The sequence below is a fragment of the Mesocricetus auratus genome, unplaced genomic scaffold (genome assembly GCF_017639785.1).
Source record: "Mesocricetus auratus isolate SY011 unplaced genomic scaffold, BCM_Maur_2.0 Super-Scaffold_15014, whole genome shotgun sequence".
In the NCBI taxonomy this organism is placed as follows: domain Eukaryota; kingdom Metazoa; phylum Chordata; class Mammalia; order Rodentia; family Cricetidae; genus Mesocricetus; species Mesocricetus auratus.
The window spans coordinates 74,368,316-74,512,494 of record NW_024429186.1 but is presented as its reverse complement, the minus strand read 5'-3'; the positions used below and the strand labels follow the sequence as shown (position 1 = coordinate 74,512,494).

Below are 144,179 nucleotides of genomic sequence, written 5' to 3'. Positions count from 1 at the left end.
GGAAACATGAGAATGTAAACCTTCAACAGCTTGCCAGGTCCCCTGCGCCACCACAAGCACCTTATTCTCCTCCTGGGAACTAAGCCTCTACTTTTGTCATAGTATTTCGTGACAGTGGGTCATCAGTGTTTCTCCTGGCTTGAGAACTAAAGGAAAAAAATTATCTCATTTTTAAACTTCAGTTCATCGTGCTGATGCTGGCAGGGCCCACAGCTTTATATACAAACATTGCCGTTCAGCTCTTCTTGGCATCCTACCCATAAGACAGAAGTGAGGTTACAGTGTTTACCAGTGAGAGCCCTCGGGTGCCGTAGTCACTAAGATTTTTATAAACCCCAAGCACTGCACTTCATACCAACTGCTCTCTGGGGTGTGTGTTACTGGGGGAGGGCGAAGCCTTCAACTACAATATTAGTCTTTCCCCGGAAGCCCCAGGGATGATACCATAAAGGGGAAGCCACAGCTTCGTTTGCTACCTAGTTTGGACATTGTCAAAGCCACACTTAAGAGCTTTTAGCCTAGACAGCACTTGGCGCGTGCACCTCCCTTGGCTCAGGTTGGTGATTTACCCCCATCCCGCCTGTTCAAGATTGCACCTGCCTCATGTTCTGAACTAATGTGTGCAAGGGAGTACCAGATCCGCAAGTGAGTACACCTCACACAGACGTTCTCCCAAAAGGCTTGGCTTCTAATTATTCATGTTAATTTCTACTTGTCCTGTATCTATGATTATGTAAACATTTCCTTGATGGGCTTTTTGAAATTTTCTGCTGTGGTAGTAACATGTAGTAAAACCCTTGATCCTTTAAAGGGCCAGTAAACTTCTGCTTGTGTCCTGGGGAGTTGAGGCATGTCAGAGACACCATGTAGCCTACTAAGCCTGAAATTTTTACTCAGTATGTATTTATAAAGTTGGTTTGCTGATCTCCTGCTAGAAACACTTAAAAGGGAATCGGAAGTCCCATTCCTTTACTAGTCCGGCTGAAATGTGGGATGGAATTCACAAAACTACCTCTGTGCTTTCCTAGATGATGGAAGCCTCCTTGTATGACAAAATCATGGACCAGCAGCGTCTGGAACCTGAGTTCTTCAGAGTTGGATTTTATGGGAAAAAATTCCCATTTTTCTTAAGAGTAAGTAATACACTTCTTAGTTGGCTTTAATCCTTCTGGCTCAGATCCTCCAATCAAGGAAACTAAGAAAGTAATGACATTGTATGATCAGTAACACGAAAGGCGATGACATCCTTTTTTACCCTTTTAATTCATGAAACCATGAGCCTAGAATATTTTGTCTTGAACAGTTTCCCAAGGTCAAACAATCTACCAGTTTCTGAGTTTACTTTAGGAACAGTGATTACAGCTTCCCTTGTGTGACATTCACGGTTGTGTTCCCTGTGCAAGTTCCATAGTTAGCATTAGGCAGTCAATAAGGGGGCCTGGAGTTGTAGACTGTAGGAAATACCAGAGTCACATCAAGTAGAAATCTTACTTCCAGAACCACAGAAAAGTGTGGTTTGACCTTTTTGATGACTGTGTAAAAAGGTAAATGTCACCCAGCGGAGACATCTGACGCATTGCCTGTATACACTGTTTCTACAAAGGGGAATTTGCGGACCTTGTGTGGTAGACATAAAATACTCTCTTTACACTTGGCCATGTTATATTTTATATATGTTCATTGGACACCTCTGTCCGTAGCATCCTCCGTGTATTGAAACACTGGTTGAAAGAGTTCATTAACCCTTAGGGTGCTGGGGAGAAGTGCTGAATCCATCTGTGATCCAAGTGTGGTACCTGAATCATGCAATGCCAACACTTGGGAAGCTGAGGCAGGAGAATTGCCACAACTTTACCATCAGCTTTGGCCGTGTGGTGGGCCCTAGGCCAGCCTGGGCTTCAGAGTGAGATCCTATCTTAAAAAACAAACAGAACCACTGTGGGTGGCTATAATTCCAGCACTCAAGTACAGTCAAGATGATCAAGAATCTAAGACCAGCCAGACTCTCAAAATAACACACAACACAACACACACACACACACCAAACTAAGTTTGTTACAACTTTAAATCTCAATGTAAAAACATTTATGTTGATCTAAATCCTGCCATAACTGTAATCACATGAGAAAAGACCAAAAAAAAATATTCAGAGAAGGAAAAGGAGAAAGACTTCGTTTATTGTTTAATCTTTAACTTATCTACATTTCAGATAAAGTAGATAGATAATTGGTTGATAGAATGAGCCTCAAAACAAAGATGTAAGTAGATATTTACGTTTAGACTCGTATGAAACACTCAGGCGATGGTTATGGTATGGCGGTCAGCGCAGGCTGTTAACTTAGAGGACCTGGACTCAGCTGGGAGACAGCCTGCAGACACCCCTGCGAGGGATCCTTAGAAGAGATTGTGCTCAAGAATGTCCTAATGAAAAAGAGGAAACTAGCTTAGCAGGAACTTTCAGCACTCTCTTCTTCCTGACTGTGTGGACTGACATGTGACCCTGTGCTGACACTCTGATGTGTGTGGACTGACACCATGGGACCTGCTGTTGGCGCTGTGACTTCCCAGCCACAAAGGACTGTACCCCTAGAACTATGAGCTAGAGCAAGCCCTCGTCCCCTGAAGGTGTTTTGTCACAGCAATAGGAAAAGATGTTCAGACAGTGAGCTGACGTTTTCTTTAATTGGCTGAAAGGACCATGTGCTTGGATGCTGCACAGACATTATGTAAAATCTCCTTGTTGCACTTTAAAAAATATGCCCAAGACATTGGCAGGTAGATCTGCCTGAAGAGGAAAGAAAGACCAGTTCCCTATCAAAAGTAATGACAGATGCAGAGCATTCACTGAATTTAAACGACTACATTTTAGATGTAGACATGTCAGTCCTGGTCTGGTGTCAGCAACCCTTGAAGAACACAGAGCCCTGGGACCCAGTTATCAGGGTAGTGAGGAGCAGTGAACAACATGGAGGCCTGGAGACCCCCAAAGCAGGGATAAAGTATGGCTCTGATGTAGGGGCATCTCTTCCTTTGTTGATACAAAATTATACGATGTGAAAGGCTACATTTTCTTCCATATCACGCCAAGAGTTGGGTAATCCATTGTACATTTGTAGGTATGTTATTTAGAGACCATACATGTTTTAGGGACACAAAAAGCTTTTTATTTCTTTAAACTGTCTGAAGAAAACAAAATAACCTTTAAGGTGAAGGAAATGTAATAATATTCTGATGTATATCAGAATATATATACATATATATATATCCATCCTGTACTGATAAATGTCAATATTGATGTATTTATCTCTAACCAACCAGTAATCTGATAAACCTTTTTATATTTTTATGGAGGAAGAGGCTCATGACGGTAAACGTGGTGAAGGCACACAAAGCGGTCATGTAGTGCTGGCTATGATCTGACTTTAGTAGCGAGCATGCAGGGAGGCATCCTAGATCCCCACCTATGACGTGTAATTACCGTAAGGTAAAGGTGTATAGCATACAGTGAGATCATCCTAGATCCCAACCTATGACGTGTAATTACCGTAAGGTAAAGGTGTATAGCATACAGTGAGATCATCCTAGATCCCCACCTATGACGTGTAATTACCGTAAGGTAAAGGTGTATAGCATACAGTGAGCCGTCCTAGATCCCCACCTATGACGTGTAATTACCGTAAGGTAAAGGTGTATAGCATACAGTGAGCCGTCCTAGATCCCCACCTATGACGTGTAATTACCGTAAGGTAAAGGCATATAGCATACAGTGAGCCGTCCTAGATCCCCATCTATGACGTGTAATCACCGTAAGGTAAAGGAGTATAGGGCTAGAAGGATGGTTCAGGTTAAGAGCAGCTGCTCGCCCAGAAGGACCCCAGTTGGGTTCCCAGCAGTGATGCCAAGCAGCTCAAAACTCAAAACTGCATTAAGAACAGCCCTAGGAGGTCCAGCATACACTCACACACTCACACATACACATTTTTTTTTTTTGGTTTTTCAAGTCAGGGTTTCTCTGTATTGTTTTGGAGGCTGTCCTGAAACTCTCTCGTAGACCAGGCTGGCCTCAAACTCACAGAGATCCACCTGCCTCTGCCTCCCAAGTGCTGGGATTAAAGGCGTGTACCACCAATGCCTGGCTAACATACACATTTTTTAAGTCAATCTTTAAAGACAGTATGTTTTTAAAAATCAAAAGTAATTTAGAAGATCAAATTATAAAGGAAGTTTAGCAAATGCCAAAACTACATTGACCAAATAGACCAAATTTTGTTTAATAGACAATTAGAATAAATTGATGTGTCTGTCATCACTCATTTGAAAAATAGCCTTTTTTCTATGCAATCGTCATTTACTTCAAAATGAAAGGGAACAGTTGCCCTCTCTTGGTTTCTAAGGAACATTGCATGCTTGAGAATTCCCCTCCTATATTCCAAATTAAAAATAAACATCAAGATTAAAAAATTCCACTTGTTTGATTAATTTCAGGATACATTTAAAAGATCTAGTAAGTTGAAACAGTTGTATAAGTAGTCATTTCCTCCCCTAAATGGAAAGTGTTGACCCTTATAACTGGGCAGATCTGCTTCTATATCATTAAAAAAGAACTCTGAAAACATTTATAGGAAAGTCTGTACCTGAATATCCATAGCAGCCCTGTCCACATCATCCAGAAAATAGAAAAACCTCAAATATCTATCGGGTGATGAATGCACAGGTCAAATGTGATATACCTTCCCAGTGGATTTCTATACAGCGGCAAAAACAAGACAAATATGTGTACCTTCCACAAGCTAGAGAACGTTGGCGGCATGCCAGGTGCCTAGGAGGTAGCTTTGGCTAGTAAATGGTTTGCCCAGCTTACAGGAGGCCCTGGCTTTGATCCCCAGCACCGCTCAAAGCAGGCGTGAGTGGTGCACCCCTGTCTCAGTACTCAGGAGGTGGAGACAGGTGAAGTGAGTCAGTCATAGTGTGGGTGATGGGTGGGTCATTAAACTACCGAAGAGTGTTCCAAGTAGCTAACCAGCTATTAGGATACTTTTTGAAAAGGTTCCCTTCTTTGCAGCTCTATGGGCTAGCTCAAACAACCCTTGGCCTTTTTAAACACTTTATTTTCTTTGTGTGTTGGGATGAGAGGTGCATGTGTGGAGGCCAGAGGACAGCTTGCAGGAGTTAGTTCTCTCTTTTGATGTCTGGGTCCCAGATACTAAACCCAGGTCATCAGCCCTCACAAGCGCTTTTACCCTGTGAGCCAATTTTCTGGCCCTAACCTTCAGCATTACCTGGATGCGAGAGCCCTGACCTCTAGAATAAAGTTAATAGAATATAGCATGATACAGCAAAACAAACCAAGCAGACATTTAGCAAGGCTCTACTAAGAGGATTCCTAGCTCTAGCAAGCTGAGCTAAGCTGGTTATGGCGTGGAAGTCACTGTGCCCTTGGTCCCTCCATCCTTCTGAAGGCTAGAGATGGGCTACCTGCCTGCCTGGTCTCCCACAGGAAGTATAAAGCTGATCTCAGAGACTTTCAGAAAAACAATCTAGTAAAAGGGAATTTTAGTTATTGCATTCCTTTGTTTTCTTAGAAATTGGAGATTTATGTGTATGAGTTTGATGACCATTTTCTAAAAGTCACCTCCAACATATCCCCATCAACATTTTAGGGAACACTGCTAGGTTCTTGCCTTTGATGCTCAGTATCAGGCGCTCTCCATCCCTCATGCAAATGAACCTGGAATTCAGAGCATGCTATTGGGTCTAGTGAAAGTCAATAACAAGCCTGTTGCCCTTTGCCCAGCATGTTTAATTCATGGGCATGTTTTTTCAGATGGTTCTGGTTTATTAATGCTGCAGTATCGTGATGTGGGGGCAGATGGTCAGTTATTGCTACAGTCATATTTCTTTTTTGGTTGCACCCTAGAATAAGGAGTTTGTGTGTCGCGGGCATGACTACGAAAGACTGGAGGCCTTCCAGCAGCGAATGCTGAACGAGTTTCCCCATGCCATCGCCATGCAGCATGCCAACCAGCCTGATGAGACCATCTTCCAGGCGGAGGCTCAGTGTATCCGTTGCTGATGGGCTGGGCTCCAGTTGGGTGGTATCTGCTATCAGCTACAAGGCCGTGTCCTGTTAAGTGTTGCAACCACGGACCCTTTTCCAGCGGCCACAGTCTTTCCTTTCCTAGTCCTCGTCATCTTGGATTTAGCTTAGTGCCTTCTGAACAGGACGTAATCTGTCTAATGGTTATCACGGGATCAGTTGAAAAGAGATCCCTCGCACATCTGTTAAGGAGCCTTTTCCCTCTTCTAAGGACACACCTGCAGATCCAGCCCTGCTTCTGAAGCTCTTGCTTACTGGATTCCCCATGGAGCAATTTTCCTGCAACTTCCTATGGGAAATGCTTCTGCGGGAGCATTCTTCTCTACTGTATATCCTCCACTGTCCTCTTCCCTTTATACTTTAATTCTGGAGTGAGGAAAGGGAAAAAAGAGAGGTACCCCCAGTATCTTTGGGGGCCTCTTAGCTATGATATTCTGGACTCTATTCACAGTCCCACCATTTAAACACAGACAGGTCAAATGGAAGTACTTCAGCACAAAGGTCATTATTCCCCCATCAGTTCTTCCTAAACCATCTGAAACCTGTCATTTTAAAGAGGACATGGAAACTCCCAGTGACTATTTTGGATATACTTTCAAGGCAGAAACCTAAATCCAAGAGAAATAAGAAATTGTTTAAAAACTATTTTTTCTCTGTTTCTCTGGGAAGGAAGTAACTGTACAATAAAATATGTAAAATAGGAACCACAACCAACCACCCCGCCTATCCTGTACGTGAGTTTGGAGAACGGATGCCACAGTATTGGAAGGCTGAGGTCACAGAAATACTTGGCAAGGGCAAGTCCTTGCTGGCGTTCTGGTCACTGCCTTTGGTCATCGTCTTATGAGAGCTTCCATATCATTATAAATAAGTTTTGGGAGCCATGAACAGACTAAAGGCGTCTCGTGCACAAGAGCTAGGTTGTTCTGATTCGGAATGCCCAAGCCAGCTGTTCCTCCCACCCTCGCTAAGCTAGTAATCTTGTAAATTCACAGGTTATGGAAATGCCACACACATGTCCTGTCAGAGTCACATGCTTAGAACCAGACCAAGGCATGCTTGGAAGTGCGTTGGTCATATTTCCTGGGCAAGTCTTTTGTTTTGTTTTTAATGATTTCAGCTGAAATGGAAACACCAGGTTGCTACCCAGAATGCCTTGCTGTTGTTTGCCAAGTCAGGCTCCGTCCTTGACGCTTTGCTCCTAGACTTGCAGATCTACGCTGTGACCCCCATCGCGGAGAGCCGGGAGGCACTGCAGAGAGAGGGGGTCCCTGACAACATCAAGAGCTTCTATAGAGTGAATCACATCTGGAAGTTCCGCTACGACAGGCCATTCCACAAAGGCACGAAGGACAAGGAGAATGAATTCAAGGTACCCTGCTGGCTCTCTGACAGGCTGCCCCCCTCCTGTGCTTGGCAGACTCTTGGCAAACAGTGGCCGAGGACGCTGTCACGTGACTGGGGCAAAGGGTCTAGAACTCTTCACCTTAGTAGCTCCCCAGCCCTGCAGTGCGTCCACGTGAAGGGGAGCACTTTCCAGGCAGGAGGATGCGTAGTCCCCTGCCAAGAAAACCTGAGCCCATCTTGGGCGAGTCCCGGAAGTCAGCTCCTCTGTGGCAGCTCCAGCAGCCTCGGTGCTCAGAGCAGTCTTTAACCTCGCGTTTGAGCTCAGCCCTGTTGTCCATTCTTAGTGAGCCATTGTGGGAACGGCGGGTGTATCCCAACGTCAAGGAAGCACAGAGGAAAGAAAGGCCTGAGGATAGGCAGGTGGCGGGTACGGTGGAGGCTGCCCTGTCCGTCCTCTGTTCCAGTCCCCGCTGCAGCAGTGTTCTGAGATGAGGACCAGAGCGCATGCAGGGCGTGGCCTCTGCCTGCGCTGGGTTTTCTGTCCTCACCATATCCAGTGTACCTGGCTAGTTCCGCATGCTCCCAACCAGAAAGGGCAAGCATTCCCACAGCCCCACTGGGGAAAGGAGGCAGAGTTCAGAAATCACTTGTGACCGGCCCTTTCCTTGGAAACAGTGACTCAGCAAGCCTAGAGTGATTCAGCATCCGTAATGAACAAAATTGTCAAGTGAGCTTATTCCTGTGAGTCTGTTGGCTTAGCGCCTCTCACAGCAGCTACTCCCTTCTTATGCCTGGAGGCGTCTCCTAACACTCTTGCCTGATGTCCACACATCCCTGCTCATCGGTTCCCAGAGCTGCCAGTAGTTAGCTACAGGGTTTACTCCCAGCCAAGAGGCAGAGGGAGGTGGTGGTAACTTTGCAGAGTTCGGGGGAGACAGAATGGACTCTTGAGAAAGATTTGGAGTGCATTTACTGTGGATCCCTTGAGAAATCTAATCACAAAATGCTGAATGATGAAAGAGTGAAAGATAGGCCAGAACCAGTCAACTGCAGCACCAGCACCAGCCTGCCTCACTGGCCTCTTCTCGGGGCCGTCCTTCTCCCTGAGGATTGAACAGTGAGGAGACCACTGGAAAACACCATCGCGAGGTTACTGAGAAGATCCGCAACCATTCTCTAGTCCTTACTGCATAGTTCTAGTTCTCTTTTCCTCCTCCCAAGTCAGTTAAAGATCTAGTTAGATCCCAGTACAGTCCTGCCTGCTTGCACTAACTTTCAGTCCCCAGTTTTGGAGGCACTGGAGTCATACAGTTGGCTTGCACAGAGTTGCATGGCCATGACCTTTAGCCCAGCACTGGAACCCACATCTTCCAACTCCCTTTCTGTTGCTGTTTCTAATGTACCATACTTCCGCCTGGCCAGCAATTAATGGCCAGTGACACAGCTCCCTTACTGGGATGGGTAGGATTAGATCAGGCTCCCGTTCTCCGTGCCTTCGGAATCGGACTCCCACTGTACCCCACTACCCCAAGCCTGTCCTCTCCACAGTCCGCCTTTCCGCCCTCACAAGCACTTACATGTCTGTGTGGGCAGCCTTCTGCCTGCTCAGCAGCCCCGACTCCCCTCCCTGTGAACTCCTCACCCTGTGAAATCCAGCTCACTACTCAGAAAGCTGCCACCCTGGTCCCCCGTGATGGCGTGACTGTCTGCGTCCCATGCCCACCCTGAACGTCCCGTTCATCCCTCTGAGCTCTCATCTGCCTGCCTCCCTGTCATCAGCAGGCCCCTGGAGCTCTTACCTCAGGGCCTCTTCCGCAGTCACCTCAGCAGCTCTTCACTGGTGGAAGGACATCCTCATTCTAACCCCTCTGTGCTTTGAATAAACTCCAGGAATTGTGTCACGTTCCCGTTCCTCTTGGTAGCACACTAAATACCTATGATAACGTGTAAGTTCCCAAACTGGTGGATAAAAGAAAACCTTGTCATGTCATGTGCAGTGGCTCGTGACAAAGGCAGCTGTGTTTCATGTCTCCTGGAGGAGCTGGTTTCCGGTCGGAGGGCCAGCTCGAAGCACACAGGTGCCCCTGGGTTTACAGCAGTTTAGCTTATCACCTCAAGTGTGGTGGCCCTGGGCATATGGCGGTGGAGAGGATGAGGCCCTGGGAGTGGGTGTCAGCGCCAGTCCGTCTGGTAATTAGAATGTGGCTTTTGAGTGGGTCAAGAGTCTCTCCGCAACTTCAAGTCTTCCCCCTAAATAGAAGGTTCAAGCCAAGTAATCCTAAAGTCCTTTCTCCCATTAGGTAGCTGCCACTCTAATCTTGTCTTGATAGCCGGTGTTGTTGCTTCTTGTAGCTGACAATAGCTAACCCTTGAGGAGTGGAAAGGTTAAGGTCCCATTTTGGAGAAACAGTGGAAAAGACTGCATCAGGCTTGCTGTTGTATCCCGGCCCTTGCTTTCTGGAGCTCCTGTGCCCTGCAGGGGAGGAGGCTGCAGGCCGTCTGCAGAAATGGGCTGCCACTGCGTGGCACTGCAATCGTGTCACCAGTGCTCCGGTGGGGACTAAAGGAAGGCTGCAGGAGTAAGCAGCCCTGAGCAGACTTGTGGCAGCTCAGGGCTTAGAAGGAAGGGCGACACGGGGAGTGACCCTGAGTTCTGTTTTGCAGAGTCTCTGGGTGGAGAGAACATCGCTCTACTTGGTGCAGAGTTTACCTGGCATCTCCCGCTGGTTCGAAGTGGAGAAGCGTGAAGTGGTAAGGAATGGAGCATCTCCCCAACATCCTCTGCCACACCCCAGCCCCTCCCCGGGGGCTGAGCCCACTGCTAATTGCTTGTGCGATTTCATTGCCTGGGCTCCCTCACAATATACTGACCGCTATTGCCCAAGGCCCTGAACGCGAATGTTGATATTGACCTGGTTCATACAACCAGGAAGATGCTTCCAAGCATTGATTGTTGCAGCATGGGAAAATAACAAAGAGCTGTGGGGGTTCTTGAGTGGCAACCAGAATGCCAAGTCTCCTGATTGTGCCAGCTCTGCGATCCTTGTTGGAAGTTCAAAGCCACGAAGGCAGCTTATGTTCTTACGTAGTCGCCGTGTCAGAGTTATGACGTAGGTGGTCTTTTCCCAGTTTTCAAAATTTTTTACCAAGAAGTTAGAAGCCTTTGACAAACATCATCATGAAATGTTCAAAGAGATTAGATTCCAATAGATTTTTTAATGACTCTGAAACCAGGTCTGTCGTTCTCTTCGAGCCTTGGTTTTCTTGTTGGCAAAATGAATCTAATATGAAGTCCCTTCATATAAAGTCTGTCCACGCAGGGAGCCGTGCGGTTTTGGTTTGCAGTGGGAGGGATGGTGCAGGAACTGAGCAGGCCTGGATGGAGCCTCGGTCAGAGATGAGTGGATGCCGTTGTAGAATCTGGTAGCCACATCTCCTGGGACTCTCCGGTTGCCATGAAGACAACGAGGCTGGTACTGCATGCCGGTATCCACCTCTACTGCGTTTCAGCATGACAGCCGTGGTACCCTGCCCCCAGGGTCTTTTCTTCCTCCTTTGGCACATTGTGGCTCTGAGTCAGGCCCTTGGAGTGACCTAGTACTCTGTTTGAAAGAAAATAAATAATTGTAAATCTGTCATGCAAACAATACCTCAGTTTAGTAGCAGCCTACTTTGTCAATGAACAAATAAGAGTAGCTCCCACCCAAAATATCTTTCCAGAATTGTTTCTCCTACAGAAATCTCTCAGCATTGAAGGCCAGCTTATCATGTTCAAAACTGAGGGTTGAATGAGTTTTTCCTTTCGCAGTGCCAAAATATTAATACAGCTCCCTAAGCAAATGAAACCCAAGTCAGGAAATGAGCAATTTGAGTCCGGGGTCCCCCAAACTGCTTGCTGGTATGGCATACTTTAGTGCCTTTCAGAGAAGAGGGGGGCTGACAGATACAGTGCTCCCCAGTCTTATGCTGCCTCCAGGGTGGCCGCAGCCCAGCCCACGGCAGTGTTCTTGTCATCCATGCTCAGTAATGATGCAGGAAGCCTTCTCAGATCCATGCAGCCCAGAGTGTTAAATCCTGTGAAGATTCACCAGTGTTCCTAGCCCAGGAAACAGCATGAACATGTGTGTGTGTGTGTGCGCGCGCGCACACACACACACACACAGAGGCACACACACACACCACTCGTGAAAAGCATGCTGATAATGAAAAAGAGAGAAATACAAGAGACAGAGAGAGAGAAATACTAAACACAGCTTTCAAGCATCAGCTGCCTACACTCTCAGAATATGTAATCTTCTGTTCTGGGAACAAGTCAGAGTGGGCTGCTTCGGTCCCTGAGTACAGCCCCCTCTCAGCAGCCTCCATGTGGCTGTCTTGTTCCTGCTACCTGGACTGCTCCATGATCCATCATTAGAGCTATTGGCTTATTGGCTTGGTTCTTGCTGTATAAGGGCTTCAAGAACATAGTTCGTACTGAATAAACATACAAAGTGAAGTGAAATTTCTTGTCTGCAATGCCAGAACCTGAAAGACAAAAGGCATTCATATGTTTGGCTTCAAAATTCATTTGATCATAGGGTTCACAGTAAAGAGTGACCATTGCCACAGTTTCCCCAGCTACCTATCTAACACCTTCCAGAACTAGCAACCCTAGCCACAGGGAAGAAGCTGCCAGCTTAGTTCTACCTTGATTTTGCTACTCCTTACAAGGTGTGTGGTGTCTTTAGCAGCAAGGTCTAATCAACTAGATCTGTGGGCAACCAAGAAGAGTTGTGGGAGCCTCTGTTGTTTTGGAGGGCTCTGGAGCCTTTTGACCATGGCAGATCCTTGGAAAGTATCTCAAACCTGGCACTAGGGTTTTGTTTAGTAACACTGGTGGCGGCAGCACTCTCCAGACATACAGGATAGAGTTCTTCTTAATCTTCTTTAACTTCTGTTTTAAATTGGCCTGAAAAGTAAGTGTCCATTTGGCCTTTCTATGTATCCTTAAGTTTTGGTTAACCTTCCTCCTTCCCCTCCTGTCCCCTCCATCCACCCACACCCATCTCTTCTTAAATTTTTCACCCTCACAGCCCGCCCCCTGTCTTCACATCACCTGTGCGTTGCTAACTGCACGCCGTTAAGGCATGTCCTCACTCCAGGGGCCCCTTCTTGACTTGGGTAGGTACTCCGTATTAATTACACAAATGTGAAGCGTTGGGGCTAGGCTCCGTACATGAGAAAGAGCATGCAGTGTTCAGCTCGATAAGCCTCGCTGTACTTTTGTCTCAAGCTTCATCCGTTTGCCCGAGGACTTCCTAATTGCACTTTTCTCTGCTGGTGAATCTAACACGCCGTGTGTACGTACCACATTGTCCATTCATCAGTTGTTGGCCGTCAAGGCCGATTCCGTTTCTTAGCTGTTGTGAGCAACAAAGCAATGAGCATGGTTGAGTAGGTGTCTCAGGAGTGGGATGAAATATCTCTGAAGGGTCCATTGGGTATTTGGTCGGTATTAGGCGGTACAGGCAGTTCTCGCTTTTTGTTTGTTTGTTTGTTTGTTGTGTTTCTGAGAAGCCTCTGCACTGATTTCCATAGGGCTGCACCAGTTGGCTCTCACCAACAGCGAGTAAGGGTTGCTCTTTGTTCACATCCTCACCGGTATTTGTCTGTCATTGTTTGATTATTTCTTAGTGTTACTCTGGCGAGTTGGAATCTCAATGTAGACTGGATGCCCCCTCCACGTACCCAGTGCGGTATACCCGCTCCCTCCCAAGAGAAACAAAAACTAAACCTGAGGAGGTTTTAGGCCCTAGGGCTGAACTTATTCCTTATTCAGCTAAATTGTCATGTTGCCAAGCTGCCTTCTAAATATTTATGATTGTATACATATACAAGTGCTACTTGCAGCCTTAATCGGAGAAGCCTGTCTGCAATGAATAGTCGTGAATGCAGAGACCCCTGGCTGCTCACAGTGCTGACTGTAAGGAGCAGCTGGACCCTGAATCCTAAACAGGACATTTATGCTACCCCACGCAGGGGTGTTTCGTAGAAGCGTGTAAGCTAGGAAGAAGGACTGTGGAACGCTGCCTGTTAGACCTGGAAAAGCCTGTAACGTCCATGCTCAAGACTGGGTCTATTGACAGTCGATCATAGGTCAGGGAGGAGTTGGTGGTGCCCACCCATCCTTGCTGAACTATTGGCTAGAGATGAAGTCTACGGAAGAAGTAGTTACTCTTCGTTTGAGTATCCACTAGGCCCAGTGGATGACTCCAGACCCATGGACGCACAGATGATCCTGGTTAAACTCAGTGGGTCTCAGAAGAGAAATCAGTAACAAAATAAAACCAAACCACCAAAATGTAGGAAGGATGCTCATAGGCAGGATGGACTAATAGGGATGTGATGGAGATTAGAAAGGGTTGTGTTTGTAGTCATCAAAATGTAGCTTATGCATGTATAAGATTGTCAAAGAACAAACTCAATAAGGGACATGCTTGTGTATCACCCTACCCAGAATCCCAGGAGTCTGCACCGGGCCTGCAAACAGCACCATCTAGTGCCTTCCTCACCGCCCTGTACTCCAGGGCAGCCTGCATGAAAATAGCCTGCTTCTGGCCTTGCTTCATGGTCCCCGTTCGTGGGAGCCAGTGACACTCTGAAGCTTGGTTACATCGTAGAAAAACAGAGAAAATGGGTAGCAATTTGTCATCTTCAGCAGCTAGAAAAAGGGTCAGTTTTCTTTTATCTGCACTTGAACCACTCCTCACACCAGATGATTTTGTAGCAAGTGTCTCATTGTGTGTATTTCTAAACAACAATATCATATTACATGTGCAAGGATAACAATCACGTGTTGACTATCAAAGTTCCAGTGTTCTTGGATGACTCACCGAGAGTCTGTTTGATTTCATTTTCATCCTGTGTTGACTCTGGATGTCCGTTGTCATTGTGTGCAATGTCTCCTAAATCCTTTTTGTCTAGATGTTCCCCTTGCATCATTTTTTAAAAAAATATTCTTTGTTGGAGAGTCACGGTGGTTTGCCTTGAAATGTTTCCTTAAGTCTTGATCTAAGTGGAGTCTTTTAACATGTTTCTCTGTGGCCTGCCTTTCTTGTAAATTGATAGTTAAGCCTAGAGGATTAGCAAGGCTTTGTTTGTGAAAGACTACTCCAAAGGTATTTTGTGCCTCTCTCTTACCCCCTTCTTCCCTCTCTCCTTCCCTTTTCTTCTGAATTTAGCAAGAATAAATGATAATCAGTTATTGCTCATGGTTGCCTAGACCTATTGATCTTTTAAGGATTGTGATATTTGGGGGGGGGGATCTGTAAAATGGCTCAGTAGGTAAAGGTGCTTGCCACAAAGCCTGAAAACCTGAGTTCAATCCCCAGGACCCACATGGTCATGGGAAAGAATCAACTCACTCAAGTTTGTTCTCTGCTCTCCCTCAAGTTTGTACACACACACACACATACACACTCACCACTAAATAAATATATTTTGTATTTTGATATTTCATCATCTATCTTTATTCATTGCAATAATCCTATAAAATAATAATATCCATCATCAAATATTTCATTACTATAAGATAAAGGAAAGGAAATAAAATGTTCTATTCAAAATGAGTTCAGCCCTTAATGCCCTGTGAGAGTAACAAGAAGGCTACTTGGATTTTATTTGATTTGGGGTTTGCTATTTTTACTAGATCATAGATATAAGTGCATTTGTTTTGTGTTAATCCATGGCAGCTATTGTTATTAAATTATTCCTCTTAATTATTTATTTTCGATTGCCTTATTATTGCACCTTGGCTCCTGTTCGAAATCCCTTCTGAGTGATTTCTTACTTATCCGCAGAGACGTTACTTTTGAGTCAATCAGACACAACTCCTGTCCTTTCCCAGTGTCAGGCTTTATTGATAATTCAAAGTGGTCCAGATGCCCAGGCAAGCAGAGATTGCTGAGCCTGAATCACGATCCACCACACCTTCGTAATGATGACAGCTTAGAGTAGCAGATGAAAGCTTCAATTGGGGTCCTCAGGGCTCCCCCAGCTTAAACTGTTCACTAGGAGACACTGAACGCCACACTCTGGAGGGTTAGCTGTAAACGTCTCAGAGGCATTCAGAGTCAGGTCTGGGCTCGTCTACTCAGGATGTCTTCACTAACTTCCTACGACAGGCCTCCATGGGTGACAGCTCTCCCCTACAGTTATTCCTAGTCCATTTCCATGAAGGTTTGGTCAGCTGGGAGAAAGGACCTGGCCCCCTGTTTCCTTATCGTTCCCCAAAGGGCCTTCCTGGGGAAGGGGCGTGGACGGGCCAGGGGCTAGCTGCTTCCTGTCTTCCCCCCCAGACGCTTTCCTTGCTTTCTGACCTGACAAGGAAATGTGGCAGCTTGTGTGTCCCTTACTTGTATTTGCTGAGAGCTGGTGAGCTTTACTGTCATCTATTTATGTATTCATTCTGGTTCTTTTGTGAGCAGACCACTTCTTCCCCGTGTTCAATTTTCTCCAGCATTGTAAATTATTTATGCTTTGTCTCAGGTACATATTGGAAATACTCTCCGAAGTTCTTGTCTTTTACACATTTATTATACCTTACCTGATATTTACAAAAATCATTGTGTGAATAGTACTAGAGTTTGTAAACGTGAAGATGGATATTTTTTATTTTACCATAGTAAAAACAATTCATGACATTTCTCATAACCATGTTTAAGTGCGAAGCAATCGGGCTGATTGTTTGCAACTGTTGAGCAATTGACCTCCCCGAGTTTCTCCTCCTGTGAACTGCAAGTCTGTGTCCTTTTAACAGCAGTCCCTCCCCACCCACAGCCCCCACAACCCCTAAACAGCAGTTCTCAACCCTTTGGGATTCAAATGACCCTTTCACGAGGGTTACCCAAGACCATGGAAAGCAGAAAACACTGGTATTTACATCACAATTAGATATTTACATCACAATTAGTAACAGTAGCAAAATTACATTTACATTGTAGCAATGAAAACAGATTTATGGTTTGGGGTCACCAAAACATGAGGAACTTTAATAAAGGGTCTCAGCATCAGGAAGAGTGAGAACCAGGGTCCCATTCCGTCCTATGTCTGAAGGTGCTTTGCTTTTTAACTGACAGTGATCTAGACTCAGCCTTTGCTTTATGCCTTGGCTTTTGCACGTACAGAACAAAGGTTTTGTGGTTTTTGTGTGTGTGTGTGTGTGTGTGTGTGTGTGTGTGTGTGTGTGTGTGTCTTTTAATTTAAATTAGAAACAAGCTTGCTTCACATGTCAATCCTAGCTCCCTCTCCCTCCCCACCAGGTCCCCCAACCCCCTCACCGAATCTCCACTCCGATCCCCAAGGAGGGTGAGACCCTCCCTGGAGGATCTCTAGAGTCTGTCATTTCATCCAGGACAGGGTCTAGATCCTCCCCCAAGAGTCCAGGCTGAAAGAACATCCCTCATTATGGGATGGGCACTCAAAGTCCATTTGTATGCCCGGGATAAATACTGATCTACTACCCAAGTCCCCATAGATTACTTAGGCTCCTCACTGACACCCACATTCAGGGGGTCTGGGTCAGTCCCATGCTGTCCACCCAGTCATCCGTCTGGGGTCCAAGAGCTCCCCTTGTTCAGGTCAACTGTTTCTGTGGGTTAAACCAGCCCAGTCTTAACCCATTTGGTCATCAGTCCTCCCTCCTTCCTCTCTGTCACTGGATTCCAAGAGTTCAGTTCAGTGGTTAGCTGTGGGTGTCTGCCTCTGGATGAAGCAGAACAAAGGTTTAATATCACAAATTGTTTATAGCAGCTATCACTGTGAGTGTCATCGTGGGGGCCTCTTATACAGCCCTCCAAATTACAATCCGTTCCGCGTCTTTACTCCAGCCGTATCCTGATGTGTTTACTATGTGTTTCCTTGCTTGGTTTTTACCTGTTCATGCATTTCTAAACACAGTCCACTTAGTTTTGATTAACTGTGTGGACTCTTAATACTTGTTCCGTTCAGCCGGGCAGTGGTGGCGCACGCCTTCAATCCCAGCATTCGGGAGGCAGAGGCAGGCAGATCTTTGTGAGTTCAAGGCCAGCCTGGCCTGCTCTACAGCTACTGAGAAACCCTCTCTTGAAAAGTCAAAAACCAAAACAAACAAACAACAACCTCGTCCATTCTCTCAGTGTTATTTGTGGCACTTTTCCAATTAAGTATGAAAAGAATGCTTCCCATTACTATATATTGTTCCACTATATAAACCAAACCAGAGTACATTACCTGTTCTCCTGTTGATAAACAGTGATTTGGGGGGACAGTTGTAAGCACTTTTGTGCATGGTTCCACCTGCACATGTACGTATATGCGCGTCTACTTTGCAGATGTATGCCCGTGAGTAGACTCTCTGGACCATGAGAGCGTATGAAATTCACAGTAGATGAGTGACAGTCCTTCAACCGTTTTCCAGTGGGTGTGGCAGCTCACAGTGATGGGTGACAGTCCTTCAACCGTTTTCCAGTGGGTGTGGCAGCTCACAGTGACACCCTCATTTGCTGTCGTCACATTTATTGCTGCCACTCTGGGGAGTTCTGTAGTCACTGTTGGGTTACTCTTCACGCTTCCCCTCAGAGGAGGAAACGTTTGCAGACATTCACTGGCCACTTTGAATTCCCTCCTTCCTGTGTGAAAGCCATGTTTCCGTCTCTTGCCTGGCTTTCCTTGGGTTTGTTTGCCTTTTTCTTACTGGTGTTGAAGTCTTGTACATTCTGCGGATGGGACCCTTGCTGATTGTTCACATTAAGATTATTTGTCAGCCGGGCAGTGGTGGCGCACTCGGGAGACAGAGGCAGGCGCATCTCAGTGAGTTCAAGACCAGGCTGGACCGACAGCCTCCAAAACAATACAGAGAAACCCTGTCTCATAAAACCAAAAAAAAAAAAAAAGAGATTATTTGCCATGTGTTATGACTTGTACTCCCTTCCCTTTTCTTATCTTTGATAAATGTTTATTTTTAATTTCCATACAGTCGGGGTATTCTAAGGCTTTTCAGCATGGCTTTAAAATAGTCTCAGTGGCCTTTTATTCTGATTTTTGTCTCTAACTGAAAGAGCTTAAGTGTGCTTTCTGTATGCCCAAATTACCTAGTTACTAAGAGCTTGTCAGACCTTCTTTGCAAAGACAATGTCTGTGACATTGACAGCACAATGTCATATATGGGAGAAACACTTTGATCTGTACCAGTAAGTCATTATGATTCTATTCGGCTCTGCACTAAGAAATAGATCCTGGAGTGTATGTGATTATCCTGTTTTCTGTAACTCCCAACCGTGTGCCATCCTGTGCTACCATATGGTGCTGTTACAAATGCACATGGGGGTCTGTGTGGGCATGTGTGCCCTCTCCGCAGTGGGGCTAAGAACTCTTTGACACCAGAAGATCTGCTAATGTATCTCTGCATTTCCCATGCTGCTTTGTATCAAATAAGTACCTAGGGTCAGGGTCCATCCAGAAGAGCGTCAAAGCACGGGATGCGTGTTGCCATGCTGTTATGAAATGGACAGTTGCTGGTTTCCCATACCACACCTCCGCCAATGGACACAGTTACCTGCCACTTTCCCATCTCATCGGCAAATGGGCAACTTGACTTCTGCATCCTCTTGTGTGCTGTGGGATGGCTCCCGTAAGAGATGTTGATGGGAGCTACTGAGAACCACCGATGAGTCATAAACTGGACTCTCTCTCTCTCTCTCTCTCTCTCTCTCTCTCTCTCTCTCTCTCTCTCTCTCTCTCTCTCTCTCTCTCTCTCTCTCTCGCACACACACACCTTTAGTTTTGAATACCATAAGCATAAGCGTCAGTAGATGTTTACGCTCCTTTGCTCTTCAGGTTGAAATGAGTCCCCTGGAAAACGCCATCGAAGTGTTAGAAAATAAGAGCCAGCAGCTGAAGGCGCTCATCAGCCAGTGTCAGACGAGGCAGATGCAGAACATCAACCCCTTGACCATGTGCCTCAATGGAGTCATAGATGCCGCGGTGAATGGTGGGGTTTCCAGGTACCAAGAGGTGAGGACTGAGGATGCTGGAGAGGAACTTGTCAGTGGAGATGCCTTAGGGTTTTGGGAATCTTTTTATGCAAATATGGACCGTTATCAGCGACAGATGGCTGCAGTCAGCACAAAGGCCGTCCTTTGTAAAAGCAAGCAAATGTATAGCCAGCCGTCTGTGCGGTCCATGCATTCAATCTGCAGTTTAAGTCGTGTGTTTGTGTTGGGATGAATAAATTTAGTGAGAAGGTCAGAACTGTTTGACACGTGTCTACCTAAAGTAATTCGTCTAATCAAGGAGGTCCATGGGTGGAGTCTTGTGTTTGTTTGTTTGTTGATGATCCTTTAGGTGGACTTTTCTGTTTTTCTAATCGACTAGAAGAACATCTTGGCCACATTGAACCTTGACAAAGTTTATTCTATTTTTCGTTTATTGAAATTTATAATTTATTGAGTTGGGTCCTTTTTTTTTTTTTTGCCAGAGATGCTTAGTGTACAAGCTCTGGCTTTCTGCATATTGTCTGTGACCAGCTGCCCACGGACAGGAATCACTCCATCTGTCCCCAAACACGTTTCCTAATCATGCTGCTTCTGTACATATGCTGAGCCTTAGAAAAATGTTAAGTGTGTCTTTCACTTCCATGGTGACTCTCCCGGGTGGTCTGACTGTCTCTTCTCTTCCTAGGCATTCTTTGTCAAAGACTATATTTTAAGTCATCCTGAAGATGGGGAGAAGATAGCGCGGTTAAGAGAGCTTATGCTTGAGCAGGTAAGATGACAGAAGCAATCACTCTACCTTGCCTGAGTCTGCGTGTCCTTATAAAATATCCCCCTACAGGCATCTTCATGAACAGCCTAAGTGAGGTGGCAGTAAGTTGACAGATTCACCCAACTAGGTAATGTCTGCTCTTTGCCCCCACTTGGATGCGAGAGTAAACTTACCAAGTTGTCCCCTATAAGTAACCAGCATCTCGTGTGGTCTCTTTGAATGTCCCGCGCCAACACTTACTGCAGCTCCAATACATTCAAGCCACCTCAAGGTCGTACATAAATGCGTGGATGAACGGGAGTGTTACGTAAGTGCCCCGGTACGGAGCGGGCATTTGCGGAGTACCAGTGTTATATTTGGCAGATAAAGCCCAGAGGTTGGACTCTGTGCACAAACTAGGCACGCCTGTCATTTTCCCTTTCAGAGCAGGGTGCTTTTCCTTATTTGCTGCCATGGAGGACTAAGAACTAGAGTGGATAGCTGCCCGAAAGGGGTTTGCAGACATCTGAGATGGGAGGCGTAACTGGAAATCTGAGTTACAACAAGGACATAATTTTTTCTCCATGAAAAGTAGAATTGTGTATGACAATAGGGCAGAAGCATCTCTTTTTGTCTAGACTCTTCGCAGACACAAAGCTGCAGTCACCTGTGCTGCACAGCTTACTTTGCTCACAGACTATAGAGTTTGCTGAAATGCACAAGATAACTGACGTTCAAACCCAAGAGGTCACACACTACTGATAGGCGAACAAAAACTGTGTACGTCATTTCCTTTTGGGCCCTCGTGACAAACTTTTCTTTAAGGCAGGATCCCTTGTTATAGTAAGCAAACAATTATCATATTTTTAAAAGAAAAGCAAAAGGCATAGCAACTGCTGCAGAGTTCCTGATCATTTCTTTTTAATTTTGCCTCTAGAAATTTTTGAGAATCTCTCAGGGTTGGGGGGTTGATGTAGGAAGAGGAAATCATCCTGAAAAAAAGATTTGCTTGACCCTCCAAACAGGAAACAACTTCTGTCCCATTCTCTGCCCACCCTAGGAAGGGGACCAGGGGGCCGGGAACCCATAGCCACCAAAGAGAGTTGTCATCAAAGATAGGAGATGCACGGGGAAAGAGCTTGGGGGAAATGGGAAAGTCGAGTGTGGGGAGTCAGACAGACTCACTGCTGTAGGACTGAGGGAGTCTACCGCCCACCTGTAAAGCTACTGTTGCCCCCACCCGTCCGGATGTAGAGGGTCTGCAGTGACGTACGATTCACAGCAAGCACCCACGAGAGACCGTCACTGATGCGGGCTTCTCCTTGCATTGTTATCAAGGCGCAGATTCTGGAATTCGGGCTGGCCGTGCACGAGAAGTTTGTACCTCAGGATATGAGACCCCTTCACAAAAAACTGGTGGACCAGTTCTTCGTGATGAAATCGAGCTTTGGGATACAGGTGTGTGCTGAAGGGGCCGGCTAACCTCTGCCGTTGCTTGTGGCGAGCCGATGGAGGAACAGTCCAACAGTGACACCTTGTGGTTCTTCTGCCACACTGCAGCATTTTCCAGGGAGCTTTTAATGTTACAATTGCAATCCTGCTGTTTTCCATATTTACCTTTTATGGAAAACGTCAATGTCCGAAGCTTCAGTGATACTGGAGTCTATAATTGGCCCCTATTTAAGATGCCCAGGGCGTATATTTAGTAGATTAATGTGCCTCATAGATCAGCTGCTGTAATAAAATGTGTTCTTTACCTCCCCTTCAGGAGTTCCCTGCTTGTTTTCAGGCCAGTCCTGTTCATTTTCCTAATGGAAGTCCTCGTGTGTGTAGAAACTCAGCCCCTGCTTCCATGAGTCCAGATGGCACCAGGGTAATTCCTAGACGCAGGTAAGTCATACTCCGAATTACCTAAAATTTGTCCTGCCCCGCAAGATGATCTGGAATGGTTTTCTCGTTCTTTATGGCGCAGTTTGTCAAATTCACTATTTCTTAATGAAATAATTAAGCCACGAGGCAGCTGCAGACATCTGCCCCTGGTAAAACAGCAACTGCACGAGAAATAAATAAGCTCAAACATTCCATTACATCGAGGCAAACAGGAGACAACAAAATGGGCTGCGTCTTTTTTCCCCTTTGGTGTTATGCCATGCGGGTGCGTGATAAAACACAGCTCCAAGCCTGTGTTAATGACTGTTTTTCCCCCCCTGAAACAGCCCATTAAGCTACCCAGCTGTCAACCGGTATTCCTCGTCCTCGCTGTCCTCCCAAGCCTCCGCTGAAGTAAGCAATATTACAGGGCACTCAGAAAGCTCTGATGAAGTCTTTAACATGCAGGTACTTGACTAGCTTTTTGTCTGCTCGTCTTTCCCCTTCTCTGTCTGCATCTTGACAGCGTCTGTCTGTCCGTTCTGCTGGGCCCATGAACAGACCTCCCAGCAAGAACCCGTCCTAAGCAGCAGCCTTTTAAAAGCTCTCTGCTGTTGCCTTCCTTGCTGGCCTTTGGAATCCACAGAAAGGTTCCTTTCCAAACTGCCCAGCACTTTAAGGAAGGGTAGGCAAGCAATAGAGAAACCCAGGCAAGCCGCCCTAACCTAGCTTTCAGATTGGCCTCGGTAGTTCGTGGCTTCCTGGGTCCTAGAGTCCTGGAACATGTTGGCGTGTGCACAAGCTGCCTTGTAGTGTTCTAAAGTGGCTCTTTAAGAGTTCTGCCTTTTAATCCCAGCACTCTGAGGCAGAGGCAGGCGGATCTCTGTGAGTTCCAAGACAGGTTCCAAAGCTACAGAGAAACCCTGTCTGTGAAAACCAAAAAAAATAAAAAAGTTCCCATTATAAAATTTGCATAGTTATATAAGATAGTTTTCCGTAATAAAAGAATGCGTAGTTTTTTAAAAGATATTTTAGAGCTCACGGGAGTCTTAAAAGCATTTTGTTTTAGGATAGTAAAATAAAGCTGAGTTTCCTACCACTGCCTTTGGCAACGGCCACAGTGCTATTCCCATTGTGTGCTTTGAACACGTGGTTTGGAAGATAAGCAGAAGGCAGATTGCGTGCCTTTCAGAAAGACTCAGAGGCCAGCTCGAGGGCTTGGGAGTAAAGCACTTGCTGCCAAGCATGGCGACCACACCGTAAAAGGAGAGAACTGTTTTCCCTGACCTCTGCACACACACCATGGCACCTGCACGCTGACACAGGCGAGGATCACACGTGCACCACGCACATGCCCACAGGAGAGGATCACACGTGCACCACGCACATGCCCACAGGCGAGGATCACACGTGCACCACGCACATGCCCACAGGCGAGGATCACACGTGCACCACGCACATGCCCACAGGAGAGGATCACACGTGCACCACGCACATGCCCACAGGAGAGGATCACACGTGCACCACGCACATGCCCACAGGAGAGGATCACACGTGCACCACGCACATGCCCACAGGAGAGGATCACACGTGCACCACACACATGCCCACAGGAGAGGATTACACGTGCACCACACACATGCCCACAGGCGAGGATCACACGTGCACCACACACATGCCCACAGGAGAGGAACACACGTGCACCACACACATGCCGTGTGCACACTCACCCAGGAGAGGCGCAGACATGTACAATCCATCAATCCCTACGTGTGAAACTAGGCACACCCCTAGTTACGTGTCTAAGACTAGAAATACTTGCTTTAGAAGGGGGGCTGCTCACAGGTGCAGAGTTGGAGAGCTGGGGAATAGAACGGAAATGAATACATATGTGTTCCTTCGAAGCTTCAGCAGCGTGGAAATCTCGGGTGCCTGATTAATCCAGGCAGGCTTCCTTGTCCGTCTGAGTTAATGAGACTTCACTGTGCTCCTAGGCGGCCTTTGGGGGTTTGGGGTTTGTTTTTTGCTAATTTGAAAAGGTAAAGGTTGGCGTTTGCTTTCAAGTGTCATTGTGAGCTGAAGCTCCTAAACGTGTTTGACGGTAGCTCCCTGTGTTTCCAGCCCAGCCCGTCTACCTCAAGCCTGAGTTCCACCCACTCTGCTTCACCTAATGTGACAAGTTCTGCTCCATCGAGTGCCAGAGGTTAGTGCAGAGTTGGGAATGTGGTGACTGGCACCCAGAGACTCTTCCAGGCCCAGCAACTGTGGCTTGAGTGGTGTCTACAGCACTTGATTTCCTGAAGACAGGCGCCTCTTGGCTACCACACTGATAATCTCTCTCTTTCTCTTCCCAGCTTCTCCTTTGCTGTCTGACAAACACAAACATTCCAGAGAAAACTCTTGCCTGTCCCCAAGAGATAGACCGTGCAGTGCCATTTACCCAACACCTGCGGAGCCTTCCCAGGTACTCCCGTGGGGGAATCGAAAGGGAGAGAAAGGGAGAGTGAAGGATTATTTGTCAATCTCTGCACAAGCACACAGTAGCTGCCAAAAGCTACCAGAGTCCACCTCTAGTCTCTGCCACTGTCGGGGTGCCATCTGGCCCTCCATTCTAGAGCAGTGGTCCTCAACCTTCCTAATGCTGTGACCTTTGAATGCAGGTCCTCATGTTGTGCCCCCAACCATAAAAGTGTTTCCTTGCTACTCCGTCCCTGTGTTTTGCTCCTGCTATGAATTATAATGTAAATGGCTGATATGTAGGCTATCTGATTTGAAAGCCAATGGGGTCTGAACCCACAGATTGAGAACCACTGTTCTACAAGGATGCCTGGATTGCAGCTCGAACAGCGAAGCTGAGAGGAAATGTCTGGGTCCTCCTTGACCTCAGCCTGTTCATTGCTGCTACAGCAACATCCCCAGGGGAAGCCAATGAATGAACCATCTGTGTGTGTGTTTGCAAGTGTACAGAGCAGAAGTCTGGGGAGGGGGAACCTTCTTACGTTAGCAGAAGACTACTGCCTCTGCCCAGAACTTCCTGTTTGCCCATAGCTATGGAGGATCGATGCATCTGATTCCTCTCCCTGAAGAGTGCAGGAGCAATCTGTTTGCCTTTGCCATTCTTCCATGCATTACCAGGAAAGCAGCTGTGTCCTGGAGATGTCCCCAGCCCCTCATAGGAGCTAGGGAATGTGGTTCCGCCTGCCACTCAATCATCACTTTAAAATGATTCCTCTCAACCTGAGTGAGCACAGGGCCGCAGGCTCAACCCAGAGGCAACTTATGTGCATTGAAGGGTGGGTACGGAACTGGAGATGTGTGTTGTATCCCTGAGTTTGACAGTTTATTTGGGACTAATTTAAGAGCAGAGGAAACCATCTGTCTCTGCTCCGGCTAATTTCTCTGTTTTTCTACACCACCCTGGCAGAAGTCTGTAGCTGCCTCTGGAAGTGGATGAGAGCGAGTGGGATCTGGCTTGATTGGTTTATCTTTGCTGATTGTGTGATCTCCCCGAAAGGCCCAGGATGCCTCCTCTACGCAGCACTGACGCCTGGCAGAAATGATTTCTGAGTGCGTTTGGCTGAACCAGCTAACCAGTTTTATTGCCCGTTGTCACTGGCATTGCAAGGGGATCTCACAGTTTGTTGCATCTGCTCTAAGGGAACATGTGTCAGCATGGGGAAGTCTGAAGGGCGCCCTTGACTAGCCCCAAGTTATCTGCCTTGGGTAAAATTTGAAACCTTGCATACATTACCAAAACTGCAACAATGTACATGTCTGCTGTTTCTTTTCATGAATTAGGTAGAGCCATGCAAAAGTGGTGTTTTTGTAGGTTAGAAGTTGCAGAACATTCATCAGCTCATTTTTTTTACCGACTATAGGATTTAAACCACAATAGAATTCATCTATATAACAGGTATTTGAGCTGATGTTTCTCCTCTAATTCTGAGTCACATGCCATACCGCCAATCTAGCCATAAACACTCAGAGAGCACCATACCTAGCTGATATTTAACATTCATTTTCCTACATTTATTATGAGTTAGTACGTAATTATGAGTATTTAGCATTTATATTGAATATGAAACAATATTTCATTATGTTTCTTTTAGAAAACATAAGGCTCTGTTCCCCCTTTTTGCCTTAAATATAGCTTAATTCTTTGTTCCTAGGCTCATTATACCATATAGAAAAAACTTTGAGAAAAAATTTCATAAGGAAATAACCATCTCATTTTCAAAAAGGCATCTCAGCATATTACATCATAAACATGCATCTTCTCCCTTTCTAGAGAACGCTGTTTAATCATATTGGAGATGGGGCCTTGCCGCGCAGTGACCCCAATCTTTCCGCACCTGAGAAAGGTGAGTGTCATCCAACCCCTTGGGGTCCTAGACTGTGTCAGGGTTTGTTGTGTGCTCGTTTTTTCTAGTCTTTCATGTGTCTTGTGGCAGGTAGGACTCTGTGTCCTTAGTGGTCAGGACGAGTGTGCTCTTTAGGGAATTAGTGACAGATTTAGTCAGGGTCCATTCTCCATCAACTGTCAAGGGCAGACTCCAAGCCATTCAGGAACCCCTTTGTATAATGACTTTCTGTTGTCAGCGAGCCCAGGCAAAGCCTGCTCTTCCTGAAGCAAAGTGGCCCATTAGGCCATCAGTTGACACAATCAAAGTAGCTACTCCTCAGATTGATTCCACAGTCCCCATCCATCATCTCCTTTACAGAGCTCATTCAGGCGGCTCATCTGTTGTTTGTGGTGACTCAGATAGGCTCTCGTGCGATTAAATACTGTGTAAGCATTGCAATCCAGTGCATAATGGAGTGCACCCTGCCTCAAGGTCAGGCACACACAAATGAGAACCAAATGCACGCGGAGTGGTAAGTAGCCAATTAGCAACACGCAGGAGAGGAAGGGCAGATTGAATGTCACCCCCTCCCCCGCCCCCGCAACTGTGGGCGTGGGGCTTGCAGTAAGTCAGCCAGGGTCAGGCCTCAAAAATAGCAGTCTCACGGGCCAATGAATCGAGACTCACTAATGAAATGTCCCAGGAAAGTGCACTTTAATTGCCCCCATTAAGAACTAAGGCTGTATTACCATCCTGGTACACTGATACATTAACATTAACATTTCCCAAAGGGAGATGAAAATTAGTGAGGACCTAACCAAAATTATTTTAAAGTATGAAATTAGCTTTAATATTGTAAGTCAAGCATTGATCTTTACCAGGAGAAACTAGGAACGTGCTGTTATTTTTTTACCCACTGTACTAGAGAAAACCACAAAGCAAATGTAAAAAGAATGGAGAAAGAGTGACATTTAAACGAAGTCTACCCCTGTTAAATCAAAGCAGAAATGTGGAGGAATAAAACCTGGCAGTCCTCACTGGGTCCATGAGGTGGCAGTGTCTGCAAAGGAAGCAGGCGCGAACTCTGGCTTACTATTGGAAACTTGATTGCGGAGTGTCTGCTCTAACCTTGTGTGTCCTGCCCTGCTTCCTAGCAGAGCTGCCCACGCTCCTGTTGCACGGAGCAGATGGATTGCAGAGTAAGAATGATGATGTCAGTAGTCCAAGTTGTTTCCTCAGGACTTACTTAGCGTGACCTCTCAATTTGCAAAGAGTCCTTTCTGGACAGCACTGGGCAGGGAGATGGTTTGGTACCCTCAGACCAGTCCGCGGCACTCCTGCCACACGGTTGAAATATGAGTGTGCCGCTTGCCTCCCTGCCTCTTTTAGATGCCACTTGTCCAGAAATTTCTACAAATAGACTGATGACTGTATTTCCCATCTGCTTTTTAACATCTAAACACATTTGTAATTCTCAGCAGGTTGCTACTCTCTGGCATAGAGATTCGTAGTCCTGTTTGACAGCTTGAGGGAAATAAAGAGACACGCTGTTACCCAATTAAATGTCAACTCTGACTGTTAGGTAACCAATTAGAGAGGTTTAGTATTCGGGAGGTTTCCTGCTTGTTTGGGGCTTGAGGTTTTGTGGGTTTTTTGAAATCCAGTTGATGGGGGTTTTTTTTCCCCAATTCTGGACAATTATGACTTTCTCCTAAGATCTCAAACATTTGAAAGGCAAAGCTGGATCTTGTGTTTTTAGCTTTGTTATTCCCTTCCAGCTGTGAATCCCACCCCTAGCAGCTGGAGCCTGGACAGTGGGAAGGAAGCCAAGAACATGTCGGATGGTGGGAAACTTATTTCTCCCCCTGTCCCTCCAAGGCCCACACAGACTGGTGGGTATCTGAAGCACTTGAACAATCACTTTTGTAAAATAAGTACATTGAGTATTTCAACTTGTCCTGAATTCCTCAGAGAAAGGTAGGCATCTGGTTTCTGAGGTAAAAGTCTCGCTAGCAGTGTAAGTCACTTCTAGGGCTCGCCTCCATTCCGGCACTTCCACCACACAGACAAGCCCCTCCCCTCGGGTAGGCTTTGAGCCTGTTGGCTTCTCCCGTTACCAGGCTCAACCCTTCTTGCTCTGGGGGCCACTGGCACTCCCTCTGATTCTCGCTTGCACTAATCTCTGCTAACTCAGTTGCTCCCTTGAATCCTCAACAATGACACCAGTGTTTCAGCTACCCCGTATAAGAACCAGCTCGCAGTGGCTCTGAGTCGCTGCTGACATCCTAGGTTGGATGCTGCTCTAAGAGTGCTGTGTCCAGTGGTGGTGATGCTCAAACCGTGGTTCATGGCATCCTCAAACCCACCTCAGGCCTTCTGGACCTGAAGATTGTATTCCTGGAATGAGGCCGAGACCAGCATGCTACCAAGCCAGCCACATGGTTCTTCTACACACTAGCGTCTGAGCACTGAAAATGGTTGGGGAACTTCAGGCAGGCAGGCAGGCAGGCTCTGGGTCCCAGGAGAAACCCAGAGGCAGAGGTGACTCTTCTATGATTTTCTATTGGGAAATGACTGGCTTTCCATCTGAGCACACACCACTTGCGTGGCGGCCTGCATGGGAGGCAGCTTTAAAGAGGCCTCCTGCTTTTATCTGACTGCCTTTTCCAGTCACCAGATCTTGGCAGCACTTGCCTGTGTCTGCAGGAGCTGTAGATGTATGGCTGGCCTAAGAGCCAAAGAAAACATGGTGCTATTTCCTCGGCAGAGTTTTCTAGACTGGGCATGCTATATTGTACCTGTTCATCTTTTGGAGAGTTTCTGAAAGGCACATGAGAGGCTTCAACAGAACGAGGAATAACTTTAATTTTATTAATCATCATATTGGTGTATTGGTCTGACTATGGGACTGAGGACTCGTCAGACACATCACTTATTTGTATTTCCTTGGTGATACATGTACATTCAGGCAGTCTCTAGTTTAAGCTCTGGTTGTGCCCCTGAATGTGGGAACTTGAAAGGCATTCTTAAGGAATAATAATATCGATAGTTCTTACCAAGGAATGAATATTGTCAATGCTATCTGGGCTCATGGGACAGTTTGACAACAAGGATGCTGGTGGACCTTTTTTAGGCGTGTAGAAAGTGCCTTTCCAGAAAAATAGCTCTGAGATTGGCATTAGGTGCCAGGTCTGTGCGACAGACTGAGTCAAAAACAACAGAAGCTTTGACCTTGCTACAGTCGAGGCAGATGTAGAGCCCCCATCAGGGCTGGGTTCTCTGTGCATACACGATTTTCTTCCTCATCAGCACTCACCATGCAGGGAGCACAGACCCAGCACTGATGTTAGGAGCTGGCATGCAGGGCTGAGGCTGCCCAGCCCTGCCGTGCGATAATGAACTCCGTCCAGCCGGATGACCCTTCTCCTTCCAAGTAGATTGATTGGCAGGGCTGCTCTCCCTTCTGTACTGATTGCTTTCATGGTCTGTCTTGATGTTATCATCTGTGGTCAGTGTTGTGGGGCTGGGCAACTGTCTGTCGCTCTTCCTCTCGGCTTTTCTGTAGGTTTTTAGGAGTTACAGACCTCGGTGTGGTGGCTGGAAAATAGCAGGGTTACCGCCGAGGAGCATAGCTCACATTTGCCAAAATTACTGTGTGGCATTGGGAAGTAAAGCTTGCCTTCACCCTGTTGACCGTGTCACAAGCTGTTTTTATGCTATGCAGCTATGCTCTTGAGAGCAGGATCTGTTCCATAAGGACACACAGAGCACACTGCCACACATGCTGGGTCCCGGGTATCAGACCTGAAAACCCAGGAGAAGCAGAGGTCACTCTTCTTTGCAGTGATGGTGAGATGTGACAGTCAGGGGCCTGAGGGAAGGCATTAGAGGAACAATGGACAGGTGCTCACCTTTTGTGCTGACACAGAAAAGCTTTCTGTCTGCATTGGGGATGTTGGGAGTTGGGGTGAAAGAGAAGGCATGTGGCTATCTCTATGGGCCTGTTCTAGGCTACCTGGTTGGCCTTGGTATCCCCCATTGCTTCTCAGGCCAAAGACAATAGCCATCTCCTGGCACTTCACACCCAAGTGTTTTATGAGACAAAGAGATGGAGTGATGAAAGGCATCCGGACTTGGGGGATATAAGAAGGACATGAGAGCCAAGTGTAGTAGTGCAAACCTGTACCCTAAGCACTCAGGAGGAGGAGTCCGGAGAATAAGGAGCTCAGTGTTGCCCACAGATACATACGGAATTCACAACCAGCTTGGATCACATGAAACCTTGTCAGCAAAAAAGGAAAAGCAAAGGAAAGGCCATTGGAGCAGTTTGGGGCCACCCCATTCTTGTCAGAGCATCATGTGTGAGCCTGTAACTTTTTACTAGTTGGCCCATGTCTTGGTGGCACCATCCTCCGTGAGGAATAGTCTAGATAGGCATCATGTAGGTTCTCCTTTCAATTCTCTGCTTCCCTTGCTGAGGAGGTTCTTATGCACTAACTCATCTGCCTGCATTTGTACATATAGAAGGCGTGTGCCTCTTTCTGGTTTTCTTAATTCAAATGTTTCTCTCTCTATCTACAGCTTCACCAGCAAGACACACGACATCAGTATCTCCATCACCTGCTGGGCGGTCTCCATTGAAGGTACAAGCCTGTTCTTAGACTGGGTCCAAAGATTGCCCCTGTTTCCTTTTGCCTTGAAATCTCACCTCACATCAACAGGTGCCTTCATTCCTACAGTCAAGACAAAGAAGCTATCCCCCAAAGGGAGGGAAAATGTACAAGAAAGCAGTCTGGTTTTCCCCTTGGAGAACTTCACCCAAAAATGCAGTCCTCTTTGTTGGTTGTTACTGTTGTTTTCAATTACTTGTTTTATTGTTTGGTGGTAGTACTAGTTAGTACTACTACTAGTAGTAGAGGTAGTAGTAGTAGTAGCCATAGTAGCCGTAGTTTAATTTTCCAAATAGTAGCAATGAGAGCTTTACAAACTATAGTCTGCAAATCTATTGAATAAGAAAAGACATATAGTTCCAGTGTACCTCCTAGGACATTTCAACTTAGCTTTTTTTTTTTTTTTTTTTTTTGGTTTTTACGAGACAGGGTTTCTCTGTATTGTTTCGGAGGCTATTAGTCCAGCCCGGCCTCGAACTCACAGAGATCCGCCTGCCTCTGCCTCCCGAGTGCTGGGATTAAAGGCGTGCACCACCACCGCCCGGCTTCAACTTAGCTTTTTGATTTCAATCACATTAAACACATATGCATACGCCTACATTGAACATCAGTAGTTAAGATCTACTAAAACTCTTCTGTAAGATTTGGGGCCTTATCATTAGCCTCATCAATGTTGACAAAGCCAAACTCAAGTTGCCCTCTTGATACCTTATACTAAAGATATCTCGCATTACAAACTCATACTTGACCATGGAATACACGATGGCAAAAATGGAAAACATTATAGAGAACAAACTGGAAGCTTTAAAAGCCAGCATTTACCCAGGCTCTTTACGAATCCCTCATGACGATGAGGAATAATATGAAGCCTCTCTGTAGACTCAGCTGGACTGGCTACAAGGTTTGTCAGCACTCTGGAGAAGGGTGGTGTTAAGAAGCACAAGCCCAGGAGCAAACAAGAGATTGGAGTGAGTGTTCAAAGGATGGTTTTGTACCAGGGACTTAGCTTTCCACACCTTATGTTCTCTGTGTTGATAAGACAGTGCTAGCTGAGATGAAAAGACAAATTGGTCTCCACAAACTCTTGCAGACAGGTTGTGACTCCCTGCTAGGGTAGTTGCTGATGGAAACAGAGAGACAGAACCAAAAGAGGAGAATTCCTCAAAGAAGTGTCACTTGATTTTTGTTGCCAAAATTCCTGATGTCAAATTTTGCTGGGAAGTGCAAATTCTTTTCTAGTTTTGCTGTCACTCTGCAGTGCGGCTGTTATCAGAAAGTCCGTGTGACAGCATTTGCTTCGGTAGCCATTGCTTGTCATCACCCTGGTGTGAGGAAAGGTCCTCATCTCTGTACCTATCTGTAAACCCTCAAAGCACTCCCACACACTGGGATGGAATCACCAATTCAGTTTTTGCAGAGTAGGAATAAGACAATAAGTAATGGAGAGATTAAATTCTTAAAGACTAAGAAAGCCTTGCTGGAAATTGTTCACATACCTGATAAATAGCTCTAGTTAGCAAGGTGGTCTATACTGACCCAGAATGGATCTACATGCATTCTTACTGGCCAGAGGCGGTTGTTTAAATGGAGCTTGAAGGATGAGAGAGAGAGAGAGAGAGATCATACTTTGTGCTGTAACTCCCAGGTTACTTTAGAGGGCACACTACTCCCAATTTTCAAGCTTTCCTATGCCTGGAATATACTTCAATATCTCATTTGATAGAACTTAGGATGCTCCTCCACACACACAAAGCATTAGAATTGACCCTTTATAGATGACTGAACTTGCCAGTCTTATTTTGAAGTTGAGATCTTTTTTTGAAAAAAATAGGTGAATTTGGATCTCACAGTTCACCATGTTCAACTGTATGCTCATATTAAATGGAAGGATTTGTGCCTGCTGTGTTATTTCTTTTTTAAAAAGAGGCTAGGGGCTGGAGAAGTAACTCAGTCAGTGAAGTACTTGAGAGCATGGGGACCTAAGTCCAGTCCCCTGAACCCATGTAGAAAAGTAGCTGTGTTGTGTTCTACCCATCCTGTTCTGGGGGGATGGAGTCAGCATCCTTAGTGCTCCCTGGCCAACCAGCCTAGCCTACTTGGCAAGCTTCAGGTCAGGGAGAACACTGTCTTAGAAAAACAAGGTGGATGGTTCCTGAGGAATGACACCCAGCAACCTCTGACATCCACACACGCCTGTTCGCACGCGCACACACACACACACACTCACTCACATCCACATGTACACACACAAACATATCTGTACACACATGCACATACATACACACTCACATGCACATACATACACATACACACAGACACATCCATACACACTCATACATATACACACTCACGTGCACACATATCCACATACACACACATACTCACACACGTGTACACATGCACACTAACATCCATGCAGTCCCATTCACACAGACACGCATGTGCACTCACACATACATCCATACACACATAGTGACATACACACACATATCCATACACACAATCAATATGCACAACCGTGCACAGTCACACACACACACACACATACACACACACCAAGATTAAGTTAGCCTAGGATAGCAAAGTGTATTCTGTAGATCATTAATTTAAACATTAGGTAATAAGTAAGAAAGATCTATTACATACATTTAGGAAACACTAGCTAAACAAATTTAGTGAGTTTTTGTTTGTTTTTAACATGCTGATAGGGCTTGAATACCCAAAGAGTATATCATAGGCAGCATAGTGGAGCCTACTCACTGGGATTCCTTAAGATGTGGGAAGGGATAGGGAGCTGGGAGGGAAGAGATTTGGGGAGGAGAGGGTCCCACACCCCACCAGAAGTAAACTCCTGCTCAGCTTCCCCTCACCTCCATAAGAACAAGAGGCTGTTGCTGCCAAGTGTCTAGTTCCTTATGACAGGCCATACATCTGGGGCTTTATGTGGAATTTACCTATTTTTAACAAATTGCCAAATAAATTGGGCTTTTTAACAACTCATACCTCAGACAAAAGTCCCAATGCTGTCGGTTTGCAGCTTTTGCTCCGGTGTCTGGGGTCACAGGAGACCCAGGTGCAGGGATTCTTCTCCATTGAAAAGAGCGTCCCAGCCACCTGGCCTCAAGTGGCTCTACACCCTGTCTGCTCAGGACACATGGCCAAGCCACACCCTCAAAACTCTTTCCTCCTCATTCAGACAGGACTGATGGTACCCTCCAATCCTAGTCAGTCACTCTCCACCTTATCTATCTAACAGGTGAACTGGGAGAATGGGGCGGGGTCTGGTAGGAAAGCATCTGGGGTGCATTTTCAGTGTTGTACATGGCAATACTCAAATTTAAATCTGGCATTTCTTAGTTTGAACTACCCTAGACTGCCACAGGCTCGGTGGTGGGGATGATGTTTTCCCTCTGTCCTTGAAGCTAGAGGTGTTGGCCGACTTGGTTTGTCTACTGTGTCTCCTAGAGGTGTCGGCCGAATTGGTTTGTCTACTATGTCTCCTAGAGGTGTTGGCCGACGTGGTTTATCTGCTATGTCTCCTAGAGGTGTTGGCTGACTTGATTTGTCTACTGTGTCTCCTATAGGTGTTGGCCAACTTGGTTTGTCTACTGTGTCTTCTAGAGGTTTGGCCGACTTGGTTTGTCTACTATGTCTCCTACTTGTTCCTCTTTAGGTTCACTTGGTCTTTGCTGTGTGTCTGGATTACAGATTTCCCTGTAAACCCAATGTTTTTTTAAGGACGTCATAGTTGCTTATGTCTCCAAGTACAGCCAGCCAGCGGTCACTGGAGGCTAGGGCGTCATCACACAGTTTTGGGGAAACACCTCTAACAGCAGCCTCTCTTCTCTCATTACCCCACCTCTGGTGGGAGCAGGGCTCCGTACAGTCCTTCACCCCATCGCCAGTAGAGTACAACTCCCCAGGACTGAGCTCAAACTCCCCGGTCTTGTCGGGCAGCTACAGCAGTGGGATCTCGTCGCTTAGCCGGTGTAGCACTTCGGAAACCTCAGGCTTTGAAAACCAGGCGAGTGAACAGTCGGTACCCGTGCCCGTGCCCGTGCCCATGCCCGTGCCCAGCTTCAGCGGGTCGGAGGAGCCAGTACGCAAGGAAAGCAAAACCCCACCCCCTACAGCGTCTACGAGCGGACTCTGCGGCGCCCGGTCCCGCTACCTCACAGCCTCTCCATCCCTGTCACCTCCGAGCCACCTGCCCTGCCCCCCAAGCCCTTGGCTGCGCGATCCAGCCACCTGGAGAATGGGACCCGAAGGACTGAGCCCGGCCCGAGGCCCAGGCCCCTGCCCCGCAAGGTGTCTCAGCTCTAAGTCACTTTTCTATGTACCTGCGATGGTGAATTCTTTGCCGTTTACAAGATAAGTCTGATGAGAAGACATTTAGTGTAGGCACTTTAATATCTTACTCAGACCTTCCCTTAAATGAATGGAATTAATTTTGCTTATTAATATAATGTTGCACAATATTAAAAGTTACTGATCTAAAACGCCAGATGTTACATGAAGTATGGCTGAGTCTCATTAAAACGTTTCTCATTTGTAAGTGGTAAATCGTGAAAAAGGCTCCTTTTGTACCTTTTTATGTTAACTTTTTTTCTTTTTTACGTCGTTTAATCTTAAAACCAATACAATATTGTCAGGCAATGCAATTTGCGTGATGATGTTGTATTCCTTTTTCTGAATACTTGATACTCTGAGAAAGTTGATTGTGTCTGCGCCCAGCCTAACACGATGGCCCTACCTTAAGAAGACCCTAGTAATTAAGGAGGTGGGTTTGGCCCTCCCCTTGAGCAGAATGATGAGTGTGCACATCCTCAGGATTAAAGGTTAAAGCAGGCTGGTTGGACGAGATCCCTAAGGGTTGCACAGGTTGGGACACGAAGTTGTTTTGATGTCTGACAGCTGTCTACATTCTTTAACTTTGCTTTGTGAATCGGTTGCTAAATCTTTAAGTGCCCTGATGCCCACCACGCTAGCTAGTGCATTCCTTTTCAAGGTGCAAATTGCTTTCAGAGTTCCGATCAGCTAGATTAAAGAAAAGACCCCCCCCCAGGAGAAGTGTTTATTTGAATTTTGTGCTTCCTTACCTGATGATTTCCTATATAAAATGTGTCAGTGATGAAGAGCAGACGTTCAAGGGTTAAATGGGCACAAATTACTGTGTCCTATTACCAAGGATTTGGGAATCAATACAGGACAGTATTAAATAAATAGTGTGAAGGAAGACAAAACCCTTAGTGAAAATATATTAACATGATTGAATGCTAAAAGGACTTTGAGAAGGTGAGGGCATTAACATTCAATCCTGCATAAAATTAAAAAATCTTCAAACCCTTCGTCCTTACCAGGATAGTTTGGTTTCTCAGCTCACCCCACGGTCCTTCTGTTGGAGGAGGAGGATTGTGGACCATTCTAGCATGGATATGGCAATGTAGCATCTTAGACGGTGTTAGAATAGACACGCTGGTATTGCAGTTGTAGGAGTGTGAAAAAGCACCTTGTGTGTAGTAATGTATTTTTTACCTTTGTTTTTTCTTTTACTGACTGTTTATAACACTCAATTTACAATAGATATGAACTGTATTTTAAATCATGCTGTTAAATATTTTCCCTCTTTTGTTGGGAAGCTCATCCTAGTTTAGTTGGGTTTGTTTCTGTTGCTAGCTTATCTGGAAGGCAGTGACCACTTTTTTATATTCTCTTAATGAAACCGTTCAGCAGGTATATGCTGTTGAGGCTGGTTATAGAGGTTTTCTATAATAAATGTTCAAGTATTTTTGTACATAACTGGTTAATTTTAATAAGAGATACCATTATGTGTAAAAAAAGTAAAAATAAAAGCAAACAGTTGTGGATGCAGTATGATTGTTATAATTATGCCAAATACTTTATGTATGAAAAATATTTGTACATATGTGCTTTTAACAATAATTCTTCCATATTGACTTTACAATTTTGAATGTCAGAAAATTAATATATGTAAAAATATTTATGGTTAGTAAAAGTATTCATAATTGAGGAAAGGAACATATGAATTTTAGCTTTGTATCTTGCAGTTTTCGCAGCTAGAAATTTCTTGAACTAGCGTTTGCATTTGATAATAACTCTTTGTGTTTGTAACCACATCTTAAAGCATATATACATACACGTATACATGTATGTAGGAAGCTCCATGTTTCTGTTGTTTTAAAGAAGTAAAATCTTTCCCTTAAGTAAGATGACATGCATAAGATAACAAAGCCTCTTTGACTTCCTTTCTGTGTAACTTAGTAGATTTCTTGACTAGTGCTTGGGCACAGAATAAATCAGTGTTATTTGCTCTTGAAGCCACTTTTTTTTCCTGGCAGTAAATAGTTGACTTTATCATGTGAGTGTATTTCTAAAGCAGCTATATAGCAGAATGTTGCAAGAGACTCTGTTAGCTCAGATGCTCATGTAATATTAAATAAAGTTATCAGATTCATCTTAATGTTTCTGCCTTCATTCGGGTCATCAGCGTGGTTTTACTTAGGATGGCAGCTGCATAAATCCGTCTGTCCTATCATCATAAGACATGAAGCCTTTGCAGAGAGCTCCTATTTCTGTTGCTGTTTGACTCTGAGCACAGGTCATTCCTGCCATAGAGAACAAAGGCTGAAAAGTTAATGGTGTAAGTTACCATCCTGTGGAGAAGATAACATTTACTTGGGCAGCTGAACACTAATTAGTTTAACCAGAGCCCATCTAGCAAATCAAACCATCAAAGTTTGTCTGCATTAGAAAACTTGACACAAAACAGATAACTGCCAGGTAGACAGCACAATAGTTGAATGCTGCCTTCACCAGCTCTCTTCATGCCAACCTCTTTGCCCTGCCTTTGACAACATGATGGGCCACATATTTCATAACCACTGAAAATCCATTGACTGCAAAGTTTCTGTTAACTGAAGCCTGTCCTTTAGTTTCATGAGATGTATCCGTGCTGTGATGGGTTTATATTTGTGTAAGTCAATGATAAACTGCTGTCCTATTAAACACCAAACCCATTTGGAGATCTTTGTCAGTATTCCAAGTACTTCTCAATATTAAATACAAGATTTGTGAGCATCTTCAGAAGACCTAAGCCTGCACGTATTTCAACTCTCTCTGCATAGTTACAATATGAATAGCTCAGATTCCTGCCTAAGTAAGTTTCTCTCTAGTCGGTATTGGATCGTCCCACCTAAGACAACAAGGAGAATAACAAGTTGTACTGTATTGTGTTATCTTTACACATCACAGGGTGGTTTATATCAAAATGTATGAATACTGAAACATGGTCCTAATTCTATAAGAAAACCATAGAGAAAGGGTTCTTTTGCTTGTTTTATTTTTTAACAAATGCTTCAGGTCTAGGCTGGATGGTCCTAAATTCTTGGCCTCTTACTCAAAGGGCTAAAATAAGGTCTCACAAAATTTGCAACGGTAGCAAGGAAACTTTATCTAAAGCAAAACCATGACAGCAAACCTTACATGAGCAAGCCACAAGGATCTTGAGGCTACTCTGGGGCCCCAGTTATTGTTTGGAGCTTCCTTTTATGGAGTTGAAGAAAAGGGGTGTGGTGAGGGAATTCTGGTTTTTTTGACAGATTAAGTTAGATAACCATTCCCTTCCCTAATGTATCTCACTTTAACCACGGACACCCAGTTCTGCATAGACATAAGATGGTAAGTGGGATTCATATAGAGGACACAGTTTGCTTACGGTGGGTGTACCCAAAGCCTCTGGTCCACTGTAGGGTTCTCGTTCCCCAGACTGACACAGGGCCACAAAGAAGTGAGCTCCATCTTGGCATTGTCAGAGGAGCAAGAACACAATTTCATTCACATTTTGGAATTTTGCTTAAGGCCTTGATAAAGAGTAAATAAAGATCATAGGTTAGGGTTAGGGTTAGGTTTAGGATTGGTTTACAGCAAAACTGGGAGCTTGTTATTAAAATTAGGTTGACACTATTCCCAACGTGAGGGTCAGTGTGGTGGAGACAATTGGTAAGGAAGAATGGGGTTTAGTCAGAGGCTAGCCTCTAACGAGGAGAGCAGACTATTGACCTCAGAGCTCCGTCTTGGCAAGTTTAGGAACACAGAGAGCTCCGAAGGTAAGACTGGGTGGGTGATGGGGAGGACTGTGTGCTAAGGGCTCTTGCAGCAAGCATGACTCTGCCTTCTTGGGAACGTCTCAGTGGACCACATCCTAGGATTGATTGGCTCCTATAGTTTTTTTTTTTTTTTTAGACAGAAATGTTAGTTTTCTGCAAATTAACCCTAAATTGAACTAACATTTTGTTAGTTGGTGAATTAAACTAAAACCCAAGATGGGGGGGGGAGGTGGGGGGGGGGGTAGGGGGGTTGGTTACAGAGGTAACCAGGAGTTCTGAGTCCTGTAAATCTGAAGAGAATTTAGCAGTTGACACCTTAAACTCAGATTTCTGAGAATTTGATTCCAATAATAAGTTCCAGGCCAACATAGGTTCCACAAGATCTATCTCAAAAACTCAGACAACAGTGAGTTAGGAGCAAGCCTTGCAGAAAGGCAAAGAGTGTGAGAATTAAAACTAATCTGGCCTGTGGAACTTCCCAGGGAAGCTACCATGTTCCATTCTGAGCAAAGAGCTTCAAGACTCTTCAACCTGGAACTGAAGAGTTTATCGGTTTGTTGAAATGTTCCTTTTGTGAAAAATAGTTATATTGGTGGACAAGAAATTACTGGGAGAGTAGACTAAAGCTGGTATTGAATAAGGAATATGAAGTCATGTTCATAGGCATAAGTGATGAGATTGGTGCTTTCTTTTTCTGAATAGGTATTTTAAGCATGGTTATAGTCACAGTAGACCTCAAAATACACCCTTATTTTTTATTCAATGTTAGGATTTATTTGTATATTGTATCAGGCATGTACAAGATAAAGAATATGTTCTACTTATTTAGTCATTTCTGTATTAGCAGACCTTAAGTTGTTTCTAATTTTGGCTCTACAAATGATACCACTGTGAGTCTTTTCTTACAGAGAACATGTCCCATGTTTTGCATTATTTCCTTATAGTGAGTCTCACACAAAAATGGCTTTCTGCCTGCAACCGAAGGTCAAAGGAATCCTGGATTTTGTATGTGATTTTCTTCTATAAGAGAGGAAAGCATAATGTTTGCTGTACTCTATCTGGTTCTCTGCAGGGACCGTTATATGACACTATTCCTAGGGAAACAGAAACAAACACCTGCTCATCCCACTTAGGGAACCAGTAAGAACACCACCAAAGTCTAGCTTGGTGAGCCAATGAGTTCACTGGGTTCCTTATGGGTGAGGAGTTTTCTAGAGGAATAGGAATAACACAAAGGGATAATGTCCACCCCAGCATGGGTTATTGCTCAGGAAACTTATAGCCCTAGACTTAACGGCATGGCTTACAGGCAGCCTGACAGTTTGAAAACTCTTTTAGACAATGGGGATGTTTTGTACCTCCTCAGAAGACCTTATTATGTGTAGAACCTTGGGGAAGGAGGGACCTAGTGTATCTGGTGAGTTTCAGGAACTTCCTGAGTCCTGAGTCATTTACTTTGGGTCTTAAGGAACCTCCCTTTAGAATTTACTGTATTAAGGAGCAAGTCCACCTTTAACATTATTTAGTCATAGCAAACCTCCTGGATCTTAACAAGTTTTACAGGGAAATTACTTAGACAGCAGGAACTGCCACAAGAAATGATAGCTTGTCAAGTCAAACTGAAGGCTGCTGATGATTATGCCTCATGTTCACATGGGAGCTATCCAGTGAGAAATGGTTTAGACATCAAGCTTAAGCATCTTCAGCTAAAGACACACACACACACACACACACACACACACGCACGCACGCACGCACGCACGCACGCACGCACGCACGCACGCACGCACGCACACAAAAACAGAGGTGGGTAGGAAGGCCAGGGATGGGAGATCACCAAGGAAGCACACTACACAAGGGCAGGGGCTTTGGAACAGAACCGGCAGCAGAGAGCTTGCCTGAGTTCATGAAGCGTTGGGTTTATCCCTAACTGCCAAGAATAAGAAGCAAATGAGAGGTCCTCAGCAGATGTAGCTCTTTGCCTTCCAGTGGTAAGAGTTGTTTGTGACACAGGCCTCCCTGGAACAGACATGGAGACACCCTTACAACTGGGAATTTCCTTTACAGATGCAAATTTCTCTTACACAAAAGGGTAACTTTGCTGCTTTCAGATAGTTTTCAATATTTGTTGTTTTTCAAAATAAGCCTTATGCCAATCTAGCATATTGTGGAATAGTATATTCTGGGGTGTGGTTTGTTTGTTTCTTTGTTCTTTCGAGATGGGGTTTCTCTGTGTCTTTGGAGGCTGTCCTGGAACTAACTCTTTGTAGAGCAAGCTGCTCTCACACTCACAGAGATCCTCCTGCCTCTGCCTCCTGAGTGCTGGGATTAAAGGCATGTGTCACCACTGCCTGGCTAGTATATTCTGATTTTTTTAAATTTGTGGTTTGGGGTGGCATATTCTGGTGTCCTATATTTGGATGCTGATAAACTCAGTCCCAAAAGTGTCGCACCCATTTTAGTGCCACTGTCAGCAGCAGTGAGACACAAAGCCTATGCTGCCGTCTGTAAGGTCTGGGAAGTTATCCACAAAGGCCTCTATTCAGTTACCGTTAGGACCTTGAGTTACACTGCAGGACGAGTCAGTGGGAAGCAAAGCTGGAATCTATTAAGGGAAAAACAGATGCACATGAGGAGTGGGTACAGCTTCTCAAGAGTCATATCATTGGGATTTCAGATAACCCTCCATGAGCAAACTTAATAGCACTCAGGATTATTCGTGAGTTAAGGTTTATGGCATATCAGAGGTTCAGATGGACACAGAGAAGTCTAGGAATGACTGGGGATTTCCCTGGAATAGAGTTTATTTCCCTTTTTGGTCCATGTTGTGGGGTATACCAGATGGATATATCATGGTGTTAGAGACGTGATGAGATTCAGTCAGTTTAGCGAATGTCCCAAAGTCACATGAAGTCCTGCTGTAATTCAGCTCTTCAATCACATTGGTGGGAACAGTAGACAGAAACTGGTCCAGAAGGACGGGAACCCCAAAGCGATCCCCAGAATGTTCTGGCTAGAGGTCAGGGATGCCAAAAGGAGTTTGGGTTCCTCCTCTCCTAAAACAGCACCTCAGCCTAGAAGTAATGTATATGCTGGCTGAAGCCAAGAGGAGGCACCTGGACACTGGGCTGGCCAACTGGATCCACTCATGGTCTTCTATACCGCACCCCAGTTTGGCCATAAGTCCTTTAAAAGGCCCAGACTAGCATCTCAATAGCATCCTCTTTCTGGGTCACCCCAATCCGTAGACGATCTCTGCGCCTACAGTTGCTTCCTCTCCCTTTCTCCTCCTCTCTTCCCACTTAAGCTCCCGCTTATGAATCCAGGATAAACTTCTTTCTGTGGTCTGTGAATTTCATTCTTTGAATTTTTGAAACAAGAGCCTGAAAGCCACAGCCACTGGGTAGCTTCCAGGGCTATGGCATTTTCCAGAGCTATGGTAGCTAGTTTTCTATCAACTTGACACAAGCTAGTGCTATCTGAAAGGAAGGAACCTCAACTGAGAAGCATGCCTCTATGAGTTCTGACTGGAGGGCATTTTATTAATTAGGTTGATGGGGGAGAGCCAGTCAGCCTATTGTGGGTAGTTCTGTCCCTGGGCTGGTGGCCCTAGATCCTCTAAGAAAGCAGGCTGAGCAAGCCATGATGAGCAAGGCCGTAAGCAGCCCTCCTCTGCATCAGCTCCTGCCTCCAGGTTCCCGCCCAATTTGAGATCCTGCCCTGACTGTTTTTGAAGATGAACTCTTATATGGAACTGTGAGTGAGATAAACCCTGTCCTCCCCAAGTTGCTTTTGGTCATGGTGTTTCATCACAGGAAACGTAACCCTAACTAAGAAAAGTGCCCTAGCTCCCCAAGAAGAGAGAGGTTCAGTTCTCAAAGTCACCTGAATGTTCCTCCAGAGCTATCAAGCAGTGCCTTTTCCCTCAGGCTAGTGAGCCTATCCTTCTGCCGTCTATGGAGCCTTGTATCTTTTCTTAAAGATGAAATATTAATATGATATACTGCTTCTGGGGTTTTTCCTGCTAATTTAATATGTAGGAAGAAGATTTGCTGTTATTTCCTAAACTTTGAGAAGTGTTAATAAATCAATTAAGTCTGTTACAGAATCTTGTGCTAAAGAAATTGATAGTCTGAGAAAAGTTAGTGACAGGGAAGAGGAAGGTAATAGCCTTAAAACTTAGGATGGCATTTTGAGATAATAGTTTACTCCACACGAGAGATTTCTGGGAAGTCTCTGAGGTGACTCATGCAGAACCCACTAGATAATTCCCAGGTGCTACACCCACAGACCACTACTCTCTGAAACAGGGCAGCTTTGGGGGGTTCATGTGCTTGGCAGACCCACTCTACCCTGACCCTTTAGTCCCATCTCTCTCTGGGGACTAAAAGGAGGCCTCACTTAACTAGTCAGGGTGCCCACTGCGGTATCTTCGGATTCAGAAAACCCAGGCCATCCTCTGGCCGTTGCCTTTACTCTTCAGTTAAAACGTTGCTGGAGGTTTGACATCCATAGCCATGTTCCAGACCCTAGAAAAACAGAAGAGACACTTGCCTGGCGTGGGCCATTATCTTTCCATGTCGCCTTTCCCTCTCCATAAAAGCCCTTTGCCCCTGAGCTTGCCTTCTACCCAGGGACTCTGTGATAGGGATAGCTTCCTCGTTGTCCTCTTTGCCTTAGGATTTTCTCTCTGGATTTAATTGGAGAATTCTAGGAGTGAGCCCCTAACCTGGCTTAGCAGCACTCGACACAGCATTTCCCTGTGATTCACAACCAGAGGGGTAGACATGCTCCTCTGGCACTGACTCCATTTATCCTATGTAGTAGAGGGAGGAAGGCAGGGAGGGAGGGAGGGAGGGAGAAGGGAGACAGATGCTTGATAGAAAATAATTGCTGTAGAGACGGCTTAGCAGTTGCGCGCATACTGCCCCTGCATGCACACTTCCCTAACACCCACAACAGGTGCCTTACAACCACCTGTCACTCCTTCTCCAGGGAGATTGACACCTCTCACCTCTGCAGACACCTGCACTCGTGTTCACATACACACAGAAAGACATAACACCCACGTACACGGATTTTTTTTTAATGGACAAAAAGAAAAAGAAAAGAACGGCCTCTGGATCGTGCAAGTGCCGGGGTGGGGTGTGAGGGACTCATGGATTTCTTACTGGCTTTATAGCATTTTATGTGTGCGTGACTGATGGGTTTTAAGAAACAACACATTTTTAATGGTTTGGCTGGCAAATCCCACAGGACTTACCCACGATACACCAGCAATTCTGGATCCCAACCTTCCTGAGAGACAGACAGAATTCCCACACGTGTTGCGGGAGAGAAAGTGAGTGGCAGGTAAGAGGAGGGGCGAGGGGAGGAGCTTCTCCAACCGAATAATGAGACCTGTGCTGGGGCCAACCGCACTAAGAGGGTGCCGCTGATTTAATCCCAGGAGGCTCTGTGGTGGTTTGCCAAGCAGGCCCTACTTCACAGGCAACACTGGGGTACCTCTTACAGAAACTCTCCAAAGCCTCTGCAGGGATTGCAAGTCTGTGAGTTCTGTTTATGTTGACAGTGAGATTCTTGTCACTCGCATAAAAGCATACACAGGTCTTAGTGTGTTTCAGAACAACTTCTGACAGCGCCCGGTCATTTTCCTCCAAGAGAGGAAAATATCATCAAGTGCAGGGTAACAGGATGCCAGCCTGTAGGAAAGAAATGTGAGGGGGGCTGGGAAGACGGCTCATGCCGTCCTAGGAGTCCTTACCATCCCTCCAGCGGTCTGCAGTTCAGATCCCAGCGCCACCCTCAGAAGTCTCACAAACACCTGTAACTCTAGCGCCAAAGGAGCCTCCATGGCCCCCGTGGGCACCTGCACACGCGCATGTACATATAGACACACACATTCGCTTAAATAAAAAAATTAATCTCTTCTCCAAAAAGGAGTTCCTCTGTCTCCTTGCTAGAAAGAAAGAAAATTGGAGGGACTGGTGTCATTCAGTTTGGTGTCCTCACCTAGCATGCGTGCCTAGGGTCAGTCCCCGGCTCCTCTGGAACCAAAGGCAGCCGGAGGAGTTCCCTTAAATGTTTTAAGAACCTCCGCTAGGGTCAAACTGGGATTGGTGGCTTCTAGGCAGAAAGGAATTCCAGAGCCACCCACTAGCAAGCAGGGTTAGGGTTTTATCGGAGACATTCTGGGGTGGATAACTCAACTTGTTCCTCTTGCAGAGGCTGGGGTTCAGTTCTCAGCATCCACGTGGTGGCTTTCAACCCTCTGCAGCTCCGCCCCAGGGGACGCTGCGCCGGTTTCTACCTTCTTTGGCCTTAGGCAGGCATGCAGTATCCTTACACACACGAGGGCAAAAGAATTATACACATAAAACTAAACTTTTTTTTAATTTAAAGGTATTTTAGAGCTAGGGCGATGATGACTCGGTAGGTAGTAGCATGCTTGCGGCAAAGCATGAACACCCGAGTTCATACATTTTAAAAAGCCAGCTGTGACAGCATGTGTCTTTAACCTCAGCCCTGGGCAGGGTGCGGTGGGTGCAACCGAGGTGGTTCCCCAAAGCTTGCTAGCCAGTCAGTGACAGACCCTGTCTCAAATAAATAAATAAATAGTGGAGTTTGATAAAGGAAGATAGTGAAAATTTACCTCTGGACTCTACATGGCCGTGCGAGCAAGCGCACACAGCGGGGAGGGGGGGGGGGGGGGGTAATGAGAGAGATGCTGGGGAAGAAAAAACAGTTACACCCAAGAGCACATTTCGTTGTCTCTACCACAGTCATATATAGGATTTTGGTGGAGTTCGAAGCTATTATCATCAAAGGGTTGCCAAGAATGAGATGCCGGTGGCCCCTGAGCCCGCCTGGCAGGATCGCGATGAGGTTGAAGTGGGGACCGAGGAGCAAGAGGAGAGTAAACGGGCTGTCTTTACTGTAAGGAAGCTAACAGTCCTGTTGGAAATTCTCGGAAATAAGGCTCTCCCCACGGCTGTATGCAGGTTTAGGCTTTAAGCCTGCGTCTTTGTTATTATATCATAAACTATATAAGAAAGCAGATTGACCCTATTGCTGCAACCTGTAGAGCAATCATCAGCTGTGCTTGAATTCTGAATTCTTCTCAACAGTCAGACTTCATATGGACTCCAGAGTGAGCGTGCCTCTCCCTTCCTGTATCCCCGTAAGTTTCTATGCCCTGCATGCCGCCTCAATATGATGATGTCAATACCTTTATTTATTAAAGTGCACCAAACTTGATATTAAAAAATAGGATACCATGAATCTGTGAAATATTGGAAAGAGAGGGAGAAAATGTCACTAGATAAGTAAGTGGATAGTTTTGAAAAGGTGGGTCATAAAAGTACATGGAAAAATAATCATTCTTCTCAGAGGAAAATAAAACGCCAGTGAAGCAGCTCTCTGAACTACGCATCTCCAGAGGAACAGGGCAGATAGACGGATGCTCAAAGCAGATGTAGAGATGGGCATGCACAATACAGCCTGTGTAGCAGCTTTCACCCTGGAAAAGCCCAGAACCTGGCAGCCGCCGATACGCAATGCACTAGGCCAAAGGTCTGGACTGAAGACCTGGAATATTCCTGGAGAGCCACCCTCCTCAATTCACATCTGAAGACCAAAGCCAGAGAAGGATGGTGGTGGCCATGGCAGCAACTGCAACATGTTAGGGTCCAAGAGGAGTCCCATAAAAGACCAGCATCCATCTATGCAATTAGCAACAGCATTTATTTTCCCGAGAATACAAGTTCCATCATGCTGGGGTCAGCTATCTGACACAAAGGAGAAATGGCCATGACCCTAAGTGAGCGTGCAGACTCGTTTTAAGCACAGCCAAGGGGGTGTTGCAGAAGCGGTTAGGTCATTCTATCTAATTATTGGCTTAACCAAGTGGCAATTATGTTAGTGCATTTCCGATTGGCTAGGGCTAACACGGGCTGACCAGGACTACAATTCTTCCGTCTTTGGGCATGTTTGGACAATTCCCAGGATCTGTCCCTCTTTGGTCATTGCCTTGAGATACTGCAGGGGGCGGGCTCAGGCCTTGTTCGTTTTCTCTCCCTAGGCCCAGAGTGTAATTTGCTGATTAATGGCCCTTTGTTGGGAGAGATACTGCCTGTCCCTCTCAAGAACCTAAATTCAGTTATAAAACTGGGAGAGTTTAACCCCTTCACCACCAACGTAGATAAGGCACCAACACGGCGTGAAAACCAGCAAAGACAAAAGGTTTGCTTCCCTGGACTTCCTTCTGCCTGAGCTGCTACTCAAAGGCGTGACCCACACTTAGGCAGAGTCTTCCCGACTCCAATTAAACTGATCAAGAAAATCGCTGGAACCAACTGTCAGTTGATTCCAAATCCAGGCGGGTTGACAACCAAGATTCACACATTTGTTGTTTATCACAGTAGCTCAATGGGGATGACAGCAGAGAACTGTAGACAGAACATAGCAAAAGCCCAGTCTCTGACACCGCTCCTGGAGCTGAAACAGGATAATCATTGTGAAGGAGTTTGCCAACATGAATCAAGCATCATGCTCTTTGACGATAACCTTCGTTTCCTTCGTTATATCTCCTAAAGTTGTGTCTGAAATGCAAAGACAAAAAGGCTAAGGAACAGGCCAATTGCAGGGTTTTCTAGAAGCAGGAAATTCCTTTTGAGGCAAAGGAATGGATTTAGCGAACACTGCCAACGGCCAGTCCTGGGTCAATTTGACAATCTTCTGGGGCATTTGCAGAAGTGATGGGGTGGCCAGTTCTTCCCACTCCCCCCACCCAGATCTCTGTCAGGACATCTGGACAGATGTTTAAAAGAGAAGACCTGGGCCGTGGTGATGCACTCCTTTAATCCCAGCACTCGGGAGGCAGAGGCAGGCAGATCTCTGAGTTCAAGGCCAGCCTGGTCTACAGAGTGAGTCCCAGGACAGGCTCCAAAGCTACACAGAGAAACCCTGTCTCAAACAAACAAACAAACAGAAAAACAAACAAACCAAAAAAAAAAAGTGGAGATATCAGAAAAAGATCTTTACTGGGCCATGCTATCCCTCAGGGTCCAGTGAGAAGGACAGCAGGTTGAGGGAGAATGAAAAGTCTGACATTGACAGGGGATGCTAAGCACTTGGGGAGGGAAGAAGGAGAGGACAACAGAGCAGAGCTTCTTCTCTTTCTAGAGAGTGTTTCCTGCTGCGGGGGGGGGGGGGTATGTGTGGCACATCAGTATTTCCCATCAGGAGCTTCCAAGGCATTCTTCCTGAGATGCAATGTGGCCATATATGCTCTCTCTATGCATGATGGTCCTTAATTGGAAGGAACTTCTCTTTGTTCTCTTTCCCGGGTGCTGTGCTTTTTCAACTCTTGGTAAAATACTTGGGGAGGCCCCTTTAACATCTTGATTGGTGCAACTGAAACTGAAAATCCCCTGTAGCCTTTTACATTGTAGGCATCAGGAAATCTCCAAGGCTGGGAGACAGGGAAGTGGAAATACAACTCTGAATGGAGTCGAGTGTGGATGAGATCCAGGGTCCCCTGTTGATAACTTAAGGTGGACATTGGGAGCATTGTTTTCCGTACTCTCCCTAAAGAGTAAAACACTTTGCAGTTGTAGTTTTCTATGCTGGTCTTGACTGTTGCAAAGAGAAGTCTCTTTGATGAGGGATAAGGAAGGCACTTACCAGAGAGTATGAGAACAAATATTTGAATGTAGGAATCATGCTGGTCTAGTGAGGTAGGAGTTGTAGGTTCTCCTTCAGGATCTATGACTTCACTTCAACGTCTGCAGTACCAGGCATGCGTTGTGGAGCCTCCAACCCCTACACATCAGGGATCTCTGCAGAAGAGATGGCAAGAACATTGTAAGAGCCAGAGGACCAGGGAGTTTGCTGTGAGAGTATCTCCTAGGATGTCAAAAGCTACATCCATAAGTCTTATCAGCATGACAGCCTAAACATGCCCTGAACAAGGGAAACAACAATAAACACGATGGAATGGATAGGGAAAGGCCCAGGAGGCCTCAACCGTCCACAAATAACCACGGGCAACTAAGGAACAAGGAGTACACCAATTGGTAGTCCGATACCAAATTCATTCCTGAAAACATACGTATACATAACCGTACATAGACTGAGGAGGTTGTACTTACAGATTTTATAATTAATATCCAATATATAAGTGATGAAAAGGGGGCGATGAGTTTGAAAGAGAGAAAGTGGGTGTATGTGAACAGTTTTGAGGAAGGAAAAGGAAGGGAAAAAAACGATATACTCATATCATCATTTCAAAAGCTGAAAGAAATAATCATTTAAAAAGAAAAGAATTTTTAGAAAAGAGATTGGTTATTGCTGTGGTCTCCTGTGTTTAGCAGGATCCAGTTTCTGGTTCTTAGAAACGGTCCCCTCATTTAGTAAGCTTCAGCCCATTTTTATTCCTCTCCACCTTCTCTTGTTCAACTGTGATTTTAGGCTGAAAGCCTGGAGTTCCTCTTGAACTTTGAGCCTTGAGTGCTTGATTGCTGCAGAATTCAAGTCAAAAATACTTGAGCAACCCTGGTGAGTTGGTAATGTCTGCCAGACACCAATTTCTTTTTCTCCTGTATTCCTATCATTGGCTTTTAAAGAAAAATCCCAACATTCTTTAAAGTTCACAGGTGCTACGTGCCATCCAGAAAATGCGTCCGAGTCAGGCTCCTCAAATATTAGGAGCACGGTGCTAAGAGGAACTGATAGCGTGAAAAGTGGGGGCTGGGCAATAACTGCGGGTGTTGACAAGAGGAGCTGGAGTGACCTTTGGCTTCCTATGTAACTTCTAACGACGCCCACTGGCTGCCTCAGCCCAGCTGGCTGCCCTGTGAGTCCTGCTGAACAGAGAAACACTTCCACTAAATGTTATGCGGATGCTGAGGGCTCACCACGAAAGCGACTCATTCTCCGATCTGTTTTCTTCAAAGGCTGAAAACGCTAGTAGAGTGAGGCCTTGGGCAACATATCTACCAAGCACTACGTAGCACTCTCCTCAACCCAGCAACATGGCTGAGAATATATTATAAGAAATGTGCTCAGATATTTATGCACAGTCATTGCAACACTGATTATGATAGAAGTCGAAACATCTTAACTGATTAACAGTCAGGAATAGTTTTAACAAGATATCCATACAACGTGATACTCAATAATTACTAGAATTATTGTGTATCAGTATATCTGTAAATATGAAAAGACAACACCTTGGAATACTTTATGGTATAAAAGAGCAATATAAACACATTAGCATTTTTAGAAATACATATTAGAATGTGTTAGCAGATAGTATTGATTAAATCAGTATAGGAATTATAGGCTGGCATTCTCTGGAGTTTCAATTTTTCTACATTAATTTGTACAAAGAAACATTAAGCTGTTGAATAAACGATAGGAATTAGAAAATCCTACAGAGGAAGCGATGATAATGCTGAGACACTGAACCTAAAGTGTGGTGTAATACGATGATATGAGCCAGAAAAGACATCATGGAGGGGGTGACTTTTTTGTTCAAGATTTTAAGAACAGTCAGAAATGACAAAACGGGGAAGAAACACCACATTCCATCCCTGGGAACTAGCAGTATTCAGAGGATGGCAAGCAGAGTCTAGAGGAGTGAGATGTGTCTGGAGGACACAGTTGCTTTGTAAAGGAGGTGAAAATGCTCCCAGGGATGATAACAGGTTCAGGGGACAGCACTGGGGTTGTTCCTGAGAAGGAAGCCAGGTGCTTCTTCCTTTGGAGGACTTGCCTCGTCCGCTGCGCAGCCTGTGTCCGAGAATGTGCGGAGGGTGTCGGGGATTGACAACACAGAGACTCGTTCAACGGTCTAAAGAAAACTTTAAGCAGGCCCCAAAAAAGGCTCAAGAAGACTTCCCAAGAAAGGCCTCCCTCCAGAAAGGCTTCTGCTCTCTCTCTACCCCTGGCTGGTTCTACTCTGATACCAAAAACTGATCTGGGTGTGTCAGAAGAGGCGGTTAGTCTTTGGACAAGGTCGAGGTCAGGGTGGTTCCCTTGGGCCAGCCCTTTCCAGGAACTTATTGCCCTGGGCATTGTATTGTTTTTTTAGTAAACATGTTTTTAGTAAACATTGTCTTACAGCTGCCTACTCCCAGGCTGATGGGGAAGTGGGTCTCTGAACAAGGTCTGGTGTCCCCACAGGACTCAGTGCTGAGTAGAGACCAGCATCTCTTAAGGATGCGGAGGGAGCTTAAACAAGCCACAGCCTTGCTTTATCCATGTGACAGGAGGATTATTTGCTGGGAGGGATGGCAGTGAGCTAGTAAATGAGGTTGTAGGAGAGGCGTTGAGTATGCTGGAGCTCATCATTCCTAAGCACATACAACACTTCCCGGATGGTGCAGAGAGCAGCAGGCACCGAAGATGACGAGTTTGTAATGGCTTCAGTTAGTACAGTCCTGTGACTTCCTCCAGCAGCGCTCAGTGGCCATGGAAGGCAGAGGAAGGTGGTCCACTCCTTGGTGAAGAGCTGTTCTATGAGACAGAAGAATGGCGGAAGGCTGGATGGAGGCTTAGATAAACCAGAGGCTTGAGGAAGGAGTGAGAACTGGGAGGAGGGGTTGAGGTGGGCTGCGGACATGATCATGTTAGAGCAGTTTTGGGTGATCAGCACTTGAGAGCGCTGTGGAAGGGAGATGAAAAGCCAGACATCAGAGCACAGGCAGTCAGTGACCACAACATTGCTATACCGTGAGTTTCCATAGCGGCCTTTTATGCCTCCAACTTGAAAATATCATTTTAGCTCTATTACTATTATTTGAAGAAGTACACCTTTTACCACTAACACACACTATTGTCTCATTTCTCCTCTTTTAACTTAGACTTTAGAGGAAGTCAGGAAAAGTAAAAGAGGTGAGGTAGAGTCTCCTGGCTTGCTCACTGCCCGGGAGCCTTCTGCAGACCCTAAGGTTACTATAGGAGGTTTTCTTCCGATTCCTCAGTAGATTTCACCCAGGAATCTTGGGTTGTAAGGCACCTTGACATGCCTCCAAATTTTTTGCACAATAGAAAGTAGCTAAATCTTCCATTATTTCTACCACAAAAGAACTAACAGTCGGTGAGATAAGCAGCCACTGATTCAAGCCAGGGAGGGACAACCTCAGGGACTGTCCACATTAACTGCCCTTCTGTTTGTGTATCCAGTTGGCTCTAGGTAGCATCCGCTGTTTCTTCAAACCATCTTTTTCGTTCTTCCTACACACTCCAGCGCCTTTCCATGGAGTAACCAGCACTCCACTTATAACAAGGGAAAACACTGATGTCCCATTAAAGGCTGCAATAAGATGAAAATGCCTCTTTCTTCTCTCTAGATTTAAAAAGGAAAATGCCAGAGAAGCTTAGTCTCACAACCTTGAGAATCCCATCAAATGTAATGATCCAAGAAACAGCTGGTGAACCAGACCTGTGGGAGAAAACCAGGGCATGGAGCTCATCAGGCATGGCGAGAGCTGAGTGGCCACAGAAGCCCCCAAGGCTGGGTTTGTACATTAAACTCCATTTGCATTTCCACCACGAGACGTGCCCAGGTCGTGGTTGTCACATTTCGAGCTAGCTTCAATGCTCAGATATTTCTTCCCATGTAGCTCATGGCTATCAGTCCTAGTGTTCACAAACAACACGGCAGAGGGAGGAATTAGCCTCCCATTTTCCTTGTCAATTACATTCAGCTCCCACTCCTCCACGCTGCTCAGAAGACAGCGGTAAGTAAAGAAAGCATGTAGTTATTCTGGCCTGCCGGCTTCCCCAGATTCTGTGACCCATTATCCTTTCACTCAACAATTATCACGAGCCTGTTTTGTGTTCATAAATACCCTTGCAGAGTTCATTTTTAAAACTTAAGAAAGAGAACCAACTAGCCCTCTGGGATTCGGTGACATTGTTAGGGGACACATCACAAAGCCCAAGTAACTAGAATTATCATTAAGGCATCAAAGGATTTGTGGCTAAGAGGTGACAATTTTCTTGTAATGAGAACAGACAAGTAGAACTGGAACCTCCCATCAAGTTAGCCCTGCCACAGAGCGATTGATTAGCTGTGAGTGGCATCTAGCAAAGGTGCCAGAAATCCCAGTCTCCAGGCACCTCTGTGGTAATGCGTGCTTTATCTACGCTGTGAAGTCCAGCTGAGAAGGCTGGGATCTGTTAGGTGTCCCCAAACTGGCAGTGCCACTGAAAATGTCCTAAATGACAACCTACTACCTTTGACAACAGCATCTAGTTTCTGAAGAACTCGATGAAGACTAGTTCAAATACCTGCCATTCACAAGGATGACTTGGTCTGAGACAAAGATGCAGAAGCTTATGCGTATAAATGAACCAGAAGGAGGAAGAAATGGCAGAGGGTAAATAAGGAATATGGGTTAATTTAAATGTGAATGCTAGTTAGTAATGCTTTTGAAGATTAGTCTTCCCCTCAAAATTCAGATTGATCTAATTCATATCTCCAACCATGCAGACCAAACACACACATTTAAGAGTGACAGCAAATCAGATATGCAGCTTTGACTTGACACTGAGTCTTTGTCACCTAGTCCAAAGGATTTTACCTGAAATACTTTTTAAAAATAGACCCAAAATTTTATAGTATGTGCAGCTAGTATTTTTGTATTTATATTATTCAGAAGCTATCTCCCATTATTGCATGAGGTACGGAGGTCCTTGTGCTCACAGATAAGCACTAGGGGAACTTGGAATGTTAAACACACAGGGTTATCTCTTCATACAGTGGGATGTATAAGCTGTTATTCAGCCAGAAGGCTGGAGCAGACGTGGTTAATAGCCTGGTGACTTTATCTGTGGTCAAAACCATACTAGATCCTTATTGTGAGCTTTTTAAATTATAAAATCTATTTTTAAGGAAGGTGTCACATGTAGTCAATCTATAGAACACATCTTTATGAAAGATGTCGCATGTACTCTGCAAGGAGTTTTAATGTAATCACGTCTTAGGCTTTACTGTGCACATGGGATTGAGTTAATTATCACCAGGAAAGCTTTCACTAAATTATGTTGTGCTTAAATATGCTTGAAATAAACTACTCGGGTCCAGACTTCCAACGTGTGAACCAACTATCTGCTTGCCTACCAAGAATCATAACTGCTGGCCATGGAGGTCACAGAGACATCCTCACATTGTCATCTGGGAAAAGCTTCCATTGTGGATAATATGGTTGGGGGCTGTCTTAGTTAGAATTTCTATTGCTATGATGAAACACCATGACCAAAAAGCAAGTTGGAGAGGAAAGGGTTTATTTGGCTTACATTTCCATATCTCTGTTCATCACTGACGGAACTCAAACAGGCAGGAACCTGATGCAGAGGCCACAGAGGGGTGCTGCTTACGGGTTTGCTCCCCAGGGCTTGCTCAGACTGTTTTCTTATAGAACCCAGGGCCACCAGCCCAGGGATGGTGCCACCCATAAGGGGGTGGGCCCTCCTCCACCAATCATAAAAGAAAATGCCTTACAGCCGGATCTTTTGGAGGCATTTTCTCAATTGAGGTGCTTCCTTTCAGATGACTCTAGCTTGCGTCAAATTGAGGGAAGACTAGCCAGAACAGGGGTAGTACTCATCTCCAGACGGAGTAAACCACATGTGCTAGACCCTGCTTTTCTCTGCTTCCAGACAGTCAGAGTCTCCAGCAAGACGCGCATAGGAAGCATCCCAAGGTCAATTAGGACTGCCGACACAGGTGTTTCACGTATGTCCAATGGGATAAATATATGTACTAAGAGAGTGACAACTGCAGACAAGACAGCCCTCGCTACACTGTCATGCAGTACATAATAAAACGAGAGATACCTCTTCCCACAGACATGTGAAATCAATGCTGATACCAAAGTCAGTCAGGGTTAGGGCCAGTATTTGTTTGCAGTTAAGCTCTTGTGACAGGACTGACTGTTACAGCTCTCATATCTAAAGAAAATCATTTTGAGAAAGAGGCTCATGTGCGGTTCATTTATTGACTGAGGACACAGGAACAGACTCTGAGTGGTGAAGGAACAGGAGAGAGAGGGGTTGGACTGAGAATTTCTTGCTGGAGAAGTATTGCGTGGGGATCAAGATCAGTAGATTCGCTACAGGTTAAGTGAAGTTTATTGGGGAGAACACACTTACACAAGAAGCGGGCTACCGCCGCAGATTCCAGCACCAAGGACCCACCCAGGCTGCAAGAGAGCGCTGGGGTCCGGAACCCCAGATCTAGTCCTGCCCTCTGTCATGTCCGTGCCTGTGACCACACCCAAACGGGCGTGGTCAGTGCCACGGCTGTGGGCAGGGTGAATATATCTCACCATGAAGAAGCCCCGGTTAGTCCCACAGAGAGCCTGCAGTGGAGGTGTAATCTCCAGTCGTTTCACTTGGATGAGGAGGTAGGTCTTTTCACACCGCAAAGAACAGTGGTTGGCTGGCAGTTGCTGTTGGGAAACGAGGCAGGGGTAACACAACGTACACCGAGGAGGCTTCATTTGGCTAAGGGCAATTCCTGAGGATCAGGAGCACAGGAACGCATCATGAGCCAATTGCCAGGAGTGTCCTAGTTCTGGAGGGGACCTGAGTCAGCTCCATGCTGCGGCACTATAACTGTCACCAGCCATCACAGCTAAGCAAGCATTTCTGGCCCGTGAATTCCTTGATGGGATGTTATTAGTGACTGGACAAGAGGGAAAGGAGCTTCGTTTACTCGCTTTCAAGTAAAAATAGAAGTGCTAGGTCCCTACCAACTGGTTTTCAAACACTGATTTCGGGTCATGAGCTACAGCAGACTATCGGCCCCACCCCCGTCACTGGCTGTCCTGACTATGAAGTGCACACTCTCTGCAGGGCCAGCTGCGGGAGGCTGCCCTGCTGGGGGCTGGAATATCACATGCAGAGAATGAATTGCTCTCTCCAGGAAAAGAAACAACAGCAGATGTGAGGTTGGCCTGTTGGCTCTATTCATCTGTTTAAAGCCTTTATCTATATTGTCAGGTAAAAATCAGCTCTCAGGAAGCCCACCTGGTCATAATTGATCATCAGTAATAGGTCTGTTCTAGCCACTGCCTCCAAAATCCTGCTTCTGATCCCACGATCTCCATGAATTTCAAAAATACAACTCAAATACCTGAGCCTAGCATTAGCTTTCCCTGTTAGAATGGAATGATGACTCAAGGCAAAGAGAAAGACTGGGTGTGTTTGTAACACAGAAGCACCTCAGGCAGGGAGAAGTTCTTGATTTTGTGTCTTGGGGCTTTTACTTTGTTTTACTTATTTGATTATATTTGTCAAGTTGACACAAGCGGGAGTCATTTGAGAGTCGGAAATTGAGAAAATGCCTTCATAAGAAGGGTCTGTAGGGCTTTTGTTGCTGTTGTTATTGACTGATGTAGGAAGGGCAAGTCTGCTGTGGGTGGTGTCATGCCTTATTAGGAGAAGCAAGCCAGTAAGCAATGCTCCTCCATGATCCCTGCTTCTGTCCCTGCCTCCAAGTTCCTGCCCTGACTTCCCTCAGCAATAGACTGTTATCTGAAGGAGCAAGATGAAGTAAGGCCTTTCCTCTCCAAGCCACTTTTGGTCATAGTGTGCTATCACAGCAATAGAACTCTTGCTAAGCTGACAGCAACGGTTAGGCATCTGTGGGACATGTGTTTTCAGCACCGCAAACTGATAAAAACAAATGAGTCTGGAGTTTCAGTTTGCCCTTTGAGACCAAATCTAGTTTGGGGCAATTTTTTGACCTTTATTTGAAGGATCTTCTTACATATCAATTTGCCTGCATCCCCTGAATGAAGTTAGTTTTGAGTCGTGAAGAGACAAGCCAAATTCCAGGAAACAAGGCTGGTCCCGCATTGTCATTTGGCACAGGTTGGAAGCATCAGCTGGCTACTACAGTTCATTTTTTTTAAAGATAGCAGATTATTGCTGAAACTCTTGGGTTCAGCATCTCTACCTTTCCCCATGACCTACACATGCATTTACAATGAACACTAGTGAGGCAATAGAGCACAAACAGAACACGCGTGTTCATGCTGCCGATGCTATGGACTAGATTGTTATGTAACACATCTCTTGGTGTTTTCTAGTTTATCAATACATCGTAAGATGATTGCAGAATCATGTCAGTCAAGTTTCTTAAATGTCATTTGGTCATGAGGCTAAGGAGGGAGGTTAATGCATTCCAGCATTGAAGTTGCACCTGTCCACTATTTTTTACACCTATCCAGAATTTTTAGAGGAGAAGGAATTAAGAACAGAGAAAGGGAGATAATGGAAGGGTAAGAAAGACGTTAATAAACATGTGCCCTTTTCTAAGGTAGGCAAAATTCCCTTTGAAGTCAAGAAAGCATTTCACTTACCCAAGAAGCAAAGGATTTAGTTCCCAAGAGAGATGATACAGAATGATGCTCCTTTAAATCAGCCCCCAGAAGCAGAGAGTGGCTCCGCCTGCAATTGGCTTTGTCATATAAAATCAACTTAGACCTTGGAGCTCTTAAGATTATATTTCCTCATGAAGCCTGGGGACTACTTTGAACCCTATTGGGATGGCCTGGATATTCCCAGGCAAGCCTTGCCTAAGGAGAGGCAGATGTTTAAGTAAAACATCAAAGTTTACCTAAGGTTTTCAAGATAGGACTTCAAAGAGGTAAGAGGTTAAACAATTCTTGTTGCTTTAAAAACTTTATTTTTTTGGTCACTGTGTGGGAACGCATTTGTAATGCTTCAGGGACTCAGCTAAGTAAGCACAGATTAATGTTATAACTTGAATGTATATTTAATACTTGGACTCTTCATTTTCCTTCCTTCTTTCTCCTTTTCCCGTCTTTATTTCTTATAGTGAGAATGATTAGGAGAGAAATATAATTCTCACAGATCTGATACTATTGAATTTAAAAATCATAATGTCAACTTACTGATAGCGACCTTAGAAATCCGAGATATAAATTAGAACCTCGTCAAGCCATAAACTTGAATCCCACTAGTTTCAAGTTGCCTCACTCATATGAAAGCCTGAAATGAGAAATGCATATATCAATTCAATTTCTTTATAACTGTAATTAATTGAAATCTAACATCTATTTGACAGTTACTCTGTGCTAAAAACCAGGATAAGACTTGTGGTCACTCCATCCCCTCAGTGTGGCCTTGAGGTGAGATTTGCTGTGATCCCTGATTTGACTCTCTATCACAAACATTCCCGAGGCGGTTCACTTACAAGCAGGAAAGGTTTACTTTGACACACATGATGGAGTTTTCAGGCCACCACCACACCAAACTCACCTCACACTCAAAACCCACAGTGCTCCAAACATGTTTGTGCGTTAACCACAGCAGTAAGAGTAAAACTTTAATGAAAGTTAAACTGTGTGGGAAATGTGGCCCATGAGGAAGCCAGGCATCTGTGCAAACATTCCCACGACTTCAGTTTTGTGAGCAGGCTGAGTCCTCTGGAAGAGTCTTTACAAATGCTTTAAAGTTTTTATTGCCTCAGGTTTATGTGATATTCTTGGAGATAATGACATTTGGAAAGTATCCCCCCTCCCCTTTTTTCATGGCACTGAAAGAGGAAGTACAAATTATCAGAGAAACTCCTGAGGAATATACCTCATTTCTACCAGGGGTGATATAAAAATTGTTGTAAATGTGTGCTTAAGAGATCGAGGACAGCATTTGAGATGATTAATCCCTGGAGACAGATAGTGGTGGTGGCTGCATGACAATGTAAATGTGTCACTTGACTTGGTTAATCCAAATACAGAATATATTAATGCGATTAATATGTATATAATAATGTATGCTTAAACCGGCTAGGGAAATGTCACTTGTTTTATCACACTAAAAATTACACGCACAAGCAAAAAATTACAAAAACATCCTGTGCCATGAAGCTGTGTCTATTATCATCTTCATTATTAATTTATTCAGGCTTTACTTTTTTTTTTTTTGCGGGAATGAAAGACAGAGAGAGTCACCTTGTAATTCTGGCTGGCCTGGAACAGACTGAGATGTGGACCCGGATGGTTTTGAACTCACGGAGTTCTGCCTAGCTCTGCCAAAGAAGTTTGTTGGGTCACACTATAACTTACATGATGAGATTTTTAATTCCTTCCCTTTTTAATTTTTCTCATTTTATTTTTTTCCTTTTTTTTTTTTTGCTTGAATTTAGTTTTATGAGGGGGCATACAGAGACAGAGGGTGGATGGGAAGGGACAGGGAATGAATGGGATCAAGATACAACATGTAAAAAATGCATAGAATAAATAAATAAATAGTAATGATAGTACCGCCAAAAAAAAAAAAAAAAGGTTATGTACAACCCAACTGGCTTTTTGAGTGTTTTCATTGGGTTGAAGGCCTCGTAGCCAGCATGTGGGCCTCCATCTCCAGTTGTTAGTGAGTGTACGTTGTGTAAACAGAACTGCACTTCTTAAGGAACCGGGCAAGGACTGTGTCTAACTCAGCTGAATGAGCAGTTTAGCTAGAGAATGACAAGTAAGTTAGACATGGCTTATAAGTACTCTGCTGCCCAGTTTTGTCACTACAGCGGCTGAAAAGGCAAAACAATTGTGCAAATGCAATCAGTGGCTTGTCAGCTAGTGGCCGATGTGCGTGAGAGAGCCCGAAAGGACAGCCTCGGTGTGTTTGGCCGTGCTTAAGATACAGCTGGACTCTCGTGCCCATTCATTTTACTCTCTATGAAAAGGCAAAGAACAGTGGCTAAAAGGCAAATTCAGAGATGCGGATTAATTCAGAACGGAAAATGAGTCATTGTCTTGTACTGAGGCTCGATCAGTGACCAGGACAGACTCCGTGTCTATATTACCCAGGGTGCGCGCTAGTTGTATGTTGACTTGATGCAGACTATAGTAATTTGAGAGATGGGAATGTCAACTGAGAAAACGCCTCCATAACATAGGGCTGTAGACAGGCCTGTAGGGCATTTGAATAATTAGTGATTGATGGCGGAGGGACCAGACCATTGTGGGTGGTGCCATCCCTGGGCTGCTGGCCCTAGGTTCTGTGAGAAAGCAGGCTGAGCAAGCCATGATGAGCAAGCCAGTAAGCAGCTCCCCTCCAAGCCCTCTGCATCCGTCCTGTCTGCAGGTTCCTGTCCTGTTTGAGGTGTTGTCGTGACTTTCTTCAATGACAGCAGTGATGTGGAAGTGTAAGCCAAATAAACCCTTTCCTCTCCCATCTTGCTTTTGGTCATGGTGTTTTCTCACAGCCATAGTAACCGTAACTAAGACACCCTGGAACTAGACAAGCCTACACAGGTAAGGCAGGCAACTGGAGGGGGCCAAAGCAATTGTAGTGGGAGACAGAAGGCAGAAGACAGAGTCTCAGGGGGCTCCAGCAATCGGTGTCTGCAATCACTGGCTCACTCAAGTATAGCCGCAATTATATTTCCGAGGTCTACAGAGTTCTTTAAAATATCATCTTTCACAAAAATATCAGAGGAATAAAGGCAAACTGTTTAGTTCATGTTAAAAACAAAAACAAAAACTCCCAACGTTTAGCAACGAGAGAGGTGAACATGCAATTAAAATCAACGTCTTGTCTCCAAGCTGTGTGCTCCAGGTACCACAATATTTAGCCCTGTTACAATGTTCTGAATTAAAGGCTTGTTTGACAACATTAAGGGTCTTTGCCCAGTTCATCTGCTACTCCAGCCCTCCCACATCTACCTTCTATCTGCACAAACCGGGCTTCTCATTCTGACTACTAGCCAAGACGTGGACCCCTGGTCCAAACTCAGTCAAACTCAGTCCACCTACGACATGTGGGAGAGTTGAAAGAAAAAAAGAGGGAGGGAGGGAGGAAACCCATCTGCTGGGAAAGGAGTTAATCCACAGGCTCCCTAGGAGCTTAGAACGTTCTGGTTGGGGTGCAGAGCAGTAGGACAGGATGAAGAGGCAAAGGCAGGAGGGCCATGCATTGGCAGCCAGCCTGCACTACTTACTTTAACAGGGCTGGAAAGATGGCTCAGTGGTTAAGAGTACTTGATGCTCTTGCAGAGGCCCCCAGGTCAATTCAAGCACCCACATGGTAACTCACAACTATCTGTCCTGTTCCAGGGGATCCAATACTGTCTGCTGACTTCCACAGGCACCAGGCAGGCATGCGTGTGGTGCCTAGACACACATCCGTGCAAAAGACTCATGTGCATAAAATAAGTAACTCTAAAAAAATGTAAAGGCTGGGGAGACAGCTCAGACCATAAAGTGATTGTCATATAAGCATAATGACCTGAGTTTAGAACCTCAGCATACACATAAAGGAAGGCCCAGTGGCACATCTATGATCCCAGTGGAGACAGAAGGACTTGCTGGGGTTTGCTGACCAGCTAGTCTAGCAGATCAGTAAGCTTCAGAGTGAGCAAGAGACTCTACCTCAAGAAATAATGTGGTGGTGGTAACTCATGTCTTTAATCCCAGTCCTCGGAGGGCAGACGCTGGTGAGTTCAAAGTCAGCCTGATCTACAAAGTGAGTTCCAGGACAGCCAGGCAGGGCTATAAAGAGAAGCCCTGTCTCAAAAACCACCACCACCACCACCACCACCAATAATAACAACAACAACAACAACAACAACAATAATAATAATAAAATTAATAATAGTGTGGAGACTGTCAGCAGAGAAAGGGGTTTACTGCCAAGGTTGCTAACCCAAATTCAATCCCTGGAATCTACATGACAGAAGGAGAGAGCCAACTCCTAAGTCATTCTCCGACCTTCACAAGCTCACTGTAACAAGTGTGCACAGTGCCCTGACCGCATTCAAATATTTGCCGGGCGTTGGTGGCGCACACCTTTAATCCCAGCACTCGGGAGGCAGAGGCAGGCGGATCTCTGTGAGTTCAAGGCCATCCTGGTCTACAAAGCGAGTTCCAGGACAGCCTCCAAAACAATACAGAGAAACCCTGTCTCTAAAAACCAAAAAAAAAAAAAAAAAAAAAAAAAAAGAATACATTTTTTAAACAGATGGGACGTCACTGAGGAGGACACCTGGTGTTGTGCTCTGGCACCCTCATGTTCGTGTACGCATACACATGAAGATCATTAAATGATCACATGATCCACAGATACCAAAAGATTCAGAGACAAGAGGTGAAAAGCAGTTTAAGTGGCTAATCCCTGTCCCAGAGCTGACTTGGCTTAATTTTGGGAAGTGACTGTGAAAGTGCAAGACAGATTCCTTTGTCGTTTTGTTTCTGATACAGGTGTGATGCAGATTTCTTTGACTCACACAGATAAGAGCCTCAGGTTCCAGTTAGAGTTACATACAGAGCCCCAGTGGCAGAGGCCAGAGAGCCAGATACCAGGGAACCAGGCTGACTTACAAACAAGTCCTAAGGAGGTTAAGACCTTTCCCTTAGCTGTAAGTCAGAACAAATATCCACCACAGAGCAGAGAGTGTCTCCTTGGAACTCCAGCGCCTAAGGTAAGAGGATTTGTCCCTGTAACTGATGGGCTGTCATGGAGACAGTGTCTCAGGACTGGAAGGACGTTCCCAGGTGATCCCAGTGGATGGTGACTTTCCCTGATGGGACATGGAATTCTTTCTCTAAGGACCTTGGGACCCTTTCATGGAGTCTTCAACATTCTGGCTACCTTAACCCTCCCATCCTAGGAACAGCTCTTCGCTTGTTTGAGGAGGGCTGAACATTTCATCTACATGTGCAGACATTTCATATAACATCATACATGTGGACATTTCATCTAACATCCTACATGTGCAGGCATTTCATCTACCATCCTACATGTGTTGGCATTTCATCTAACATCCTGCATAAATGTGTGGGCATTTCATCTACCATCCTACATGTGTGGACTCGGGAGTCCTCACTACCTGAAACAGTGTGCTCATACCAGATACAATGGAGCATATTTAGAGAAAGGAAATCGCTTGCAGTGATCTGAACTCTAGACATATTTAGTTAGAATGTCCTAACCATTTTTTTGTTTAAAGCTTTTTTCAAATTACTTGTATGTATTGTGTGTGTAGACAAGAGGGCACACGTGCCATGGCGGACATGTGGAGGTCAAAAGGCAGCATTCAGGAGTGCATCCTCTTCCCGGAGTTCAAGTTCATGTCCTTAAGCTTGGCAGCAAGTGCCTTTGTCTACTGAGCCATCTCACTGGCCTCCCTAATACTTTTTTTTATAAACTGGTTTTATTAACTATTTGCTTTTATTATGCTAAAGCAATCTAAAATCTACCTCTCAGCCAACTTTGGTAAGTGCAATATAGCATTAACATTATTGTTAAGCACAGTGCTATTCCACAGATATCTAGAAATTCTCTCACGGCTGGAACCGTCACCTCACTGAACAGCATCTCCCCCTTCCAGCTGTTCTATGTCTGTTTCAATTAAGTTTAACTACTTCAGTTACCTCATACATATGGATGATGTAGCATACAATGTATATGGTGAGATATTGCTGGTTATCACGTACTATAACATAATGAAACTTGAAGACATTATGTGACGGCTAAGAAAGAATACAGTTACAGAAAAGACAAGTACCACAATTTCAGACTTTTAAAATTGTGGGCTATATCCTACATGTACAAGCATACTTTTTATTTACTTATATTTTAAGCTCTGAAACACATCTACTGACATGTCTATGGCATGTACTTGTACAGTTATGTAATAATCAAAACAAACAAATAATGGCACACTGGAATCCTCACTAACCAGTCTGAAAAACAGGACATTTCTCATACCTTTTCTGCCAACTATATGGCACTTGCTCACTGCGTCAGTTCTATCGATCCCAATTTTGTTTTCATCATTGGCTATATATATGCTATTGTAGTCTAAATCACATAAGTAGATTCATGGTCTTTTTTCAAGCTTATATTTTTATTCCACACTGTTTTAAACATTGGTCTGCAATTCTGAATGTTGCCATAGTTTATTCCTTGACAATCCATCATTTATCCATATCCTTGACAGGATGTGCCTCGTGCTGTCTCTAGCTGTGTGCCCTTAAAATTTGTCATGAAGATTCTTGCTCCTGTCTCCTTGCACACAGTTCTGAAACTTTCTCCGATGGATGTATGTGAAGTCACGGGACCTGTAGGTGTTCTGGAAACACCAGCTGGTTTTCCACTCTCGTCTTACCAGTGCACACTCTCATCAGCAGTGGCTAAGACGTCTGCAGTGCCACAGTCTTACTGTGCTTAATATTGTAAGGCTAATTGGTTTTTTCAATCTAATGGGAATAAAATGGTACCTTACTGTGATATTAATTTGTTTTTTCTTCATTACTAATGAGGCTAAGCATCATTTTGTTTGGTTATTGGTTGTTCTTATATCTTCCCTGTGAGATGCCTCTAAGTCTTTTTCTATTGAGTTGAAAATTCCTTTTCTTATTGATTATGATGTTAATTTACATATTTTTCATATTAACTTGCCATGTTAATGTATTACTTATTTCTTGCAGTTTGTAACTTGCATTTTCCAGTCTCCTTAGGATGCTTTTCATAATTGTGTTTTTCATTTTGGTGTGGTCAAATTTGAGGCTTTTTCATAATGGTTCCCAGGGGGATTTGGTTTATTTTAGGAAATCTTCCTCCATCTTGGGTATGGAGCTTTCCCTTTATAGCATCCAAAACAATTCAACCACCTTTCATGGTGTAATATTTGATTCTTCTGGATTTTTTGTATATGGTAGAAGTAAGGCATAATCCCATGTTCTATTTGATAACCATGTGTCTCATTCACTAAAGATGCCTTTCTTCTTTTTGTCTCTTACTTTTGGTTTGTGCATGAGTATTTCTCTCTCTCTCTCTCTCTCTCTCTCTTTCTCTCTCTCTGTGTGTGTGTGTGTGTATGTGTATGTGTGTGTGTATGTGTATGCGTGTGTGTGTGTGTGTGTGTGTGTGTGTGTTTACCCACATGCCTGTGGAGGTCAGAGGTTGACATCCAATATCTTCCTTGATTACTTGCTGTGGAACATTTAGCTATGTAAAGATGTGTTACATTGTGTATGCCACAGAATGTTAATTTAGCTGTGTAAAGGTGTGTTACATTTGCTTATGCTGCATCTGTTTATTGTTGTAAAGATGTGTTACATTTGTCTGTGCTGCTTTTGTTTAATTATGTTAGGAAGTGTTGCCTTTGTTTCACCTTGCCTGCCCAGGGCATCTGATTGGTCTGATGAAGAGCTGAATGGCCAATGGCTAGGCAGGAGAGGAGTAGACAGGGCTGGTGGGCAGAGAGAATAAATAATAGGAGAAATCTAGGCTTGAGAAGAACAAGAGGAAGAAGAAAGAAGAGAACAAAGAGAAAGAGAGGGACACACCCAGGCCAGAAGTCAGGCTGCCACCTGCTAGTCAGATATAGAGACAGCAGGGAAGTAAAACATACAGAAAGCAAGAAAGGTAAAAAACCCCAAGGCAAAAGGTAGGTAAAGAGAAAGAGGCTGATTTAAGTTAAAAGAGCTAATCAGAAACAAGCCTAAGCTAGGCCAAGCAGTCATAACAAGAAGCCGCAGTGTCATGATTCGGGGAGCTGGCTGGTGGCCTGAAAGAAAAAGACTGGTGTAATTTCTTTCCTGTTTGTTGAGACAGGTTCTCTCACTTGAGTCTGAGCTCTTCAGTTCAGCTAGCCTAGCTAGTCCAGCTTGCCCCAACCCGTTTCCACTTCTGAGCACTGGGACGGCAGGTGGCCGTCATTTCCTCCTGGCGTTTCTATGGATTCTGGGGATCTAAACTTGAGTCTTCACAAACACTTTCCTGATGAAGCAACTTCTCCAGCCCCTGAGGACTCCTTCCGTTCCTGGTCCATGTGTAGTGCCAGTTCAGTTAGAGACAACAGTTCTTATCCATGGTGTTGTTTGTGGGGCATCATTTACCCAGTCGACTGAGGTTAAAAATAGTAAGTGGAGGACACCCCCATGGAGGGCCTCACCCTCCCTGGGGGAATGAGGGGATAACGGGGGGGGGGGGGGCTGGGGGAGGGCATGGGAGGAGGGGAGGGAAAGGGATAGGGACCTGGAACTGACTTGTGAAGCAACCTTGTTTCTTATCTAAATTTAAACTGGAAAATAAAAAAAAAGTAAGTGGAAAGCATCCAAAAGAAATGATTTTACACTGCGCATGACTCATGCTGTTTCAATCCATCTGCTCAGAAAGTGACCCCTCCCCCCTGTGTAGCATACCTACCTAGGTAACTGGCCTGACGCTCCCTTAGGATCTAGATGGTGGTATAGTGGTACAGGGGTTCAAGTAGCCCTGATTAGTAGTCAAATGCTGTCACAGTGCCCACTCCAGTCACATGGACATCATATAGTCTCCCATTGTCCAAGAAGAGAGGTGAATGCTACACAATACTCTCCTTCTGGCAGGCCATAGTTATATATCTCTTGTTATAGCACATTATAATTATTCTAGTTTGTTAATACTTCGAGTGTTGCTTCGTTTGCAACAGGATCAAATGTTGTCCTGAACATCCAGTACTTGCTACACAGCCCAAACTCTTAAACTCATGGCCATCCTCCTGCCTCTGCCTCCTGAGTGCTGGGTTACAGGCATGTGCTACCACATCTGGCCATATTACTAGTTATCGTTGTAAATATCCTACTGAATCTGCTTAAAAATTGAACTTCATCATAAGTATGAATGAGTGGAGGAAAACATGATGTACAAAGGGGTTGTTCTTATCTGTCATTTTGGCGATGCCCTGGAGTCTTCGGACACATTCCCCAGGGATACAAGGAGACTGTGAGATCCCAGATTCATATTTGAATGGATTCATGTCCATGACCAGTTTGATGGAATCATTGAACTGTCTGCCTATACCTTGCTTTTTTGTGTTGAATAGTTTTACAATAAATTTTTGTATCCAGTATCACAAGTAAGTAACCCCTCTCTCTCTCTGACTCTTCCTGAAGCATAGAAGGCATACATTCTTCTGGCCACCAGAATCAGTACTGCAGATTCATTGCTTTTGAAATTCCATTTGTTTATTCGGGCTATTATTTTACCACAGTGGAGTGTGTGTGTGTGTGTGTGTGTGTGTGTGTGTGTGTGTGTGCAACTTTTAAGAACATTTGAAGGTAATTTTAATGCTATTAAATTCACAAATACACTAATCTCTATAACCCAATCCTGTATTATCTAAAACACACATTGCAAACTTACCAGTTCTATTCTCTTCACATGTCAGTGCCCACTTGGAATGGTTTTAAAAATGAGAAGAATAGATTCCCCTTAAATTACAGGTCAGTAGATGCTTCCCTACAGATCATTTTAGCAAAATTCATACAAAATAGTAATTAACACTACCTTCAAAACTGAGTTTTGTTCAAGTTTCTGTCCTAAAATATAGAAAAACTGTGCTACACAATAGTGAAATGTTAAAATTTCCCTAAATTTTTGTTCTTGGTACCACTACCACAGTTTACAGGTCAGCGTACCTGATGTAATAACGAAAAGAAAAGAAGTCAAAGCTGCAACAGATGAAAGCCCTCAAGATGTACGTCTAATGGACACTGCATTGCCTGAATCGATAGCTGCGCTTTTTGCAAACTGTGGCTGTGACCGTCCTGAGAGGAAGGGGTTCATGTTTAAGCTGCAGTGACATATCTGACTGTGGGTCATTTTTCTTTGGTGGCAGATTTTTACAGTTCCTCCGATGCATTTGGGCCAACTGTCTCAGGGTAGCCTGTAGCGTCCCTGAGAACTCCCCGTTCTCCTGCTAGGAACCGTAGCCTTTTCTGCTGGTCCCCCCCCCCATCCAAGGGCAGGGTTTCTCTGTGTAGCTTTGGAGCTTGTCCTGGAACTCTCTCTGTAGACCAGCCAGCCTCGAACTCACAGAGATCCGCCTGCCTCTGCCTCCCGAGTGTTGGGATTAAAGGCGTGCGATACCGACGCCTGGCCTTTTCTGCCGTTTTAAAAATCTGTTACCACATCCACCGCTGCTCCCGCCTGATCCATAGTCACCACCATCGGAGCCGCTTGACCCTCTCCCACCGATATTCTTCATGGCTCCGTAATTCGATTGCTGGTGTCCACCATGCTTTTCCAAAATCATGATAGTTCCCACCACCACCATAGTTTCCCTCGCCAAAATTTCCTCCTCCGTTTCAGCCACCACATCCTCCTCTGCTCCTGGAGCCGGAACCACTACCATAGGTGCCAGCGTACCTCCGAGTCCATTGTCTCTGCGCTCTTCCACCAGAATTTCCACCATGGCCAATAGTACCTCCACCGCCTCCAAAGTTTCCTCCACAACCTCTCTGCTGACATCCAGCAGGCTGAATCACTTGGAAATTTAGAAAGGGTCCTTCTCACTTCTCAATTATGTCCGTCAATAGCCTGGTGTTTCTGAATAACAACTTTATCGACTGTGTCATGGTCATCAATAGTTACAGAAGCAACCCCCCCCCCCGCCCCCGTCTACCATAACTTCTATCTTGCCATGCTTTTCAAAGTAGTCTCTCAGATTATAATCTTCTATATTTCCTTTAGTGCTTCCAACAAGAGTTTACTTCACTGTTAAATGGACACCAGTCCTTAAACCATCCTCTCTAGAAATGGCTGTCTTTGGTTCTTCCAGATACCCATCAACCTCGTGTGGCCCAGCATACATTGCAGCATTCATCTCTTCAACACAAGAGTAGGCCACAAAACCAAAGCACCTGGAGCGCATTTTTTTCAGGGTTCCCTTATTACCACGCAGTCTGTAAGTGTGTCCCGTTTCTCAGAATGTTCTCTTCCGCTGCCTTCTGTGGTTTTGAAGCTCAGTGCCCCCCCCTCCCCCCCCGTAAACGGCTTCCTCCACTGTTTTGGTCCCTTGGGATCATGGCCCTATTTCTTGCAATGGCAGTGATAGCTGGATTCAGACTGAGAGCGGCCAGGCAGTGGTTTTACCTCGACTGTATGTCATAATCGTGTCCTCATTTATATTAGCAAACTTGTAACTTTTAACATCTCCGTCTCACTTGGTTATAAAAGTTTGGAGCAAGACAGAGCCCATTTTTCTAAAAGTCTCTAGTGGGGACAGATCATTAAGTTATCTCATGGCGATGAAATCATTTGTGAGACACAATGATGAAATGACAAGACTCCCAGATAAGGTCCAGGAGTTTTTTGGAGTCTGTAGAACCTCTCTCAACTGAGTTACCTATGTCTAATATGGGTAGTAATAATAATAGTAATTAATTCAAAGGAGAGAAGCAAACCTCTTGGAGAGAAACAACATGGGTAATGAATTTCAGGATCATGTCAAAATGATTTATATAGTCCTTTGTGCTTTCATGGTCAATAATAAAAAATGTTAATCTCAGAGGATATAGTATTAAATTCCTACCACTCACAAAAAGAAGAGTATTTCTTGGAACTCTCTAAGTCTGTTGTTATTGATGACTTCCCTTCTATATGACAAGAATCTAAGGACCAGCAAATAAGGATGTCATTACATGTCTGCCCTATCCTCCTAGATTTCCCACTGCTCACCGTGTGGCTCCCCCAGTCTCACTGGGAAAATGTGTCTCTGCTCCGTCAGAGTCTGTACCCTCAATCCTTCATTCTTTTCTGACAGCTTGCTACATCATTAATCCTCATTTGTCCCAGACTCATCCCAACCAGCTCTGCTGCCTCTCCTCCCCATCTAAGCTGAAACAGACCCATCTTATGCAACACCAAACAGGGGAAAGCGTTTCCCTTTGCTCTTCCATCATCCTGAAGCATTCCTTCGGCCTGCTTCCTCTGTAGACAAGCTCCTTGGCAGAAGTCGGTTTCACTCATCTTATCCTCTTGCTGAAAGCCAGGGTATCCAGCCACCGCCCAAAGTCAGAGGAAGCAAAGGCAGATTCTCCCTAGGGTCTTCCCAAGAGTAACAGCTCTGCAGGAAGTGTGGGAGAATAGATCCTGTTGTCTTAAGCCACACAGCTTGGAATCCTTATTCTGTGCTAGCCTCAGATAGATCTTGATGCTATACGGAGGGCAGGAGAAGGGCGGCCCAGACCCTGGGCTACAGAGTTCAGGGTAGGGTCAAGGTGTGCCAGCCATATCCTGTAACAGGCAGGGGCTGGTGGATGCTGGGAGAAACTGCTGGCCAGGTCCACTTTGGTATGTTAAATAGGCACCTCAGGTAGCCATTTGTCTGGGTTTGAGACCTAACAGAGCTCACACCTGCAACACCATCAGTGAAGAGACAGGGGCAGAGGCAAAGTCAGGGTGATGGGATGTGAGTTCATCAGGCTGAAGACAGGAAGTGCCTACTGCTCTGGTAGAGAACCAGGAGTCAGTTCTCAGCGCCTGGGCCAGGGGACCCCTTACCACCTGCAACTCCAGCTCCGGTGGACCTGCTGGCCCTGCCTGGCCTCTGGCAGCTCCTGCACACACCCACACTCAGATTGTTCTGATGGAGGCTCCACCCTAGCCCCTGGCATCCACACATGCAAAGAGTCTGGAATGCTCTGGGGGAAACTCTACCTTAGTCCCCCTCCCCCATCTCTTTCTTCCCAAACCCTGCCTCATCTCAGAAAGCCCACCAAACATGGCTTCTCCCCCAGAGATGTTCAAGACCACTGCCACAGGGTGTTTAAGCTGCAACCCCCAAAACAGCAGGTGGTTTTTTGGTATCTCTTCCCTATCTCCTCTGGGGGTCCCAGAAAATCATCCAGGAGCATTTTACTCATTAATTCAGTTTGATTTGGTCTGATTTGAATTGCTGCGTTGGTGGAAAGGTTTATCGGGTGCAGAAACTTTTCAATGATAGCTTCCATTTTTAATTCTCCAAAGTCCCATTTCCTCATTGGTAGAAATATGACGATGTCATAAGGCCATTAAGAGGAATAAATGAGAATTACATGCAATGGTGTAATAGTGTGTTAAACCAGCAGGGCATTTTCACTCTTAGGTCAGGTTGAGGTCAGAAAGGCCAACAGAATTCTAGAGTGCCACACGCCTCTACATTGGAGAACAATGTTTTACACTCCAACAGAACATTCTGTAATGGTAGGTATACACCTGTTGCTCAGAGTCGTAATGTTGTGCCCAAATTCTGAAGCTCCAAATCACCAAGAGACCCATTCTGATACAAAAGCAAAGAGTCTTTTATTATTAACGAGTTAACTGCCTTAACTCAGGCCCTTCATCTGTTCATCATGGCGAGTGGAGTGAGAAGGACCCAGAGGAATCCAGAGGTAGGACTTTATTGAGTAGGATAAGGGGGGCGTCCAGGAGGTATGCAACAGTCTCGGGATTGGTGCACTTCCGGACCTGAGCAACCTGCCCTGTGTTGATTGGTCAACTGGTTGCTATGGCCTATAGGCCCTCCCAAGGTGGTTGCTACGCTCTGCATGCCACTGTTATACCACTTTGACGATAAAGTTCAGTAAAGCACACCCAAAGCCAGCCAGCTAACTTCTGATTGGTTCCTTGTGTCATGGAGGGTATCCGACCTCCTAGTGACAGGGAGGAGGGGCAAGGCCAGGCAAGCACATGTTGCTGAGTGTTTTCTGCAGCCTGTCATGGCCGCCAAAGCAGGGGCCCGGGTGAGGGTCTGGTCCCTTCAGTATCCCTAGGCTCGTGTGATTATTGAACACTTAAAATGTTAGTGGATCAGGAACTACATTTGTGTTTTATTTGGGTTTGGGTTTAGGTTATCGAGCAAGCATCTTGCTGTGTAGCGCATGCTGACCTCACACTTCTAGAAAAGATTTCTTGTGTTTTTAATTACGTGTATGCGTGTGTGGATCTGAGTGTGGGTGTGTTCAGGAGCTGCCAGAGGCCAGGCAGGGCCAGCAGGTCCACCGGAGCTGGAGTTGCAGGTGGCAAGGGGTCCCCTGGCCCAGGCGCTGAGAACTGACTCCTGGTTCTCTACCAGAGCAGTAGGCACTTCCTGTCTTCAGCCTGATGAACTCACATCCCATCACCCTGCCTTTGCCTCTGCCCCTGTCTCTTCACTGATGGTGTTGCAGGTGTGAGCTCTGTTAGGTCTCAAACCCAGACAAATGGCTACCTGAGGTGCCTATTTAACATACCAAAGTGGACCTGGCCAGCAGTTTCTCCCAGCATCCACCAGCCCCTGCCTGTTACAGGATATGGCTGGCATACCTTGACCCTGCCCTGAACTCTGTAGCCCAGGGTCTGGGCTGCCCTTCTCCTGCCCTCCCTATATAATCCAGACAGTTTGGTTCCTGGCTATGGTTCCTTTTTTTACCGTTACCTTCCTGGTCTCCTGGTCTCCTGGTCTCACATCTCCTCTCCCCCTTACATGGCCCAACTCAGGGTCACACCCACTCTGGACATGAGATGTCCCTGCCTCTGGCTATGCTCTCTCTCTCATAACTACAATAAACTGTCTCCTCCACCATTATCTAGAAGCAGTCATGTCCTCCTTTTTATTTCCTTTTTTCATTCAACCACCACACCTGGCAAAAATTACATTTTTAAGTGAATTTAAATTTAAATACTCGTATTGTTAGTTTCTAACATATTGAGCAGTACATTTCTGAAACAGGGGTCAGGAAACTTTTTCTATAAAAAGCCCAAGGATTAGCATTTAAGCGTTCTGTCTCTGTGGCAACTAGCCACTGTAGCTTCCAAGGAGCCACAATAATATCTAAATGAATGAGTATTTCCTTTTTCAGTACAATTTTATTTACCCAAACAGGTGGCAGGCCGGATTTGCCCTGAGGCCCATAGTTTGACATTCCCCCTTTCAGACTATTCATAAAAGTAAGCCATGCAGAAAAAGGTGTAAACCTAGCTTTGTCAGGGTTAACCCACCACCTTCCTAGAGGACAAGAAAGAAAGAGTGTAACAGAGAGGGCTCTGGGTGTAGGTGCTGTCTGTAGGTGTGGGGTACTCCTCCCTGCAGGCAGAGCAAGAGGAGCTCACGGATTTCAAAGAGTTTGGCAAGCGTTCTCTGGCATCCAGAGATTGTGGAAATGACTCAGGATGACTCACGTCTGGGTCTAAAGATAAGAGGTTGCTCCACGCTGCGCCCACCATTTCCACTTCCATCTAGCGGCCAAAGGTCTTTGTTTTCCGTGGACTCGGATTGGTACTGAAGACAGATCGCCTGCGCTCATCCTAAACGAGACTCCTCCGGGAGGACCATTACATGTGCAGTAGACCCCAGCAAAAACCTGAGGCTGCTATTTGCCCTAATTTGAGATGTGAGCAGCTAGCTGGAAGGCACCATGTATGACAGGAGAAAAGTGGCCTTAGTGTGGGATCTTAGAGAAATGTACGCTGACACCTGGCCAGCTTTGGACTCCTACTGTGAGGGAGGGATCCTAGCTTCACATTGAGCCTGTGTCATTCAAGTAAGACTTCATTCACTTCAGCTGCCTCCTTTTACACCCTTAACCAGGAAGTGGAGAAGGGCTTATAGATCTGGAGTTTTAGGATTTAATGGCAAACACAAGTTTTATTATTTCAGAGTAACCAGGGAAGCTGAAAACCCACGTAAACATTCCTGCAGGGCATCAGATCAGGGTGACTGAGGAGGGCTGGAAGCCCACAGAGGCCTCTTCCACTATACACATAAACCATCTACACATGTAGATTTCTTGGAAAATGCTCAAAAATGGTTATTACTCCACTCCTTCCCGATGGAAGTCTGTCACTGGCCCTTCCAAAGCTCTCTGCATGGTGTCCAAACTCCTGGGGGTCACATGCTGTACATGTGAGAGCTGAGCCTGAATTCTTCATTTCCAACTCTCTAGAGTCCTGGGGTCCAACCCACAGTCTCCAAGCAGGCTTAACTGCTGTTCTTTTCTCAGGACCTTGAGTCTGCGTGAGACTGCATGGACACCTCCCGGCAGCCTCCGTCTCTTGTTTAGTGCTCAGGACTCACCCCACTTTCCCCAAAGGCTTCCAGATGCTGTCCCCTCCCTAAGGCTGCATTACTTGACTCTCCGTCCCCCGAGAGCCTCCATGAGCACTTGTCACAGGTGTGCAATCATTATCTATATGGCATGATGCCAGTCAGCCAGGTGCCTAAAGTGAAGACCACGTCTTACTTATCACAGTAGCTGTCTTAGTAGACAGCCGGTAAGTGGTTGATGAATAAATGAAAACCATTTGGACCTTTGCTTTCACAAGCAGAAGAGGGACGTTTATGTGGGAGGCCTGCTTCTCCCATTATCAGTACTTCATAACCATGATGCGTCTGGTGATCTTTGCACTGCTGTGGAATCCTGGAGGGAAAGGGAAAACCCTTAAATAAGCATGCAACTGTTAGAGATCAGATTGGGTTTTTTTAATAACCAAGCCATGTTTCCATTTTGTTATGAAATATTTTCAATCTTCAGAAAATATATGGGCCAAGGTAACAAATACCACATACTGACTCTCCAGCCCAGCCTTTTCAGACCCTAGTGCCAGATATTTTTATAGGGAATAAAACAGAGTTTGTAGTGTAATGTCCTGTGTTCCCCTCCCTGGCACATTACCTTCCAAAGGTCACCACCATGATGAACTTTGCACTTGTCACATCCTTGAATATTTTGTACTCTTTACGGCATATGAATGTATATGTAAATACGTTATAGCATTATTTCCCGTTTGATAATTTTGTACCTTGTAGCTACAACTTGGCCGTTTTCTCAGTCCCTTCTCTTTGGTATTGATCTGATACATGGTATCCTAATACATGTAGTGTCTTCACTTAAGCACTGAATAGAATTCCACTGAAGAAAATACCCAGTTTACCTTCTTTCTTCTTGACCAAACTTGGATTCCTGCTCACTCACAATGGCACAATAAGCGTTTTTCCAGTCTCTTCATACATAGGTGGCACTGACGAAAGCTCTTATCAGCTCTATTTATTTCTTATGCTGACAACTCTTTTTAAATTACATCTACTTCCCTGTCGTTCTGGCCCTGCTCCCAACTGTCAGGTGAGAGCAGGCACCGGCACTCACGAACCCCTGGGTATGCCCGAGGACCAGATGAACGCATCTCCACAACCTCCTCTGCCGAGGGTGAGATGGGAAGATCTGGCCAACATGGAAGAAGACGTGCCTCACAGACACGTCACCTCTTTGACTGTCAGGCATTCCCACCGTTGCCTTGGCCTGGCTCAGAAGCCGAGGGAGCAGGCTTCTTGAACCATGATAGAAAACGCCGAGGTCAACTGTGTCTCCCTGCGTGTCAGGAAGGAATAACCGGGCTGCTCTGCGTCTCCATTCCCACACCCTCAGCTTTCAGATCAGTGAGGCAGAGCCTAGGTGCTGTACGGATGGGGAAGGTATGTATGCCAGGAAGTGATGCCTCAGGCAGGTGCTGAGAAACCAGCCCAAAGCCCAGCTAACTCCTCAGGCCTGCGGCTGGCATGTTTATTTCCAGGCCTTCCCCCTGGCCTCCCGTTGGCAAGTGAGACAGCGCTGAGAGGTGAAGGTACATGGTGCCTGCGGCCGTGGAGAACAAGGTAGAGGACAAAGGCAAAGTCTTCCGAGTTGGGAGAGGCCGGTGGAGAGGAGGGTGGAGAGGAGGGCGAGGTCAGTGAGAGACAGATGTCAAAGACAGCTCAGTGGCCTGACTCTGCCTGTATAGAACCCTACCCTACTGGGCCTCACCCAATAAATGTCACCCTGTAGCCTTGAGGTGTGTGTGTGTGTGTGTGATGTGTGCGAGTGTGATGTGTGCGAGTACTTTATTTGCTTATGTGTATTTAGAGAACCACAAGAAAGAAATTCCCTCAGAAGACAGAGAGGGCGTTGGATACCCTGGAACTGAACTTCCAGGTGGTTGTAAACCTCCACGTGGGCGCAGGGAGCCAAACCCAGGTCCTCTGCAAGAGCAGAAGGTGATCCTAACCCACTGAGCCATCTCCCCAGCCCCATGACTGCTAAATGTCAGCAGCCACATCTCCAAATTTATTACAGATATTGACATTTCTTTGCAGCAAAAAGCATTGATTTCAGCCTCACCTGTAGGGTTTCAGTGTTCTAATTGTTTCACGTTCTAGCTGCAGTGATTAACTCATTCCTTGGGTTCTTCCATAGTTACAGGTAGAGGGGACTACGTTAGTAAGGTTTTTCTGAAAGACTGTGGTACTGGGCAAGTCAGCAGTCCAACCTGAAGGTGAAGATCTGGAGGATTCCTGAAGAGTTCCTGTTCTTCAGTTTCCATTGGAAGCTGGAAGAATTAGCTTCTACATTTGAAGGGGTGCTATAGCAACAGGAGAGACGGGCTAGTGGGGGCCAGCAAGCCGAAAGCAGTTTCTGGTTTCCATGTCCCTTTACCACAAGAAGGTGTTCGGCACTTACGGTGACTCTTCGTGCTTCAGATAACCTGGTCCAGAGAATTCCTCACTGGAGTGCCAGGCAGCTTGTGTTCTAGTTGATTGCGGTCAAGGTGACAACGAAGAGTAGCCATCACAGATCCCCCTCTGGTCAACTTGCCACCAACTCACATCCCTGTACCATCCTTCATTTCCAAGTGAAAACAATAACATGGTCATCATTGCGCCTGACATGATATAACTATCCTACATACAACTATTCTGAATGTGTAGCAAAGTCCCTTGAGGAACGCTTAGTGTCCCATAACTCAAGTATGATAATATAGATTCATAATGCTTAACCACTGGTAATACCTCAACCAGTTGTCCCCACTGTCCCCACTTTTGGTTGAAGAATAAACTAAAGGTGTTTAGTATTGACTAGATTTGCCCTCCTGACTCTATCCTGTCTGTCTTTCTCTTAGCCTTTCTCAATCCACACCCCTCAACATACAACAGGGCAAGTCAGCTGGCTCCTAATGCAGCCCCGCAAAAACAGCTTCCCCAAAAACAGCATTACTTGATAAAGAAACAAAAGAAATAAAATGCAAATATTGACTTAGTGCATATTTAAATATGCACAAACATGTTTAATAATAGGACAGGAAACTCATGTCAGTTACAGTCTTCAATTCTGCAACCGGTCTCACACGGCCTTAGCTGGTTCTTTTTGTTGGTTTTTGAGACAGGGTCTCATCTCGTAGCCCTGCCTGTCCTGGAACTCACCATGTAGGCCAGGCTGATCTTGAATTTACCCAGATCCTTCTGTTTCTACCTCTGAAGTATTGGGATTAGAGGCATACTTCACCACACCCAGCCTTACCTGATATATATGACTTCCTGTCTCTGTTTTCCATTTTTTATTTAAACAATCCTTCCACCTCCAGCAAGCACCTCATCAGTACTTGGGTACCCATTTCTGTCCTGGTTTGCTCTCTGTTGTTCTGAGAAAACAATGACTAAGACCAATTTGAGGAGTAAAGTGTTTAATAGGCTTACAAGTTACAGCCCACCATCAAAGGAGGCCAAGGCAGAACTCAACCTTCTTAATGTTGCAACCCTTTAACACAGTTCCTAGTGCTGTAGTGACCCCCAACCATAAAATCGATACTTCCTAACTGTAACTTTGTGACTGTTATGCATTCTAGTGGAAATATCTGTCTTTGCTAATGTTCTTAGGTGTCCTGGTAATGGTGTCCCGACTCACAAGTTAAGAACCAGTGATGCTTACTAGCTTGTTTCCCCTGCTTATGTTCAGACAAGTTTCTTACATAACCCAGGACCACCTGCTGAGTGGTTTAACACACACTATGAGTTGGATCCTCCCACATCAATCATCAATCAAGACCAGGCCCACTGGCCAATCTCATAGATGCAGTCCCTCAATTGATGCTCTCTCCTCCCAGGTCTGTTAAGTTGACAACCAAGGTCAGCTGTCACAGGAGAGAGATCTTGTCTTGCTTCCCCCATGGCCTGCTTACTGAAGCCAAACGTCTTTTCACTTTTCACCTTAGCTTGCTTCCACTTCAGTGGAATCCCTGTTATTTCATGTTGTTACAAGCTGGATGATAATTGGTAGAAGAAATTCAACTTGTAGTCTTGAAATTTGCTGACTTGCAAATTTTAAGGAAATTTTTTTGGCCTTCTGTTTCAATATTTACATATTTTTTGAAGTGACTGCAGCCTAGTGACTTAATTGTCTTTGTAAGAAAATCAGTGTAGAATCGGATCATTTGGCTCCTTCTCTTTCCACTCTTCTTCAGATGCTTACATCTCTTCATAGCTAGCATTCTCGAAGACCTTCATTTGGGCTCAACACACCCAAACACAATCTCGTTAGTACTTATAGCCTTTCTGAGGAAAATAGTCTTGTTCTGCCCTCCTTAAGCTAATGATGTCCTTTTCCTTGGGCATACAGAGACTCGTGGTCCTTATTGAACTGTGTCACTTCGTGGGATATAGGAAGTCAGTTTAAGGAATGTTCACTCTGTTTGCAGAGGCACTGTCAGTACAGAAAACTCAATGCTTACATTTTTAACAGGAGAAGAGGGTGGTAAATGAGTACGTAACCATCCTTCTGAGGCCTTTAATTCACCATTAAATAGATTCAATCGAAATACTCAAGGCACAGGACAGCTTTCTCCTATTTCAAGTTAAACAGCTGTATTGTTAAGTATGTTTTTGTAATAAGTTGCTTGGTCCATTTTTTTTTTTAATTTTGTAATGAGATTCTTCCTGCCAGCCTGGTCCCAGAGCCACATCAACCCCAAATAACACACAGAGACTCTATTAGTTGCAATGCTGTTGGCCAATGTCCAGGGCTTCTAAATGGCTAGTTCTGTCTTAAATATTACCCATAACTAATAATATATATTTTTATAAGGTCTTATCTTACCAAGGATGCAGCCTCGTGTGTCCTCTCTTCCTGGAATCACATGGTGGCTCTCCTCTTGACTACATTTCCCAGAATCCTCCTCGACTCCTAGTCCCACCTATCTTGCTTCCCTGCCACGACCGCTGCGCAGCCTGTGTCCGAGAGGGTGCGGAGGATGTTGCGGATTGACAACACATAGACCTGAAGGCTCCTCAAGAAGACTCTCTTCAGAGAAGCTTCTGCTCTCTCCTCTACCCTGGCTGATTCTGCTCTGACACCAAAAACTGATCTGGGCATGTCAGAAGAGGCGGTTAGTCTTTGGACAAGGTCGAGGTCAGGGCGGTTCCTGTGGGCAAGCCCTTTCCAGAAACTTATTGCCCCGGGCATTGTATTGTTTTTAGTAAACATGTTTTTAGTAAACATTGTCTTACAGCTGCCTACTCCCAGGCCGAAGGGGAAGTGGGTCTCTGCTCAAGGTCTGGTGTTCCCTATTGGCCAACAGTGCTTTATACATCAACCAATAGGACAATATATATATAGAAAGACTTCCCCCATCAACATTTATCTACTGACAGCTTTCATCTTCACTACTGTTCCTTCCATTTGTGCCCCAGACTTAGTCTTTGGGTGTTTGTTGTCAAGCTTGAGTAAGTAGAAACTGTTACTACAGTGGCTTATAAAGCAAAACCAGAATGAGTGACTCTATCAATACATTTTTTGTTGTTCACAGCTCTAAAGGCGAGAAGCCCAGATATCCAGGTTCCAGGGGGTATGTTTCATCCAAAGCCTCTTTTTTTCAGCTTGCAGGTACCTGCTCCTCACTGTGGTGTGGAAATGTCATCTGTGTGTTGAGGGAGTTGAACTCAGCTTTTCTCATAAAAGGACACTTTCCAGAAGGCATTGCTGTTGATGCCATCACATTGGAGATGATGTTTGGACATCTGATACATCTGCGATGGGGAACGACAAACACCCTATCTGCAGCACTCCTCCCCTCAATGAGAAAGCAGTAAGGAATCTGTATCCAGGTTTTCAGACCGCCAGTGGCCTGACGTGCCATAGGCGTTAGTAGTCCTCCCATGAGGGGATGGCAGAGCACGGACTGTAAAGAGCCCACAAAAAGCCCTCCCTTTTACAATACCAGGCTGGGGCTGAGGTCTAGGATCTTGAGGGCAGTGCTCCATTACATTTTACTGGACACCAATAGTCAAATCCAGGAGAGACCGTCATTGTTCTACATAGACATCTTCTTTGAGACCTGACTATTGCTCAGTAAGTAGACTGCCAATGCCACTCTGCAGTCCCAGAGAGGACTCTGGGGAGTATCTGCAGGAAAAGGGATAGAAAAGGAAGAAATATCTCGTCCTGGACCAGTGGGTTCATTAGGGTTCATCTCTGTTTTCTGCATTCTAACAGGTTACCTGTCAATGGAAAATAGCAAAGGGCCTCCTTCCTCCAACTTCCCCTAACATTTCTCTCAACTTCTTTTAATACTTCATGATCCTCAAAGCCTATGAAGCTTCTATCAGTGCCTGGCCCCAAAACCAACACAACATATTTATTTTGCATCTAATAAATATTATAAAGTCACTCTCTTGTTAGGCTCCAATCAATGTTCCAGTTAACAGGCTATGGTAAGGAAATGCAGGCAGATCTCAAGGAGTTCGAGGCCAACCTGGTCTACAAGTGAGTTTCAGGTCAGCCAGGGTTATATAACGAGACACCGTGACTGTATCAAGCCCCACTACACACACACCACACACACACACACACACACACACACACACACACACACACACTCAGAAGCATAAAAATACACCATCAATTATGCTTGTGATTCTCTGGGTGAGGCATTCAGATCAGGCACTCATAAGTAGCATAGCTGGTCTCTTTTTCATGATACTGGGACCTCAGCTAAGAAACTTTGAGCAGGATCTGGATAGATGGCTTAGCAGTTACAAACACTAAATGCTCCTCCAGGGAACCTGGGTTCAGTTTCTGATAGGTGCATTGTGATTCACAAACATCTGTAACTCCAATTCCAGGGGATCTGATGCCTTCCTCTGGCTCTTTGGGCACCAAGCCAGCAAGTGGTACACAGAAGTACTTGCAGGTGAACCATCCATACACGTAAAATAAAAATTAAAAAAAGAATAAGCGGGGCTGGAGAGATGACTCAGCGGGTAAGAGCACTGATTGCTCTTCCAGAGGACCCAGGTTCAATTCCCAGAACCCACATGGCAGCTCACAGCTGTCTGTAACTCCTGTTCCAGGGGATACAATACCCTCATAAAGACATTCATTTGTGCAGGCAAAACACCAATGTACATAAAATAAAATAAATAATTTTTAAAAAATTAAGACGAAGCTTTGAACATTGGAGCTGAGGATATGACTCAAAGACTAAATCACCTGGATGCTTCTTCACCAGTCATACTTGGTACATTGTGGGCTGTTGAGTTGGTCTTAACCAGAAGTGTTTGCAGACAAACTTACATGGTGGCTCTTCCCAGCATGGAGACCTCTACAGGACAGAGCTTTTAGCCGGTAGCTCCAGCCTCCAAGAACAAATATACCAGCAAGCAAGTTGTGTAGTCTCTCGTGTCCTAGTGCCACAGGCCATTTTATGTCATTTCTGCTGAGCTCTAGTGCCGAAGATTTCAAAACCTGCCCACATTCGAGGAGAAAGTTCAGCTCTCAGTGAGAAGAGTATCAGAGAGTATGAGGCCCGTACAACTTCTTGTCATTAAGTGTGCCTAATTCAGAAATGGAAGTCTTTGACCTCTTTACTTAAATAGCACACATGTCTACCTTGAATCGCAGTGTTTATTTAAAGTATATTCAACTGCAATGAGTGGAGTAAGACACCGGTTTGGAATTTGAAGAGAACAATAAGTATCATCCTGCAGCTGGGGAAACAGATCAAATACCTTTAAGAAGCTGCTGAAATTACATCTTGACTCAACATTAACCTCAATAAAAAATGATATATTACCTGGGGAACAATTGTATTTAACCTTATGAAGTAAGATCAATGCAATTAAATTGATGACTCCCTTGAGGCTACCATATGACTTGTGCTCTCTCTTTTCATGGGCCTGTAGCTGAGGTTCTCGAGCAAAGCAAAACTCTCAAAGTCCTGTTGGTAATTTGGACCAGATAAATTTGATTGCCAGGATCCACTTTTTTTTTTTTTCAAACCAAGAGTTAGTATGCAAATGCTAAGGCTAGACAATTCCAGGTCTGTATGACTCCTGTGGATGAAAAAGGTCACAGAACAGTCTTCACTTAAATTTCATGTAAGACTTTGGAGTCGGGGTGGGGGGGAAGCTGTTAAGAATTTTAGTTGTAGTGGGGGGGGGTGTTTGATGGTGCAAGCCTTTAATTCCAGCACTCAGGAGGCAGAGACAGGCGGATCTCTGTGAGTTAGAGGCCAACCTGGTCTACAGAGCCAGTTTCAAGACAGGCTCCAAAGCAATACAGAGAAACCCTGTCTCGAAAAAACAAAAACAAAAAACAGCAAAAAAAGGAATTTTAGTTGTAATTTTACTGTTACATATTTTCACTTTTTTTTTTTTTTTTTTTTTGAGACAGGGTTTCTCTGTAGCTTTGGAGGCTGTCCTGGAACTCACTTTGTAGACCAGGCTGGCCTCAAACTCACAGAGATCCGCCTGCCTCTGCCTCCCGAGTGCTGGGATTAAAGGCGTGCGCCACCAATGCCCGGTTTATTTTCACTTTTTAAAAGCAAATGTATATAGTACTTACCTTTTTAAAATTTCATTTCGGGGGAGAATGTCCAATGTTTTCTTTGTAGAATATTAGAAAATATGACTTTCTTATAGCAGTTTATGGCCTCTGTAAGCTATACTAGAGTCCTACTTTATTTTATAAAGGAAGAAAAATTTAAAAGCCATAGGTGCATCTAAAACTCACTGTTATTAATTCGTAGCCAGTGAGTTAAACAGTGAGATTCTTAAGACAACCTAAGCTGGGTTTTGTTGCTGCTTTTACTTGATTTGGTTTTTAATCCTTAAAGGAGTCCTCCAACTTGGGAATGTTACCAGTGAAACTGAAAATGGATTGTGCAGTCGATAGAAACTGTTTGGTAAGAGGCAAACAATTTTGGACTTAGCAATCGTAAGCACAAAAATTGACGAAATGCTATTATACGTTCTGTGAATTTTGTTTTTTAATAGAGTATAAGACCTAGCAATTTAATTCATATAGCCCTACTGCTATTTTGTGTGTGTGTGTGTGTGTGTGTGTGTATGTGCAGCCTTGCATTAGTTTATCTGATTGTACCTCAGATACATAGATAATTCTGAATTTCACAAACAAGGAATACCCAGCATATTCACACAACTGAATTCAAAATTTAAAACCTGGCTATCCAAAAAATTAATATGCCTACCATACACACACACTTCGGGGGGCGGGGGAAGCCATGAATAAAAAAAGGAAATCCAGGGCATGCATATGGTAACTGGAAAATAACTGAACACATGAATGATTCCAGAAAAGCTCGCATCAGGCAAGGGAAAGACTTCCTGCTCCAGGGCCCAGGGGAGCCATTTCTAATTAATCACCGTCTCCTGCCAGGTTCCTGAGCGTCCCCAGTGCCCAGCTCCGTGGAGCTTCTGCTCACTGTTTGGCACTGGCATGCGGATGAAACGTATCTCCTGTCTCCAGTGAAATGGGCCTAGTGAACCAACACTGGAAAGGAAGCCTGGGCACAACGAATGTGATTTATTTTCCCACAAGATGTGCAGAAAATAGGAATTTCGAAGCAAAGCTGCCCTGATACTGAGCCATGATGCAAACTATCGAGAAAATTCCAGCAGGCTCCCAGAGGCAGGGCTGAGCAGGGGTGAGTGACTGGGTGACTGGGTGTCCACTGCCGTAACGTTCAAGACTTTTCCATCCATCAGATAGGGACTGTAGTGACTGTTTCTCCAGGTTGTTAGGAGGATTTTTGGAGACAGATGATGCAAAATGCTTGAAAAGAGGTGACAGCTCTCCCCTGGGTCCAGCTCCAGCCACATGACTTTTAGAGGCAAATCAAGAAGGCAGAGCTTGTAGATCAGTAGAAGGGCTAGAAAGTTAAAAAGAAGGAAAAAAGGAAAGACAGGAGAAGAAATCACTTGCTGCAGGTGACTGAAAAACAGTGAACTCCCATTTGACAAGATGACCAACACAGTAATAAGCCAGTCATCCGAGGGCAATATAGGGCTAAACAACACTAAAGAAGCCCGGCATGGTGACACACATGACTGAAATCCAAGCACACAGGAGGCAGAGAGAGGAGACTTGTTGAAAGTTCAAGGCCAGCATGGTCTACATAAGCTCCGGGCCAGCCTGTGCTACAGTATAAAATCTGTCTCAAAAAAGTTATCAATTTTTAAAAGGTAATACCAAGTTCAGCAGTGATTCCTAGTGTTCACCCTGGCACCTCCTTCAATAGGACAGAGCCTTTCAGCTCATAAAAGGTGGTCGTCAAGACCACTTAAGATAGAAGACTGAGCATCAGATCTGCCTAGGAGAGGAGCAGACACATAATCAGCTTTCTGAAATTAGCTTTAATAGGAGAAAGAGTCATTAGAAAGGAAACAATACGTTGTGTTAAAAACAACTTAAGATGCTTCCTTTTGAAAGACCCTGGCCCAGTCTAACAGGCAGCTGAAAGCTGAGGCTTATGGAAAATTCCGTTCCTCCACAGCTGCATAGTCATTGCCTATCAAAAGGAAGCTCAGCCCAAGGACACAGGCTGCCTGGTGGCAAACACAGAGATATCTGCAGGCGACCAGATGGCCAGCTCAGCAGGGTTGAGCAAACACAGAAACCGATTGTTCCTCGGACAGGGCCAAGACTAGAGTTCCATGAAAAACCTCAATTGCCCCGAACCCTAGCCTCATTTAAATTGTCCAATCAGGGTCCTGTTACTAAGCTTCTCGCTTCTGTCCCGCGCTTTTTGCTATAAAAGAACCCCTGAGTCCCCAGCTCGGCGCGCTCAGTTCCCCGAGACTGAGACGCCCGGGTACCCGCATGTTACCAATAAAAGCCTCTTGCTGTTGCATCCAAGTTCGTGGTCTCGCTGTTCCTTGGGTACGGGTCTCCCTTCCGTGAAAGCATCTCTACGGGGGTCTTTCACTTTCAGTAGTGGTTTGAACAAGAATGGCCCCCATAGGCTCCTGTATTTGAAGGAGTAGAACTGTTGGAAAGGATTAGAAGGATTAGAGGTGTGGTCTTGTTGGCAAAGTGTGTTACTGATGGTGGGCTTTGAGGTTCAAAAGTACATGCCAGGTCCATCCATAAGTGCTTATAGATCAGACTGTAGCTTGCAGCCATTGCTCCAGACCCATGCCTACCTGTCTGCTGCCATACTCCCCACCATGGTGCTCTTGGACTCACTCTTTGACAACTCTAAGCACACCTTAAATGCTTTCTTTCATACGTTACCTTGGTTATGGTGTTTCGGTGTTTCTTCCCAGCAATTGAACTAAATAATACACCATGTGATTTAATCTGAGATAGTCCAGCAGCAAGGAAAATGGAGGAGCCAGATACTGGATGGCATCATAAATTAGGATCTGTAAAAACCATAGCTCAGATGATGCTTCACACTGGCAAAGTGGTAGTAGCTATATCACTAGGTGGCAGGAATCTTTCTGCCCTTTCCCATTATTGGCCAATGGTGTTAGTGGCCCAAGACTATGCAGCTTCCCCTGAGCCTTTGCGTCGTTTCTAAAGGCTTCCATTTCACATAAAACTGCGAATGAAAAATATGCTATGCTTTTCTATACTAGTCTATCTTGTGTTCAAGGAGTATTCCACCAGGACCATTGAAATGGGTGAAGGAGAATATGTGATACCTTCTCCACATGTGCTTACCTTAAAACAGGGAAGCCCTGTTGGGTTCTGAGCTACTTGATGCCTGGTGGGCAGGTCTCTGTCCCAGTGAGAGAGCTTCAAAGGGAGGGGGTGGAGATGAGGGTAGGGATATGGCTTGCTTTCTTCAGGCTGTGAGATTTGGTCTTAAAGGGACATATCGGTGATCTAACAGAGAAGAGATGTTGGAGGAGCCCAAGACTTCCACTCTGCTGGGATAAAGCTGCTTTCCAAGCAGGATAGAGGCCCACAATGTCTTCTTGGCTTTTAAGGTGAACTTTGGCTCATGACAGATACTGGATATTGGTTTAGGTAGTTGAAGGGTTAATGACATAATTGCCTCAGGTGGAGTGAGAATTTTCAGACAGGAAGAGTTGGCATAACAGGTGACACCTATGGACTGTTTAGATCCAGGAAACTTCTGATAAGCAGAACAAATCAACAAATACCATCTGGGGACTGCAGGAGAACTGACCTGAAGATAGACTCTTCCATCCCAGCCCTCCCCAGCCCCCTGGGTCATGTCCACACAATCTCTAGTCCCTTGAAGAGTCTAGTGTCCTTCATTGTTCTGACTAAAGGACTATCTACTTCTGGAGAGCCCGGTTTATTCTTTCTTTTATTTCTGTATGGGCTTGGTCAATCCCAACCTAAGAAGAGTCATATAAAATTTGTGTTTTGTGTACATTAATGAAATAAAATGCAGTGTAGATGAGATATAAGTGCTGTGTACACAATGTCAAAAATTATCAGAAATATTGTGTGTGGTAAAGACTGAAATCTGGAAAAGAACTGAAGTAGAAAGTGAAAATAAGAAGGAGGATAGCAAATAATGAAAGACAAGGGAGAATTTAGGTGTCTTCTCGTTCCAGAGCCCAGGCAAGGAGCAAGAAGTATAAACAAGAGTGTAAGGATTCAGCATGCTCATTCTCAAAAATTACCAGACCGTTTAATCTGTCCACTCAATTGCTCCATCCCTTTAATTAAGAAACAATTCACTCCTCACAATTTAGTCCCTTTGATATTTAATTAGTGCTCCTAATCTGTAAAGGGTGAGTGCTATCAATCAAAATGGAATGGCAGCAGTGTGGATTTCCATGGAAACAGCACAGAGGTGGGACTTTGGAGTGGATGTCCACTCCAACTCCATAACCATTAATCAAGCAGGAGTTTCTTTTCGGCTAATGTTTGCTGACTTGCCCACCAGGCATCATGTAGCTCAGAATCCAACAGGGCTTCCCTGTTTTAAGGTAAGTACATGGGGAGGAGGTTATAAACAATGTTGGGGGGGTCACATATTCTCTTTAGAAATGACACAAAGGCTCAGGGAAGCTGCATAGTCTTGGGCCACTAACACCATTGGCCAATAACGGGCCAATGGAAAGAGCAGAAAGATTCCTGCCACCTACTGATATAGCTGCTACCATTTTGCCAGTGCGAGGCATTGTCTTAGGGTTTCTGCTGCTGTGAAGAGACACCAGCGCCACAGCAGGTCTTATAAAGGAACACTTTTAAATAGGGCTTATAGCTCAGAGGCTTATCCCATTATTGTCATGGTTGGAAACATGGAGCCATGCTGCCACACAGGGGCTAGAGAGACAGCGGAGAGTTCAATATCTGGATCAGCAGGTGTCAGGAAAGGAGAGAACCACTAGGCCTGACTTGAGCATTTGAACCCTCAAAGCCCACGCCCAGTGACACACTTCCTCTAACAAGGTCACACCTACTCCAACAAGGCTTCAGATAATCCTTACAAATAATGCTACTCCCTATCAGCCTCTGGGGGCCATTTTCATCAAACCACCGAATCTGTGTGATGCTGGCAGTCATATACAAGTACAACAAATAAATGTAGTACAGCACATGCTCCTTCATAATAAAGGACTATACTCATGATTTACGTATTTAACACACAGCACTCACCTAAAGTTTGCTATAGAAACCAGAATTCTGCTTCCTTCAGGTAAGTGACAGAAACTAGAATGCCTCTCCTCAAAACCAGCCATAAACTGGGCACTCTTTCCCTTCTCTCTTTCCAGACAGACCTTCATTGGAAGGATCTGGCCCACAGCTCCCCAGAGGCCAAATGTGTGTACATGTATACATGAGGGATGTGTGTGTGTGTGTGTGTGTGTGTGTGTGTTTGGTGTATTTAAATATTTGTGTATAAGTGCATGTGTTTGTAGGTACACACATGGAGGCCTGAGGCTGTGTTAGGTATCTTCTTTTGTTGTGCCCTGACTCTGAATCCCCCAAACCACCAAGAGACCTGATTCGATGCAAAAGCAAAGAGTCTTCTTAATTTAAGACTTACTTGGGTCCTCCATCCATACGACACAGGGTTGAGCAGGAGGAACCCTGAGCAGCAGTGGGGCAGGGCATATATTGGGGTAGAGCAAGGGGAGTGTTTGGGGGGGGTCTGTTAGTTGCATAGCAACAGTGTCAGGATTGGTGCACCTCCAGGCGGGGGGAGCCTGCCCTGTGTTGATCAGTCAGCTGCAGCTGCAGCTGGAAGGCCCTCCCAGGGCGGTTGCTACGCCCTGAATTCCACTGTTATCAGTAAAGCACATCCAGAGCTCACCAGCTAGCTTCTAATTGGGTTCCTTGCCACATGGAGGGTATCTGGCAGTTGCTTCCTAGTCAGTAGGGCAGGGTTGGGGTGGGGGAGGGGCTCAGCGTGTGGGGCTGAGTCAGGGGCCTACATCCTGCTGGGTCTCTTCTGCAGCCTGTCATGGCTGCCAAAGCAGGGGCTGGGTGAGGGGCTGGGCCCTTCACTTTAATAGTGGAATACCTAGTTTTTCCTTTTAATTTATGTGTGTATATGTTTATTTACGGAGGGCGGAAAGGCCTGCAGGTTAGGCCTGTAGGAGAAGCAGCAAGCTCAGTTCAGAGTTGAACTGCTCAACTCCTGGGCGTTGGAGCCATGAGGCCCATAGTAACCGCTAAGGTAAACTGGAGTCAGAATACGCAAACAGTGGCTTCACTGAATTACTTAGAATAATAATTTGAATCCATTAGCCCTGAAATGAGATGAATAAATTTAACATTGTACCAGAAGATGTACTCGGGAGAAATGCGACAACAAATTACATGGTTATAAAATTATGCTATCAGATAAACAAGCCCAGTTTAGATGTTCTGCTTCAGAAAAACATAAAAACTAATAAAATGCAAAACGTAACAGAAATTGCTGAAGTTTCTCGGGAAGTCATCCAACAAAGGAAGTGTGTATCTCCACCAAGGCATCCAAAGTTCTGTGAGAAAGAAAGACATCAAGGAACTCCACTCAGCAGCCTGTGGCTCCCGTGCCTTTTCTGGTTAAACTTCACAGAAAAGCAAGGCAGAACCCTAAAGCTCCTTCAGGTGACAGACATCAAATAGCAGATTTTGATCTCTATGACAATTGGTTTTAGTGCAATCGGCCAGTCAGCACCTTAGTGTGAATTTAAACAAGGTTAAACTAAGCCATAAAACTTAATAATTCCTTTAATTTCTAGAGCATTCTTCTTAAGATAACCCCTTTTTCCTCCAGCACTCCCAAAGCCCAACATAATATTCAAGGTAAATCATAAAGCTTATCATTGTATTCCACTTTTTCTCCCAGTAATTTTTACTAGCATTTTTCTGCGCAGTCATCTTTTGTAATTACATACATATAAGGTCCTTCAAGTGTTCGCAAACATTAATTAAACTCTAAGATACCCCAGCCAGGGAGAGGGCCAGCTTTGTAGCCAGAAGTCGTCTGCATGCTGTGATGGTGGTTGCAATAACATTAGTTCCTGTCACTCAGAGTCAGCACACAGAGCTTTAACCTGTGGGTGGAGAGGGTGTGCTGATTTTGCCAGAATTACAAACCACCGCCATGCCTCTGCTTGCTTTAAGGAAGGCGGGTGTCCTTTCCTGTGAATTAATTGCTCCCCTACAGAGGATGCAAAGATATTTTTAACCTTAACTCTGAATAACTGATGTGAGTTTTATTACAATAACATTTTGAAATCCGTTTGAATTCAATGTTCTGTCTGGCCTCTACGTAAATATTGCTTTAGTAACAGCTTTACGTTCTGCATAGCTGAGGCACTTGAAAATGAGAAATTATCACAGATGAAGAAATAGAGAAGTGCCCACTTCTACCCCCACGGGCAGTATCCCACCATCTAAATGCAGAAATAACACTTCAGCTTAAAGAGCACAGGGAAACAGAGGGATGGAGAAGAGAGGGAGACAGACAGCCCTGCAGATATGAGCCAGAGAGATTAAGATGTTTAACAAACAAACAAACAAACGCTTGTTCTGTTAAGCCAGCTAAAAAACTTCGAGGAATTTAAAGCAATCTTCTTTCAAGCATTAGCCTGTAAATGACTACGTTTATGGGTCAGCAGCATGGGCTACTCACACAGCATTCTGACGGGAGAGATGGTTTGTCAGTTGATCCTGGCAATTAATATTATAATATTAATATTATGTCCAGAACTCTAGCCCTGCCCCTAAAGCTCAAGTGGGGACACTCTGTATGATTTCTTGGCTCTCAACACTGACTGTGCCCCATAACCATTTGTGGGATAGAGATACTGTTGAGCTTTGAACTGTGGTGCAAATTGTTCATAAGGATTACCGGAAGGGATCACTTGAAGTTAGTTCAAAGCCATCCTGGGAAACAGGGAGATACTGACACCTTGAAACAAATAGGCAAATGAATAAGTGTCTTTGGGGATGAGGTGCTTGTGGGAATATTAAGCATCTCTGGGTGACGTTCACCCATAGCCTCGGGCGGGCACAACTGTGTGGCTTCTCTGCAGTCAAGGTCAGACTTACTGGCTAAACAATGTCTGTGGGGTCACTGATTCTAGGTCAAGTCCTCAGCCCAAACCCAGAATATGCTAGTGCAGCCCAGAAGATGCTGGTACTGTCCGAATCCCATCTATGACTCCCATCTTTGTCATGTAGTAAGGAGCTGATGGTTGGCTTGAAACATTTGCCAGAAATGGGGAGGGACAGACTCAGTCTGTCTCCCCAGACTTAAAGGCAACAGCTGTTGTGCAGGAGTATTGTCCTTGGCCCTAGTACCCATCTCATTCCAGAAGCCACTTTCCATGATGATATTGCAGGCTTGGCCCTGAGAGACCAGGTTGAGTTAAAGAAATATTGCAGAGGGGAATCAATGCATCTAGTTTCAAGGAGCAGAAGCCTGATATATGTATATTTATATGCACAGATATATAGGCCAGTGGATCAAGAAATCCACTCTGTAAAAATAGCTTGCAGAAATATTATAAAACAGACCGGCTGGGAATTCCCCAAAGGTGGAACCTAGGTTATCGTTTAGCAAAGGAAGACATTTCATTTCTCATTCCTATACCCCAGCTAAATCTTTTGAAGAGACAGGTTTTCAACACAGATTTAAGAGAGGAAGAGGCACAATATGAATTGTTTGGGAAGGGGTAAAGTTGTGCTCGGCCAGGTTTGATACCCTGCTATCTTTAGTTAGTGCCACAGAAATTACATTAAGTACATATTGAATCACAATGAAAAAACCTACTTCCCTTTTTTGTTCTGTTTGAATCCTTCTAGTTATACCAAGATAAATATCTCAGTTTGTTGTAGGTCTTAGCCATCTTTCCGGAACTTGACAATATCTCCTTTTAATAAAGAATGAGGAGAGCACTCGTAGCAGCTAGAAGTTAAAGACAAAGCTTAGTTTTCACTTGTATTTATTTATGTGGCGTCTTTTATTCATGGGTAATGTGCTTCAACTTGTATTGGTGATTTAAGGCTTCCTTATAAATCACATTTGCTTAAGAAAATAGGATGTGCTGGGTAGTGGTGGTAAAGGCTTTTAATTTCAGTACTTGGGAGGCAAAGCCAGGAGGATCTCTGTGAGTTTGAGGTCAGCCTGGTCTACAGAACAAGTTCTAGCATAGCCAAGACTACAAAGAGAGACCCTGTCTCAAAAACACACAAAAAAATTGACAATATGGTGTGAGGTAAAAAGGTAACAGAGCAGGAAGTACACTCGTATAACAAATACTCTAAAGGGGAGGTACAACTTTCCCTAAAAATGGATCCATCTTTTTAAAGGCGTGCAGAAGAACTATGCCATTTGTTTGTTTTTGGTTTTTCAAGACAGGGTTTCCCTGTGTAGCTATCGAGCCAGTTCTGGAACTGTAGACCAGGCTGGCCTTGAACTCACAGAGATCCGCCTGCCTCTGCCTCCCGAGTGCTGGGATTAAAGGTGTGCACCACCGCCAACACCGCCACCACCATCCCCCCCCTCCAGCCTAGTTTGGTTTTCTGGGGTTATTAAATTTTTTGGTTCTAATTTTTCAAATTATCAAGTACTGACTAACATTTTGTTTTAAGAGACAAACTGGCCTCTAAATCCTAGACTCCAAGTAATCCTCAAAATTAACATGAGAAGCATGTAACACTGGGGTACCTGTAAGTATTGGATGCATGTATCTCAGTGCTGGGAGCAAACCTAGGAGCCCATGCTTACTAGCCAAGTTCTCTGCCAATGAGCAACACCCTAGCCTCAAATAACCTGTATTTTAAATCAAAATGACCTTTGATCTATTATGCATGTATGTCCCCAATTCTGTTTTCAGATGGAAGCCCTTAAGAATGTCCAGTTTAAGCATGTGGATTATCTAGAAAAGCTTCCACTGGCTTTATTGTTCACACTGGAACTAGGAGTTTTTACAAATCAGCTTTTAAATAGGCTTTTCCATGAAAAGCCCATCAACCAGTGATCTGCTTTGCTCCTAAGTGGCCAGTGTATAGGCTGAGTCATTTTGCTGGGGAGAGGGAAGAGAGGGAAAGGGCTCGCTGAGGAGACATGAGGGGCTACGCTAGTCTTAGGGTTTCTACTGCTGTGTTAAACACCGGATCAAAAAAAACTTGCGGGGGAAGGTTGATTTCCACTTATTCCCTTTAGTCCATCTTCCAGGGAAGTCAGGGAAGGTACTCAAGGCAGGACCCTGGAGGCAGGACCCTGGAGGCAGGAGCTGATGCAGAGGTCCTGGAGGATGCTGCTTACTGGCTTGTTCCTCATGACTTCCTCATCCTGCTTTCTTATAGAACCCAGGACCCCCATCCCACGGCTGGCCTCATCCACCCACAATGGGCCGGGCCCTCCCATATCAATCACTAGACTTGCTTGCAGTTCAGTCTCTAGAAACATTTCTCAATTGAGGTTTCCTCTTCCCAAGTGGCTGTAGCTTGTGTCAAGATATCAAGATGACAAAAAAACCCAAAAAACTAGCCAGCACAATGCTCAATATACAATCCATATATGTGTGTGGAAACTTTAAAAACTTTAAATCTACTTCCAGAAATCATAAGGTGATTAAGTGAAACTCCCAGTGCCTGAGATTACCGATGTCCCTGGGAACTGGTATTCAGTGAGGTCTCTGAAGTCTCTGAGACAAGGTGGGAAATTGTCACTGTTGTTGGTTGCCCACCAGAACTGGATGGCAAGGCCCTATTGTTGAAGATACCATAGAGTTTGGTTGCAGTACGTAGAGTTATCAAACCGGGACTGGGCTAGAAGCTTCTTTCCTGTTGGCTAGCTCTCAATGGGGCCAGACATTGCAAGCTGTCAGGGGAGAGTTGTCAGTGACCATGTAGCATGGTTCTCCATGAATCTGCCACGCAAGACGTGCCCACTGGTGCAGGATCGGCAGGGTTGCTGGGGAGTAACCCACTGCTCTATGACTGCATTGGAGGCCTGCTGCACAATGGGGAATTATAACTCCTATTGTAAACCTGGTCAAAATCCCCGGGTGATGTCGCCGGTCGTAGCCGGGGAAGCTACTGCTGTTTGGTCAAGTGAGCTGCTGCTCTGTGGGAGATGCTCCTCTTAGTGGCAGGCATCAGCTCTTGTAGACCTGTAGCTGGTCTAAGTGCTGGGGAAAAGGGACTGTCCAATGCTCAGGCCTAAACGGGGTGTCTTCATCGCTCCTCCCCTCAAGGCTCGAGGAATATCACAGAAGAGAGATCAGAAACCATGTAGGAGCCTGATGAAGGGGCGCTGTGAAATGCTGTCCTCCAGGTGTGACATGGCCATGGCACCCATGAACTCCCAGCAGCTGAACAAAATCTGCACAAGAAAAACAAAAACACCTCTAATAGGTTTCTTAGGGCTGGTGAGAAGTCTCCGTGAGTAAATGCTCACCATGTGGGCCTGACACCCAGAGTTCAATCCCCAGGTCCTGTGGTGGAAGGATGGAACTGTCTCACCAAAGCCATGCACACATACGCCTGTGCCCACACACATATTAGACACACATGCACAATAGTGATAAACGCATTTTAAAAATAGGTCTACTAAAGTAAACAGCTACTCAGATAAGTTAGATAAACTAAATCTGCTTCATTCTTATGTTGCCCATTTATCATTGAGTCATTCTGTCCTGGTCATTTATATAGATACGTACCATCGTACTCTCCTGTGGGCCTGAAATAAAGCATCTAGAAATCATCAGTAAGCAAGGAGCTGAAATAAAGCTCAAGAAATCATCAATGAGCAGCTCATCTAGATTATGCTTCTGTAAAAAACATGTCTAGCAAAAATAAGTTAAAACACTAAAATAATTAGTAAATATAACTATTGTCAGACAATTTGGCAAAATGGGGAAACTGTCATGAACCCCGTAGTAAATGCCCTCATTGCCTTGGTATGTTTGTACTTAATCCCATCATTTTGAGTGTGTATGTGAAGTCGCAAGATGAGCGTATGGTCCTCATCATTTCCATTCTGTTTTTCATCGTGTTAAACAACTTTGCTCTCTGAGAGTGGCATCATGTTTCCTATCCCTGTTACTTTAGTGTATTACTTAGTATCTAGGATATTCTCTTCTACAAGCACAGCACGATGATTAGATGTAAGAAATTCATCATCAATACAAATCTGTTTCCTCAATTATCTCAACAATGTCCTTTATAGCATCTCTTTGCCAATTGAGGATACAATCAATGATCCCACAATTGGAGCTAATACGATGTCACTTCAGTGTGAACAAATCATATGGATTTTTGTTTTGTTTTGTTTTACTTTGATACTTTGGAGATTACATACGGTTGTGCTAAAAAATATCCTTCAACTTGAATTTGTCTGATTTTCCCCTGATTAATGGATCTTCACATGTCTGCAAATACTATAAGCATCATAAATATTAGAAATCCTAGCTCTCAGTTTAATTATTTCACAATATAACACAAGTATGTTCATATTGCAGTGAACAACTTCAGACATATATCCATTTTCTTGTTTTGAATTATTCCCTTAAACTGTGAATATCAGAAATGACCCAGTAAGCGTGAGCATCTTTGAAAGCATGTGTTGTAAACTTCTACCCGCTTTTCAAAAGGTCTGTGCCATTGGTCAGCAACAGCTGACAGCCAGGTTCACACTGACCCCACAAGTTTCAGGACTGCTGGTTACATTCTTCTCACTCATTTAACGATGACTTTAAAAATGCCACTCTGAGAGAGTTTTAATTTGTCTTCATAATATTTTTGGGCAAGAGTACCCAAGTGTCCTCTGTGGATCCCAGCAGGGGCCACTGTCTTGACTTGACACAGCTTTGGTTCCTGTCTGTCGATGTGGCCTGCATTCTCAGAGTAAGTCTGCCCTGGTTAGACCCGGGTCTGTTACCCACAGGGGCTCAGTAGCTTACTCTCCTGCTTGACCCCAGCCCTTCTCAGGCCTTATCCTCCCTGCTACCCTGTTGGCAGTCCACTGACAAAAACATTCTGCCTTGCCACTGGGACCTGGGTACTTCAGGGGAGAAAAACAATTTTCTCTTTATTCTTCACATGTATAGATAGGACAGATCCCTATAACAAAGACGGGGAAACAAACAGAAGCGTTCAGACGTGGGTTCCCCTTACATGCTAGGGAATGCTCAGGTAATTCTAAAAGAAGTGGCTTTAGCTCCATGCTTATCCTGTAGCTCAGTGGCGGGCAGTTCAGTTTTAGAGACACAGACGAGGAAGACTAGGAAGGCAACTGTGGGAAGGCAGGGAGTGGACTTAACTGTGGGTGTGTGTTCCTTGGGTGCTGCTTCTGCGTCAATAAGGGCCTCACCTGAAGCCGTCTTTGGTGACCAAACTTCATCTATCCAACCCAAAAGGCAAGGGGTGACACTTCTGCTTTCGGAATGGCGTATTCTGCTTTTAGGAAAACGGGGAGGGAGCAGGAAACCGTTCTGGTGTCTGCTTCTCAGTTGCCTTTAGCTCAAAATAATCCCTATGTGAAGTGATGTTTCCAAGTGGCAGACTCAAGCCTTGCCACCGTGAACTTGCCGCCCCTCCCCAGAGCTCTTCCTCGCTGTCTGTTGCATCCAGACACTGAGGTGCCAGCTTAGATGTCACTCGTTCTGTCCACGGTACCCACCTTTCCCCTGTTCAGAAGCCTGAGAGTCTCGCCGTCTCTGCCCACCCCTGCAGCCGTATTACAAGGGTCAGTTTACCCCTCTCCGTCACGTGGTGCCAGGCTCGGTAGATTTGCTGTCTTCGGAGGCACAGAACGTCTTAAGCCACCAGGGAACAAGTCAAGGAGGCCTCTTGGTTTTCACTGCCCTCCCTTTTGTTTTCTCTTGCAGACAAAATTCACACCGAAACTACGGACTCCCCCTATCGTCTGTGCAGGCCTGTTTTTTCATCACGAGAGCAGAGGAAGTTTTGGAGCCAGGAACTAACAGTTCACTGACTGTGGAATGGAGTCAAAGGAGGAAATTGGAGTCAAAGGAATAAGGGATGGTCGGAGAATTCCTTTTTAAAAATGCAAAGCTCTGGAAATCTGCTGCTGTACATTTTGCCCTTCTGCTAATGAACTCTGTAGATGAGAATATTACCATCCAACATGGAGTCATTAAGCACACATGGCTCCTTATATTAAACTAAATTAAGTTAAAAATTCAGCTTCCGAGTCATCCTAGCCACATTTTGAGTGCCTGTTTGCCATATATATTTGGCGACTTTGTCTATCGTTGTGGAAAGGTTTTGGGTAGCACTAGTTTAGGATTCAAAGCTTCAGCATGTTTGCCTCCTTCTAGAAGAAATTCATATTAAAACACTTGAAGCCCAACTCTACTAGTTATTCTATAAGTGTCTTTCCGATCTGGGAATGAAATTACAGCTTCATAGCTACGGCCAGTATGTCTGGTTAACCTTAGTAACTACATTCGGTTTTCAAAGTCATACCCTGAACTAGTAAGTTTACAATGGGGTTTCCTGTTTATACAGTGGCCTTTTTTTCCTGGTCCTCATGAATGCACTATACTAGGCTATTCACATTGACTCTGATTTCCCACATCAAACTATTTGATAAAAGCAATCACATTTCAACATATTTTTATCATAATGAATTTAGTTGCATATGGAAATTGAAATGATATCTACAAGGACAAATGTCTTGCTTAGAAGCCTTGTTGTAACTCAGTGGGAAAGTGTTTGACTAACATTTATAACACACTGTACTGGTTTTGTTGTTGTTTTAAGCTTGACACAAACTAGAATCCCAGGGGAAAGGACCCTCAGCTGAGGAACTGCCTCCTTCTGTGTTCTGTGAGCAAGCCTGACGTGGCATTTTCTCCATTGCTGACTGATGTGGGAGGGCCTGGCCCACTGTGCTTAGTGCCGTCCCTATGGACTTGAGTTTGGGCTATAAGAGGAAACATTCCTTCATGGTCTTTGTTTCTAATTCTGCCTTGAACTCTTCCCCGACTTCCCCCAAGAAAGGCTATGTCCTGGGAGTTATAAGATTAAATAAACCCTTTCCTCCCCTAAGTTGGTTTTGGTCAGGTGTTATCTCACATTAGAGAAGCAAGCTGATATATATGTGATGCATTTTGTACTAAGAATACTGGTTTGGAATGTATCTTAGGGGTATACTATGTGCTTAGCATCTAATCCTCAGCAACACACACACACACACACACACACACACACACACACACACTTCTCCCAGTCCCAGGAAACTAGTAAATTAAATGAAGAAGTGTTCTCAAATCCCAACACCAGGCAATAGTGTCCTGATTGATGGAGCTCTTGCTCTTTGAGGAAGATGAAGAAATAAGGAAATTCATAGCATCGTTTCACATACTTTTGCTCCGTGGAATCAATACATTGAACAGAGATCTAAGTATGGGACAGGAGTCAATTATGCAAAGATCTAGTCATGGAGCAGTGAGACCATTGGGCTCCATCTGCTGGTGCTGTGGTTATTTCAGGCTAGGAGGGTTGCCCACGAGCAGGAGATGCTTAGTGCGCTTGTCATCTGATTTCCTTTTGCCTACCTTTGACACAGGCATTGTTCTGATTGCCTTATTATCTGTGCTGTGCTAAGGAGATGGGTATTTAAAGAGTTCAGACTCACATGGCTACTAAATAAGGGAAACTCCATACAAGCTGGAAAATCTAAAGCCAGAGTTGTGTGCCCAGAGCCCTAGGCCAATGCCTGCCTGAGCTTTGCAAGGAGTCACAAGTGCATTTGAGTGTGACTCTGATGACCCTGTTTAGGCAGTATTCCTTGGGTTTCTTAAGAATATTTATCTACTTATAGTAGGCATACATGAGCTCATCGGTAAGAGTGGTGTTTGGGCTGGAGAAGTGGCTCAATGGTTTAAAACACTGGCTGCTTTTCCAGAGGATTCAAGTTCAATTCCCAGCACCCACCTGGTAGCTCATAGCTTTCTGTACCCCAGTTCCAGAGGATCTAATGCCCTCTTCTGGCCTCTGTGGGCACCAATCACATATGGAATGCATATATACATGCAGGAAAGCATCCATATATTAAAATAATAATAAAAAGAATGGAGTGTGAGCCGGGCGGTGGTGGCGCACGCCTTTAATCCCAGCACTCGGGAGGCAGAGGCAGGCGGATCTTTGTGCGTTCGAGGCCAGGCTGGACCGATAGCCTCCGAAACAATACAGAGAAACCCTGTCTCGTAAAAACCAAAAAAAAAAAAAAAAAAAAAAAAAAAAGAATGGAGTGTGTGTGTGTGTGTGTGTGTGTGTGTCTGCTGGGGATTTCACACAAGGTCTTGCACATACTCAGCCAATACTGTATTATTGAGCTGTATCTCCAGCCCAGTGCCAGAAAACTTTTCAAATTATTTTTCTCAGAAATCCCTATGGCCATTTCCCTCTGGCAGTGTCTCAAACTGAGGCTAGTAAATCTATCAGTTTTTACATATCCTGGGAGCTGTTAAAACATACACTCTGGTCTCCTGCTCCACCTGCAGGACGAGGCCGGATGTCTGTGCTAGGGGTCTGCCACAGCAGCTTCTATCCCAGCGGGAGCCAATGCACCCTAGACTCCTGCTCCACCCACTGGACTAGGTAAACCAGGGCCCATTTCTGGACCGCTTGCCTGTGCTTGGGGTTTGCACTGTGGCTTCCATCCTGGCAGCAGGAGCCAATGCACCCCAGCTTTCTAGTCCATTTCTCCACCCACGAGACCAGGAAGCAACAGAAAAACCAATATGACACTGCCAGAGTTCAGAGACCCCACACCACCAAGGCTGAAACACCCCAACACAAATGAACCAGAAGAGAATGACATTAAAAACAACTTCATGGAAATGATAGAGGCCCTCAAAGAGGATATGAGAAAATCCCTTAAAGAGATGGAAGAAAAAAATAATCCAAAAATGCAAGAAATGGAAGAAAAGACAAAGCAAAAATTGCAAGAAACAATTCAAACAGTGCAAAGGCTGAAATCTGAAATAGAAACAAAACAAAACAAAACAAAAAAACCCACAGTCTGAAGGAAGGCTGGAAATAGAAAAGCTGAGAAAACTGTCACGTACTACAGATGCAAGCATAACCAACAGAATACAACAGATGGAAGAGAGAATCTCAGATGTTGAAGATACACTAGGAGAACTAGATTCATCAGCCAAAGAAAATTTTATGACCAGCAAATGTATCCAGGAAATATGGGACACTGTGAAAAGACCAAACTTAAGAATAATACGTATAGAGAAAGGTGAAGAAACCTACCTCAAAGGGGCAGAAAACATATTCAACAAAATCATAGAAGAAAACCTTCCCAACCTAAAGAAAGACATGCCAATGAAGGTGTAAGAAACTTACAGAACACCAAATAGAGTGGACCAAAAAAAAATCCTCTCAACACATAGTAATCAATACCCCAAACATAGAGAATAAAGAAAGAATATTAAGAGCAGCTAGGGGAAAATGCCAAGTAATATATAGAGGCAAATCTATCAGAATTACACCTGACTTCTCCATGGAAACTCTCACCACTAGACAGGACTACCAGACAGAAAATTAACAAGCAAACAAAGGAACTAATAGAAGTTATGACCCAATTGGGTTTAATAGACATCTATAGAACACTCCATCCAAAAACAAAAGAATATACCTTCTTCTCAGTGCCACATGGAACCTTCTCAAGAATCGACCACATACTTGGCAAAATAACAAACCTCAACAGGTACAAAAAAAAATGGAATTACTCCATGTATCTTATCAGACCACCATGCGTTAAAATTAGAATTCAACAACAACACAAATTGGAGAAACCCCGCATACTCGTGGAAATTGAATAATGTGCAATTGCACCATTCCTGGGTCAAAGAGGAAATAAAAAATGAAATTAAAGATGTCCTAGAATTCAATGAGAATGAAGACACAGTATACCCAAACTTATGGGACACTATAAAGCAGTGCTGAGAGGAAAGTTCACAGCACTAAGTGCCCACATGAAAAAACTGGAGAATACTCACACTAGAGAATTAACAGCACACCTGAAAGCTCTAGAACAAAAGGAAGCAAACTCACTCCAGAGGAGCAGAGGCTAGGAAATAATTACATTGAGGGCTGAAATCAATACAGTAGAAACTAGGAAAACAATACAAAGAATCAATGTAACAAAGAGTTGGTTCTTTGAGAAAATCAACAAGATAGACAAACCTTTATACAAACTTACCAAACAGCAGAGTATGAACATGCAAATTAACAAAATCAGAAACGAAAAGGGAGACATAACAATGGACAGTGAGGAAATCCAGAGAATCATTAGGTCATATTTTGAAAAACTCCACAAAATTTGAAACTCTAAATGAAATGGACAATTTTCTCGATAGATAACACTTACCAAAATTAAATCAAGAACAGATAAGCAATTTAAATAGACCTATAACCCCTAGGGAAATAGAAGTAGCCATCAAAAGTCTCCCAACCAAAACCAGCCCAGGGCCAGATGGCTTCAGTGCAGAATTCTACCAGAAAGTCAAAGAACAGCTTATACCAATTCTCCTCAAAGTATTTCATGCAATAGAAGCAGAAGGGTCTTTGCCAAACTCTTTTTACAAGGCTTCAATAACCTTGATACCCAAGCCACACAAAGACACAACTAAGAAAGAGAACTTCAGACCAATATTCCTCATGAACATTGATGCAAAAAAATACTCAATAAAATACTGGCAAATCAGATCCAAGAACACATCAGAAAACTCATCCACCATGATCAAGTAGGCTTCATTCCAGGGATGCAGGGATGGTTCAACATATGAAAATCCATCAATGTAACTCACCATATAAACAAGCTGAGAAATAAAAATCACATGATCATCTCATTAGATGCTGAAAAAGCCTTTGACAAAATCCAACACCCATTCATGATAAAGGTCTTGGAGAGATGCGGGATAACAGGAACATACTTGAGCATAATAAAAGCTATATACAGCAAACTAACAGCCAACATCAAACTGAATGGAGAGAAACTCAAGGCAATTCCTCTAAAATCAGGAACAAGACAAGGTTGTCCCTTCTCCCCATACCTCTTCAATATTGTATTCGAAGTTCTAGCTAGAGCAATAAGACAACAAAAGGAGATCAAGGGGATACAAATTGGAAAGGAAGAGGTCAAACTTTCACTATTTGCAGATGATATGAACTTTATACAAGTGACCCAAAAATCTCTTCCAGGGAACTCTTACAGCTGATTAACACCTTCAGCAAAGTGGAAGGATACAACATCAACTCAAGAAAATCAGTATCCCTACTATATAATAGACAATAAAAGGGCTGAGAAAGAAATTAGAGAAACATCACCCTTTACAATTGCCACAAACAACATAAAATACCTTGGGGTAATGCTAACCAAACAAGTGAAAGACTTGTATCATATGAACTTTGAGTCTTTAAATAAAGTAAAGAAGACGCCAGAAGGTGGAAAAATCTCCCATGCTCTTGGATATGTAGGATCAATGTAGTAAAAATGGCAATCCTGCCAAAAGCAATCTACAGACTCAATGCAATCCCCATCAAAATCCCAGCACAATTCTTCACAGGCCTTGAAAGAACAATTCTCAATATTATATGGAAAAACAAAAGACCCAGGATAGCCAAGATATCCCTGCTCAACAAAGCAACGTCTGGAGGCATCACCATCCCTGACTTCAAGCTCTATTATAGAGCTATAGTCCTGAAAACAGAATGGTATTGGCACAAAAACAGACAGGTAGACCAATGAAATAGAATTAAACACCCTGAGATTAGTCCACACACCTATGAATACCTGATTTTTGACAAAGAAGCTAAAATTATACAATGGAAAAAAGATAGCATCTTCAACAAATGGTGCTGGCATAGATATTGGCATATAGAAGACTGCAGATAGAACCATGTCTATTGCCATGCACAACAATTAATAAATGGGACCTCCTGAAACTGAAAAGCTTCTGTAAGGCAAAGAACACAGTCAGCAAGACAAAAAGGTAGTCGACAGATTGGGAAAAGATATTCATCAACCCCACATCTGACAGAGGGCTGATCTCCAAAATTTACAAAGAAATCAAGAACCAAGTCTCCAAAACACCAAAGGATTCAATTAAAAAGTGGGGGACTGAACTAAATAGAGATTTCTCAATAGAGGAGTCTAACATAGCTGAGAGACACTTAAGAAAGTGCTCAACATCCTTAGCCATCCAGGAAATGCAAATCAAAACAACTCTGAGATACCATCTCACTCCTGTCAGAATGGCTACAATCCAAAATGGCAATGGCGATTTATACTAGAGAGGATGTGGAGAGAGGGGAACACTCATCCATTGCTGGTAAGAGTGCAAACTCGTACAGCCACTTTGGAAATCAATATGGAGATTCCTCAGGGAAATGGGAATCAGTCTACCACAAGACCCAGCAATTCTACTCTTAGGCATATACCCAAAAGATGCCCATTCATACAACAAGGATAACAGTTTCACTATGTTCACAGCAGCATTATTTGTAATAGCTAGATCCTGGGAGCAATGTAGATGCCCCAAAACTGAAGAGTGGATAGAGAAAATGTGGTACATTTACACAATGGAGTACTGCTCAGCAGAAACAAAAACAAAAACAATGGAATCTTGAAATTTTCAGGCAAATGGATGGCACTAGAAGAAACCATCCTGAGTGAGGTAACCCAGTCACAAAAAGGCAAATGTGGTATGTAACCCCTCATATATGGATTTTAGACATGGATCAGGAGAGTGTCAGCCTACAATCCCAGGGCCAGTGAGTCTGGGAAACAGGGAGTTTCCCAAGAGATATGCATTATATCCCAGAGAAGTGGAATCAGTCAAGATCTCCTGAGCAGATTGGGAACATGGGGGGGAGGGGAGAGGGAACCAGAAAAAAGAGAGGGGGAGAAGAGGAGAGGAGAAGGCATGGGGGAGCAGAAAGGTTGAGCAGGGGTAAGAATAGAGGAGAGCAGGATGAGAGATACCATAATAGATGAAGTCATTATAGCTTTGAGGAGAGAGCTGACACCAGTGAGATTTCCAGAGATCTACAGGATAACACCAACAGGCAAACTAAGCAATATCAGAGAGACTATTTTAATAGCCCCTCCCTGATGATAAGATTGATGACTACCATATATGCCATCCTAGAACCTTCATCCAGTGACTGATGGAAGCAGAGGCAGACACCCACAGCTAAACACTGAACTGAACTCCTGGAACCCAGTGACAGAGATGGAGGAGTGATGATCAAAGGGGTCAAGACCGTGCTGGTGAAACCCACAAAGACAGCTGACCGAACAAGGGGGAGCTCTTGAACCCCAAGACTGATGGCGGAGAGGCCAGAAGGGGACTGATCCAGACTCCTTGAATGTGTTGTCAGTGAGGAGGCTTCAGCAACCTCTGGGGCCTTGGGTAGTAGATCAGTGTTTACCATGGCATCCAGATGAACTTTGGGAGCCCATTTCACATGGAGGGATGCTCTCTGGGCACATGGGAGAGGGCCTATGTCCTGCCCTGGATGAAACGACAGATTCTGGAGATCCTCCTCACTCTCCCTGGGGGTGACAGGTGTGGGGACTGGGTGGGGGGTTGGGGGAGTTGATGGAGGGACAAGGGAGAAGGGGTGGGAGAGGGAGCTGGGATTGACATGTGAAGCATGCATGTTTCTAATTTAAATAAAAACATATATTTAAAAAAAACATACCCTCTGGGCTCAGCAGTGCAGTTCTCCCCTAAAGTGTGCAGGACCCTGGTTTCAGTCCTGAGCACTGCAAAGAGACAGAAATGAAGCGAGGGTGGGGGAGTCCAAAGGGGAAGATGCAGGAAAATCAGAGGGAACAGCGTTCCACATAGAGCCAGGACCACTGACGTCTGCAATGGACTTGTCACCACACTGTGTTGGTTTCATGCTTAAAGCATGCCTTATCCTGTGAACCAGAAGATTGTTATTTACGCAACAGTCTTTCTCTTTGGGGTCCTCTGCGTGGCACCCTGATTCTACGGCTTGGATGTTGAGGACCAGATGCTCTAGACAACTGGAACTCAGCCTAGAGGAGTCAACCAAACAAGGTCACTCCAACTTCTTCTTCCCCTGAGGTTAGCTTAGGGATGCTGTTCTTGGCAAAAGGTTTAGAAAAAGGCGTCTTTGCTGGGACCATCTGGGAAGTAGTTTCCTTTGCTCTAAGAAGAGGAAGTCATACAGAGGGGACTTGGTTGTGTGAGGATGTGACACCCAGAGCTCTTGGAAAGCTGATGTGTACAGGAGGTGGGGAGGAAGGTGGGGAGGAGCCTGGAGGCCTGAACCAACCTCTCCAAACAACCTGGAGTCACCTCTCTCCGGCTCTCCTGGAAAAAGAGAGAACCCCTGTGCCTTCTCTAAACCTCCTCAAGGATTCTGAAGCTTGCAGCCTCATTGATATGCCTGGGTTTAAATGAAATGAGCTTTGGTAGTAATTAAAGTCTTAAAATGTCAAGGTTTTGTGGCATTAGTCATTGAATTAAACAACAAAGTGTCTATGACAAGACTGTGAGAAAATTAACAGGGGCCGGCCTGTCTGTCTGTGGTGGTTAACAACAAAAGCTATTCTTAGGCAATAAAGCTAAAACACTTGCCTTGGGCATTAGCTTTGAATCTTCAGTTTCCAAGAGAAATGTCATATACATTTCCCAGCCTTTTGAGAACATCGGCAGTCACCTACAGGTTTTCATGCTCTGTCCCTCCCCTTCCTTGGGAAAGTACCTACAAATAAGAAAGAAATTGATGCCAACCATGGTGAAGCCAAATCCCCCACCCCAGGTGGCGGGTTCTCTTGTCCTCTTCCTGTGGCCTTTGTCTAATCAGCCAGCCAGCAGGTGGGTGCTCTGAAAGACAGGAAGCAGACATTCTCACATAGTCACCCCTTAACTAACTCGAAAATTCTTCTCATCTGAAATCCAGGGACTTCAAACTCAGAAATCATTCCTGAAGCAAAATAACAAAGGAAGCCTAATACAAAGCCAGAGTCGCATCCTCTGCAGGTGGCACCACTTGCCCAACCGGAGACGATCTGCAAGGGAGCTTTTTTATGCTTTGAAAATTCTACAGTTGTCAATGCACCAAAACGCCCTTCTGTGGCCATTATTACACAACACCGTCAAGGGGGAGGGCGGCTTTGCATATGCACTATGAAAGGGGAGATTTATGCAAATGCATGGGTGATGGATGTCTCTCTACCCTCCCTTTGCAGAGATTACCTGCCTTCTTTAGGCACTGGCGGCTAGGGCTTAAATAACCCACTCAGGTTCACTGACACCTGCTGTTGCTCGAAGCTTTACTTGGTGTTTAAGGACCACTAACACCTTATAACCTCTCAGTGAATCCTAATTGATTGAAAATCCCACAGGTCTGAAAGTTTGCAATTACAACGATGGTTGGGGCGTAGACACGCATCCTGAAGCCAGGAGAGATGACTCTGGCCTGTAATTTCAGCATTCAGGAGGCTGATGCTGGAGGAACACAGTGAATTCAAAGTCATCCCAGCCTACAGATTGAGACCCCATTTCAAAAGAGGGAGGACGTGGCTTTGGATGTGACTCATTTGGCAGCATGCTTCCTTGGCGGCATGAGGTCCTATGTCCAATGCCCCAATCCCTAGCACTGTACCAACAGGACAGGGTGTCAAATGCCTCTAACCCCGGAAGGAGAGGGTAGAATGAACAGAAGTTCAAGGTCATCCTTGGATGCAAAGCAAGTTCAATGCCAGAGATGTTGTCTTTAAAAAGGAGAGTCTAGAGGGGTTGGGGATGGCTAGACAGTGACATCTTCATGGTTTAATTAAAGATTATTTGTGGAGTTTTTGTGAATGTGTGTGTGTGTGTTTTAGTTTTTGTTTGTTTTGGGTTTTGTTATTACTTTTTTTTTTAAGTTTTGATTCTCCTACTTAAACAATGCTGGGAGTTAGTCTGCTAGTTTTAGGAGCAAATTTCAAGAGCTACTATTTAATTGCTATTACCAGGAGCCCATTAGGCCAGGTGTTGGTGGTGCACACCTTTAATCTCAGCACTCGGGAGGCAGAGACAAGCAGATCTCTGTGAGTTCAAGACAGGCCTGGTCTACAAGAGCTAGTTCCAGGACAGCCTCCAAAGCCACAGAGAAAGCCTGTGTGGAAAAAAAAAACCCAAAACAAACAAACATTACAAGGAGCCCATTAGAGATGACGATGACCACACAGTTGATAGTCAATTGAAAGTCTATTCCAGCCAGCTGGGACTACACTTGAGTATTGGGGACCTAAGTGTAACACCAAGAGTTCAGAGCACAAGTTTTTGAAGGCAGAAACCATACCCTGTCCTCTCTCTCAGCAACTGCAGGGGGACCTTTACATATGTAAGCAGTTTAACAGAAGCTAAGATGGTGTGGAATATCAGTTTAAGATGTGTTACTTTCATTTATGCTATGGAGTATTTCTTTAATGTTGCAAAGATGTGTTACTTTGCCTATCTAAGAAACCTGATTGGAGCCGGGCGTTGGTGGCACACGCCTTTAATCCCAGCACTCGGGAGGCAGAGACAGGCGGATCACTGTGAGTTTGAGACCAGCCTGGTCTATCAAGTGAGTTCCAGGACAGGCTCCAAAACAATACAGAGAAACCCTGTCTCGAAAAACCAAAAAAAAAAAAAAAAAAGAAACCTGATTGGTCTAATAAAGAGCTGAACGGCCAATAGCTAGGCAAGAGCAGTTGGGAACAACTCCAGCAGGGTTCAGGTTCCAAGAGGAGATGTGAATTTGGTGGGAGAAGGAAGAGACTGACACAATTGAAGGGAAAATCAGGATTGTTGCTGCTTTATTGAAAAAAAAAAGCTATACCTTTTATAATCTATAGTCACACAAAAGGATTAAATGGTAATGGGAAAAGGGGGGGCTTGTCAGCAGGCATGAACAGGGATGGAGGGAGTTAGCATGGACCTTAAACAGTTAACAGGCACCACAGTCTTATGTTAATGGAAGGGCCACAAGTTCCTCTTGCAAGAGAATGACTCCCTTTGTAGCAAACAGGAATTTTCTTCAGGCCCTTGAGGAAATGGGTTTTGTTTAAATGCCTGACCTTGGGAAAAGGACTTTCTCTGGGAACCAGACACTCCATTATAGAATATTTCAGGTTTTTGTATGATTTAGTTTATCCAAGTAGCTGAAGTTTAAAATGAGCAAAGACAAAGCTAGACAAATATTACTGTGAACCTGTATAGACCTTAGGAATTTATAAATGCCTTTATCAAGCATATGTAATTTATCTAAACTTTGTAGCAGCTTGTTGTTAACTGGTGTGGGAACAGGCAGACTTATCATGCTCTGGGTTTCTAGGGTGGTAAATGTAGGGTAAAAAGGGCCTGTGAAAGAACCCCCTGAGATCAGAGCCACGGAAACACACCTTGCCCATAGTCAACTCAGGACTTGAATTCTAGGCAATTCCTGAGCATGACAACCAACCAATCTGTGAACATGAAAACCAATCAACACCTGAGCAGAAAAACCAACCAATCCTTGAGCACAAAATCCAACCATTCTTTGAGCCTTACCCAAGTCCAGGAATTGAGATCCAACCAATTCCTACCTTGAAAATCTTCACCCTGGAAAGCTCTGCCCCTAAGAAACCCTACATAAACCCTGTACCTGTTCAGTTTGGGGTTGTAAGACCCCGAATTTATAGAAATAAAATATAAGCTTAAACAGGGAGGGCACCCCACTAGAGAACTTGGGAAGTGAACAAAGGACCCCATCCCAGGAACTGGCCAAACCACAGAATGGAATGTATGGTTTAGCAACCTTAATTGCAGAAGGGCTGTAAATCCACAAAAGGCCAATTACGGGCTGCCCTGACATTCTGTGAAGAACTGACCAGGGCGTCAGAGATGGGCAAACATGACTAGTGGGAAACAAGGAGATAACACTATTTACTTAGGGAGAGATAATTAACTCTTGCCAAGGTTTGAGGAATTTACAACATGTAGGTCTGGAAGACATCTACTTCCCTGGGACAGGAGTCACGTACGCCCTTCCCCCGTCACGAGATAGGGACCCCTCCCAAAAGCTTGTGGTTTTTGTCTTTAAAAGCTGATTGTAACTGAACCTCGGGGCCAATCGTTCTAAAAGCTGACCGAGAGGCCCATCTGCAGATGCCTAATTAAAGACTCTTGCGTGTTGCATCAATTGGCGCGTGGACTCTTGATTCTTGGGGTGACGAATCCAGCTTGGGGACCCCTCCTCAATTTGGGGTACCCCAACAGAGGTTACATTTTTCCACCCTGGCAGAGGCGCCACCCTCCTAGATTCCTTCATCCCAATAAATCTCTTCAGAACTTTCTTTAGCTAGAGCAGAGCAGAACTGTAACAACTTTTGCCAGAAAAGAGCAGAGCAGAGCTGTAACACTTCTCTAGAGCAGAGCTATTGTGTCCAAACTCTGAACCCCCAAATCACCAAAAGACCGGATCTGATGCAAAAGCAAAGAATCTTTAATTAATGAGTTAAATATATATATATATATATTTTTTTTGTTTTTTTTCGAGACAGGGTTTCTCTGTATTGTTTTGGAGGCTGTCGGTCCAGCCTGGCCTTGAACTCACAGAGATCTGCCTGCCTCTGCCTCCCCACTGCTGGGATTAACGGCGTGTGCCACATTTGGTCCTCCGTTTGTCCGATACAGTGGGTGGAGCAAGAAGACCCAGAGGGACCATGGGGCAGGAGATATATTGGGGTAGAGCAAGGGGAGTGTCTGGGGGGTCCTCAACAGTCTCAGGATTGGTGCTCTTGTGGGTTTGAGTGATGTGTCCTGAGTTGACTAGTCAGATGCAACTACAGCAAGGTTGCTATGGCCTAGAGCTCCTCCCAGGGTGGTTGCTATGCTTTGCACTACAGAGCCTGCCAGCTAACTTCTGATTGGTTCCCTGCCACATGGAGGATATCTGGCTTCCTCGTGACTAGAACAAGGTCTGGCAAGGTTGGGGGCTCAGCACATGTTGCTGCGTCAGAGGCCTACCTCTTACTGGGTCTTTTCTGCACCCTGTATGTCTGTCAAAGTAGGTAGCTAGATGAGGTTCTGGTTCCTTCACTATAACAACCTCCCTAGGGTAACCCTCTCCTGCAATATAGTTACACTTGCATTATGGAAACCATTCCTGGATTCTGTAACACTTTTCTGGGGAAGCCTGAAAATTATTGTAACCCTTTTTTTCCATTTTGTTTTGTTTTTCGAGACAGGGTTTCTCTGTATTGTTTTGGAGGCTGTAACACTTTTATTGGTATACCTTTCCCTTAAGAGTTGTAGATAGAACAAAGAAGTCAAGATCATGATGGGGAAACCCAAAGTATCAGTTGACCCAAGCTAGTGAGAGATCACTGACTTTGGTCTGACAAATGGGGAACCTGAATAAGACCCAACTGGACTCCCTTAATGTAGGTGACAGTGGTGTGGCTGGGACAATATATGAGGCCACTGGCAGTGGGTACAAGATCTAACTCTAATGCACAAAATGACTTAGTGGAGCTCATTCTATATGGAGAGATACCTTGCTCAGCCTAGACACAGGGGTGTGGGGGTGGGGAGATGATGGGACAGACTTAGTAGACTTCCTACAGGAGGCCTTACCCTCTCTGAGGAGCAGATGAGAGGTGAGGGGGGAGGAAGCGGATGGAGTGGAAGGAGGGGAAAGAGGGGGAACAGGGATTGGAATGTAAAAAAATATAATAATAAATGTTTTTAAAAAAAGAAGATAAAGAAAAGAGTTGTAGGTATTCCTTGACTTCTGAATACCAGGATACCTTTCCCTTCAGAGCTGTAGCACTTACAGTGAAGCCCACACACACACAAATTCCCCAAAGGAAAAGGCATAAGGGAACTACCATAACACATACTGAGAATCATTCAAAATGAAAGAAAAATGTGTTGGAGAGTTATGAATGCAATGTCAAAATGCTGGAACTTTTTCAGGCAGCAGTGGTCACCATGTGGTCCATGCCAGAGAAGTTTATGACACAAAGATCTATTCTACAGCTATGTAGATCACAACCCTGGGGGTACATACCTTTCTGATGGGTCTAGTGTAGAGTGTCCTCCTCTTCTAGCTAATGACCCCCTCCTCTCTCTCCAAATCAATATCAGACACATGTATCCCATTCATGATGCCCTGTCTCTGTTTTTTGTTTTGGAGTTTTGAGGGGACAGACTCTCGTCCTGTAGCCCAGGCTGGGCTGGAAGTCACGATGTAACCCATGCTGGCCTAGAACTCACAGTGCTTCCCTGCCTCAGCCATCTGAGTGCTGGGATTACAAACACAGTCTGCCACATCTTGGCTTGTCTCTGGTTTTCTGGGGTTAATATATTGTTTTCTCCTTTTAAAGACTTTTCAAGTAAGGCTTGGAGACAGCCCAGTGAGTAAAGTACTTGCCACATAAGCATAAGGGTCTGACTCCGATCCCCAGAGTGCACGTTATACAAAGGCCAGGTGGAAACATAGGCAGGTGGACGCTGATGAACCAGCCTGCCTCCATTTTGGGCTTGACAGCTATCTTATAATAAAGACAAACTACGTTCATTTATGATTAAATCTGTTTTCTCAAGGATTGAGCTGTGCCATACCTGTAACCTTAACTACAAATGATTCTGTTCCGCCGGTTCCAGAAAATGGCAACCATGTCTCTGTGTCAAAAGGTTATCATGACCACCTGTTGTTATAGCTACCTTATGACCACCCTGCAATCATGTCTTTCTTTCAGATGGTTGTTATGACCAACTTGTTATGTTTGTATTCCTCTTCTGTAATCCTTCCTGTTTTGGCCACAAAATCAGACTTTTGGAAATCCCCCACCTCTGAACTATAAAAACCTTGTCTCACATCTAGTGTTGACTACTTGAACCCTGCCTTAGGAGGGTTATGTACATGAATTTAAAAAGCTTGCTTTAACTAATTTAGCCATGACGATTTAGGTCAGGGTCTATCTCCTGAAATCTGTAGAATTAACAGATCCCTGAGGCTCACTGGCCAGACACTTCGGCCTGTTTAGTAGGTTCTAGGTCAATGATAGGCCTTATCTCAAAAACAAGCAAACAAATAAATAAGTATGTAAATAAAATCTCAACTGTATCAGCAAAGCCTTTGTGGCCATTCACAGCAGCGTCTCCATGGATCCCGTCTGTTAAGATCTAAGTATCTTTGGGGGCTGTTATTCACCTCTCATAGGCCAGAACATTGGGAGATCATCCATAAAGCCAGATTCCATAAATATGATACTGTGGTCTCCCAGTGTTTCTATTTTACCACAAAACAAATAATAGGTTGCTGGGTTGCTGACGCTTGTCTTACTTACCACCCACCGTTCTTCAGATACTACCATTCTACATGATGTAAGGGAAGCCCCTTTACCTCAGGGTTGTATTCTTGGACTCCACATTACAACACAGGAGCCTATATGTCAGTTGTTGGAGAGCTTGTGGTACACAATCCAAAGGGAAGGAGGCTTAAACTCTGTGTCGGTCATTTTACATAATTCCCAGAGTGTGATGTTGCTGACTACTGCTCTCCTGCTCCTTCCACTCTATCGTGTTTATACAGAGGAACCCTTCTTCTGGGAAGCATCAGCTGTAAGGCATGGTGTGGTGGTCAAGGGTTCAGGCTCTGCAGGAACTCCTGGAGTGCTGAGCAGTCCTGATGTCTTCTCTAGACCCTCCTTCTACCTCGCCTGTCCTGTTCTCCGCCCAAGGAGATTTGTAGTTTTAGACTGTCAACCAGGTTTTTTTTTTTTTTTTAATTCATTGCCTTCAGGTTGTCTCAGCGGGAGGAATTCATAGGAAATCAGACAATAAGACAAATCGCTCAAATGATTTATTCTGTCACTCTCTGGTCCACGGGGCAGTGATTTGGCAGTGCCTGCTCTCCTCTACCTGAAACTCTGGCCTCTGTAGCATATGGCTCCTCTAATGGTTACAGGTCTCTCCCTGATCTAGCCAGGGCTGCTCCCTTTGTCCCTGAGGTCTTTAGGGGAGATGGCTCCTGCTATTCCTAACCCTGTGTGCTTCGCTGATACTACTAATCCTACCCACATCTTAATAAAGAAACACCTCCTTCATTAAGCTCTCACAGCTGCCGGGTTTTCCGTGCCAAGCGCTCCTTGCCAGGGTCCTAGCTGGCACACTTGAGTGTGCCAACACCTTTTGATCACGGACGAGTGAGTCGGCTTCTTTAAACCTCAGTACTCTCCTCAGTAGAGGAAAAGATGGCTACCCCAGAGAGTGGTGAGAGAGGACTAAGGAATTTAATCAGTGCACACGTTAATGCTGCTATGCAGTAAGCCATTAAAGGAGATCCCACCACCCCTTAAAATAAAGGAAACAAAATCTCTGAAAACCGATAGTGCCATCTGGGTAAAACATCCCACCAAGTCATTCCCTAAAATGTACTTTCTGCTCCAAGGAACAGCAGTTATTTTGGGTTACTTATTCCATGAAGGTTTTTTGATGTACCCACAACTAATTGTGAGTGGTTGGGGATGGAGGCATCAGAAGAGCCCCGCTCTAATGAGAGGCGTTCACGGTCAAGCCTCTTTCTTCTGTACTTCAGTGTCTTTGTCACTTTCTAATACAATACAGGCTCTATGTCTAGATTCCCAGATATAGAACAATTTCAATAACACAAGCAGAGAGCTTTCTACCGTAGAAGCAGCAGTAATATTTTTGGAAAATAAGAGTCTATCTATAAATTTACACAGACAGTTTAATTGCTTCTTATTACACAAAATTTACACAGTGATCTCCTTGGAGAGATAAGAATTTCATGGCAGGATTTTAAAGAAGAGATTCACTCTTTAGAAGGAGATGCTTAGAGAGTCTGGGAAAAAAGATGAAATTACCAAGTACTATGAGAAGACTTTCCTTAGTTTGGCCCATGAAGAGCTGCATTAAGTAGGGGGAGACAGAAGCACAGAGGTAGTAGGACTCAGGACTTCCAATGTCACCTTTTCAGATACCAGATGAGAAATCTATTTTAATACCTGGTAGTAGTGCCACTGACTGAGACACACATTGAAAGGTGCCGTTTAGAGTGACCATGAGGCCCTGGGAGTGTCATCTGCTCTCAAAGAGAAATAACAGAGATGCGGTGATGAGGTAGAGAGAGGAGGAAAGGTGCGTGTGGAGAACGCGGAGGGAAATGAAGCCATGACAAGTGACTAGAGCCTCATCCTCACACACACACAGATACATTCACACGCGCGATTGTAAGTTGTCTGTTTGCTATGATCTAACCACTCTGCTTTCCCTTGGTCTTCAGTAAAAACCACCCCCCCCCCCGCCCCCGCCAAGTCCTTCTCTGAATGTTTTCTCAAAAAGAAAAGGAGGTGACAGCCAACGTCTGGGCAGCGCTCAGCAAAGCAAAGCAGAGAGCAGGAGGAGGGTCTGAGCTGTGATGGTTCGTTTCTGCTGTCACTGTGACTGACTAAGAGGTGCCCACATTTGCAGGGGGAGCATCCTAGGTATGTCGTCCAGGGGGTGTCTGGAAGAGATTAACACTTGAATGCGTGCACTGAGCAAGGAAGACCCCCCATTGCTGGCCCCATGGGAGCAGGCACAGTCCATTGGCTGAGATACAATAGACATGCGGTGATCTGGGCTCCCAGACCAGTTTTCCTCAGATGGTGCTGCATCTGGGTCTGTTTCTAAGGCTGCCAGACTTGACACAAGCCAACCTACTGATGTCCCAAGTACTGCATGTTGCAAGTAAAGGAGAGAGCTTCTCAACCTCCACAACTGTGATTCAATTCCCTGCCACTTGTCTGTCCGTCCATCCACCCACCCATCCATCCATCCACCCACCCACCCACCCATCCACCCACCCATCCATCCATCCATCCATCCATCCACCCATCCACCCACCCACCCACCCACCCATCCATCCATCCATCCATCCACCCATCCACCCACCCACCCATCCATCCATCCATCCATCCATCCACCCATCCATCCATCCAGTTGGTTCTGTTTCTCTAGGAAACCCTGACTATTACAGAGGGTCAGACAAGATGAATCAGGAGGACAGTAGAAGCAGGAACTCTGTGAACACATTTGTCCACAGAACATGAGCTCTAAGAATTCTATGAAAGTATAAGGCATTATGCTTCCCACAGAACAGATGACAGAGATGGATTCCAACTTTATTTTAATCTAAAAGGGCAGGATGACCTCAGTTCATATGTGAATTACAATACATCAGGGATCCGAGGAAAAAACAGAGATGTAAAATTAGAGCTGCTAGTGTCGATCTGATGGGCTAGCTTTGTTCTTGCTGGCATTTTTCTGACCTCCTATTTTGATAATTCTTTCTGAAGCTATTATAGAAAGAGGATATTCTGTATCAAATCTATTAAAAGGTTACCCTTTTTCTCTCTTGATAAAAGAGAGGCTTTGTTGAACATGGCCCCAAGTGCTGGGAAATGCAGGTGGTGATATTAGGTGTACTCACTATTTTTTTAAAGACATTTATTGTCAGGCCTTTATGGACTTCCAAATCCATGCTGACACATTACATGGTGATACATCTTATCCCACAATGCCACGTCTTTTAGATATGATGTGAGAGTCAACGTTACATTTTAGGTTTTAATCATTATGCTTTAGAGATCCAGGAAACAAAAATGCCCTGATCTACAAGCCCCTTGCTGAAGGACAGACAGTTCCTGAAATGCTGGAGGCTGTTGTTTATGGGAGACAAGAAGCCACATACGTTCACTCCCTAAACAAGTTTCTTTGGCCCATCTGCCTGGAATGTAATTGATCACATGTGGGTGGGAGGTTCACAGGTAGAAAATACATCAGGACGTATGCTTGCCCCTGACTGGACATGATGGGAAACACTTAAGCTGTAAACCATGATTCAGGGCCATCTTCTGGAAGCCTGGAGATGGGCCTGGCCAAAGCCCATCTACCTGGCCAGTTTTTAATTAAAACTTGCTGCAAATGAGGCTTTAAGGGCTGGGGAGATGGCTCAGCCATTAAAGGCTAGGTTCACAACCAAATTTGGCTTTAAATTATGGTTGTGGTCTTATTCTTGATTGGTGGGATTAACAATGACCTAGAAAATACTATGTGACATTGAGTTTGGTGCTTTGGTAAGACAGAAGGCAAATATTCACCATGTATACATACCATATATGTCACTTTCTGCCCACCAGACACATACAGACAAGCACACACTCCATAGATATTGTGCATTTTTTTTTTGCTGTGGGAATTAACATATGTCACAGTGATCTCCAATTCTATGGAGCTTGTGTTGACCAGTTCTGAGATTGCAAGACTCTTTGTGGGCCTTTTTGTGAAACTTGTGGTTTTTGCCCAGTGCTTATAGTTTCATACTTTCTTCTACATTCAGAAAAGTCATGTACAGTATTGACGTTCTTTGCACTTCCCAACCAAAGCCCATATTCTTTTAGACTTCCTCCGTCAGAAATGTTGATAGTAGGAGCCAGAGAGACGCCTCAGAGGTTAAGAGCACTTGCAGAGAAACTGGGTTTAATACAGAGCACCGGCATGGAAGCTCTCAAACGTTTGGAACACCAGTTCCAGGGGAGTCCAATGCCCTCTCCTGGCCTCCAACAGCACTAGACACACAAATGGTGCACGCACATATACATGCAGGCAAAACACCCATACACATAAAACAAAAACAAATAAATATGAAAGAAAGACAGAGAGAGGTGTTCATATTACAAAACCTTCCATAATGAGGCGAATCTTTTTCTTTTTCTTTTTTTGGTTTTTTTTTTATGAGACAGGGTTTCTCTGTATTATTTTGGAGGCTGTCGGTCCAGCCTAGCCTCCAACTCACAGAGATTCGCCTGCCTCTGCCTCGCGAGCGCTGGGATTAAAGGCGTGCGTCACCACCACCCGGCTGAGGCGAATATTTTTCAAGGATACAAATAATTACATACAAATTATTTTATTTAACTGAGTGAGAAATATAGCATTGTTTCTCCAACACAACAAAATACTTTAACAGAAAGAGTAATTTTGACTGTCATTCATCATGTCCCTATGGCCTTATTATGTAAAAAAAAACAAGCCACCATATGTATATTTGGAGTAAACTTCATATGACAGCTAATTTTATGTGTGAATTTCTGAGCCTTAGTGACCAGACATTTGGTCAAATGCTGTTCTTGGTATTTCTGTGGAGGTGCATTTTGCAGGAGATTTAAATTAGTGAACTTTGAGTAGCTTGTCTACTACACATGATGTGGCAGAGCCTCATTTAATCAGTTGAAGATGTTAGGGAAACAGACTATGCCTCTTCCCCGAACCCCATTGCCCATCAAACTACACGGTAGCACTTGCTCCACCGCGCTGCTGTAACCATGGCAACCCATTTCATAAAGTAAATCTCCACGTATCCACTTGCGCTTGGTTATGCTCCTCTAGACTAATAAAGTCACGGCAGCTACTTTTATATTCTACAAATAACAGCTGTCTTAGTTGGGGTATCTACTGCTGTGAAGGGACACCGTGATCATGGCAACTCTTATCCAAGAAGACATTTCATTGGGGCTGGCTGATAGTTCAGAGGTTTCGTCCATTGTCATCATCCAGGGAAGCATGGCAGCATGCAGGCAGACACGGTGCTGGAGAGCAGCTGAGAGTTCTACTTCCTGTTCCACAGGCAGAGAGGAAAGACTAGTCGTGTCCTGAGAGTCTAAAACCTCAAAGTCCACTCCCAGTGGCACACTTTCTCCAACAAGGCCATATTTCTTAATCATGCCACTCCCTGGTGACCAAGCATTCAAATCTGTGAGTCTACAAAGGCCATCCCTATGCAAACCACCACAACAGCCAAAACAAAACTCATGGTGAAGAAGATGGGGATACGGCGCGGTGGTACGTCATGTCCTTAATGTGCATGGGACTCCCAGGCTCAGGGGTAAGGCAGGACTTTCCACCAATAACTCCCACTTATTGTCACGTGTCTTTTTTGGAGCATGTCATATATGTCTGTGCACCACGAATGTCCCTGGTGCTCTAAAGGCAGAAGAGGGTATCAGATCCCCCCAAATTAGAATTACAGACATTGTGAACCTCCAGGTGGGTGCTCTGTGTCCCCCAGAAAGGCAGCCAGAGCTTTTCACTGCTGAGCAGTCTCCAGCACTCTCTAGGTTGGCTTTAAAGGGCTCAAGTAATTCTAACTTCAGCTCATTGATCTCCTGAAGCAAAGGTTGCAGCCTTTAGCACAGGCAGCGGAGAGTTCTCACGAGGCAAGTGTTTTCTGAAGGCTGAGGATGTGACTTGATTGGGAGAGTGTTTGCCTAGTATGCAGAAGGCCTGCGTTGGAACTCTGTCACTGAATAAAGCAGGCATGGTGTGCAGGCCAGGCCTGTATTCTTAGCACTTGCCTGGTAGAGAGAACAGTTCAAGGTCATTCCTGGCTATAGCTACATAATGAATTCAAGACCGACACAGGATACACAGGACCCTGTCTAAAGAAATAAAATAAATAAGCTGCCCTGTTTCTGGCAAATTCCCAATACTACCTTTCTGCTGAACTCCCATTATCTTTAATTTGTTTTGTTTTAGTTTTGTGTGTGTGTGCAACCTGAGGATAAACCAGCAAATAAAAGACACCATTGTCCCCCAAAATATCCTAGAGAGTGACTTGTGCTAAGAGTCAACTCAGCACCAGGTGTTGGTGGTGCACACCTTTAATACAAGCACCCGGAAGGCAGAGGCAGGTAGATCTCTGTGAGTTCGAGACCAGCCTGGTCTACAGAGCAAGTTCCAGGACAGGCTCCAAAGCAATACAGAGAAACCCCGTCTCCAAAAAAAAAAAAAAAAAGAGTCAACTCAAAGCAGTTACCTTCCTTTGGATGCAAAGTGATAAGATGAGGTGGGTTTATGCAATTTCATAGGGAGTGCTTACAATGTCACTTGTGGGGAGACTTACCATGACGTGACTGTCATGACTATTTTAAGGGGGAGGGCTCTGAGGGTAAGTTTTGGAGGTTAGGGAACCATAGAAGAGCAGATCATAGGTGGATAGAGTTGGAGACGCCCCCAGGACTAGACCACAAAGAGCTTTGAGGATCAGGACAAAGATAGAATTTCGATCTGGATGAGATGTAAAAAAATAGCATTTTTAAACTTTTATTTCATTTAATTAATTTTTAATATTTTATTTAAATTAGAAACAATCTTATTTTACATATCAATCCCAGTTCCCTCTCCTTCCTGTCCTCCCATGTCCCCTACTGGCCGCCCCCCATCGCACTCCCCATCCACTCCCCAAAGAGAGTGAGGCCTTCCATGTGGAATCAATCATCAAAGTCACATCATTTGGGGCAGGGCCTAGACCCTACCCCATGTACCTAGGCTAGGAGAGTATCCCTCCATGGGGAAATTGGCTCCCAAAGTCCATTTGTGCACTAAGGATAAATACTGGTTCCACTGCCAGAGGCTCCATAGACTGCCCAGGCCTAACTGTCACTCACATTCAGGGGGCCTGGTTCAGTCCTATGTTGGTTTCCCAGCTGTCTGGCTGGGGTCCATGAGCTCCCACTTGCTCAGGTCAGCTGTTTCTGTGGGTTTGCACAGCATGGTCTTGACACCTTTGATCATCACTCTTCCCTCTCTGCAACTGAATTCAAGGAGTTTGGCTCAGTGTTTAGCTGTGGATCTCTGTTTCTACTTCCATCAGCTACCGGATGAAGACTCTAGGATGACATTTAAGGTAGCCATCGATCTCATTATCGGGGGAAGGGCATTTAAGGTAGCCTCTCCACTATTGCTTAGAGTCTTAGTTGGGGTCATCCTTGTGAATCTCTGAACATTTTTCTAGTGCCCAGATTTCTCTTTAAACCTATAATGACTCCCTCTATTAAGGTATTTCTTTTCTTGCTCTCCTCTATTCATCCTCTGACTCAATCTTCCCGAAACCTCATGTTCTCCTTCCCTCTCCTCTTCCCCCCCTCCTCTTTCTCCTACCTCCCTCTCCCTCCCACCCCTCCCATGCTCCCAATTTTTTCAGGAGCTCTTGTCCCTTTCCCCTTCTCTGGGGGATCATGTATGTCTCTATTAGGGTCGTCCTTGTTTCTTAGGTTCTCTGGGGGTGTGGATTGTGGGCTGGCGATGCCCTGCTCCATGTCTAAAATCCATATATGAGAGAGTACATACCATGTTTGTCTTTCTGTGACTGGGTTACCTCACTCAGGATGTTTTCTTCTAGTTCCACCCATTTATCTGTGAATTTCAAGATTCCATTGTTTTGTTTTTTTTCTGCTGAGTAGTACTCCATTATGTAAATGTACCACATTTTCTCTATCCACTCTTCAGTTGAGGGGCATCTAGGTTCCGTCCATGTTCTGGCTTTCACAAATAATGCTGATATGAACATAGTTGAACAGAAGTCCTTATTGTATAAATGTGCATCCTTTGGATATATGCCCAAGAGTGGAGTTGCTAGATCTTCAGGGAGACTGATTTTCATTTTCCTGAGAAATTGCCATACTGATATCCAAAGTGGCAGCACAAGTTTGCACTCCCACCAGCAGTGGAGAAGTGTTCCCCTCTCTCCACATCCTCTCCAGCATAGACCGTCATTGTGTGTGTGTGTGTGTGTTTTTTTTTTAGCCATTCTGACAAGTGCAAGATGGTATCTCAGAGTTGTTTTGATTTGCATTGCCCTGATGGCTAAGGATGTTGAGCAATTTCTAAAGTGTCTTTCAGCCATTTTAGATTCCTCTATTGAGAATCCTATATTTAGTTTTGTACCCCACTTTTTAAGGGGGGTTACAGGGTTTCTCTGTGGCTTTGGAGGCTGTCCTGGAACTAGCTTTTGTAGACCAGGCTGGTCTCCAACTCACAGAGATCCGCCTGCCTCTGCCTCCCAAGTGCTGGAATTAAAGGCATGAGCCACCACAGCCCGGCCTGTACTCCATTGTTTAATTGGATTATTTGGTGTTTTGGTGACTAGTTTCTTGAGTTCTTTGTATATTTTGCAAATCAGCCCTCTGTCAGATGTGGGGCTAGTGAATATCTTCTCCCATTATGTGGGCTGATGTTTTGTCTTGTTGTCTATGACTTTTGTCTTACAGAAGCTTCTCAGTTTCAGGGGGTCCCATGTATTAATTGTCATCTCAGTGTCTGGTGTTATGTTCAGGAAGTGGTCTCCTATACCAATTCATTCAAGGGTACCTCCCACTTTCTCTTGTAAAAGGTTTATTGTGGCTGGATTTATGGTGAGGTCTTTGATCCATTTGGACTTAAGTTTTGCGCATGGCGATAGACATGGATCTATCTGCAGTCTTCTACATGTCAGCATCCAGTTATCCCAGCACCATTTGTTGAAGATGCTTTCTTTTTTTCCATTATATAATTTTAGCTTCTTTGTCAAAAATCAGTAGTCCTACTATATATACACAACAAATGCACTGAGAAAGAATTCAAAGAAACATCACCCTTCACAATTGCCACAAACAACATAAAGTGGAAGACCTGTTTAGCAAGAACTTTGAGTCTTCAAAAATAGAAATTAAAGAAGATACCAGAAAATGGAAAGATCTCCCGTGTTCTCAGATAGGTAGGATCAACATAGTAAAAATGGCAATTTTGCCAAAAGCAATCTACAGATTCAATGCAATCCCCATCAAAATCCCATCACAACTCTTCACATACCTTGAAAGAAAAATCCTCAACTTTATATGGAAAAACAAAAAATCTAGGATAGTCAAAACAACCCTGTGCAGTAAAGGAACTTCTGGAGGCATCACCATCCCTGACTTCAAGCTCTACTATACAGCTATAGCAATGAAAACAGCTTGGTATTGGCACAAAGATAGGCAGGTAGACCAATGGAATCGAATTGAAAACCCTGATACTAACCCACACACCTACGAAAATAGCATTTTGAGCAGAAGCTTTATGTTATATAATTTATCTTGATCTTCCATAGGCTCCATTAGTCTATTCTGAAGGTGTATGTGTGTATGTATGTATGAGAGAGAGAAGAAGAAGAAGAAGAAGAAGAAGAAGAGAGAGAGAGAGAGAGAGAGAGAGAGAGAGAGAGAGAGAGAGAGAGGCAGAGAGAGAGAGAGAGAGAGACAGAGAAAGTGTTTAGTCTGTTTCTTTCCCATCCTGTTTTTTGGGTGGTACTATAAGGAGATGTGGCCTGTTGAAGTAGGTGTGGCCTTGTTGCAGTGAGTGTGGCCTTGTTGAAGTAGGTGTGGCCTTGTTGGAGAATGGACTTTGCATTCTCCTATGTTCAAGGTATTCCCAGTGTCAGTCCTTTTCCTGCTACCTTCTGGTCAAGATGTAGGCAGCACCATGTCTGCCTTACACCACCGTGCTCCCTACGATGATGATAGTGAACTGAACCTCTAAAACTGTAAGTGAGCCACACCAATTAAATGCTTGCCTTTGTAAGTGTTGCTGTGGTCATGGTGTCTCTTCATAGCAATAGAAACCCAGCTAAGACACTAGGTGAGCCCCCTCTTCAAGTCACTTATTTGGATGAAATGAAAGCAATGAGTTATGGCCAGGAATGCTTGAGGAAGCCCCTAGAAGTAGAGGCAGGCAGATCTCTGTGAGTTTGAGACCAGCCTGACCTACATAGTGAGGTCCAGGCCAGTGAGATCTGTCTCAAAAACACACAAAGAACAACAACAAGAAACCCAACAAACAGAAAACCCAGCAATGGCTGAGTGTGTGTGAGAAAAGGGGTTCCGTGCTTTGGGTCTCTGTTTACTGCAGTTGGATTAAGGAGTCTGGAGAGGAGACAAGTCCACCTCACCTTCATTCATCAGAGAGTCTGCTGCTTTCACTGGCTTTTGAAAGAGATTGAGCAAGGACACCAGCTGGATTTCTCATTTCTCAGCCAGACAGCCCACTACCCCAAGTACAATCTGTCAGCTTCCATTACCAAGAGGATCCAACTTAGGCCCTCTCCCGGCTTGCCCTGTCTAGACTCAGGTGTTGTGCCTGGCTGCTTACTCCTCTCTAGTTCCCAGGGGAACGTCTAACCCTCAAAAACGGTCCGGAACACTTGCCCTTAAGTTATTATTCTGTGCTGAACTTGCCTCCATCACTTGTGAAAGCTCACAGGAGAAGTAAGACAGGCAGCCACTGAGCACCCGACACAGGAGGTTCATCCTTTGTAGGATCAACACACGAAACCAGAAGCAATTCTCTGCTTCCATAATTGCTGAAGGTGGCATTCTTAAAATTCTTATAGCCACTGGTGTGATGCAGAAGCATCCTCTTAGCAGTATCATAATTGATGGATAAAATATTAATTCAGAACTGATGTGTGATTCGTCAGAGGGTGTTTTAAGGCTTAAGTCCAATAGTTTTGCTTTTTAGAGGATTTTTGTTTGGTTGGTTTTTCTTTCCTTTTGAATTTCTACATGGTTATTGGGACTTTTGTTTCTTGGTGCTGGTCCACAAGGGCTGGCAAACGGGAGAGGGGCTTCTAACACTCAGCACTTGTGCCTATCAAACACTTTCCAATGTTATTTGAATTTCAGAATGCTTTGAGACAGGTCTTTGAGTCTCCATTTTGCAAATTCAGAAACTGGTATAATAAAGTCGCTGCAAACCACTTGGCGTCACAGAGGGCTTTTAATTAATTACAGTGCTTCAGAAAATGTTGAAAATAAAACATCGCTGAACTTGACTGCAACATACCCTAAGCCTCCCTGCATAGAAAGTCTGCCCACTGTGTCTTGGCCTGGCATCCTGGCTCTGAGAGTGTCTCTCACTACCTGCCCGGCTTAATCAAGGTCATTGAAAGCGATTCCTGCCCTGCCAGGTGAACGCAGCTGCTCAGATTGGTGTCACCAGCAAATTCACTGAACTTGCTCTCATTTCTATCACCTTCTGGAGGACTCTGGTTCTTCCGCATGGACACCACTTGATAAATGTCCTCAGGATGACAAGAAGTCACTGATAGTGCTCTTTGATTGCCACTTGACAGCATCGTGATGCAGGCTGTGTGCTCCCAGCCCGCTGAGAAGACATGTCATGAAAAATGCTATCAGACGTGTCCTGAAGTCTGGATATATTGTGCTCATTGCTTGTCCTTCGTCTGTGCAGCAAGGAAGGAAGCCAACTTACTCGACGGATTCTTTCTCAGGCGATCCTGGCGACCTCTCTAGTACCCGAAGACCTTATGTTGTTAATTCGCCCACCAGTGGACCATTTGTGTCTTCTCGTTATTTCAGATTTTTTAAAATGTTAACCAGCAAGTATCTCTACGGCCACAGTCTCAAAATCTTTAGACACTTTGGAGTCGTCCCTGCCCCCTTTTGTATAAGGCTCCATTCTGAGTGTGTAAGGTATAGAATATGCCCTTCGCAGCAGGGGACAGTGAAAAATCTTCTCTTTACCTGTCTTCAAGTGCGGCGTTTAATCCCGCTTGTAAAGTATTACTGCTGACGACTAGATAAAAATGGTCTGACTCTAGGATCTGCATCCTAAAAGGTGCCGTTATTCCCAGACCGGAAGCTTTGCGTGATGGGAGGAGGGCGAAATCCTGCACACGGAGGTAGGACGCAGACAAGAGGCTCTTCCTCAAGGAAGGTGATGCCTTTGTTATTTTTTTATACTTCCTTCGTATATTACATCTTGCCTGCAGTTTCCACCTTTCTCGCCTCCCCCAGTGCCTACTCTACTTCCCCTCTCCCCCAAATCCAACCCCCCACCCTCCCTTCCCTCAGAAAAGAGCAGGCCTCCCAGGGACATGAGCAATCACGGGAGGGTGACTTCTTTCCAACAATGCTTCCTGAACTTTAATAAATTCATACGAGTTTCCTTCATCCAGACCCAGGCTGCAGCGGAGGACACGTCTGAGTCCGTGGTCCTACCGCAGCCAGGGTCTGTGTTGTAGCCAGTGATCCAGGTTGCAGCTAGGACCCACACAGAGGCCCTGGATCTGGGCCATGTCGCAGCTGGGGTCACACAGATCTGGGTGGCCTATGCTACCAGCCAAGGCCATGGTGTCACTGGCCCCAGCTCTGCTGAGGGCTATGTCTGTGTCAATGGCCCTATAGCAGCCAGGATCTGGGTTGACGTCCATGGCGCCTGTTGCTCTGCCTCTCCTGAATGTTGCAGCAGGAGAGCTGGCCCCAGCCATCACAGGCGAGCTGGCCCCTGTACTTGGGAGAGACGGACCCACCCCTCGCTGCAAGCAAGACCCCCGAGGACTTGGGTGGAGTGGAACTGGCTCTGCCCCCTCGCCTGATTCAGGCCCCAGTGACCAGGACTGACCAGCTCAGATACCGCCTGGGTACACAGCCAGACCTTGGGTTGGCCCACCCTAAACCTACTCCATCTGGGACCTGCTGGAGCTTGTGAAAGGACTGGTCCTGTGGCGTGACAATTGCAGGATCTCTGTGACTGACTGGGGTAGCCTCGGGGTATCCTAGACGGCTTTCGATGAGGATCCAGTGATGAGAGAGTTCCTGAAGCAGACCAACGACTCGCTGCAGTGAACGTTTGCTAATTAAGCTGGCTGCACAAAAGGGGTGCACTATGTGACACGCAGCTCCCAGGGCCACCAGGATGTGTGAAGAGGTGTTGGAGAGGCAGGAAAGACAGAGAAGCCAAGAGGTTTTCTGGGTTTTGTTTTGGTCTTCTTTTTGTTTGCTTGTTTTGGTTTGTTTTGGTTTTTTAAACTTTTTCTTGTGGGGGGCACTGCAGGGGTGAGGGGAGGATATGGGGGACTGGGAGGTGAATGGAATTAGAGTATATGATGTGAAGTTCCCCAAAAAAATCAATAAAGAAATTATGTTAAAGCAGGATGATGGTGGCGCATGCCTTTAATCCCAGTACTTGGGAGGCAGAGGCAGGAGGATCTCTGTGAGTTTGAGACCAACCTGGTCCATGAGGGCTAGTTCCAGGACAGCCTCCAAAGCCACAGAGAAACTCTGTCTCGAAAAACAAAAGAAATTATGTTAAAAGAAGAGTTTCCTTCAAATCTTTCCATATTCCCAATGTATAGGAGTCAGTTGACAAAACAGAAAAAAATTTACTGAATTTGTCTTGGATTCACAAGTTTTTAAAGTCATCCCTAGTCATAGTTTATTCCTTTAAAAATTTTTAAAATATATTCTTTTAAAGATTTATGTCATTATTTGTGTGAATGTGTGTGTGAGATATGTGTGTGTGATATGTGTGTATGTGGTATCTGTGTGTATGTGGTATGTGTGTGTGTGGTATGAGTGTAGTATGTGTGTGATACGTGTGTGTGGTGTGTTTGTGTGATATGTGTGTGTGATATGAGTGTAGTATGTGTGTGTGAGATATGTGTGTGTGGTGTGTTTGTGTGATATGTGTGTGTGTGGTATGTGTGTGTATGGTATGTGTGTGGTATGAGTGTAGTATGTGTGTGTGATACGTGTGTGTGGTGTGTTTGTGTGGTGTGTGTGTGATATTTGTGTGTGTGATATGTGTATGTGTTGTTTGTGATATGTGTGTGTGTGTGGTATGTGCACACAGTGATAGGTACATTCATGCCACAGCAGCACACATTTGGTGGAGGTCAGAAGGAAACCTTTGGGGTTCAGTTCAGGAGACTAAGGCCAGCAGGATGTGAAGGAAGCACTGTTACTCAGTGAGCTGTCTTGCCAGCCCTAATCCACCTCTTTCCTGTGGCATCATTTCCCTCGTGCCTGGTATCAGCTTCTGAGCTGCTCCTCTATGCCCTCCCTGCAGAACTTCTCTCTTACGTCCTTCCCATCACCTTTATCTGACTGCCAAGGAGGAGCTAAGGCAGGGTTGACAAACATGTGGCTTCCTTCTCCAGGTACTGGACAGACATAAATTCAGAGGGACGCAATCTTGCCTTCTGAGACTAACAGGGGTTTCCCAATGTAATATCCTAGAACAGAGTGAGCAAATACTTATGGTAAAAGGCCAGGCAGTATTTTGGCTTTTCTCAAAGTCTGTGTTGCCACTTCTCAAATCACTGTAGGGTGAAAACACTAATAGAGAGCAGAGGATGGGAGCCTGACTCTGTTCTAGAATAACTTATTTACAGAACAGATCTCGCTGGACACGGCCTCTGGGCTCTAATTTCCATTTACCGAGAATGCATACATTTCAGATCCTCGCTCTAGTCAGAGTAGACACCATAGCCAGTAGGAGCTTTCAGGGTATTCAGAAGCTGGAGAGCACGGTGCTACAACGCTTCTGTGTTGACTCTTGCTTTACCTGTTGTGGATGCCTACCAGTTGAATTGATTTAGCGTGGCGCCCGCTCCTCTAGGTGTCTTGAAGTTAAGTCACACTGGGACCAAAGACAGCAGCTTTCAGGCCTTATTCATTTTCATTCTTTTTAACTTTGTCAGTGGTATGGCTGGCCCGGGAATTCTATTCATGCTTTTGTTTGAAGGTATGAAAAGAAGCGACACGAAATACCGTAAAGTCATTGCCTTAGAACTGGTACCATTAAACACCACAGTTCAATTATCAGAAGTGTTTCCCCTAGGATTAAAAACAGGGGCAAAAAAGCCAACAACCAAACATGTCCAAATTATGATATAATGGGATAGCATAAAGGGAATTCAGCTGCAGCCTAGCAACCGTCAGCTGCATCCAGATATTTATGAGATTCTAACTGTGTGGAAGTGTACACTCCTGGTTCTGATTCCTGGGAGCTGGCTCTTTAGCCAAATGGACAATTGAAGAGTTGGTGGCTAAGGCTTTGAAAACCTAATGCGATACTTTGAGGTAAAATAAAATATATAGAGATAGACAGACAGAGGGAGAGGGAATTTTATCTGAAGAATAGTACTTAAATACATCATTTCTGTCACAGCAATAATGATTAGCAAACCTCTGACTGCTCAACATTATTAGATAGTACATTTTTGTAATTTAAAAAGAAAAGTCTGAGCTGGGCGTACTGCTCCAGCCTCCCACACCAACTGGCCTGCCCCAGCTAAAACCAAGGCCACTCTCGCCACCTCTCCTTTCTCTGCGTCGTTCTTGTGCTCCCTTGTTTTGTGAGCATCTCCCCTTCTCCTCTAGTTTGTCTTTCACAGTTTGGCTCCTTCAGTGAAGTGTCAAGCTAAGATCTAGCAAGATGGCTTTGCAGGTAAAAGGTGCTTGACGCCAAGCCTGATGACCTGAGTTTGATCCTTGGGACCCAGATAGCGAAAGGAGTATACTGAACTTTGCAAAGACTCTTTGACCTCCACACCAACACTGTGGCACACATTCTCTCTCTCTCTGTCTCTCTGTCTCTCTGTCTCTCTCTCTGTCTCTCTCTCTCTCTCTCTCACACACACACACACACACACACACACACACACACACGCATGCGCACACACACACAAATAAATACATTAAGATTATTTTTAGAAAAAGCTAAGCTGACATAGTTAATACGGAGTCTTCACTAATTTGCAGGCAAACTGAATTCTTACAAAGCATGGCACGGCCTTCTGGCAATGTGCTGCCTGTATGTGTCACTGAAACACTAGCAAAGACTTCCATTTAGGCAGAAGCATATGATTGCTTCACTGTGTAGCCACACCTAAACATTCATGATGGATACATACATTTTATCCTTATTTTTCCTATTTGTTTGTTTGTTTGATTTAGAAACAGGGTCTTATGCACCACCAGGATATCCTTGAATTCTCTATGCATCCAAGGATGACCTTAAAACTGCTGGCCTTGGTGACTCCACTATCAGAGTTCTGGAACCTTAGGCATGTGCCTTCTCACTCAGCTTAAATATTTTCCTATTATTGATATTTTATTTTCTTACTGAGCCATAGCATTTCAGCTTTAAATTACACATGGAGAGAGGTTAGTGCACTTTTAATTTTTTCAAGAGAGTTGAGGAAGTACTAGAATTCATATTCTTTCTCCCCTCCCTCCTGTCTGTCTGCCTGTCCCTCTGCCCTTTCTCTCTCCTATGTGATGGGGATGTCCTGTATGCTGAGAATATATGTTTCTTTTATTGGTTGACGAATAAAGCTGTTTCAGCCTATAGACAGGCAGGATCTAGCCAGGCAGGAAATATAGGCAGGCTGCTAGGCTAGGAGAAGGCTGGGAAGAGGAATGCAGAGACGCCATGTAGCTACCAAGGTAGCAAGAGGGCCGGGCATCACCAGTAAGCCAAGACAAAGTGGACATGCATAAATTAATAGAAATGGGTTAATAATTAAGAGAGAGCTGGCCAAATAAGAAGCCTGAGCTGTCAGTCAAACAGTTTATAATTACTATAAGCCTCTGTGTGTTTATTTGGGGCTAACCAACTATGGGACCAGGCGGAACAGAAACTCTGTCTTCACCCATGTATGTGTGTGCATGTGCATGAAAACAATAATTTGTTGGGGCAGTTGGGAATGCAGTTTAGTGGTAGAGTATTGCTCAGCCTATTCAAGGTCCCAGATACATTCCTCGGCGCTGGCCCACCCCCAAAACATTTATTGATGTGGTGGTAGAGAATATTTGAAAGAGAGTCTGGAAGTACCCCTGCCCCAATTGCCCCAGTAAGTAAACCTGGTAACAGCAATGCTTCCCGCCTCTGTCTTTCTCCTTCACGAATCAATTGCTAGGACCTGTTGGTTTTACCTCCTGAGGGTCCTCTCATTTCCAGTGTAGGACCACAGCTACTCTGGCCCACCAGGATTCTGCCATCTGGGTGGATCCCACTCAACTTCACAAGTGTGGGAGAGGCAGGGAAGTGATGGGGAAGTCCTGTGTATATGTCAATAAAGCACTGTTGGCCAATAGGGAAGCAAGATAGGTGGGACTAGGAGTTGAGGAGGAGTCTGGGAAAGAGAGACACAGGGAGACATCATGTAGCCTCCATAGAAGTAAGAGGTCTGGACCTTTCTCCAGTAAGAGAAATACTTAGATGGGTTAAATACTTAAGTCAGAGATAGCCAGTAAGAAACAAGCAAATGGCCAACAGCTTCATAATTAATATAGCCTCCTGTGTGTTTATTTGGGACTGATGTGGCTCTGGAACCAGGCTGGCAGGAAGGCTGCACTCTATAGGGATTGAACCCAGGTCCTTGTATATACAAATCAAACACTATACACACTGAAAAGATTTTACAAAAACAAAAACAAAACAAAAAACTACCAACACAAAATAATAGTACGTATTTCTGGGGCACAATTTGATATTTCAATATATGTATACATAGTGTAACAATCAAGGGAGGGTGATTAGTACACCTTTCAATTTAAATATTATCTGTTCTGAGAATATTCAGAATATTTTCTCTTGCATACAATGTACGTCGAATGTACGACAATGTACGTCGAAAGCTGTGAAGCTGTGAAGCTGCCATCCTATTGTGAAGCAAAGCCACATGACTCAAAGGAGGTTTTCAACTTTGAATTGGAAATGCCTATATCCCCATGCAAAGCTGTGGGATCCTCCAGAGTGCTCAAAGGGCAACATCTCGGGATGTGGTCCTGTGTCCTGGCATCATCTCCTCTTGTTCCCTTGGTTCCCGCTTTGCATTTCTTTACTGAAGCAGTGTGGCAAAGCATTAGTTTCTCTTTTAAAGTGAACAAGGATGAGCTGATCTAGTTAGGCCTCACTAGTTATATCCAAGTCCTACACAACTTCATTTGCTGCAGTGCTGGGGACCAAATCCAGGGCCCCGCACAGAGCAGTCAAGTGCTCTCTCTCACACTGACTTCTAATCCGCGGTGCTTTCTGTTCCTGAGCAACTTGGCACACGCCCTTCTTCTTGGATACCTTTGCTCTAAAATGCCTTGGGGTTTTTCAGGAATATCATTTTGCCATGTTTATCTTTTTAAGAAATTGATTATTTTATGCCTACAGGTCCATGGACAATAAACTCAATGAGGGTAAAAACTATGTCTTCCTTAGATCCTCAGATCTGACCCAGAACCTAGCAACAGTGGTCAAACTAACCCCATACCAGTAGTCACTGTGCACCATTCACTGTCCTCCATTTACTGACCCCTCCATTCACTGTCCCCTCCATTCATTCACTGCCCCCTCCATTCATTCACTGTCCCCTCCATTCATTCACTGTCCCCTCCATTCACTGTCTCCTCCATTCATTCACTGTCCCCTCCATTCATTCACTGTCCCCTCCATTCATTCACTGTCCCCTCCATTCATTCACTGTCCCCTCCATTCACTGTCTCCTCCATTCATTCACTGTCCCCTCCATTCATTCACTGTCCCCTCCATTCATTCACTGCCCCCTCCATTCATTCACTGTCCCCTCCATTCATTCACTGCCCCCTCCATTCATTCACTGCCCCCTCCATCCATTCACTGTCCCCTCCATCCATTCACTGTCCCCTCCATTCATTCACTGTCCCCTCCATTCATTCACTGTCCCCCTCCCTCCATTCACTGTCCCCTCCATTCATTCACTGACCTCCATTCACTCACTGTCCCCTCCAGTCACTGTCCTCCATTCACTGTCCCCTCCATTCACTGACCCCTCCAGTCACTCAGACTCTCAGAAACGTGTGGCGCTATATTGTTTATGATCTAATAAAGCTTGCCTGGAGATCACAATGCAAAGCTAGCCTCAGCCATAGAAGCTGGGCAGTGGTGGCACACACCTTTAATCCCAGGCAGGACTCAGGAGACAGAGGCAGATGGATCTCTGGGAGTTCAAGGCCACCCTGGGCTACTTGAGAGTGAATTAGTCTAAAGAGGAACAGAGCTCACGCCTTTAATCCTAGCACTAGAGAGAATATAAGGAGTTCAGTGCAGTCTCACGAGCGGTCTGAGATTTGGTGAGGAGCAGTGCAGTCTGAAGATGCAGTCTGAGGACAGGGTCGCCCCTTCAGTCTGAGCATTGGTAGAGGTGAGAACTCTCTCGTGGCTGGCCACCTTGCTCCCCTGATCTTCAGCTTGAACCCCAGCATGTGTCTCTGGGTTTTTATTATCTGTGCTATAGGAAAGTGTAGATATCTACCTGAGTAATTTGAATACCTGATGCAGACTCTGAAAAAGAAAACCCAGCCATGACAGACAGACAAGAATGCCCACAGCAATACTGTTTATTGACAGGAGGCAGCTGAAGGTGGTAAATAAACCTTAGTTTATACCTTTAATGAATCACTGCACAACTGTATAAAAGAACAAGATAGACCTTTACAGTGCCCATGTAGAGTGACCTGGAATTGCATTTTTGTTTAAAAAGAAAAGCATAGGAGTAGACATAATATTTCGTTTTTCTTGAAAAGCACAAAGCACATGCACATAAATGCAACATCCTTTGAGGGACAACAGGGATGTTAATAGCAGCATTCGGGGACGGGAGTTTTTACGTGTGTGTGCACATAAGTGAGTGCTGGTAATGGAGTGTGTGGCAAGGCGGTCAGCTTCTACGTCTTTCTGTGTTGCTTGAATCGCCTACTGCACATTTCCATTTTTATGCCAAGAGCAGATTCATGGGCCATTTTATTTCTACTTAAAGCCATGTGTAAAATTTATGTTAAAAATGAGCCCTTACAAGTGATTTTCAGACTTCCTTGTAACCAGAATCAGCTGGAGTACTTTACATGTCTTTTCTTAATTTTAGTGTATAAAACAATGAGACTTACCATGACGTTTTAAACAAATATACCATCATACTTGGATCATACTTAGGATTTTTAAAAAGGAAATCCCAAATTCCTATCTCAAGCCTCGCATTAGAATGCCTAGCTGTCAGGGACACTAGAACATGATTTTTTTTTCCATTTTTTAAAAATTTAAATTAGAAACAAGCTTGCTTCACATGTCAATCCCAGCTCCCTCTCCCCTCCCCCCCAACCAGGTCCAATAGCCCTCCTCCCAATCCATGCTCTGATCCCCAGGGAGGGTGAGGCCCTCCATGGTGGATCTCCAGAGTCTGTCATTTCATTCAGGGCAGGGCCTAGGCCCTCCCCTAAGAGTCCAGGCTGAGAGAGCATCCCTCATTGTGGGATGGGCACCCAGAGTCTATTTGTATGCCATAGAACATGAATTTTTAACAAGGGTCTCAGACAATTCTTGGTACAGATGATCTAAACAACAGACCTTGAACAGCCCTGATGTCTACCAGACTGGTGCGCTTCAGCATTGAGAATGTTGAGATGACAGTTTAACATCATGGGATTAAGTTGGATAATCTCAGCATAGAGCAAGAACATTGCCCCCGGGGGTGGAGACTGTGCTGGCTTTTCATTGCAATGATAAGCACCTGGGAGCGTTGTTTAAAGATTTTTGTTTTGTTTTTGTTTTCTGACACAGGGTTTCTCTGTGGCTTTGGAGGCTGTCTTGGAACTTGCTCTTGTAGACCAGGCTGGTCTCGAACTCACAGAGATCCGCCTGCCTCTGCCTCCCAAGGGCTGGGGTTAAAGGCGTGCGCCACCAACGCCCGGCGCCTGGCTCATGTGTAAAGGAATGAATGGTGCAGAGTTTCGAGGTTGCAGGCTATGAATGACTCGCTCCGTTGTTTCCGGACCTATGAGGGAAGGACACCCGGAAGAGCTGGACTTGCTCCTTATGGAAGCCAGGAGGCAGGGACAGTAAACTGTTAGTGTGCTGCCCTCTGCTCTAACCCGCCTGGACCACAGCCTGTGGGATGCGGGCGCTGCGCAGTCAGATCGGCTCTTACCCCTTCTGTTGATCACTGGAAAGACCCCGCAGACACTTTTAGAAGTAAGCTTCACTCATCTCAGGGTCCTCTCAGTTAGTAGCAGCTATCGTCATGCTTGTTTTGTCTTTCACATGATATTTTAATTAATTTTTGAGACTTTCATGGACACACACGCGCGATATATTTTAATCATAATCCCCCATCTCCTCCCACATCCACGCATCACTCCTCACAGTTTTGGTTTCTATCGGGATGGTTAGTCATTCCAAGTTTTAGTTCAAAGATTCCTTCAGAGAAAGCAGTCACTTAAAAATACGGACAAGAGAATATACGCTGATAAGATTGTTTACTTAGGTTTCTTGAAAAATTCTATGCCCTTGCTTATTTCTCCTAACAGTCACTTTTTTATTTAGCCCAACAATTACATTTCAAAAACATTTAATTTATCGATGCCTGTATTTTATCATGAAGTTTTATTTTTCTAATGGTTATGTGAACTTTCAATATTTTAAAGTTAAGATATGTCAGGGTATAGTGTTGCACGTCCACAGATTACCTCAAAAACTAAAGCCGTGGCAGAACACCAGTTGGTTTAAAATGGTGTGATTTTCTTTAGACTTTTCAAGATATGCTATTCCGTGTGTTTGTAAAGGAGGATGTGCAAAAATTATGAGAATCTATAGCTGATTTTTGACTTTATGATGTAGATTGTATTTACCAGTCTCTGTCTGAGAGGGTTTAAAACTTTTTTAATTTAAATTTTTTTTCATCCATTTTTTATTAATATTTTTTTTATTTTCCATTTTAAATTTAGATAAGAAACAAGGTTGCTTCACAAGTCAGTACGAGGTCCCTCTCCCTTTCCCTCCCCTCCTCCCGTGCCCTCCCCTCCATCCCCCCCCCGTTATCCCCTCATTCTAATTTAAATTTTTTATTTTATTGTTTTATTGATTGTTATTTGTATGGGGTAGCATACAGAGAGGTCAGAGGACAGCTTGTGCATTCTTTAGATCAAACTTGGGTCCTCAGTCTTGGTGACAAGTAACTTAGGTGCTGAACCAATTCATGGTAAGGTTTGCTGTTGCTTAGGTAGTCCTGTGGTCAGAAAGAAAACAAAAACCACAATAACAGACATAGTGCTCCCCTCACACAGCACAGCTGCAGGACAGTGCTTTCATCACACAGCACAGCTGCAGGATAGTGCTCCCCTCACACAGCACAGCTGCAGGACAGTGTTCTCATCACACAGCACAGCTGCAGGATAGTGCTCTCATCACACAGCACAGCTGCAGGACAGTGCTCCCCTCACACAGCTGCAGGACAGTGCTCCCCTCACACAGCTGCAGGACAGTGCTCTCATCACACAGCACAGCTGCAGGACAGTGCTCCCCACACAGGACAACTGCAGGATAGTGCTCCCTCACACAGGACAACTGCAGGGTAGTGCTCCCTCACACAGCACAGCTGCAGGACAGTGCTCCCCTCACACAGCACAGCTGCAGGACAGTGCTCCCCTCACACAGCACAGCTGCAGGACAGTGCTCCCCTCACACAGCACAGCTGCAGGACAGTGCTTCCCCACACAGCACAGCTGCAGGACAGTGCTTCCCCACACAGGACAACTGCAGGGTAGTGCTCCCCTCACGCAACACAGCTGCAGGATAGTGCTCTCATCACACAGCACAGCTGCACGATAGTGCTCCCCACACAGGACAACTGCAGGACAGTGCTCCCCACACAGGACAACTGCAGGATAGTGCTCCCCTCACACAGCTGCAGGACAATGCTCCCCACACAGGACAACTGCAGGATAGTGCTCCCCTCACACAGCTGCAGGATAGTGCTCCCCACACAGGACAACTGCAGGATAGTGCTCCCCTCACACAGCTGCAGGATAGTGCTCCCCACACAGGACAACTGCAGGATAGTGCTCCCCTCACACAGCTGCAGGACAATGCTCCCCTCATGCGGACACAACGAGGCCCACACAGCAGCATTAACTGGTTGTTACTCCTTGGCAGCCCAGAGCAGCCAACTGCTCTTCCTTCAGACAGGGAACAAATGCAAACGCCTGCCTGCGGCATTTAACCTCACTCATCTTACACCCCAGAGGAAGGGGAGTCCTGGGCAAACCCTTTGCCTTCCTTCCACAGAAGCCTTCAACCCACGCGGTGGTGCCTTCCCGAAAGAACCCTCCAGGCATTTGAGCCCGGCTGATAATGATAAGCCGTATCTCTGAAAACACTGGTAGGTGAGTTAGATTGGAACAGGAAACTTGTTGCCTTAATCTAAAATGTCAGCTACGCTGGAAATGTCAGGCTTGAAAGACAGAAAAATGCTTATCTTCTGACTTGTTTAACGTGGTGGCAAAGAGGGGATTTTGAAAAAGCAAACTACATTCAAAAGCATTACTTTATATTTAAAATGCAAACTCCCTCTAAAGAAAAAAAATTTAAGTGTAAAGCACAGAATTAAAAGCACAGCAAAGTCTTGCCTGAGAAGGATTTTTTAAATTAGCGTTTCTTCGTTGTGGTTGTGGAGAGAGTCTCACTAAGAAGTAAATACTTCCGGGGAGACGGGACGTTTTTGAAGGTGGAAGGGAGATGGTCAGCTTCCTGTGTCTCAACGGAAGCACCTGCTAGCTTAGTGGTTTCCTTGCTTCCTTCAGCGCACTTGTTGAGCGGGCTGGCGAGCATGGCAACGGCAGTATTATCCTGATCTCCTCAGCGTCCTCTCTAAAAGTTTACATTTCTGTTGTGAGTGTGCCTCAGAGTCGCTCAGCTCTATCAAGACCCCAGCCTACTAGTTTGTGACGGTCCAGGTGTTGTTAACTATGGAACCAGGAGCACCAGCCGTGGAGAGTGTATTAATGCTAGTTTATTATATCGAGACTGAAAGAGAGAGGAAGGTGAGAGAGAAGAGGGGATGAGAGAGAGAGAGAGAGAGAGAGAGAGAGAGAGAGAGAGAGAGAGAGAGAGAGAGAGAGAGAGAGAGAGAGAGAGAGAGAGAGAGAGAGAGAGAGAGAGAGAGAGAGAGAGAGAAACTGGTTCTCATGGTCATGGAACCCTGGGCTGGCCAGAGTGCTGCCTGAGTGAATCTTGCCAGGTAGGATTGTAAGCCCAAACACATTTTGGAAAAAATAAAATAAAATAAAGCTGGCAGTCATTTTAACAGCCGCTTTCAGCGCTAAGGGCAGACATCCTGGCAGACACTGGGTGCAGAGGCAAACTTTTAGGAATTGTCTCCCATCTCCCAGCTTCCCAGCTAGGCAGGTATAGCAGACAAAGGTTGACTTTCTAACCATCGCCTCTATGGGACCCTCTGAATTGTATTCCCTTAATTTTTAACTGTCCTCCTATGTGTCTCTATGTCTTGAATTCTTTCAGGGACAGCGAAAAGCTGTTTTGGCCACAGGCTTTCACAAACATCCTAAGTTAATGTCCTAACATCCTATACCCCAAAATTGTAAAACTTAAAATGTCATGTGACTCTAAGTCTGACTTCAAGGTTGTGAAAGTTCTTTGACCATACCTGGTGCCTGACTTTACTATAAGAAGAGGCCCAACACCAGCCCCATTAACACAGTTTCAGAAGCCGGATCTCTGGCTGTGGTCCCAGTTAACTGGTAAGCCTTTTGTGCCCCATGGTGATTTTTTCTTTTTTTGTGGGGGGTGGAGTTAAAGTTTGCTTCTGTTTTAGACTTTGATGGTCTGTTCCCTCATTTTGTGAGCCCCTGGGCCCAACTATTGAAAGTGGCAACTACTGTTCTGTCCCCGGGAACTCTGAACTCTATCTCCTTAGTACCAGTAAACTTAAAACCTGCATTAATTCCATCACTCTTTTTCGTAAGAATAAAGTCCCACATAGAAGGGACCTGGAGGCAGAAGAAAGCAGCCACCATCACTGGCCGCCATTCTGGTCTTGCCCCCACACTTCCCAGTAGAGACAGAAAGGTGGGGGGAGACAGAGTAGAACCTTAAACCCATACCCACTAGGAGAGGGAGAGATTCCCCCTATATCCACTGGAAGAAGAAATGGTAAGAAGACAGTATAAGAGCACATCCAATAACAGAAAAAACTTATATTACACCACCAGAGTCTCAGGACTCTACACCATTAAGACCTGACCATCCTAGCGCAGATGAAAGAGAAGAAAATGACCTTAAAAACAACCTTATGAAAATTATAGTGGCCTTCAGAGAGGACATGAGAAAAAAATCCCTTAAAGAAATAGAAGAGCCCACTTCCACCCACACCCAGGGCAGAGGATAGAGGTAAGCACTGGGTCCCCATCTTAGACCCAAATTCCTCCCGCTGGCCCTCTCTCGGATACCCTGGCTTGGGGACTGCAGCCAGGTCGACTCCCCCAAGGACAGATGACCAAGCTACCAGAAGCTTGCAGAGAGAGCTGGTCCACTTCCATCCACACTCAGGGCAGAGAGGGCAGAGGACAGAGAGTATTGGATTTGCTTGCACCCACCGAAAGGGAACCCTGGTCGCCTACACACCAGGAGAGGAAGAGACTCTTTCTGCACTCACTGGAAGAAGTGATTGGGAAGAGGCAATATAAGAACACACTCAGCAACAAATAGGACACCACCAGAGTCTAGAGATTCTACACCAGTAAGACCTGAACACCCCAATGTGCATGAAGCAGAAATGAATAACCTTAAAAACACCTTCATGAAAATGATAGAGGTCTTCAAAGAGGATGTAAGGAATCTCATAAAGAAATGGAAGAAAAAACAAACCAAAAAAAATGCAAGAAATAGAAGAAAAAAACAAACCAAAAAAATCCAACAAATGCAAGAAAGGGAGGAAAACACAAAGCAAAAAATACAAGAAACAATTCAAATAGTGCAAGGGTTGAGAGCTGACATGGAGAAAATAAAAAAAACACAGTCTGAAGGAATGCTGGAAATACAAAAACTGGGGAAACAGTCAGGTACTACAGAAAAGCATAACCAGCAGAATATAAGAGATGGAAGAGAGAATCTCAGGAGCTGAAGATATACTAGGAGAAATAGATTCATCAACCAAAGAAAATCTTATGTCCAACAAATCCTTAACACAAAATATCCAGGAAATATGGGGCACCATGAAAATACCAAACCTAAGAATAATAGGTATAGAAGAAGGTGAAGAAACCCACCTCAAAGGGACAGAAAATATATTCAACAAAAATCATAGAAGAAAACTTTCCCAACCTAAAGAAAGACATGCCAATGAAGGTACAAGAAGCTTTCAGAACACCAAATAGAGTGGACCACAAAAAAAGTCCCCTGGCCACATAATAATCAAGACCCAAAGCATACAGAATAAAGAAAGAATACTTAGAGCAGCTAAGGAAAAAGGTCAAATAACATATAAAGGCAAACCTATAAGAATCACACCAGACTTCTCCATGGAAACTCTGGAAGCCAGAAGGTCCTGGATAAATATTCTATCAACACTAAGAGACCACAGATGCCAGCACAGACTACTATACCCAGAAAAGCTTTCAATCACTATAGATGGAGAAAACAAGATATTCCATGACAGAACCAGATTTAAACAATACATATGCATTAGCCCAGTCCTATAGAAAATTCTGGAAGGAAAACTCCAGTCCAAGGAAAGTTAACTACAACAGAAAAACATAGGAAATAGATAATCCCACTTTAAAAACACCCAAAAGAGAAAAATGGGTGGAAATCCACATACAATTCCACCAAGAACAACCATTCCAAAACAAACAAGAATGAACAATCAAAGGTCATTAATATCTCTCAATATTAATGGTCTTAATTCGCCCATAAATAGACACAGGATAACAGAATGGATTCGAAGACATAACCCATCCTTCTGCTGCATACAAGAAACACACCCCAGCCTCAAAGACAGATGTTACCTCAGAGTTAAGGGTTGGGAAAAGATTTTCCAATCAGATGGTCCCAAGAAACAAGCATGGGTAGCAATCCAAATATGTAACAAGCTAGACTTTAAGCTGAAATCAATCAAAAGAGATGAAGGAGGTCATTTCATATTCCTCACAGGAAAAATCCACCAAGATGAAGTCCCGATTCTGAACATCTATTCCCAAACACACAGGCATCCACATTCATAAAAGAAACATTACTAAAACTCAAACCACACATAAAACCTCACACACTTATAGTGGGAAACTTCAACACCCCACTGTCACCACTAGACAGGACTACCAGACAGAAACTTAACAAAAAGACAAAAGAACTAACAGAAATTATGATCCAATTGGGTTTGACAGACATCTATAGAACATTCCATCCAAACACAAAAGAATATACCTTCTCAACGCCACATGGAACCTTCTCAAAAATTGACCACATATTTGGCAACATAGCAAACCTCAACAGGTACAAAAAATTGGAATAACTCCATGTATCTTATCAGACTACCATGCTTTAAAGTTAGAGTTCAACAACAACACAATTTGCAGAAACCCTACAAACTCATGGAAATTGAATAATGTGCAATTACGCCACTCCTGGGTCAAAGAAGAAATAAAAAATGAAATTAAAGATTTCCTAAAATTCAAAGAGAATGAAGACACTACATATCCAAACTTATGGGACACTTTGAAAGCAGTGCTAAGAGGAAAGTTCATAGCACTAAGTGCCCACATGAAGAAACAAGTCTCAACTTTATATGGAAAAACAAAAAACCCAAGATAGCCAAGACAACCCTGCTCAACAAAGCAACATCTGGAGGCATCACCATTCCTGACTTCAAGCACTACGATAGAGCTATAGAACTGAATACAGCTTGATATTGGTACAAAAATAGACAGGTAGACCAATGGAATTGAATTAAACACTCTGAGATTAATCCACAAACCTATGAACAGCTGATTGTGACAAAGAAGCTAAGATTATACAATGGAAAAAAGATAGCATCTTCAACAAATGGTACTGGCATAACTGGATATTGGCATGTTGAAGACTGCACATAGATTCATGTCTATAGCCATGCACAAAACTTAAGTCCAAATGGATCAAAGACCTCAACATAAATCCAATCACACTGAACCTGTTAGAAGAGAAAGTAGGAGGTCCCTTGAACGAATTGGTACAGGAGAATGCTTCCTGAACGGAACAACAGTAGCACAAACACTGAGATTGACAATTAAGAAATGGGACCTCCTGAAACTGAGAAGCTTCTGTAAGGCAAATGACACAGTCAGCAAGACAAAAGGGCAACTCCATATCTGACAGAGGTCTTATCTCCAAAATTTACAAAGAACTCAAGAAGCTACTCTCCAAAACACCAAAGGACCCAATTAAAAATGAGTTACTGAACTAAATAGAGAATTCTCAGTGGAGGAGTCTAAAATGGCTAAGAGACACTTAAGAAAGTGCTCAACATCCTTAGTCATTAGGGAAATGCAAATCAAAACAACCCTGAGATATCATCTTACTCCTGTCAGAATGGCTGAAATGAAAAACACAAATGACAGCTTATGCTGGAGAGGATGTGGAGAAAGAGGAACACTCCTCCATTGCTTCTGGGAGTGTCAACTCGTACAGCCACTTTGGAAATCAGTATGAAGACTCTTCAGGAAACTGGGAATCAGTGTACCACAAGACCCAGCAATTCCACTCTTAGGCATATATGCAAAAGATGCACATTCATGCAACAAGGATGTCTGTTCCACTATGTTCACAGCAGCATTATGTGTAATAGCCAGAACCTGGAAGCAACCTAGATGCCCCACAACTGAAGAGTGAATAGAGAAAATGTGGTACATTTACACAATGGAGTACTACTCAGCAAAAAACAAAAAACAAGCAAACAAAAAACAATGGAATCTTGAAATTTTCAGGCAAATGGATGGCACTAGAAGAAACCATCCTGAGTGAGGTAACCCAGTCACAAAAAGACAAACATGGTATGTACTCTCTCATATATGGATTTCAGACATGGATCAGGGGAGTGCCAGCCTACAATTCCACTGACAGAAATTCTGGGAAACAGGGAGGACCCTAAGAGAGATATACATGGTAACTGGGAGAAGGGGAATGGGAAGAGATCTCCTAAGGGCATTGGGAGCATGAGGAGAGGGGAGGAGATAGGGAGATGGGAGAAAGAGAGGCGGAGAAGAGGAGCAGAAAGGAGGACATGGGGGAACAGGAGGGTTGAGTCAGGATAAGAATGGAGGTGAGCAAGATGAGAGAAACCATAACTGAGGGAGCCATTGTGGGTTTGAGGAGAGATTTGATACTAGTAAGATTTTCAGAAATCTACAAGAATGACACCAACTGGCATTAAGGCTACCTTAAATGCCCTCCCATGATGATGAGATTGATGACTACCTTATGTACCATCCTAGAACTCTCATCCAGTGACTAATGGAAGCTGAGGCAAACACTCACAGCTAAACACTGAACTGAACACCTAGAAGCTAGTTGCAAAGAGGAATGATGAACAAAGGAATCAAGACCTGGCTGGTGAAACCCACAGAAACAGCTGACCTGAACAAGGAGAAGCTCATGGACCCTAGACTGATAGCTGAGAAACCAGTAAGGAACTGATCCAGACCCCCTGAATTCGGGTGTCAGAGAGGAGGCCTTGACAACTTTGGGGGCCTCAGGTACTAGATTAGTATTTATCCCTGGCATACGAATGGACTCTGGGAGCCCATTCCACATGGAAGGATGCCCCAGCCTGGACACATAGGGAGGGCCTGGGCCCTGCCCATGACGATGTGACAGAGTTTGAAAATCCCCCCATGGAGGGCTTCACCCTCCCTGAGGAGCAGATGAGGGATGGAGTGAGGGGCTAGGGGGACTGAGGGGCAGGGGTGGAGGGGAGGGAGAGGGAAAGGGAGCTGGGAGTATCAAGTGTAAAAAGTTAAATAATTTAAGACTTAATAATAGTAATAAAGAATAAAGTCTGACACAAAATGTTACTGCTTTAAGTGTTGTTCAGTGGAACATTAGCTGAGAGCTTCTACTTTTTTTTTTTTTGACAAGCAATTTGACAGAGCATATCAGATTGTCCTAGAAGAAAGACACAGATTTCTAAAACCAGCAGTCTACTGGCTTCTTATTGGCAGGTTTGGTCACTGGTGAGTGATTTCTTGAATGAGTTTTACATTTCTAGCCCTGTGTGTCGGCGTTGCTGTTTCTTCTCTGAAATGTCACTAACCTCTGTTCTAGAGCCCTGGGAATGACTTTTAAAAAGTGATGTCCCTCCCTACAGTTGTGCACAACTCTGATCCCAGCACTCGGGAGGCAGAGGCAGGAGGATCTCTGTGAATTTGAGTCCAGCCTGGCTTACAGAGCAAGTTCCAGGACAGGCTCCAAAGCTACACAGAGAAACCCTGTCTTGAAACAACAAAAATCCATACACACAAAATAAAAACAAATCTGTCTGGGTGTGGAGGTATACACCATTAATCCCAACGCTCAGAAGGCAGAAGCAAGCAGATCTCTGAGAATTCAAGGTCATGCTGGCCCAGAGAGTGAGTTCCAGGACAACCAGGGCCACATGAAGAAACCCTGTCATGAAAAGCTAATAAATAAATAAATTTGAAATAAACAAGTCTTTAAAAAAAATCTTAAACTTTCTTCAAATTTAGGTACCTGCCAACAAATAAAGCAATAGTAACAATAGAATAAAGGACTTAAGTAATGGAGATTTATTATATTCTCTAGTAATATTTTTATGCTTTGGAATATATTATTAATTAATATGGAGATATAAATAATGTTAGAAATGAAAGCATTTTACACTGATATTTTTCACCTGATTTATACATTTTTTAAATATTGGACAACAAAATAAGTGGACAGCCATTCATTTGTTTAGGAATTAACTGAAACTGTGTTCTTTCTTCTTGAACACTCTTGGCAGAATGTGGAGGGTCTTGCAGAGAATAGATATTTTTTCTAAAGGGCATAGCTGGAATAGTATGGAGAATGATAACTTGAAGACAGGACTTCCCCAACACATTAGCAGAAATTTTTAATTAAAAATGTTTTCTACAATGTGTTTTGATAATGTTTTTTCACCTCTGACTCCTCCCAGATCTTCCCCACCTCCTTATCCACCCAGTTCTTGCTCTCTCTCTCAAACAAAAAGCAAGAAACAAAAATGAAAGTAAAATGAACAACAATAAAGAAATAAGAATCATAAAACCCCACAAAAACACAAAACCAAAAAATCAAAACAGATGTTAGCCAAACACACAGGAGGAGTGGTGACAAATGCGCATCTCTTATCAGGTGTCCACATCAAGGCAATCATTTCCCTCCACACAATCCCTCTTTTGAGGAGAGGTGTGATTGCATGTTGCTGCCAGCCCAGCCTTCCACCCGCCCCCTTCAGATGACATATTGAATGATAGGAAACCAATATGACATTACAAATGAGAGCTGTGCTAGCTCCCGCCAGCGGTCCAGGGAGACCAGCCTTCCTGATAGTCCAGAATCATTCTGATGCAATTTGCAAACACTCCTTCCTGGGAGAAGATGAATTGGAGTTGGTACTCAGCTGCCCGAGATAAATGATAGGCGCAGAGCACACCGTCATATTTCTAATGCCTTCATCTTCCCCTTTTCTTTCTTTTCTGGCACGTGGGAAAAAAGTTTTAATAGAATATTTGGCAGGTTTTAAATACACCATAAATGCTCTCAGCACACCTACCACAACACAAGATGTGCTAAGTTGAGTTCTTGTTAGCTGATCCTTAGTCCACATACATGTTATCCTGGTGGTCCAGCTGCTGAAAATCCATATGGACCAGAACAGAAGTTTTTTGTTTTTTGTTTGGTTTGGTTTGGTTTTTCGAGACAGGGTTCTCTGTGTGGCTTTGGAGCCTGTCCTAACACTTGCTCTGTAGACCAGGCTGGCATCGAATTCACAGAGATCTGCCTGCATCTGCCTCCCAAGTGCTGGGATTAAAGGTGTGAGCCACCACCACTGGCTTCACCTTGCTTTTTTAACCCAGGGTTTCTACTGGTCTGCAGCCCAGGCTGCCTGTCCTGCAAGCCCAGAGACCTGCATGTCTCTGTCCCCACAGCACTGGGATTACAAGAAAGCATCACCCCACCCAGCTTTTCATGGGAATC

At 44.7% G+C, this 144,179-nt stretch overlaps 1 protein-coding gene and 1 pseudogene across 1 annotated transcript in view; one reads left to right on the top strand and one right to left on the bottom strand.

Annotated features, from left to right (window-relative positions):
* Positions 1-37,566, top strand: part of Dock4 (dedicator of cytokinesis 4) — a 370,554-nt gene extending 332,988 nt beyond the window's left edge. The window contains 16 exon segments of the mRNA XM_040743206.1: positions 1,029-1,133; positions 5,918-6,059; positions 7,303-7,469; positions 10,109-10,195; positions 19,298-19,474; positions 20,141-20,224; positions 21,542-21,661; positions 21,972-22,093; positions 22,420-22,540; positions 24,194-24,275; positions 24,427-24,536; positions 26,361-26,433; positions 28,194-28,307; positions 30,997-31,058; positions 34,960-35,206; positions 35,209-37,566. Of these exon segments, the coding sequence (XP_040599140.1) occupies positions 1,029-1,133; positions 5,918-6,059; positions 7,303-7,469; positions 10,109-10,195; positions 19,298-19,474; positions 20,141-20,224; positions 21,542-21,661; positions 21,972-22,093; positions 22,420-22,540; positions 24,194-24,275; positions 24,427-24,536; positions 26,361-26,433; positions 28,194-28,307; positions 30,997-31,058; positions 34,960-35,206; positions 35,209-35,408 (2,013 nt within the window). The 3' untranslated portion in view covers positions 35,409-37,566.
* A 17,802-nt stretch (positions 37,567-55,368) lies between these two features.
* LOC121139430 lies at positions 55,369-124,578 on the bottom strand (annotated as a pseudogene).
* Between the last annotated feature and the right edge of the window lie 19,601 nt (positions 124,579-144,179).